Source organism: Melanotaenia boesemani, chromosome 16 (genome assembly GCF_017639745.1).
Source record: "Melanotaenia boesemani isolate fMelBoe1 chromosome 16, fMelBoe1.pri, whole genome shotgun sequence".
Lineage (NCBI taxonomy): Eukaryota > Metazoa > Chordata > Actinopteri > Atheriniformes > Melanotaeniidae > Melanotaenia > Melanotaenia boesemani.
In genome coordinates, this window is record NC_055697.1 from 13,084,812 (window position 1) to 13,203,437 (window position 118,626).

At 37.8% G+C, this 118,626-nt stretch overlaps 8 protein-coding genes and 1 pseudogene across 13 annotated transcripts; 5 read left to right on the forward strand and 4 right to left on the reverse strand.

Annotated features, from left to right (window-relative positions):
* Positions 1–5,787: 5,787 nt before the first annotated feature.
* On the reverse strand, positions 5,788–8,490 carry tbxtb (T-box transcription factor Tb). Its single transcript, XM_042009963.1, has 8 exons — positions 8,285–8,490; positions 7,954–8,218; positions 7,717–7,851; positions 7,505–7,566; positions 7,355–7,416; positions 7,086–7,262; positions 6,655–6,787; positions 5,788–6,112 (listed from the first exon to the last, which is right to left on the reverse strand). The coding sequence occupies exons 1-8, from the start codon at positions 8,488–8,490 to the stop codon at positions 5,842–5,844; spliced, it is 1,311 nt and encodes a 436-aa protein (XP_041865897.1). The 3' UTR covers positions 5,788–5,841.
* A 13,086-nt stretch (positions 8,491–21,576) lies between these two features.
* Positions 21,577–23,764, reverse strand: prr18 (proline rich 18). Its single transcript, XM_042009976.1, has one exon. The coding sequence runs from the start codon at positions 23,581–23,583 to the stop codon at positions 22,816–22,818; it is 768 nt and encodes a 255-aa protein (XP_041865910.1). The 5' UTR covers positions 23,584–23,764; the 3' UTR covers positions 21,577–22,815.
* A 1,654-nt stretch (positions 23,765–25,418) lies between these two features.
* On the reverse strand, positions 25,419–37,812 carry sft2d1 (SFT2 domain containing 1). Its single transcript, XM_042009979.1, has 8 exons — positions 37,562–37,812; positions 36,895–36,981; positions 35,885–35,967; positions 32,179–32,260; positions 31,797–31,832; positions 31,641–31,699; positions 28,838–28,867; positions 25,419–26,090 (listed from the first exon to the last, which is right to left on the reverse strand). The coding sequence occupies exons 1-8, from the start codon at positions 37,625–37,627 to the stop codon at positions 26,051–26,053; spliced, it is 483 nt and encodes a 160-aa protein (XP_041865913.1). The 5' UTR covers positions 37,628–37,812; the 3' UTR covers positions 25,419–26,050.
* A 2,354-nt stretch (positions 37,813–40,166) lies between these two features.
* On the forward strand, positions 40,167–45,185 carry LOC121655375 (annotated as a pseudogene).
* A 772-nt stretch (positions 45,186–45,957) lies between these two features.
* On the forward strand, positions 45,958–61,005 carry mertka (c-mer proto-oncogene tyrosine kinase a). Its single transcript, XM_042009948.1, has 19 exons — positions 45,958–46,339; positions 47,222–47,525; positions 47,607–47,707; positions 47,794–47,964; positions 52,551–52,637; positions 52,714–52,829; positions 52,907–53,096; positions 53,772–53,917; positions 55,288–55,423; positions 56,937–57,087; positions 57,587–57,675; positions 57,763–57,858; positions 57,967–58,047; positions 58,135–58,227; positions 58,332–58,450; positions 58,584–58,693; positions 58,855–59,014; positions 59,484–59,620; positions 60,198–61,005. The coding sequence occupies exons 1-19, from the start codon at positions 46,264–46,266 to the stop codon at positions 60,655–60,657; spliced, it is 2,823 nt and encodes a 940-aa protein (XP_041865882.1). The 5' UTR covers positions 45,958–46,263; the 3' UTR covers positions 60,658–61,005.
* A 1,449-nt stretch (positions 61,006–62,454) lies between these two features.
* Positions 62,455–69,516, forward strand: znf451 (zinc finger protein 451). 2 transcript variants are annotated; one of them, XM_042009949.1, is made up of 12 exons: positions 62,456–62,604; positions 63,103–63,186; positions 64,068–64,151; positions 64,247–64,360; positions 64,946–65,057; positions 65,299–65,449; positions 65,559–65,685; positions 65,811–65,970; positions 66,591–66,738; positions 66,830–68,322; positions 68,596–68,661; positions 69,372–69,516. In XM_042009949.1, exons 2-12 carry the CDS (start codon positions 63,109–63,111, stop codon positions 69,410–69,412), a joined length of 2,574 nt encoding a protein of 857 aa, XP_041865883.1. In that variant the 5' UTR covers positions 62,456–62,604; positions 63,103–63,108; the 3' UTR covers positions 69,413–69,516. The 2 variants fall into 2 exon arrangements, with proteins under 2 accessions (XP_041865884.1, XP_041865883.1); XM_042009950.1 differs by lacking the exon at positions 64,068–64,151 and having other exon boundaries at positions 62,455–62,604.
* Positions 69,517–71,389: 1,873 nt separating this feature from the next.
* bag2 (BCL2 associated athanogene 2) lies at positions 71,390–74,068 on the forward strand. The gene is made up of 3 exons (XM_042009978.1): positions 71,390–71,673; positions 71,957–72,066; positions 73,022–74,068. Exons 1-3 carry the CDS (start codon positions 71,552–71,554, stop codon positions 73,414–73,416), a joined length of 627 nt encoding a protein of 208 aa, XP_041865912.1. The 5' UTR covers positions 71,390–71,551; the 3' UTR covers positions 73,417–74,068.
* A 1,920-nt stretch (positions 74,069–75,988) lies between these two features.
* On the reverse strand, positions 75,989–80,692 carry rab23 (RAB23, member RAS oncogene family). The gene is made up of 7 exons (XM_042009977.1): positions 80,555–80,692; positions 78,805–79,039; positions 78,582–78,667; positions 78,300–78,456; positions 78,109–78,191; positions 77,933–78,025; positions 75,989–77,857 (listed from the first exon to the last, which is right to left on the reverse strand). Exons 2-7 carry the CDS (start codon positions 78,957–78,959, stop codon positions 77,724–77,726), a joined length of 708 nt encoding a protein of 235 aa, XP_041865911.1. The 5' UTR covers positions 78,960–79,039; positions 80,555–80,692; the 3' UTR covers positions 75,989–77,723.
* prim2 (DNA primase subunit 2) lies at positions 80,580–106,880 on the forward strand. Of its 5 annotated transcripts, none has more exons than XM_042009959.1 (14): positions 80,580–80,689; positions 82,910–83,059; positions 83,265–83,377; positions 83,674–83,771; positions 83,883–84,003; positions 85,165–85,260; positions 86,339–86,476; positions 90,807–90,874; positions 93,260–93,332; positions 93,513–93,698; positions 103,431–103,557; positions 103,687–103,769; positions 105,009–105,077; positions 106,556–106,880. In XM_042009959.1, the coding sequence occupies exons 2-14, from the start codon at positions 82,915–82,917 to the stop codon at positions 106,766–106,768; spliced, it is 1,530 nt and encodes a 509-aa protein (XP_041865893.1). In that variant the 5' UTR covers positions 80,580–80,689; positions 82,910–82,914; the 3' UTR covers positions 106,769–106,880. The 5 variants fall into 5 exon arrangements, with proteins under 5 accessions (XP_041865893.1, XP_041865892.1, XP_041865895.1 ...); XM_042009958.1 differs by lacking the exon at positions 80,580–80,689 and adding an exon at positions 82,045–82,151; XM_042009961.1 differs by lacking the exon at positions 80,580–80,689 and adding an exon at positions 82,045–82,151 and having other exon boundaries at positions 83,677–83,771.
* The last annotated feature ends 11,746 nt before the right edge of the window (positions 106,881–118,626 follow it).

Consider the following 118,626-nt stretch of genomic DNA (forward strand, 5'->3'; position numbering starts at 1 on the left):
TTTGAATTTGATTCTTTATGATAAGCTAAAGATACGAGAAATATAATTTGCTTTTAAAGCAAGAACCAAGTGACTTCCATAATCTTATGATGAATATGTTCCCTTTCACTCTTCAAACCTCTAATAGCAATACATGTAGAAAGTACTATTTAAATGCATCTTTTTATTTAACGTGGGCTTAAGGGCTTGAATTTGCATAAAATGAAAAGTTGCAGCTTATTAAACACAATTAAATGCTGATATGTATTAGTAGCATTAACTGAAAATAGTGAGACCATTTCAGCTGAGATGGGCTGACACTGAGACACTTTCAGACATGAGTGAATCAGTGAGTTATGTATTTAATGTTGCAGATTAAATGTCTGTTCCGTCTTGTTAGTCAGTTGCTGCTTTGCGCGAGGGGGAGGATGTCATGATGTTCTTATACACTGACCTTGATCCCCTGGGCTGAATGGGCTCTTGTGCCTCTTGACTGGCCTTGCTGCACTTCAGTCATAATGCTCCTTTTCACACTTCCTTGGCTCTCTCAATCGCTCTGCATCTGTGCTACAGTTTCCCTTAGTGTTCAAATGGCAAAGTCTCCGCTGAGTTTTTGTAAATAAGTGTTCTGCTATTATAGAAAGTTTTTAGGGAAGCAACTCACCTACAGAGAGCTTTGGTGGAAAAAACAACATGGAAGAACACAAAAGAAAGAGCACACAAGTCATGTTGACAGCACAAGCAATCAAACAAAATGATTACTTGTAACATCAATTTTTACAAGGAAGACCAATATACAAACAGGCAGATTTTTTTTTTCTTTTTACAAAGAATTTAAATGAAAAGCGAATATTAATATAATCTGTCGCCAGAGGGTGGTGTTGTAGGCTATGTTGCTTGTGGTTGTGACTCAATAGAAGAAGAGTTTGTCATATTAAAATCTAGAGCGCTCTCCTTGAGGAATTGTGCTCATCTCTGGGATTATCTGGAACTTTGTCAGGTCAGATGCAATTTGTGAAGTTGCTTCCATGCCCTGTTTTTTGGCAAAAGAGGCAAAATCACCATAAGCAGGTGTATATACTGTATTTAGCCATTTGTGAAAGTTTTAGAATATTTATCCTTTTTATTAACCTTTTCTTGTTCACATCTTCAAAATGCAAATCAAAAACTGCAATGAAAACCCAGCTATGGTCTTTTAGCTTGAATTAAACTCTCCTGTAACTTTATAACTTCTCATTTCATTGACTTGTCACTGTGCGTGCAAATTAGCTGTTAAACCCCTCCCAGAATGTAGTCAGGATTGGTTCTTCCAGTCTCCTGTGTGGAACATGCAGGCTGTCTGAGCCCACTTTTCTGTGACTGTGGGTGTTGCTTTGCAGACTGAAAGCAGATATACTTCAAGCCATAGTATCAGTGGCTGATTTTGCTTGTGAAATGTTTCATAACATGTAAAATCAAACAAAGATAATATTTGATGGGCACGTTAATGAGGTTATAGATTTTATTTTTATTAGAAGAGATCTTAGAAAAATTTATTTAGTAAGTAGTAACCAATTGCTTTCTGTGCACAGACACGTGAGCTAAGTGACTTGCCAACCAAATATTCAGCATGCAAGATACTTTTGAGTTTTCGTTGGGGGAGTATGAGGGAGGGGTTTGCAAAGAGCTACAGTTGATAAGACTGAAGAAGACAGTCAAGGAGTGTTTATGCTGTACAGCAGTGATTCCCAAACCTTTTCTGCAGGGCCCCCTTTTCATCAACAATAATGTCACAAAGACAAGCCTGTTGATAAAGTAATCAACAGACAGGAGATGAGAACTCCTCAAATGGCTTCATACTGTCAGATGCTAATATTTTGAGACATACTACACTGTGGTCTTTCTTTGTTTCCCACCGTAGGCCATTACTTGACCATTGCCTGAGATATGCCTCATCCACATTTTCTTGTCTTTTTTTTTGTGTGTGTCTTTTTTCTTCTTTTTTTGGTAATTGAAACCTCCATTGCTGATTCATCATCGTTTGCTCAGCTGTAATGTCTGTCTTTATTGCCAAGGTTTTACAATGCAAGCGCAAAACAGATAATTCACAGCCATCCATTTTCTCATCACGCAAATAGCATGAAAATGGCTGCACTGTGTCTGCAAATGCATCGTAAAATGGTAGCAGATTTGACAGAAGTAAAGCTTTTGGGAATACTTTCTGCAGTTCTGTAAGATATGAATCCTGCTGATCCTGTGTTGAACTGCTGTATGTACACTGGTTCTTTACAGGCATGTTTGCTGCCTTACCATCCAGAAGTTTATCAAGGCATCTTTTCTTAGCTTTTGCAGTGGTGAAGTCTGTTTTGTGTCCTACTTCTGCCTCCACTTTACTGATGTTGCATGGTATCATCCAGTATGCAGGTTGTCCAGTTACAGTTATTGTCTCTCTGCATCTAACAACTGCCTCCAGCTTAATCAGCATAGCTGCAACATGTGTGTATGTCTCCTCTATCCCAGCCATACATGTGCAGTGACCTGATGATGTGGCTCCTGATGGCTCGATGATGGCCCAGGGCTGCAGTGGAGTGTCAGTCGGGCGCTGGGAGTGCAAGACCTGTAAAGAACACATTGGCAGACAGACAACAGTTTACAACAATGTTCAGTCATTTCCTATATTTTGCTTAATTTGTAAGGATATCTGTTATTACAGTTTCTGGTTTAGAGGCTGATGCCAGACTGACATATTAGACTGAGAAATAATATTGTATGAAAATAGATAGGATTATTAGATCATTTAAAACTTTTTCCGAGTTATGCAATAAATATGAGGTTGTTTATTTTGCAACATTGTAATACATATGAATCATTTATGCTCAGAGTTTAAACAAGTAAAGTCTCGGCTACTTAGGTCCCGTGTCTGAAAAAGACCAATTGGTACTTTCACACATTCATTCATATTTTGTTAGCTGTGCAAAAACATACAAGTTTACCCCACTGCTCTACAGTAAAGACGGATACACAGCCTTCCGTCTGTTTTCGGCGTCCTTTACGTGCGTAATTGGGTCAGTTATCAGAGAACTTGCCTACATCTCTAGATGCAGCAAACGGAGAAGTACTACTGGAAACTCTGGAGGCAGTGTCGGGCAGTATAGTGTACATGTGACAATGAAAGAAGCAAAGAAGAAGAAGTAAAAAAAAGAAGAAGAAAAAGAAGTTACAACATACTGCGGTCTACTGAACTGCCTTGGTTTATCTTTCTTTCTGAGTATGTGAATTATGATGATGTCATCCACGGTCACCATGTTTGCTGTTGTCTGAAACTGATGTCGAAACTCAGATAAACTCTGAACTCGGCACTGCCTTCTAGTGGATGTACTGCTTAACAAACATGACAATATAAAGGACGCATGGTATAAGATACTTGTTTATGTACATAAAAGGAGCATAAATAGGAGAAACAGGAGGGGGACACCCAGAAATGGCCAAGTGCAGAGAAATCATCATAGAGAAACATGTTACAGAGCGTGTTTCTGCCAGATGTCCAATAAAAAAGCATTATAGCAGGTGTACCTCATGATGTGGACTTGCATAATTAAAACTTCTTCCAGGTGTTTTTCTTACAAAATGTGATTTGGATACCAGAGAGAAATATACTCATAGCATAGTGGCGGGTTAATTAAAACTACATCAATTCTTTCATTTGGCTAGGCCACAATGCAGGTCAGGACCAGCCCTGGTTATATCCTGAATATCTTGTCTTTAACAGAGCATTCAAACTGTGACCTAAGATGCATGTTGCCCTAATAAGTGAAAGTAATCATATGAGTGTGTCCAGGTGAAATTTAAGGGTAGAAAAAGAGCAGGGGGTTCAGTTTGAGTTTGCCTGGTCAAGGAGAATTGTGGAATTGTTGAAGCCCAAAATAATATGCTGAGTGTAAAACTTTTGGTTACAACTTCGGGGATATTTAACCTCTGAAAGAAAAGTTGTAGTTTTCATGTATTTTTTTAAATGTTTGCACACAGATCAACAAAGTGTATGAACATCTATTAAGTGATGACGTGATATCCTGTCTGCAAAAGAAAAAACGCAATCAACAGATGTTGCTTTTAGCTTAATGTTATGATCAGAAAATCTAGCAACACAAATGACCAGCACAGTGGTTTCAGCTGGGGGCCATTGATCAAAAAATCACCTGAGGCCATGTTTTTTATGTCTGGACTGACAGGACTGCATACATTGTAGTTTTTTAATGAAAAAAACAAACATTTATGCTTATTTATTTATTCAATCAGACAAGTAGAAACTAATAAGCATCCATAATAAACATTTAATTATTAAATCCAATACATTTGTGTGCTGGATATTTATGGTGTTTTTTTTCTATTTTGCATTCTGGAACAAACAATTTCATTGGCTTTTATAACAACAAATATTTAGTAGTGTTTGTAATCAGCAGACATTTTTGATGAGGACGTACAGCAAACTTGCAGTAAAGATGCAAAATGTAAAGAATTTTACAGTCTAATTCTTTTAAAGACACTTTCTCAAAATCAGACCCAAACTCTGAGCCTGAAATCTCTTACTGATCTATACATTGCTTTTGCAAAGGAAATGTCATAAATTTTACTTGTCAGTAATTTAACACTCCATGTAATTAGTTTTTATAAACATTCTTCTGTTTATTCTCACTATGTTATGAGATGCATGCTTACAGCATGGTCAAATTTTATTCTTCATCAATTACACAATATATTTCTGTCACAAAAATTATTTAATTTGAAATTGCATTTGGTATTTCACTGTCAAATTAGTAAAAATGTTTAATCCAACTTTCATAGGCTGAACGTAGACACCTCCCGTCAAGATTTTTATAAATAGTATCACAGCAACCCAAACAGCATTCCACAAAAAGCACATGCTGATCATGTGTGAACAAGAAAACCGCCCAGAGAATTGTACAACCATGCAGCCCTCCTCTTTACCATTCAGATGGTAACTAATCCACCATGTCTGTAAAACACTCCTTCTCTCACTCTACAAGAGGAGCAGCAAGATTAGTTTAGTAATAATGCATATGTTTAGGTAATTTAAACATTAAATGGTTCAATTAAAACTGTCTCTGAACGGTTTATCTCGGTTTATGTTTGTTGCTGAAAATCTGCATTAAAATAAATTAACCATATGAGAAATTCTATTGGAAACCAGATATTTATAACTTAATTAAATCACCTATGAACAGAATTTTGTCATTTTTGCATCATCACGGCTAAAAACTTCTATAGAAGCCATGAAGGACACTAACTAAGCGGATTGACACTAAGCTGCTTAAACAAAGAGCCATGTATGCATTGAGCAGCAGGAAGCAAAGGATACTGATGTGAGACATGTATTCTTTTTAATGACATGTAAAATTTTGGTGCCATCTGCATAGCAGAATAATGACATTTAATTTTAAACATACACTCAAACAGAATATTTGTGGTACAAAAAGCTTCATTTATCTATTTACAGTCTATAAACTTTGTATGCTTTTTCATTTACAATATAAACATTATTTGCTTCCTGCAGTAAATTGTATGGAGTTATGCTTAATATAAGCTGATAAAAAAGATCACAAATATTCCAAAACATGCACATTTAGCTTTTTAATCATTTCAAATGATGCTAATCTGAGCCTCTGCTGTTTGTCATTGTCACCCACTGTTAGAATGCAAACATCGTGAATTCATTTAAACTTGACCTGAACTAACGACAATGTTTAATTTGTGAAATGTGTGTCAGGATTTAATTTAACCATTTCAGTTGGGGGTCAATTCTTTCTTTAAGTCAAATCAGATCAAACATCGGGGTCCTTCTCTCAGTCTGTGCAGATATTTTCATCAAAGTGTCGGAGGCGTTACGGGGGTCCAGGCTGTAGGTAGTCGACCGTGGGGGGACGTGTCATACTGAGCAGCATCATGCACCTCTGTGGCTGAGCTGCCGTCGTACATGGGAGAACCAGAGGGGGGCACTGTGATAGAGTGAGACAGGCCAGCATAGTGACTGCTGGACCCTCGGATGAACTGGGAGCCAAGGCAGCTGTTTATCCCTCCATTCTGAGACACTGGAGTTAGTGGGGAGTTACCCACAGACCACAGGCCGGTGTACTGACTGAACAGAGAGAAAAACAAACAAAACTTATGGTTAATTTCTTTGGGGATGTTCTAAAAGCCCAACTGCAATGCAACATTTTAAGAAGTGTTATTACTATGTCTTTATCTCATTCAAACATATTTATAAAGACATAACACTGAGAAGCACAAAATGAAATTAAAACAAAAAAAAAACCTTAATTTATATTTGAAGAAAAACATTTACTGTTTTACTCAAGTCCACTAAAAAGAAGACATGCATGACACTAAACGTCCACAAACATTTGATTTATAATTTAGATTAATTTGACCTTTTTACGCATGTGTGTACTTTTTTTCCCATCTTTTCTCACCAAGTTTACTGTCAATATTTAGTATGTTTGCTTGTCATTCAATGCTTTTCCTAATGGACTTCTTTTCTGTTAGTTTGTAAGATTTTGTTAGCGTCTAAATTGACCTAAAAATCAATCTGGGAGCAAAAAAACATGGCAAAGTAACCGTTAAAACCACTTTAAGAATTTTTTTTTTATTCTTATTTGGTTATTTTGTCTTTCCACAAACCTTGAATTTGCACCAGAGGAAGAATTGTGGGCCATGGGCATCATGCTAGAGTGTGTAGGCATCTGGAGACTGGACCAGTTATCATGGCTGGTCAGCATTGACAGACAGGTCGACGAGTTTTCAGAGTAACTGGCTGCAACACAAACAAAGACACAGAAGTTTCAGATAAATTACACAAAAATGTAATCATGACACTTATTAAATTCTCTTGGATGTGTCAGCCAGTGTGACACCTAAAGATAAATCTTAGACAGTCCTTGTCTGAAACCCAACAATTTACAGCTCTGTGGCTCCATTCACACAAAAGGCGGAGGAATGCACAGCATTCCCCACTCAGGGACATTTGTTTGACTTTCTTGTTAATAGTCAGGGGGAGGAAGTGGTGTGATTCATGGATGTGTGAGGGCAAAAAGGTGGAGGGAGAGACTCACTGGGCGAGTTGGTCCGATGGGCGTATGGGCTAGTGTAAGGGGTAGAACGGTGGGTCCTCAGGGTGGAATAGCGCTCACAGCCGTGAGATGGTGAGATGGAGATGGTACTCCCAAACTGGTTGTGAGGACTAGCAGGTGGGCAGAGGGCACTGGTGCCTGGAATAAACCAGCTACTTACTGGCTCCACAGGGAAGAGAAGACATAAAAGGGCCAGATGAGCACAAAAAAAGATTACTAGTTTGTCTCAAATAGAAATCAATTAAACTTACACTGAGAGTAACCAGACTGGTGGTTTTCATTGGCATCTTCCCTTATTTCTTTGTGATCACTTCTAAAAAGATAAAGACTAATTTATTTCTACTTAAATTGTTTCACATTAATGTTCTTTAAAATTAAACTTTAGCATTGTATGCTCTTACCTCTCCTTCGCATCTAGGAAGGCCTTGGCAAATGGGTTGTACTTAATTTTCAGTGCAGTAATCTAAAATCAAATCAAACGAAAACACAGAACATTTGGAGTCGCAGTGCTTAATTTAAAACGTGCATAACTACCATGCGTAAATTACGCGCGTATTTTACGCACTTTGATAAACCTGAGAGGAAAAAGAAAAAAAAAACAGCATTTTCTAACCTCTTCGTTTTGGTACGCGGTTACTGCAATGAACTGTGTCTCCGGGAAGGAGTGACTGGTTATCATCCTCCGCGGGCCTCCAACACGCACGATATGGATGCGTGGCTCATACTTGTGCAAAGAATTTAACATGATCTTAAACAAAACAAAAGAAAAAATAAAGAAAAGAAAGAAATATTATTTACAATATTTTCTAATATAACTTAATTTAACACCCCTCTCCCCAGTTCAACTTACCTGACCTCCACCGTTGAGTTTATTTGTGAGTTTAACTTTACTGAACGAGACGGGAGCTTTCATCCAGTGCGCCCCAAAGTTTGGAGAGTCTGGATGGATGTAGACGCAACTGGGAGTCTGCGGCTCGGGTTTGCCTCCGGGCACCCACTCCCCGTTCACATATTTCCATCTGTGGTTGTCCGCTGAGGCGAAGTCCAGCAAAAAAGAATACATGGCGTTCGGGTCCAGTCCGGACACGTTCACTTTCAGAACCGGAAACATGCGCCTTAAGAGAAACACGACATAAATAACTACATCCTTTCACAATTGTCTTGTGTGTGTTCAAGCTCACCTTCCATTCTTTGTAACTATCATCTCATTTGTGAGATCCTTAAATTTTTGCCAGAGCTCACTCTCATCCAAAGACACTTTAAGTTCCCTCTCCGTGGGGTCGCCTTTCTCGCTACCGGCCTGGAGCTCACTCTCCACCGCACTGAGGAGATGATCCACCCGGTACTGGACGGCCTTGCTGGGACACTCACCAGCGCCTGTCGCCATCGTGTCCAACAGCTCCAGGGCTAATTAGGTGTTGCTACGAGGTTTATCCAAGAACTGTATTCTCTTGCCTCCTATTCTGTGCTAACAAACTTTTACCCGAAGGATACAGGACATTACGAGGAGCTCCAGAATATATATAGGCTGAAGAGAAGCTCCATCTCAGGACGGGTGTTAGGAGCAGAGATGGTTGGCTCGCCTCTTCTTTGATCTTTGCGGGCTTGTCATCCATTGGCTGGGAGCGGCCATATCACTGAGGCCCAACAGGATGACATCGATTTGAATAAAGCAGTTTAACCTTCTTTATTACATCAACCTGTAAATATTGACACTTAGATCAAAGCCACACCTGCAGTAGCCAACACAGATTTACCATGGCTGGTATTAAGCCTAACTAGGAGAATTTATCACAGACTTCTTTAACTTTTCTCAGTTTTTTATGAAAAATGTTGCCTAGTTTTATGGTAGTTTAAATGCTAATACTGTGATGTGACCCAGACAAGTTTGCCTACACATCTGATATGATGGATAAATTAATTAACATATTGATCAAACAATAATAATAATAATAATAGTAACAATAAAAAAAAAATAATAATAATAAATGCACCAAGTGCAACAACAGGATTCTTAATGTACAAACATATTTCACATAATAAAACAAACTGCAGATTGCAAGTAATAATCAGAAAGTGTCAGAAAACCCACACTCTAACAATTGATACAACATTTTAAAAATATAATACAGTCATTTTGTGGAAGGAAGTTAATGTAAACTAGATTAAACACACTTTTGCAAAGTAAAAACAGAAATGGATGATGAATCTTTCAAACATAACATATAAAACTAGATCCTAAAACTCCTTACCAAAGAACCCAGTCATGCCTGTGATAAACACAAACACTTTTAACTCTGAATGATTTTATGTGACATCTTCAGCTGATTAGACATCTTACAACGGCTCAGTGCTTTGTCCCAAACTAAATAAGTAAAGTCTGGGCTATTTTCTGGTGGACATCATCGTGCTTAGGTGGAGTTATTTTCAACGTTTCTCTCTGTTTTGGAGAGCAAAGAGGAGGCTGTTTGGTTTTACTTTCATTCCTTTGTTTTGAGTCAATGGCTGGATGTAACTATGGCAAGAGAAAAGGAAAAACACTGTTATTGATAACAATGAAACATACTGTATAAAGTGATTTATAACATTCATGTAGCACCGTAGTGTCATTCTTACAATAGCTACTGTATGCTGGCGGTGTTGTTGCTATGGCGGCTCCCACAAAAAACAAAAAAAACAAAAAACAAACAAAAAGAAAAAAAAACCAAACGTTTAAAGCACATAAAGTATGACAGCTACGTGTTAGCTTCTGTAGAGCTCTGTGGTGTTGTGTTGTGGCCGGTTTGTGTTGCTAACCAAATCTTGGACACCTCGTTCTTCCTGCCAGAGTCTGTCTCTCTGTCCAGCAGTCTGGACCAGAGTTCACAGCAAGCAGAGAAAAACAAACCCCACTCAGTTAAAAGAGCAGTTGAAAGATGTTCTGTCTTCTTGTTGGTACTGAACATAGCTATAAAAAAAAACATCTTAGAGAAAAAAGGTGAATGATTTGTGTCAAAGCATCATTTCCTTTATGTTTCTAATGGGTTGCTCAATTAACAACATATGGACACAGGACATATTTGTAACATCTCAAGTAAATATCTGGTTTCCTCCATTTATTAGTAAATTCAGGTTTTATCTGGTTGGGGAAAGTACTAAATATGATAATTTTCTCACCAACCTGCTGAATTGCTGACTTAACAAATCAGGTATGTTGCTCTGGAGGTTTCTCAGGTTAAGCTTCAGGGGTTCAGGGTGGCAGCTTTAGTCTCTGGGTAGTACATATTACATTTATTTATCATTTTCTAGTTCAGTAATCATTTTATAATTTAAAGAGACACCTCTGTATAGGAGCTGAAGTAACAATGCTGTAAAAGTCATGGGTGTCATAACCAGTGTCATTTCCTACAGTCCCAGCGTCCCTTTTGGCACCTACCTCTTCTCCTCCAACACCCCACCTAGTGCTAACAATCACACCAGGTCACTTCCTGATGCTGATCTGCAACACTGTAACCTAATGTTATTAATCTGTATGATGCTGTGGATCTTCTCCATGTCATCAAAGAACAAATTTAAACCCAAATAAAGCTAAAGCAACACATGCAAGTTTCATTTGCACGAATTGATCAACACTGTTTACATAAAAAATGTGGGAACCTATGTAAGAATATAATTAAAAAAAAACATGAATGTAGTGATTTGCAAAGCCTTTTCAATGATTTTAATACTTTATCAATTGTTCAAAGTCAGAAAATTTTGCTCTGTGGGGGCAAGAGTTATTATCTTGAAGGACAGAAACTGCCCCACACCTGGTAACAAAGGTTGCTACCCTTTCATTGCAACAAACAGCATAGCATTCTTTGCATCTTCTTCACACTTTGACCCTACTATTCAACTGCCACAGTCAGGATCTGGGCTAATTGCTGGATATAACGTTCCTCCAGACATCCAGGTTCCAGTGCACATGTTGCAAACACAAGCGTAACCAGGCTTGCACCTGATTGTTAGCCTCTGGGGTTGCATTGGAGGAGAAATCTAGCAAGCGTTTTATGGTCACAACCCACATACTCAACTTTGCTGCTCATACCACAAATGCATTTTCCTTACAAATGTGGCACCATTTAAAAGGAAATAAACAGTATTTCCAAACATATGAGATTTTTTCCCCAGGTTATGAAATGTTTATTGTATAGTATGCTTAGGCACAATAAGGCACAATAAGTCTGCAATGCTAGTGTTTTCTGCTTTAGGTGCCTTAAAGCTTAACCCTAGATTGACACCCTGAGGATGTCAACAGGGGTGACAGGCCTCTCCAGCAGCAGATTTCAGTATAGAGTTGTGGTGAGTAATGCTCCTTCATGCCTGTTAGCTTTGACCAGTCTGTTTGCCTTCCCCAGCTTTCCTTCGAGCCAGGCTTATCCCTTGTTTGCTTAGGCCCATTTTGACACAGAAGTGAGACAAAAAAAATGAGCCTTCATGCTTACCCACATATGCTCGTCTCAACACCTGAGCAAAACTTTCTCCTTCTCCAGGGTTTTCACTTTACCCTCTTAAAGCTTCTCTCCTGAACTCTGATATCAGTACATATTTCAATAATGTTCTCTATCCTCTAGAATCTCTTAATATTCTTTTTCTGCCCTCTGTAAAATATATAAGTTCGTCATTTAATTCAGCTTTTGGGCTATAATCAATAAGAACCAAGTTTTTCTTGGCACAAGCTACACCTAAAAGTTTAAAGGAAAAGTTTTATGTTTTGAGAAATATAAATTTGTATTTGAAAGTTTGGAAATTACTGGAAGTTTCCTGTACTTAAACAATATAGCTCAGGCTTTCAGAAGGTGTAGCTTTAACACAATCTCATGATATGACAAAAATGAAAAGAAATGTAATCCATAACTGATGAAAAATTGTGGGTTTTTTTTTTTAACTTACAAACTTACAAATTTTACTTACAGCATTTTATTAAACTGTTACAATAAGGAGCGATAAACCAAGTCCAGGCCTGAATGATGGAGGGGGTTGAGTGACATAAACAGAAGCTGTTGTGCTCTGTTTCACATAGGTGTCCACCTGTATCACTCTCATCCCATGTGAAAATGATACAGTGGAGGATTTTGAGTATTCAAACTGTTAAGACACACTCTCCCAAAAAAAGGCATAAAAAATTAATCCATTTCCCTCTACCAATTTCACCAATAACTGGAGCCCATCCCAGCAGTTGGTGTGACAAATAGCATAAAGATAGAAAAGCTAACATCACCCCTTGGTGATGACTATATTCATAGGTCAAAGTTAACTTAGTCATAGTTAGAGCAAAGTAGCTCATTTTAACTACCTAAAGTGTGTAAAAACACTGTAAGAGACGAATGAACCTATAATGCAGAATATAAGAGCTAATGTGAATGCTTTTGCCCAGAAATACTTGCATTTAGCATTTTGTAGCTGCTCTGCTGATGTTAAGCCAAAAAAAAAAAAAAAAAACCCTTTTAAAAAGGAGGTCAATAAATGGACTAAACCAATTTGGCTCACAGTAAACCCTTTTAGGCATCATTTCAGTTTTTTACAGGAAAGATGAGAAAAAATACTGCTAACACCTAAAAATGGTGAGACTTCAAGGAAAAACTGAAATGATGAAGTTTTTGATCTTCATTTGAAGTATAAGGAAAATATATAGGGCCAGTTTCAGAGACAGGGTTTAGATTAAACCAAGACTAGGCCTTAATCTGTAGTTAAAACAGCACATTTAAGTCACTTTCCTAATCTTACTTGAAGGTTGTCATATATAGTCTGAAACTTATAATCTGTTTTGCAATGGCTTTAGTTTAATATAGAATAAGATAAAAGTGGGATTTATTTAATCCAAGACTTTGTAAGTGACTATAACAGGCTTTTTAGTCTGGGACTAGCCCTAAACGCCGTCTCTGAAACTGGCCCTCTTCCAAATTTTAGTTTGAGCACAGGTCTCCGGTTTCCCTGCTCGAACGCACCGGACTGAAATGAATGGCTCACAATGAAGAAGTTGGCAAGAAGCTGTTGGATCCATTTGATTTAAATCAGGTGTGTTGGAGCGGGGAAACAAAAAAAACCTGCAGGATAGTGGCCCTCAAGGAGTGGAGTTTGACACCCCTAAAGTATTTACTGCTTCCTAACTGTGGCCTAAAATTTTGTGCATAAATGCAAAATCATGAAACTAAAAGAAGCCCTTTGAGTACAAGGAAATTTCCCCAAGGGAGCAATAAAGTATATCTTGATCTTGGTTTGTGCTTTTCTACATTAAATCTTAAAGAGAATTGATCACTTTCCTCATCCTCACCCACACATGAAAAATGACAGAAATCAGTCTTATTTGAATATAGTGAGATAATCAGAGTATATTCACAGGAAGACTTGATGTAAGCCAAAGAAAACTGAGCAATTTCTTTACCAAAAAAAGAAACATCTTTAAACTTGGCCTGGTTAAGTTGATTTCTGTGTTGTGTGACCTGCATGCAAAATGTTGTGTTAACGTATTCCTAGCAGTGTGTTACTTCTCAAGAGTAGCCATAGCATGGTTCAGCTCACACCCGATAACACTGCACACTCGGGTGACAACACACTTTGTCTGCTGGGTGTAAACTGGCTCTAGGGAGGACTCCTTAGTGAGGCAGCGTTTACTCACAAGACAGTGCAGCAGGTAACAGATCCACACAAACCCCATCAGCTGCAGAGATGCAGGTAAAGGGACGTGGATGTGGACCTGCATTCATACATGCTCAGTACAAGTTATATGTGGAGATGTGACAATGCAGGAGCTTGAAAATGAAAAACCCCAGTGATTGAACTGCCTTCCTCCAGGAGCCTAAAAAACTTTTGTACATTTTCCACTCATTGAAGCTGGTTAATAGTAATAGTCATGGTATGTTCTGGTCCATCTAATTTTGCAGACCTGTAATGCATACTTGTGAAATTCAACATGTTGAAATGACCATGAGCAGATGGCCACAAAGATAGCAAATTATTGCATCCACTGTCCCATAAATCACAGCAGTTAATAAAAATGTATAAATAGCCACAAACCAGGGCAGGTTGGATGAATTAGCTCATTATTCAAAAACATAACTGAAGATTTGGCATCTCCATATTTGGCTTCATGTCTAATTGCTTTTATTTTGGGTATTTCTCAGGGATGTGGGGAATGTTCTTATGGCACAGCCCGGTTGTGGAGGCAGGAGGAGCTGCTGTCTCGTCATGTTTGTCTATGGGACGATGGGATTTCACACCGATGGGGAACTTGTCAGTTCAACCCTTCACTTTCTTACCAGGCTCCTAATGTCCCCAAACCAATGTGCTGTATGATGGCAGCAGTCTTTTACTAACACCATACTAAACAGACTTCATCCCTCATTAACAACAAGGCTGACAGGGGCCAACACTGCTCTGTTACACATTCACAACATGTAAATACAGCACATCAAAGCTGATCTGAGCCGGAGAAAGCGGTGGGGGAAAGAAAGTAAAATTAACAGTTGTTTTCTGCTAGCATAAAAACTGATACAGCAAAAAGTTCTTGTGCAAATGTTAATGTGAAATTTCTTTCAAGATTTGCTTTTTGGAGACATTAGCACACCTTAAATTAATAAGTCGAAACCTCTGTAATATCATTTGAAATTAAGCAAATGGGACTTCCAAGGTTTCTAGATTATATTGCATGTGCAGTTTTGTTATGTATCGGAATTATACTTGTAAGACTTGTAATGGTGGAACCACAATACTACTCAAATTCTAACAGGCTCTCAGATGATCTCTGCCACTTTTGGTAAATGGACTACTGTTTGCCTGACAGCCCATAAAGCTTTAGAAGAGAAGAAACTCTCCAAACAGTTCAACATCTGCTGACTGTGCTGGCATGAAGTGACACCACTGGTCCAATTGCTATACTTCTTTTGTAGTGGACATAATTACAACATTTTCTCCCAGATTATGTTTGTAAGAGTCAGAGCAGTTGTCAGAGGAGTTGGGCTTCTACAGCAGAGGGGTTAGTTTGTGTTTGGTCATCTCACTTCTACTTGAGTTATCAGCTCTCTCCTGCAGGAGGGTCCATGATGTACAAGCCTCCAGCTGGAAGGCCTGTTTGCTGTTGAATGTAGTGCAAACAAAGATCCAATGAGGTCCATGTTCCTCCAGCACAACACAGACTATAGTTTGGAAACATTAAACTCCAGACACAGCATCAGAAAATGGGAATATGCTAATAATTCTAACAGATAAACAGTCAATAAGCTTCCTGGATAAAATAAACAGATGCAAGTTTATAAGATCAAAAACTAATAAAAAAATGAAAACAATTGTAGGCATATTAATATTAATGTAACTGTCATTAGCAGTGCTGATATGTTTGTTGTGTCATCAGATCTGCTTTCTACAGATATAAAAAAATACATGTTTTTTCATAATAAATCTACAGAGAAGTATTTATAAGACAGGAAACCAGTTTAACTCATTTATTTTTCTCTGCATCCTGCAGACTTCTTTATAGCTGGCGTGGCTACTTGATGCATTTATAATATCCTCTAAGTCTATGTAAGTGTCAGTTGTCTGTGCCCATTTAATTGTCACTGAGATCAAAGACCTCAGAAAAAAAGTTAGTTCATCAAATATCCTAAGATCATATGTATTAGAAAAAAAAGATATGAGAAGAAAGTAATTCACCCTCACATTGGGTGTGATGTATGCTGCAGCAAAACCTACTTGGTAATAACCAGTTTTGGGGCGAGTTTCATGTATGAGTCACCGTGCTGTAGCTTAAAGAAGACCAGAGTCTTTTGTTTCTTAGCAGAGAGGACAGGAGACAAAGTGGCAGACAGACAGTCAGAGAGGGATAGAGACAGAGTTGTGGGAATAAAGATTTAAAGTGAGCCTCCCTTGTTTCAGGGGCTGGGAAACAGAGCTTGCAGAACAAATGAGAAGTAAACATGCAGCCACAGGAAGCCATTAACTGCAGTGGGGGCCAATTAGGCCCCAGCAGGTGTTCTTGCCTTGGCCTGCTTTGGTCCTACCTCACCTCCGTCTGACAGAGCCCCGATCTGAGCTGAGGAAACAACGGGTAGTTTCATTTGCTCTGCAATTTCAAGCAAAGTATTCCTACTGGAGGGCCCCTAAAAGTCCTTTATTGTGCTCTCTTTGTCCCCTCCTCACATCCCTCCCTCAACCCCCCAAGTGCAAGTCATTAGAGAGGACAATTACATCCTCCTCATGAAGCTCAACTTTAACAGGAGGGGAAGATAAGACAGGATCTCTCTCATGTTAGACCCCCTCCATCCAGGCGCTCTCTGAAGCGTATTGCTCTTTTCACACTTTGACAGAAGACAGACAAGATGGTCAAAATCAAAGTCAATCGCAAACATTACAGTGGAAAGGAAATTATACACAGCAGCAGCTGAACTTAATATCTTTTCAAAAAGAAAGGCATTTAAAAGACTTGAATACATCAAATTATGAAATATTACTTTAGAACAAAGATTATTATTAATGTTTATTACATTTTAGTAAAAGCTGTTCAAGATTAATTAAATATTTTAAAATACAAATCTGGTTAAGACAAGATGATTGGTGAAATTTAATAATGGGAACAATTGATCTAGCATAATTTAAAAAAAAATGGTTATTTTATCTGCATTAATCCGTTTAATCTGAAGTTAACATCTGACTACAACAGCTGCTTAGGAGGTTGTTAGGATGTATCACTTTTGACTAAACTGTGATTTTTTAAAAAGATGTAAAAATTTAGATTATTGTACAACAAACATTACATTTTCTTTTCACCTCTCTAGATTTTTCTGTGTAATAAATTTCCCTAAATAGAAACAAAGAAAGATTAATTTGACTCATTATTGTTTTAATGTTTTTTCCACTGTCTACAGATATTACAGAGATTATTCTGTTAATCTATCAGTAAATGCAGTGTAGGACAAAACAGGATCTCACTGCAGCTTTAATCATGCTGATGACATGCATGACATGTGAGGAATAAAAAAAAAAGAAAAAGAAAGTGAAAGTTATTTTGTCAAAGCAAAGAATCTTCGGTTTGTACAGTTGTGTATTTTAGCTCCGATAAATGTGAACTGTGATGGTAGGCAGGTGCCCATTTGTAGTCTAATTACTCTCCCATTCTCACTGTTTTCTTTTTAACATGGAAACTTTTTCTACTCTTAATCCAACACACACACACACACACACACACACACACACGCACACACACACACACACACACACACACATCACAAAATTGTTCCTGCATAACAAAAGAAGCTTGCAAAACTCAACTGTGAACCAAGTTTTTAAAGCAGAGAAAGGTGCAGAAATACTGGCAAACTTAACCAGATTAATGACTGAAATAAAATCAGCCTAATTTAGATTCATCCAACCATAAATGACGCAAGCCAGTGTTTACTGCATGCACATGACCTATGAATTACATCTCTGGTCTCATGATCCCACACAATGCCTTTGGCCATTTCAGTATTAAGCCCTTGTGTCTTTTAACCTCAGATTCAGTTCCAAAGAAAGTGATTCTTACAAATATATGTTTCATTAAATGTATCATAAAAACATTATTTAGAGATTTGTGTTTCTGTTGTCCTTGTAAAACCCAATGCTGCTAAAAAAATGTGACCTACAGATGAATGCTGCTGCTGACCCCTAGTGTTGAGTCAGTCAAACAGAAACCAAACTGTGCACGACCCAGGGGCCTCATACCGCGAAGGTGAACCAAATCCTGCAGCTCGTTTTATTTTACACATTTGTTATATCTTGAATGATTGTTAGCTAACTTACATGAAAAGTTACATATTTACTGGCTTGTCCTGAATTATGGCCTGATTATTTTTTTATTTCCCTGCCATACACACCTGGTTGTAATCAATCATTACTCATTGTGCACATATCATCTTGTTCACAGTCAGTTTGTCTAAATTCCTTCCCAAGTGTTTACCCTTGTGTTTGACTGAATTCCAGCTTGCTGCTGGTTATTACTCTTTGCCTTATCTGTGCCCTTCAGCGAGGCACACACATAAAGATTATTGGACTGTTTTTGTCCCGATTTTTCCCCTTCCCGACCAAGGACAGCAAACACCTGATTATCTTAAATTATATAAGATTATTCTATAAGATTATTCTGTGGTCTGAGGTGTGTTAAGAGTGAATTTCTTCTGACATTCGGCTTCGACACTGGTTGTGGTTGACAGTCAAACTTGTTAATTACAGTATTTACAACCAAAAATCTTCATGTTTATGGGAACATAAACGACTTCTGACTCCTGAGTCGTGACTCTGTTGATTGGACAGAATTGTTATGTGTGGTGTGCTGTGCTGAGATTAACGAAGCACACCACACACAGTCCGACCAAAACTATTCAATGCCTGATTATTTAGAATAGAAATACTTTATTAATCCCTTTGGAGAGTCCTCAGGGAAATTTGGAAATTTATCTTCATGTGTGGGGTCTCAGATAAAAAATATCTTCAGATTTAAGAAATCATAATGTGTGTACCCAGCTTTCCAGATGTTTCCAACGCTCACTTTGTTTTTTGACTTTTTGGACTAATTAACCTGACTTTTCTCCATTTAATTACCTCATCCTTGTGAATTTTACCTGGCTGTGTCCTGCATTTGTATTTATAAAAATGCCCCTCTGAGATTAATAAAGTATTTTTCATTTCATTTAGGTGATCTACTACGATATATGAAACCCCCACACTGCCATTAATTCAGTTCATGTTGTGCACACATTAACTTTGTTTCCATGGTCAATTAAATTAAATTTGTTTAATGAAATTACCTTAACTAGTTTAGATACAGATTTGTGAGCAAGGTAGTATGATTTCAGACTGATATATTGCCCCCTTAAGAATAATTAGAAATGGTGTATTCGACATTAAGAAAACAACTAGATTAAAGTAGAGTGGCGGAAACAAATATAATATAATTGAAGAAAAGGATTTGAAGGACTGTAGCAAAGGTACTGAATCTTTTGATTAAAATTTATTATAATAAAATCTGATGAAAATTATTTCTAGAAGTATAGAAAAACATTTTCATTTGAAACAATTAAAAACGGATGTCAGATTATGAATTTTTACATTTAATCCTGAAGATTAAATTATTTACCTGCTTAATTTACTCATTACTGTCTGTGTTGCTCTGCTGTAACCGTAATCAATATGAGTATGTCTTATTTTTTAACTGGATTAGCATAGCAGAAATAGAGAGCATGCATACTCATGTATGCCTCCAGATGGCACTAAAGGATCAAGAATGTTACAGGCTTGGACTCAAACAAGATGAGGAGATGGGACATCTGCATGTGGAGGTAAGTGTTGTCTCCAGGTATGGACATGCTAAAATGATTGATTACACTGATCAGAGAACACGGTCCTCCCCCTGCATTAATTCTATCTCCTTTGCTTACAGTGGTAAATGTGTCCTATAGTGATTATAAAGTGTCTCAAACATTACAGCACTGGTGAAGTATTACACCACAAGGGCCTAGGGTTGGGATTTCAGCTACTGTGAACTTTCCCTCATAGCTCAGCTTTGACTGCATCCCCTGCCTATCAGAAGTAAAGAAACCCAATTTAGTTGCTGTGGGAGTAAATCAGTCAGCTTGCTTGAAGATTAAAAAAAGAATGCTTTTTTCTTTTCTTTTTTTTTTTTTTTTGGTAATCCCATCTTCTGCCAAGAGCATCCTCCCACACAGCAGCCTCCTTCCTCTGTTCCTACAATATGCAACCCAAAAGAATAAAAAAAGGACATGAAAATAAAAATGTACATACAGGAGGAGTATGCCCACCGCCTCTTCTACACAGCCTTCATCCTCTTCCCTGATCTCCAGCATGCCTTCATGAATAAAGACATTTAACCCAATCTCAATGGGAATGATGTGTAGCTGATATATAGTGAACCTTTAGGAACAGATTTCTCCTACAGCATCTTAAAGCATAAATATACAACAGAGAATGAAGAGAAAATATGAGATGAAAAGGAATGCTAAATGGGATGTCAGGTAAAAATGCAATGCTAATGGGAGTAACAGCATGAACACTGCAGAAAAAGCTGAGCTTAATTTTTTCTTTTAAAACCCTGAAAATGAAGATGAAACCAAGCTTTAATGGGAGGAATGAACTCTGATTAAAGTCTCTCTGAGGTCAGCCTGTACCCGGGAAATGCCTCGGTCACTGAACAACCACATGACACAAGTTTATGGTCTGAATCTGTCCAGGAAGTGTCTGCTTAATCTTTTCTCACAAAAGCTGCTGGAGATGCAGGATTCATCAATTCCGTTGCTACAAACTGATACTGTTGCAGCAGAGAAAAGAGACATGCAGTTCTTTGCTCTCATTGCTGTGTGCTAAGTGTCAGTGAAGGGGGTGGAGGCAGCATCCATCTGTGTTTCCTGCCACTACAAATCAGGCCTGGATAATGTAGCTGCCCTTTTCTACCTTGCCACTGCCCCAGACTGTAATCATGATACAGCAGTGAGGTGGACAGAAGCCAGCAGTCATTTCTTTGTTCTTTCATCTTTATCAAAAAAAAAAAAAAAAAAAAAAATATGAATGGAGGGCAGAAAAGAGAGAACAAATGGAAATAGACTTTAAATGTCAGTTTGGAGAAAGGGTTTCCTTTTTTAGCCAAAGTAGCTGTCATTGCCTTCAAGCTCCAACTTTCAATTCAACATCTCCTACTGAATACATGTATATTAGCTACTTTAGAAATAATTAAATAAAGCAGCTCCTATCCCCAGGACAAACACAGTCATGAACAGCTTGGCTTCAGGCCCAAACCAGGCAACGGTGAATGCCAGAGAGGCACACAAACAAGGCCACAATTGAAATGACACAATAGAAATGGGGATTACACAACTCTTGGTCACCACGCCAGTTGATAATATCATTGCCGGAGCCATGTAGAACCAAACAGTCTTGGTACACACTGTATTGGCCCAGACATGATCTCAGGCTGCCCATGTGACAATAAAATGTCTTGTTACACTAAAAAGGAGCATCTTTCCAAGACAAGATGCTTTACTGTAGAAGCTTGTTGGTTTATTTAAATGACATAGAAGAGAAAATCAATAAATTAGTAGAAAGTTGGTATTTAAAAGAACCATTTCCATAAATAGAGAAAACATTTTCTTTTATTTCCTTCAGTAACAGGCAAGCAAGAATTAGGCTACCTGAGGATACATGTGCAGGCTTTTGTTTTTTATGTATCATACCAGTTGCAGATCTGAGCCCTTCAAAGATGCTGTAGTCTTACATTTTTTTCTACTTTTTTACCAAGTTATGCTGAATAAATGCACGACTGCAATTGTTGCAAGAACCCCAACAACATGCACACAAACATGTTTTATGTGATTACCTAAAGCAAATGAATCTATACTCAGAAGGCTTGCGTGTTATTGTTACTTGACCTGTTAAAATGTGAGACAGAGAAAGGAATCAACACAGAAGCCAAAAAGTCATTTTATGGCTTTAATTCTCATTTATTGTGATGTTTGACTGTATTTTGTTATATTGCTAAAAGCCAAGATGTTCTAGTGCCCCAGCCAGCTATTTTTCCCTGAGCAGTGCACATTAACAGCAAAACATAGTGCAGTGAGTACCACAACAGTTTGGAAATGTCAGGGTGAAGCTTTCAGTAAACTAACCTTTGCAGCATATTAGATAGATATGGCATTTTTTGCTTAAAAATATCTTTCAGATTTGGATACAAAGACTGTTGACCTCTTGTGGAAACATGACATGTTTTGTTTGATATGACGAAATGAATATAGTTTGAGGTATTTCTTGAAGAGATCATACACCTGGGTCTTGCAGTACATTGGTCAACCCTACTTAACAGGAAATCTAAGAAGCTTAGAACACTAATGCCCAAATGGCCCCAGCTATACCGTGGAAACAAAGAACCTTTAAAATGCTCCTTGGGAACCAGTCATAAGTCTGAGTAATCCAAATGATCACAAATCAGCAACTGAATTATGTAAGAGACACATAGCAAATTAACTTTAAATTATCTGAAAGGGTCAGATATTATAAAGAAAAGATTACCGTCATGAGCCCAAAAAAATATTTCACATGAAAATATTTAGGCTAATAAATATTAAATATTGTTAATTCTTTCTTTTTATTAGAAAGAAAGTAAATAATCCAGTTTGGTTTCATTAGAAGGCGAATGAAGCCCTGTTGTTGACCAGTTTATTGTTCTCCAACACAAAGGAACCTTTCGCGTGCCTTTACGCAGACTCCTCTGCCAATCCACTGGCGCGCCACTGAAAACAAAACCCATGTGCAAATGACAATAATATTAAGATGAAACTGGAACTAAAATGATTAATAAAGAATAAACGGCAACACTTAAATAATATTAATGTTGCCAAGCAACCTCCCACCGAACCTTATTCATCCGAATGAATGAAACAGGCTGTTGTTCGTTTGTTTTGGCTGAAAAGTGAATAATTATTCTTACTCAAATGTAACTTACTAATTTACTCAATTTTCCTAAACCTGACATTTTCTAGTCAGCGACGCCTGTTTCAATTCCGAGGTTGACATTCTTTCGGAGTGAATTTCTTCCCCTCGTTTGAAAACTTTACACACTTTAGATTCAACAGGCAAACATCTGTGCGCAAGTTTCACTGGTCCATCAAGTCAAGAGCGTTTTTTTAAAATGAAAGAAATAAAGATTGAGCGTCAGGTGTCAGCAGCCTTTAAGGTGCGGAAGTGCAGAAAGTTTGTCGACTTTTCCCAAAGCAGCTGCGTTTTCCACCCCTTTCAGCCACTCTTTACATTTCCTTACAACAGTCTCGTCTACATCTCCGTCTTCCTCCTCGTATTCCACATCATCGTACTTGTGTTGATCGTTTAGCAGAGATATTTTAACAATTGCAGTGATGTCCTGCTCGGCGCTCTCCATTTTGGCGCCAGGAGCGCAGCTCCTGGACCCCCCATGAGCCTTTTTGGATGGAAAAACTCGTCGGTGCCGAAAGTCGGCGGAGGCGCAACATTTCTGCTGCTTTGCCAGCATCTGTTTTTCTAGATTCCGTTTTTGGATGACAAGAATGGCTTCAGGGGTGAGACTGAGGGTAAACTGAATCTCCTTCTTCCCTTCCTCTTTTCCATGGAGATGTCTGGTGGAGTCCATTGAACTGGAGCGCCTCATTCCTTGGGATGAATCCTGCGGCTTAGGCACCGACAACCAGGAGCATTTCACCTGAGCCTCTTGCCCAGCACCAGGCTTCTGAGCTGGGCTTTTATTCTTCTCTAGCTGAGCTTTTCGCCCCAGATTCCTTATATTGGCCGATGCCCAAGATATGGTCTGCTTTTCCTTATCAGACCCCCTTTTTTCTCCGACACATTTACCGGTTTGCTCAGTCTGAGAAGGCACTCCGTTGGCTTTCTTTTTTCCGAATAGTTCCCTACCGGGTGAGGAGATCCGTTGTTGGAGGCTAATAGGTGGGAAAGGCATCTTTGCGGCTGGAAGCAATCAGGACATAAAAACTTGCCAGTGTTCCGAGTCCAGACGAAGAAGCCCTGCGTGAAGCGACAAGCGGCGATCTGTGGGCATCATCCAACAGAATGGTGGATCAGGGCTGTAGTGCACCTGTTGTCCACACGGACTGGAATGTTACTCATGCGCGCGCACGCACACATCCTGGCTGTTTTATGGTTGAGGGGCGTGGCAACGAGACGCACCGAACAAAGCCGTAAAACACTACTGATGTCATGTCGTCATTTTCAGCAACTTCCCAAAGCAATGCTCCACATCCACCTCATCTCTCCTTACAGTGCTGCCCCATTTAAGGCCCAGAGCTCATGCATACACCTGATTTAATCTTTAATGGACTAAAAGAAATCAGCAAGGGGTTTGGTTGCCTATAATAAGCGGCTAGTGTGGATTTATGTCGTTTTCTCAGACAGGGAATACTGTTCATTCAACAAGAATGCCATAATATTTTTTTATAACATTAAAAAAAAAAAAAAAAAAACAACCTGAGATCCATAGACCCTTCACTGAAGTGAGGCCCTTAAACATGAATTCCATGTAACCCTTTGGTCATTAGGGCTAAACTTGTCACTGAAACTGAAATAAATCAGTAATATTGATTTTATCTTGTCAGTCAAATGTTTCAAAAGTCAATAATCTGTAGTGTAGATGGCCACTAGTGTCCTTTTACCCTTACAGCCAATGAAAAACATTTATGGGAATGTGCAAATTGTCTAATATTGATTTTTCTTTGTTTCTAGTGTATCTGTGCTTTTGGTCAGAAAGCCGCACAACTGATGTCCAGTCCAGAGTATGAGGAAATTAATTCTTTGCTCCAAGATTCCTTTATATTCGCTTGCAGATTTCACACCTTTATAGCGCTCTGTCATTTACCAAAGTAACATTTGGTTGTTGTAATGATTGTGACCATTTTCTTTTCTTCCTTTTAATCCTAACAAAGCCTCATCGATTCCTGGAATCAATACATGGCAATAAATCCCCTATAATACTGGTCAAGTTATTTATTCTTCACTGCAAGAAGATCTGGAGCATTAAGCTGCAGAGTCAGACTTTTAGAATTTCAGTGGATGCTATAGTGTAGATCCCTGTTCACTGACATAACAAGGGATTATATGTAACGAAGAGGAAGCAGACGGGACACTTTGACAGATTGCTTAGGTCAGCCTCCTTGCCCCTTCAACCTCAAACTTCGATGTAATCCCAAAATAGCGGGCAAAGAAAGCCCATGACCTAAACAACCACACTCCTTCCATTTCAAAGAATTATTTTATCCCCAAGATTACTTTGAGGGATTTGCTGGATCTCTATCAACTAAGTTGAACAAGTAGAACTGAAAGGAGATTTTGTCTATGCTAATCCATCATATTACAGAAGTACCTAATAGCTATGTGGGTGTTGCACAGTAAGAAAGCAAATGGCGTTATTTAGTCACATGAAGCGTGAACAAATTGTGTTCCAGCAAATTCTACAGCTGACAAGATAAAAAGGTGAACTTGAAAATGTAACTCAAAATATGGTGAGATATATAAAACTGCTGGTGGAGGAGATTCCACAGAAGGAAACACACAAAGATAATGTGAACATCTGTTCCACAAATAGGGGTAGGCAGAGGCAATGCATCCTCCAGAGGAGGTTGTCATGACAACCACATCCTCAAAGGCTGCATGCCGAAGCAATCTAGTGAAAATGATGCAAAGCTAGGTTATTAGGTCATGTCAAAATCACAATGCTCAGGAAAGCGTAATTAACTGGGTCATTGCTACATATGGCAGGAAAATCACATTTAAAAATAAGTATTTTTCATGTAATTTAATGGGTGGGGGGTGCAAGTGTGTTCGTCCATGTACAACAAGACCAGACACAAAAATTCCATTCTTAATCTCATTAGTAAGAAAAAAAAAATCCTCAAAAGAGATGGGGGCAGCATATGTCTCAGAACACCATCAGTGAAGCACTGACTCTACTGCCAAAAAGAAATCATTTAAGCATACCATATCTGATCATATCATACACCAACAAAACACACAATGTAAATGTACACATTTGGTCTAAATATTAACAGATAGCATTATTTATTAAGGTGTTAAGGCATTTTTTGTTGTAAATGGCAAAATCAGTCAAAATCAGTTCCATGCAGAAAAAATATGCATAAAATTCTCAGAAAATAAAAGGCCTATTTTAAGTCAATCTTAAATATTTTAAGCAAGAATGACACTCAATACTCTCAAATCAAAGCAAAAGACTGATAAGACTGATCATAGTTAAATACATTTAGCTAGACTCAAAAGGCAAGAATTCACAGTATGACATAGCAAGTGGAAATCTGAAGGAATAGTGTAAAAACAATATAAATGCATATTTTACAAAATCACCATTGCTAGACATGCATATCTGGACCAGTCTTCAAAGGTCGCTGGATTCCTGTGTTCTAACTCAGGCAGGTTGTGAAACACTTGATCACCGCATCCCTGTGAAAACAAAACATACAAAAATACATTTACTATTAAAAAAAACATCTAAATATGCAGTATTATAAATCAAGAAATAAGGAAGTGAGATAGAAGGAAAGGGAATCAACTGGAGAGTGACTAATGTGATTCAGGAATACATAAATACAGTAGGGGCAAAATTCTCTTGAGCGTATGAAATTTAAAGTGACAAAAAAAGTGCCTCCATCCTTTGTTACAATGATTTGGGTGGGGCTCATCATGAATAAGTGAGTATGTTTTGGCGGGGAAGCACCACATACAATGGTGGGGGGCTTCCTTTCTCCAGGTACACTGTGTTGAAGGGTGATGCAATACGACTGATCGCCATGACAACCACAGATCGTTGCCTACTCCATTTCCCACACACTTTGTTCTTGCTATCTGTGTGTTGCCATGCAGACTTTGCCTGCAGCCACGGTCCAAATTCAATGGAGGAGGTGTGAAGCCCATCAAGGTTAAAAGGAGAAGCAGTCTGAGTGGGAGGAGGAGGGGGGAGGGGGGTTTCGGGTGGACAGACAGGAGAATTGCTCCTTTAACAGGCTTTGGCGTTCCCCCCGACCCCATAAACAATAACCATCAAAATCTTTTTTTTTTAAATTAAGATTTGAAGCTGTTTTGCAAAAGTAAATAATTGGAGGCTTCCCTCCATTTCTCATTACACATCAGAGCAACAGTAGCCCGACAGCAGTGTGGGAGGTGCACATGCAGCAGGTTTTAGTACCTCATCCTGTGGCTGTTAGAGGTTATAAAAGGCAACAAGGTAAAATACATTAAAGGATCAAGTCAATTGGCCATGTGGTCTCATGGCTAGACAGGCACAAGGTAGTCTGATTGCAGAAAAAGATGGCACACAGTTTATTTATTTTTTCTTTGTTCTGAAGTATTACCCAATCAACCCAAATGAAGCAGCAGCTCCATAAGAGCCTTAAAAACAATAGAGAGCTAATGGATAAAATCTAAATTAAATGAAAATTGGATTAAAATAAGAGGATTATAGAGATACGAAAAATGTGTTGACAAAAGAAAAAATAAGGAAAACTTGGCAAGGGAGCGACGAGTCAATCACAGAAAATCAAGGATTCAATATCTGGTGCAAAAGGTGACTGAAAATGTTCATTTCTCTGAAGGACTTGTGTTTTTAGGAGTGTGACAAGGGGAAAAAAGGTTGTTGTCTCTGCTTTGTTTTGTTCTAAGCAATTTGGCTGGGGGAGGGGGGACATGGGGTGGTTACAGGATGTTTCTCAGCTGTCAGGATGGATTATAGGGTCACCCAAACACAGAGGACACTTAATGGTGGAGCTGAATGGGGGGGAGAGGGGGGGTCTCAGAGCTTCTCCCCAGTCCCCAGTACATCCCTAGTTATAGCTGGACTAACAAAACAATATCACACCTCCGGAATGGCTCTGCGAAAGCATTTAGCTGGATTTATAGGTGCCACACCACACAACATAACTAAAAAATTAACACTTGATCATTAAGTATTTTCTTTCATTTAACATTCCTGTAGTGGTAACTTAAAAAAAAAAAACAAAAAAAAAAACAGATTTGAGCTTTAAGTTGTTGTGCTTTTTACTTTGTATTGTCTATAATTTAGACAAAGTAAAGAAAATGTTGAGAGATATTTACAGAAACCAGCCCATCTACATCTAAACAAAATTTTGTATTGAGATTTAACCCTACAGAGCTTACCATAAGCTCATTACATTCAACAGAAAAGCTGTACGGAAGAAAAAAAATTATGATAAATCTGTCTGAAAGAGCATTATTCCATGATAAATCATTTTAATATTAAGGACAAACAAATAATATTGCAGAGCTAATGCCAAGAAAGGAAGGAAACAACCAGCTGCTGTTTGTTTGACACAGAGCACACACAAAACACAGCCAGGGATTACGGCCATTTGGTGGGGGCAAACAGTGGCAAGAGGTAAATAAAAACATGTTTTCATTGAAGGAACACCAAGAGTACTCCCGTCAGTTTGTTGTGCGTACTGAAGTGTTATTTGTAAATATTACTGAGATTCAGAAAGTACCATTCATTCATTGCTTATTCCAGTTCCACGTCGCTAGGAAGCTGAAGCCTATCCCAGCAATTAGTAGGTGAGAAACAGGGCACACCCTGGACAGGTTGCGTGTCCATCGCAGGGTCAACGTGAAAAACAACCACTCACATTCACTCCGAGGGAGAATTTAGGACAGGGGTGCTGGAGGGCCGCTGTCCTGCAGGATTTGGATGTTTCCTGCTGCAGCACCTGAATCAGATTAATGTGTCAACGTGCTTGGGTAGAACCTGACCACAAGCTGTTGAGTACAGAGATTTCATTTAAATCAGGTGTGTTGGATCAGGGAGAAATCTAAAATCTGTAGGACTGTGGCCCTAGAGGACCGGAGCTGGACACCCCTGATTTAGAGTAACCAAATAACCAAACATGCATGTCTTTGGACAGTGGGACAAAGATGGGTGTACCTGGAGAGAAGCTATGCTTACACGAGGAAAACATGCAAACTGTGCAGCCCTGAGATACAGAAAGGAGCTGAAAATTTAAACAAGGTCTTGTTTGACAGCATCTGTTTTTCTGAAAGCAGCTGAAGTGAAACGTAGACAAGACTGCATACAGGAAGGAACACACTGAGCTGGACATAATATAAACAAATAAGGGACACATGTAAATCACCATGAGATTAATGCAGATACAAAGTATTTGCATAATGATGTTGTGTCTTACCTGGCAAACGGAATGTATGAGATGCTATACCTGAGAGGAAAAAAGATGGAGGAAATTTACTGGTTATGTTTGAACATGTCAGCTCTACCTCAAGAGGATAGTCATAATAAACTAGAACTGGTATTAATTTAACATTAAGAATGAATCTGGAGTCTCCCTTTGGTTACACTAAAAGGGCTACAAAGTTGAATCTTCCTTTTCATGGTCAATGTTTAACATTAGAGGAATGCATCTTCCCTTGAGCTACAGTTTCAGTCTGTTAAATAATGTTATGTGTAATGTAAAGACCTGAAGAAGGACTTCATTTAGTAACAGGAATGGCTATTTGTTGAGTCACCGAGCTAAAATATGAGCTGAAATGAAGCGTAACCATTGGAGTTAATCTAATTTTCAATTAACAGGATCTTTGTACCAATTTTGGACAAAGTATGTGCAAAATAAAACTGTACTGGAACTGAGTGGGATAAAGTTCAGCTTAAAAATGTGTGGAATCTGGTGGTTGAGTTATTAATCCAGTGGTTCTCAAACTGGGCAACATGACAGGTGGGGCGCTTGGGATTGGGAAAATGTACCAGACAAACTAATGTTTTGACAACTTGGATACTTGGAACGTTCTGATCCACACTCCAGACCACTTGGTGGCTGTAATGCACCAATTCGTTTTTGCCAACCGCCATAAAAAATAAAGAAGAACTGCAGAACAGGGACTAGGGTTTACTGAAGGCATCTAAGGCAGAAAAGAGAGATAGAATGTTTATTCCTCCAAAGGGGGACATGATAGAAAAAGTTTGAGAACCACTGTATTAATCTAAGTCAAAGTTACATGATATGGGCTTAAGGAATAAGCAACTGCGTTATTAAACAAATATTTAACAATTACTACAAATACTCTTTAACCACAAGTTATTTCTTGCTATCACACTTCCTTCTGCCAGCTGTGCTTTTTGTTCAGCATGTGTCAGTAGTGGTTTCAGTGAGGACTGGACTTTGCTCATTTCCGTGTAGGTCACTGTTGACATCTTACTACAGAACCACCTTCACACAGACGTCTGAATGCCTGAGTGGGAGTGCACTATGCCCCAAGTCTGTTGAAAATGTGCTGGGCATGTGTGACTAGTGGTTGCCAAGGTGATGCCTTTGAGAAGAACACAGAGCGGAAATGAATGCACTAGATGTTTGAGCAAAAGCTACGTGGTTAATGAGGCCAACACAGTCCTGCACAGTGATGCACTGAACCTGTTCAGGACCCTTTTTTTTTTTTTGTTTGTTTGTTTTTTTTTTTTTTTTTGCTTGTTTCCATACATCCAAATAATAAAATTGTTTTGTTAATGCTGTGTAAATATTTCTAAACTACTGAACACACAAGCGCTGACATGCCGATACACGTGCCTCAGTTGTATTATTCACTGCTAAGGTGAAGCTTAACCTAAGTGCTTGTGTGGATGTCTTAAGTTTAAGAGGCAAGTCCTCTTAATTAAGCACATGGTCTCTTCTGCTAGCTAGTTAGCTCCTTATCTGTAATTTGATTCAGAAAGCAATATTTATATTTTTTGATGAGAAAGTCTGAAACGTGCTGATAGAAGATCACCTGATTTTTTTTGTTTTTACCAGATAGTTTTACAAACTTTCACCAGATACAAGCTGAGTTTAATGAATAAATGGAAGCCCATAGCTGGGACAACTCTTTCCCAAACATGTTTCTTACAAGCTTTAGGTTTAGTTTAAACAAACAAACAACCAAACTTGACTCAGTTTTCCTGGATAGCGGGGTTTATCTGAACTGGTCTGAGGGCTTTCAATCAGCGTTGTTAATGAAAATGCCTCCCCCCAAAGCCAAGTCATCTGCTCACTTTCATGTGAATTTCAAACCTGATTTCATATATCTGATGACTGTTTTAATCCCTCTTAAAAAGGTAGAATGGCTATAAGCACATTTTCTCTGATGTGATAAACTCTGCACACTTATTCCCATTTTACTCTGACTGTAAGACTGCATTTAAAACCATCACAAACACTGGAACTGAAATTATTTTAATAAATCCTAAGCTGAACAAGTTAAGCCTTTGATCCCTTTTCTGTAGAGGAAAAAACTAGACCAAAAAAGCTGATACTGCTATAAATGACTTAGTAAACACAACTTCTATACAATGAGTGAAATGCATAAAATATTTTATAGGTGATCATCTTGTGTCAATAAAAAAATAAGCTATTAATGACTCTGGTGCCCTGTTTTCAGCTGGCAGTGGATTCATCTTGTGTGTAAACAAAGCAGGAATTAATGCCTATGTGTCTCCACGTGCTAAACTAAGCATGTGGATCCAAGCAAATAGCCACAGTCTTATCCCCGTACTAGTTCTTCAATTAGTTGCCAAATAAACTCTGACCTACTGTGCCACTTGGCACCCTGCCTATAAGTCTTCTTCCAACACCACTGGCTCAGACAGCTTTTCAAACAGATGCTTGTCTGTGTGAGGAAACTATATGTAAGCTGATAGAAAACTAGAAACTATACCAGGACACATTTAATGTGAACTGAAGATACTAAACAATGTTAATCAGAATATATTGTTCTTTTAAATAAATAAATAAATAGGGTGGTTATAATTAAAGTGTGATAATTTAACCCATTATAGCTTCAGTTATGCTTACAGCAGCATAATCAACTTAACTCATTGGCTTTAAACACTGGTGAAAGCAGCTGGGGTAAAGTCTACTGCCATAAAGAAATTGTTTCCTCTGGGTGAGTGTAAACGCTGAGTAAACTACAGCCGAGAAAAGGGAGTGATTTGAAGGCCACACTTACCATGTCATTGCCAAAAACTGCATAATACAGAAGATGATTGCCAATCCCTTTTTATGCCACTGTAAAATAAATTATAAGTCAACTTGAAAGTTGGAAAACACTGACATAAAAATATAAGCATTTATATGGGTTTGGATCACTTTGCTGCATACTTACCCAAAACACTGCACAAAGTGTTAAAACAAGACAGAGCTGGTGGTAGGAGGAAAAAAAGTAACAAGTGATTTCCTTCAGTTTTGGATGGAAAAAGTAATATTCAAGCAAAATATGCCACAAGGTCAACCAATAGAAAAGATGTATATCATCAGGCCGAGATACAGCCAGTTGTCAGAGTTAACTTCTTAAAAATGACAAGGTTAGACGGTCATGTGTTTTACTTTTAAACCATTAAACCAAAGTCAGAAAACTTTAACATCGACTGTAACCAAGTATGAATAACAGTGAGTTACAACAATAATATACATTACTATTGTGAAGCATTATTATGATAAACTAGCTCAACTTATGGTCAAATATAACAATGAAACACAGTATTTACCAGCATAACAATGGTGGCAATCACTCTTGTTTTTTCAAACATGCGCTTCAGCTGTTTTACTGGTCCCATCAGGAAGCAGGTGCTTTAGAAAAACAAAACAAAACAAACAAAAAAAAAAGTTAATTAACAGTACACATATCCTTTTCAAGTAAACGTGTGTGACCATTTTTTACATTAGAAAAAGAAACTGGGCCTTTATTGCTTTGATTTGTACTGTTAATAAACACGCACAGGACCCTAGGAAATCCATTTGAAAGTTTTACATAGTCCATTTAATTTTCCCCCAAGTTACTGGCAGCTACGTTTACATGGAGCACTTTTAATTCAATCGAATGTCCAGTCAGAATAAAAGTGTTCCCATGTAAACATGTCATTTGGAATCTCCGATCAGATTGATTTCAGTCAGGTAGATGAAATATTTGTCCATGTAAACGTAGCTAGTGTTTAATTCTTTTCCCTGAAATTTGTTTGGGCACTGTAGGCCTTTACTGGACAGTTGCTTAACAGGAAATGTGGTCAGAGAAAGAGCGGGCGACAAAAGTCAGGTTTGAACATGGGCCCTCTGCGTTGAGGAGCCACTTAGCGTTCAATTTCTTAATTTTTTGAACAACTTAGCTCTTTCTGCTGGCTTCTCAGCCACTGTTGAACTTCTGGGGGAGACTTGAGCCCTGTCAGTGCAGATGACGTCACACAGGCAGAGGACTGCAGTGGTCAAAATGCATTCAGCTCTAATCTAGCTTTTTCTATTTAAAAAAAAATCTTAAATTGGAGGGATAACAGATGTACACATACGTGCAAATTCCACAATATTCCACATTTTTCTTCCTATGTTTCCCGTACTGTAACTTTAAACTTTACTCTGAATTGCAATTACATCATTTACTACTCATTAATATGACTTGAGGTGTTCTTTTTTATGAAAATAATCCCAATTTGTAGAAACACTTTTGCCACCTTTTAGGCTGCATTAACAAATCAGATGTAATATGATTCAACTCCAGTAAAGTCTGTCTTCTTTCAAGCCGGATAGAAAAGAGCGGTAAAAAACGATTAAATAGGAAGTTGCACAACTCTGAGTCGGCTACGTTTCAGTGGATCTTAGGAGAACAAAATTCACTTATCAGGAAGAGTTTATTCTCAGTAATGTTGCAACCTGTAAACTCATAGGCTAACTTCTGCTTCTGCATGTGTTGGCTTTAATTAGTCTGCTCAAGTTTGTCTTTCCGTTGTTCAAAGATTTACAGTCCTGCATGTGATAAAGGGAATCATACACTGTAGGAATCTCTGTATTACAGGAAGGGTCATAAATTGAGACATTTTTGACCAGAGAACACAAGCTAAACCTGCATTTTATGAGCCCAGACATATATATCCCCATTAATACACAAGAAGACCAGAAAGTTTTCAGCAAAATAGCAGAAGAGACTCTCAGACTAAGCAGAAGAAAAGTACATTCACACATAGGATTTCCACTTGACTACATTAGTACACAATTGATAAGATGTTGCTACCCAATGGTGTTAGATAAACCTTGGTACTAATCTCCAGCCTCTAAAAAACTGATCCACCACAAATAAATATACATCTGAGCCAGCAAGAAAGGTACAGCAATTAAACGGGGTATGTGTGTATCTATACATCTCCATTTATCCAAGTGGTATTAAATTAAAAGACATTCACTGCTTAAAAAACAAACAAACAAACAAACAAACAAACAAACAAACAAACAAACAAACCCAGGTTTAGGTTTCTATATCCTACCTGGTCTACTTGCATACCCCCCAAAACAAGAAGTCTGAGCAACATCAGAACTGTGTTGCCATTATGACCATATAAGTTGCAATAATTAGGGGTTAAATACTCCATACACAACACTACGATGACACATTTTGTGCCTTGTACATGATGTCTTTCTTACGTCAGTGCAGTTAACGAGACAAAGGCTTTCCCTAATGATGAGCCACACTGTTCTGCTCAGCTGAGTGGGTGGAGGGAATCTGTGGGGTGTCACATCTGTTACATGAGGCACACTAGTAGCGCGCATTGACATAGACACCATCTACTGCTCTGATGAGAAGTATTGATGCCTTTTCATTTATTTCATTTTTTTTTTTACTCCAACTGCCCAGTGTGACATAGAGACTTGTGAAGTCCACGTACATGCTGCTCATGTTAACTGGGGAGAAGAAAATTTGTCTCCTTCATAGCATATAACTGGCTGCAAATCCGATCATGTCATCTGAAGTTGATTTTCTTCCCCATTGATTAATGGACAAGCTTATTTTCAAAAAAGTTACTTAAAAAGTTTAGCTTTAGTTACAAGGAGAAAGACTAAAAAGGTCCCTTCACCCATTTACAAAGGTAAATAAATCTTTGCGGATAGCTAATGTAATTGAATTATTTATAATACTACTTTACCACATTTTTATCTAATCTTGTCATTACACCACCTGGAACGTGGTCACACCAACTCCTTCTTATGGTTTATTTGAATGTAGCTGAAATGACGAACCCAGTTGTTTCTAGAAACAGCCTGTACAGGTGAAAGGCAAGCTAAGCTCTTTAGAATGTGATACAATCTTGCACTGCATTGTTAAACTGGGCTATGAAGAAAGTGTCCCAGTTTCTGGGCAGATCTAAAACTTCTGGACACATGATACCTGAAAACAGGGACTACACTGTCAGAAATCAAACCTCTGATAATAGTTTGCTGCCCCTTGAAGAAGCAAAGGAAAAAAAAGTAACAATAGTATTAGATCATTAAGATTGCAATTTTGGATTATCTATATTAAATATTTTTATAATGCTGTAGTCCTGATGATATCTACTTAGGATACATTTTTAATCTTTCTTAAGCAGTATGCCAAGAGAAGTACACAAGTTTATTACTTTTTTTTTTTTTTTTTTTTACTTTTTTTTATTTCTTTTCCCCCCCCCTTTACTGGAGGAAAATAATCTTGAACGCTGTACTGGATAGAAAAAAAAGACATAATAGTTAAACTAATAATACAATGAAAAAAAACTACACTTATCTCCACATAAGCTCTTTTGATACAGTCCATTAAAAATGGGACTGTTTTTCTGTTGTTGCTGTTTGTAAGGCTTATATGCATAGGTGGAGCACAGGTGATACACCTCGGAGCTAGCAGCAGAATTAGACAAAGAGTCAAAAAGTGTGAATGCAAGGAAAAGCAAGCACTGCCGAACACATCATACATGAATGCTGTAATAATTCCTCTAATTCTGCAATGCCCACATGTCATTTTAAAATCAACCTCTGAAACAGCCTCTGTTTGGTTCATTATGTTTATATAGCGCTTTTCAAGGCACCCAAAGCACTTTACACTGTATCCATTATTCATTCACTCAGCACTCACACACTGATAGCGGATGCTGCGCATCAGAAACAATTAGGGGTTTGGTGTCTTGCTCAGGGACACCTCAACATGAGCTCTCTGGGACGGGATTGAACCGGCAACCCTTGGGTTACAGGACGACCACTCAACCTATTGAGCCTCAAAGCGAAAGTGAAAACAGTGCATGAGAAGGCCTCCTACTTTATATGCCATTATTTTGGCAAAAAGAAAAAAAGTCCTATGAAAACACACTAACAATGTTACTGTATACCATATTAATGATGACATGTTATCAATTCATTACTGCAACCATATCTTCTGAAGGGAACTGGACTAAATAAATTACTTACCTGGCCAGAGCTGCGATATTCCCTATTGTGTAGAAGACAGCGAAAAGCTTAACGCCATTGGGAAGGAACAGAAGTGCTGAGCCCTGGTAAAGCATAAGAAAAGCTCTGTCAGCTATTCAGAATGTCACCACACTTCAGTTAAGAGGTCATAAATAAGAGAAACCATATCAAGCAGCTAAAAATAATCCTAGAAATGAAAGCTTGGATGGTTTGATAGTTTTTCTTTTCCCCCTTTTTTATGACAACAGGCCAGGGATACAGAGTACTGGCTTATAATTTTATAGCTGGCTCCCTCTAGTGCTAAAACACCAGAAGGTTTTGTTTAAGCATCACTGTCTGAATTATATTGTTATTTAATGCCATTCCACACTATTTATGTCACTTTCAATGAAGAAGATTGATACCTAAGTGAGAATGGAGTTTGTTTTTCATCATATGAACATTTAGATATCCTTCCCCTCAAACATTTAGTGTATTCAGCTTTATTTTAAAATCATTTTAAAATGTTTTTGATAAGATGACATGATCAACAGTTTGTATATTTTTGTTTTTAACAAAGAATGAGTAGTTTAGTCAATGTCTTATCCCAGAACTCAGAATGATAAGGATTATTTACATTTGGATTTTAGTTATTAGATGTGTAAAAATAATTGTACTGTGAATTTCATCATTCAGTCCTACAAACAGAACTCTGTTCTAGAGTCACTGTGAATTATCATGGTGGCTTCAAGTGTGTGTAGCCAGTCCTCATCATACTTCCTCATCTTAAGAAACAAGTGCTAAAACACTGATATCTTGCAACGTTTGCATACTTACTGATTAAGGATAAAAGGCATGAGTCACTTTTCTGCACACACATTAGCTGTAAAGGCTCTGGGCCATGCTGACTATTAAATATAGAGCAAACAAAATAATAAGAAAAAGCCTGATTAGTGTTACAAATGCCCTGCATTCTCCACAGTACCATGGTCATGATAAAAAAAAGAACATAAATGAACAGAAACACTCACGAGTATTGAGCACAGGATGCCTCCAGCAAAACATATGACAAACCATTTCACCCTGGTGCTGTAGCTGAGAGTGCTGGCATCAAGGACCTGATGAAAACAATAGAAGGATGTCACAGGACAAGCCTAATGACCTGCAAAAACACTCACAAGCTTACTACTAGCGGATTCCATCATGTTGGCTACAGCAAGCAGAAAACATCCACTGTGTTTTTAAAACAAACACGGGCAGTACTTGTAAATGTTAAAGGCACAGAACTCAGAAACACTGATTGTAAAGTAGAATCTGTAGAGACCAAAGTTAAACTTTAAGTGTACAACACAACTTGGAGCATGAAAACAATATACTGACGTAAAGTCAGAACCTTACCTCATCTCCTCCTTATCGTGAACGCGTGCAAAAAGTGTAAACAAACAAAATTAATTAACTTGAACACTAACGGAAGGGCGTGACAGCCATCTTTAAACATGGCATGTCACCGTGTACTTAGGTTTTGTTGGCTATGTATTAATCCTTCAAGTTAGGAAAGATCGAATATTAACTGACACTTTTACTAGCCAACCGCCAACTCCACAGAAACATAACATCTTAAATGTTATTATTATTGGAAAATATATAATTAGTAACACTGTGTGTCGCACGGGCAAAGCCATACAGTTACTAGCTTACCTGTGCAGTAAGACCCAACTCTTCGTTTTCCTCTTGGCCGCTTAGCACACGACGAAGTTTATCCATCGTTAAAGGGCTAGGTGGTAAACTGCTCAAAAAGCGGACATCAAAATGTCTATACTACAAAACGTACGTCTACCGCCTCTATCTACAAAACTAACTAAAGTAGCTGCAAGTTGGACTTCCTGGATTTCCTGTCTGGGGCTTACTGTAAGAACTGACTTGGAATCAGTTTCATTGCAGCCGGTGCGGCTGCTTCGCTGGAGAGTGATGTCACTTACAGACTGTAGATCAGTGCTCGGTAACCTTACGTCACTTCCTTTATACTTCTTTTCCTCTCCATAAAAATAATTGCATTTTAAAGTTTCTGCGAAGGAAGGCGAACAGGCGGACATTTTTGCACATTTGTCAGACTGTTTTAATGTACTGTTTGTTGACTTGAAACAGCTTAATAACAGCTGCTGCGAAAAACAGTCACAAATAAGATTGGCATTTCGTGCTGACATAACAGAAAGTAAATACGTGTTTTACTTTTATTTGTTTCCCATATATTTATGTTAGTGGGCTTAGGGTTGAAGACATCCTTATCTACCTGCTTCAGAGCGCCCACTCTCATCTGGAAAAACCAGGCAGCACTTTGAGGATCTTTGATTTCTCAGGTGCTTTTAATACAAATCAGCCTGCTCTATTGTGCGAGAAGCTCCATAAATTCTAAGTGCATACCCCCACAACCAACTGGATTAACCTAACAAACAGTCCACAGTTTGTGAGACTGATAGATTGTGTGTCTGATTGGTGGTTGGCAGCACTGGAACAACACAAGGTACTGTACTGTCACCATTTCTCTTCACACTGTACACCTCAGACTTCTAATACAACTCTGAGTCCTGATAGTAAAGAAGTACAGAAACTGGTCAGTCAGTTTGTGAGATGGCTCAGAAACATCGGCCTCACCTTGAAGGCAAACAAAACAAAAAGATGATTGTTGATTTTAGGAGAAACAGGGGTAAACAAAACACTTTATATCCTGGGAGAAGAGGTGGAGGTGTTCCTTGGACTTCAGCTGGACAACAGACTGGACTGGAAATGCAACACCGAAGACATCTAATGGAAAGGACAGGGCATACTCTACTTCTTAAAAACAGCTAAGATCATTCAGTGTCTGCAACAAGATGTCACATATCTTCTGTAAGTCTGTTGTGGAAAGTGCAATCAGCTTTGTACCCACCTGCTTGGACAGCAGCATCAGAGGCAGAGACTTAAAGAGACTTAAACAAACTGATCAAGAAGGCTGATTCTCTGGAGCTGATTGTTCAGAAAAGAATGCTACACATGCTGCTGCAAATAAGGGACGACATCCTACACCACACATGGAAAAAAAACTATTTTTTATTATTATTGGTTTTCTAACGAAAAAATTTTCTACAATATAAAAAAATCCCTTTTAGGTAGAGTATGTCTACTTTTGAAAATCGAGTTAATGTTTTTCTGTTGCTTTGTCGCCATCTAGTGGAGATATTGCAACATAGCACGAGCCTTATTTAGAAGAGCGGGGGAGCAATTGTACAATGTTTGGTCGTTTTAAAAACTTATCTTGCCAAAGGAATGTTTTGACTCCATGTTTTTTTATGTTTTTGATACCATGTACTATAACTAAGCATTAGCTAACCCAAACCAATTGATAATAGTAAACACTATGAAATCCAGTTGCAGGGAAAAAGTTTTTTTCCCCCTTTTCTTCCAATACTTGAAGTAGAATTTTCGCGTTTTTAAGATCCCACAAGATTCAGGTATTAACGCTTCGTGTGTGCGAGTGCGTGTGTTTGAGATTGTGTGTGAAAGAGACTACAATGAGGTGTAATTTCCTGATATATACTCAGGTGTGTGAAGGCTTTTAAATTTTATTTTTAATATTCAGAATTAGTTTTTATTATGTAAAGCACTTTGTGTTGCTTTGTGCATAAAAAAGTTCTATAAATAAAATTTTATTTGATTTGGTTAAACAAAAAAATGTAATCTTAAGGTTTCATTTCATATGCATAAGGGTCATGTTATTATTTAAGAATAGAATAGTCTCTTCCATATAACATGTATTAAAACGTTTAGTCTGTCAAGGCTGTATAAAATTACTTTGCTTTTATCAACATTGTAACTGGCGCCAAAAGAGATACAATTATGGCAAATTGACTTTGGGTCACAATGTTCTCATTGAAACGTGGCCATACTTTTTCAATCTTCTTTAAAAACATGCCAGTTATAGACAAAAGTTTTAGCCATCCCAACAAACATAAAAGGGGTTTCTAAAAAACAATCACAGCAAAGTTAAATTGATGATTTTTGTTTTCCTCTTGAGCCATTACTTCATCTTTCTCTGCATATATTGCTTGTATTTTTAGACACAACATGGACATTATTGTGTTAACTGCACGCCATGTATTCTACAAATAGTCCTGCAAATACTTTTTGCATTATTCTGAATGGGCTCGATAAGCAGCTGACTTTGATCAGGTGGCTGAGATTTCCTCCGTCTTGTCAAAGAATCTATGCTGCAGTGATTGGACAACGCGCATTCCGTGTGCTGGGACGTTTTCCAAAGTGCAGCACAATGCGGACATCGCTCCCGGTATTCCTGATCCTGTCGATTTTATCCTTACATGGATACACGAGGATCTGCCGATGCTCCTCTGACACGATCAAATGCAGTGCTACAACAGAGTAGGAAGAGCACAGGAGTACAAGACTGTAAGTTTATCACAGCTTTGGTTTTTGGTTGCTGTCATGCATGACATGATATAATAAAGAATAAGTCAAACCTAATTCCGCAAATATGTTAAAATAACATGTGTTTTTAAACATATTTTATACTTATTATGTTGAAAATGTTGAACTTACTAAATATACTTGAGAGAAAAGGCATAAAACGTAAAAAAAACCTTTCAGAGGCAAGAGTGCGCTCTTGGATGGCGCCTCACTCCCTGCGTAAAAACGCGCGTAATGGTCTTTGCATTGGCTTTAACAACGGATGTAAATGCTTTAAATCACTAACATCCATTTTCTCCTAAGTATGTTTAGTAAGTTTAACATTTTTAACATGATATGTTAAAAAATATGTTTAAAAACACATGTTATTTTAACATATTTGCGGAATTAGGTTTGATTTATTCTTTATTTTCTTTTTCTGTGTTGGTCGCAAAAGCTCAGGTAAACTGGGAGATTCAGCAAACAGCTGTGCTTTGTTTAGTGCGGTTTAGAAATCTAGTCACGTCATTTGGACCTCATTTACCAAAAGTATCACAGCATGTGTTTCACTTAATTACCTGTGAAGAACATGTCAAGTTGGCCACACAATGTCAAGCATGCAGAGCATCCTCTCAGCCCACATGGTACCCTGCATCAGAGTTAACTTGTACAGTTCAGCAAAGTCCTTGAAGGTAGAGAATCTTGACCTCTACTCTGGTGAATCACACAACCTTGTATCTCTGCTGATAAGTGTCTGTGGACACCAAGGCTTGCAGCTTTATGATTGCATCAAATTCCCCACTACATATGGTATCCAGACGTTTTGTGTGTGGATAATGGTGACATTAATTGTTAATTTATGTTTGTTTCCTGTACTGAACTCTTGTCATCAAGGCAAGTTAAAGTCTTTGGTTTGCTAAGGGATTTAGTATACACTACTGTTCAAAAGTTTGGGGCCACTTTCCTATTGAATCCCATGGCAAAGTGACCCCAAACTTTTGAACAGTAGTGTATATATACCACATAAACAAATGTTCCTCTCACCCTGTCCCTTTCCAGGTTTCTTTATCACCTGTCATTAAAAACAATTTCAAGCCATTCTTTTGAGGGTTTGAGAAGAGTCAAGAGAATGTATGTATCGCTTTCTCCCCCCAAAGTTATGCAGCACATTAGGACTTTTTATATATAGCTTTTTGTTGCAGTATTTCCCAAATGAATTTGATTGGACTTCAGCTGGGGGACACTGAACTGCAGTTCATTTTCATTCATTTGCACTAAATGCAGTTTAAGGTAAAAGTTGCTCTGTTTCAATTGAATACAGTGAGATTACTCAGAGTGTAACCCTGGAAACCATTGGGGCATTAGCATTTAACAACCTTCTCAACCTCTCTGAAATGTAAGTCTTGCTTGTGCATGTATCCATGATTTCATAGTCCCAATTTAAGAAAAAAAATCTATATAAACAGCACATCCATTCATGTTATGTATTGTCTTACAGTTCTATCCATAACACAAGAAGTCTGATGCACATTTGCAGAAGGGCGTTTAACAACCTCCCACAACTTCACTACTTGTGAGAAAATGTTAAATTTCTAAATTAAATATTAGTTTTTTAAAACTCCAAATATCTTATAGTGAACCCTAAATGTGTTTTTAATTTTAATATTTTATTATAATTATGTAATGAAGTTGTAATTCTACTTACCTGGATCGGATGTTTGACACATATATTGACCAGCCCTTTAATTAATTTCAAAATATATTCTCTTTTTTCTTTCTTTGATTTACATAAATAGTTTGATTCTATTACAACACCATTTTCCTTGTCTTTTCCTTGATGCAGGAGCATCTCCAATACTGGTATAACCATTTTCCCTGACACCACATCAATCAGTTCTCTAAAACCAGAGTTTATCTTGTAAGTGTGCTTAAGTCTTTGAGAAAAATAAAATGAAAAGCAAATGATTTGAATATTTGCAAAGCCTGCTTCACAGTGAATTTCTGTGAATTACTTTCTGAAATCCATTTTTCCTTGTTTTAACTGTTCTTCTGTTGCAGGGATATATGTGACAGTCTTTATCTACTTGAAGTGCCTCAAAATACTTTTACTGGTATGACAAGTGGATATGTTACAATGTAAGTGTGGCTGTTCATCTTAGCTTTTATCTGCTTTGTACTGTCTGTTTGTGAAGACTGTGTTTTTTTCAAATGGCAAAACAGCAATTTCCAACCTTCACATATACCTTTCTGACATGCATTTGCAGGAACTTATACAACAACGGCATCAGAGAAATACATAATCATGCCTTCAATGGGACACAGATAGATAAGCTGTAATCTTCATTTTTTTTCTTTTTGTTGAATTTGTGTTCTAAAACCAAAACTTTTATCCATTAATCCTGAATTCTAATTTGTTTAGGGTGTTGAAGAATAATCGAAACCTTGGAGAAATCCACACAGATGCATTCAGAGGAGCCACAGGCCCTGGAGTCTTGTACGGTTGTTGTACTTTTCAGCTTCCAAACAGTTAGCAGCTTAGCTTAGTAATTTCTAAACTTTATAAGGTAGTGTACAATCAGCACAACAAAGTCTTTATATTATGCTGCTGTTGGCGTTATTTCACAGAGATGTCTCTGCAACAGCTTTGACAAAGTTACCGTCACAGGGACTGGAGTCATTTCTGGTTCTCTCAGCTCAGTCAGCATACGCTTTGAAAAGTTTGCCTCTGAAGGGACTGAGGAGCCTTCGAGAGGCTCATCTCACCTACAAGAGCCACTGTTGTACACTGCTGAGCCAGAACACTCACAGGTGACTTGAACTGTGCTTTTTACAGGTTGGTACAGGATAGATTTGTAAATGTATCTTCTTATTTAGTTCAGCTCCAAAGCTATTTTCTTTTATTACTGTAGAAGTTAAGGGCAATGGTAAACTTAAATATGTTATACATGGTATGCAAAAGCTTGCAAACTACATGTAAATTTCAGAGCATAATGAAGTCTCTAACTCCTTAAAGGAGCAGACAAACAACCAGCAGCTCTAAGCACACTACAAACACTTTGAAAATTAAAATAATATTTGCTCTCAAACTAAGAGGCAAATAGGACACAACAATGGGTCGTTTCCTTGGTTTACAATGTAATTAAGAAATAATAGTTAAAAGAAATCAGAAATTAACACAAGAAAGATAACTTTCGAGAAGTGCTTGTTTGGAAGCAGGTTTCATTAAAAAAAATCAGAAAGTTTGCTGTGCAACAGTGATGCACTGTTTAAATCATCAGAAAAAATCCCATCTTGTGTCCTCAACACAAAACCTTACATAAAAAGTTTGCAAATAAACTTTTGACTGAGGCTTACGCATTTTGAAAACAAGTCTTTAAGTTCAAATAAAGATTCTTGGATAATGTTTATTTGAGGAAAAAAGGGTTAACAACTGAATGAAAACAGTTGTTGAGCATGGAGGTGCAGCATCAAAAATCTATGAATTAGCTTCAAAGGAGCAGTGTGTAAATGATAGACCAATAACCTCACAGAACTGGAGGGGTTTGCTGGATTAATGAGTTAAATATACCTCAAATAAGACCTGCAGGATTCTTAGCTGACAACAAAAACTCTTTGCAAGTCAGATACTTGCCTAAGAAATGTTCTCTCTGTTCTTACTATACCAAGCATAACCAAACTTTTACTAAGAGCCTTTCCCTTATGTTTCATTCTGTTTTTTTCTGAAATTGTTAAAATATTATTGAGATGGTCTACATTATGGAAATGAGGTAAACTCTTAGCTATGCACAGTAACATAGATGTACATAATCCCAATGCACCAGGCAGAGCGGGATGATACAATTTATCCAGTGTGGGTGACAGACTTTTCTTCTTTTCCTCCAGGGATTTTTCAATCAGTCCTTTATGGAATAATAGTTCTATATCTTGTAATGAGGACCATCCTTCAGCAAGGTATGATATTCATTTAGATCAACTTGTAAAATGTTGTTAATTTAAGAGATCATCTTCTTCAGAATTCTTTACTTTCTAATCTTCTTACAAAGCAGGGTTCATCGTGTGATTGGAGACACAGCACCTCTTATGGGCATGCCATTTTTCTCAGAAGCTGACTCATTTGTGGAGGATGAAAGCTTTAAAGATCTAAATTTCCACTACCCAGAACTGGACATTTGTCAAACCAGTGGAGCGACAACTAGTACTCACACAAGCAGTAGGAATTATGGCAGCCGGTTGGTTCATCTCTCTGGGGATGGCGATGTTGCCCCTGGTTGGTGTGAGCAGCTACTCCAAAGTCAGCATGTGCTTACCAATGGACATAGAGACTCCCACAGCTCAGGTCTTTATCATTATTGTCCTGATTCTCACCGTGACTGCCTTTATAGTTGTGTGTGTTTGTTATGTGCTGATCTATCTGGCTGTAAAGAACCCTGAGTTTCCTGGAAGAAGCGCAGACACCAGGATTGCAAAACGCATGGCTGTGCTCATCTTTACTGATTTTCTCTGCATGGCACCCATCTCCTTTTTTGCCATCTCTGCTGCATTCAAGTTCCCTCTCATTACTGTAACCAACTCCAAGATTCTGCTGGTGCTCTTCTTCCCCATCAGTTCCTGTGCCAACCCCTTCCTCTACGCTATTTTCACTAAAGCTTTCAGAAGGGACATTTATCAGGTCATGGGTGCTATAGGCTGTTGTAAAAGCAAGGTCAGTGTTTATCATTTGAAGGCTTATTGCTCAGAAAATGCAATAAAGGGCAGCTTGGATTCTGATAACAAGGGATACCAGATAGGAGTGAGAATGACTGCTATGCCACACCAGAGATGTCATCAGACAGAAGAGAGAGAGCTCCCCTGAAAAAACAATGATTCAATCATACTCTTAACTTTAGACAAAGAGAATGAGGTATATACTGTGTGTGTATGTATTTCTTTCATTTCTATTTTTTAGCATTTTATTCTTTGGTGATTGGAGATTGTAGTTTACTGTCTGGTCACAGTTTCTCTTTAAATCTATTACAAATGTAACTCGCTGGATTAATCTTTTTCGTATGAGATACAACTTTTTCTACAGTCTACTATATTGACTATATTGATGGCTTAGTTTAATCAAGCACCCAATGAGCCACAGGGATTAAATGTAGCCATCATTATCATCAACTAAATGAAATGTGTGCTTTGTAGGAAATCCTTATGGGCATGATAACAGAAATCTGCCTTAGAAAACCTCAAAGTGAACCTTGGCAGTTTTCCTAGGCAGATTTTTTGATAAATGACAGAAGATGATTGAAGTGCTCCAAAGATGGAAGTTTGAAGCTTCACAACATCTTTTAAATAAACCTTTTGGTGTGATTGCCAAACAGCAATGCCAGTGCATTTAGGTAAAATACACTGATGGTATTCTTTTGGCTATTCTAGACCATGAAAAGCTCAGTAGCTAAAAGTGACCACGTGGTGGAGGAGTTGGGCTCACATGCAGTGTGTAGGTTACTTATGTGTACATAGTAATTATTATAAAGTATGCTGATGTTATATTTTTGAAGACAAAAATATATCTATTTTAAAAGTTTTATATTATATTATATTATATTATATTGTGTTGCTTTTGCTTTTGTGTTGATATCGAGAATTTTGTTAATGTGTGTTGTCTTTTATATACAGTCTATGGTGTTGTCCCACTTATCTGCTGTTTGACTGCTACGTTCATGTCCCGCCTTCATGGGATCCCTCCTGTGACGTAACTACATACTAAACTTTCTCCCCCCAAAGTTATGCAGCGTTGGGTCAACAACAACCTCACACAGGCTGTGTAGACACTGCTCAACTAGGTGATGTTGCGTTTTGTCGGAGGCGAATCGTCCGTTTTGACACAGTCTCCACAAAGTTAAATCGTTTCCACGCTGTTGTGTTGCGGGACAAGAGAGCCGCAGCTGTTTGACGTGTCCACTTTCAGGTCGATCGTGGCAAATATGTCAAGCTCCGGCTGGTTTACAGTTTTTCTCTCGACAGCAGCTGTAGCCATTCTTCTGGGGAGTTCGGTCAGCGGTAAGTTGTTTATTTTCTTTATTTTCTTTGGGGGGGTTTAGTGTTTTCCTGAGCTTACTTCAGGCCCCTCAAAGTTGCAGTTGAATCTCGGTCGTCTGCTTGAAGAGCGCCGCAAAACTTCACTGATGGAATTAATGGGACTTTGTTTGGCAGCATTCATAGAGATGACTGCAGTTCAAAGTAGTTCATAGATAAGCTGATAAGAAAAAACGAGATCCTCCTAGAGTGGAATATTACAGGATTCTAAAATAATGAATTTAATTGAAAAATGTAGTAAAAATGTAACTAACAAAAACTAGTAAAGATAATAAAAATATTTTTTTGTCATAGGATTTAAAGGGTAACTGATTTACTGAAAAAAACCCCCTGACATATTTAAAAAGTTTGATTTCACCTCACTAAGTTGTAATAGTAATTTGTAATAGTTTTAATTGAACACAACAACAATCTCGGCATTTTCCATCATAATCTCCACAAACACGTCCAAAGACATAAATGCACATTTTGTCACAAACTGTTATTCATTAGTGATGATAAACCTTAGAGATAATATTTTCTTCAGAGAAATGCAATTAAGCTTTTTATTTTAAACTAAAATGGTGACATTGTCCTATAACAAGTGAAGACTAAATGGGATAATGATTTGTCCACCGTTTTCTCTCATGTTATCATGAAATATCAATTACTTGAAAAAGTATGCTTCAGGCTGGTTGAGTTCATTTTGCCAAATTTATCATAACAATTTTCAGTCCTTTCTTATAATGTTGTGTCACAGCTTTTTGTGGTTTACATTCAAACCATCCACCCCTATTTTCCTATAGTATACTGCTGATAGTACTTCACTCACTGTAACACAACCCTAACATCTCCTTCTGGAAACAGCCCAACATTTTCGTCGACCAACCAGGACCTCAGAGCCTGTTGTGATACCCCGGCACGTTTCCACAGTTTACTTGAGCAGAGATGAGCTCAGAAGGCTGCACTTCAAGCCCACCACCCCCTCCATCCAACTATCAGAGGGCAATGAAGCCAAATTCAACTGTTCCATCGACATTCCGGATGCCAGGCTGGACCCCACCATCGTCTGGAAGAAGAATGGCGAGGATCTGCCCACAAACATTCACGTGGTGATCAATGAGCTCAAAACCACTACAGACGGGGTCACGACTCACGTCTCAACTGTCATGTATGTGGTGCTCTAAGGCAATAAGAAAGGTATGAAAAGTGGAATATATTTAATGATGTGCGCTTATGTTCTGCATTACAGCATTAATCAAGTACAGAAAGCGGATGCTGGAGAGTATCGCTGCACACTGAGTATTGGCAATGAGATAAAAATGTCTCAGCCAGTCATTCTAGAGGTAGAAGGTGAGTTTTTAATCAGAAGATGACATAGAAACTTAATTTGTTTACATTGTTGTTAGATTTCCACTCTTTCTTTGATCTGTTTTCAGGTCTGCCTACATTTACTCAACACCCGGAGGATGTGAACATAACAAGAGACACACCATTCACCCTGTCTTGTGCGGCAGTTGGACCTCCAGAACCTGTTCAAATCCGCTGGTTACGTGGCGGAGTAGCTGATAGCGACTTTCATAACTCTCCCAGCAGCTTCTCTGTGTCAGGTAGGACTCTGACCACACAGTCCAGTCTACCTGATGTCTTTCTGTCTCATCTACCTTGTAACAGTTCCTTCTCTCTGCTTGTTCCCCTTGCGGGGCAAAAACTTCTTTCTGTTCTCACACATTTTCTAATGGATGATCAGAATATGACTGCAGAAGTCTGAGTAACATATTGAATCAGTGAGAAAGAGGCAGAAGATGAAATTGTGGTTTATCACACCTATTCTTTTTTCTTTTGTCAGCCTGACTTGTACAAAGCTGAAGAAGTGATTTTTTTATTAAGTTTTCTAACGGTAAAGCTAGCTGTTATATTTATGCTTTTAGAAGTATAGTGTGGTAGAAATAAGACAAACATTACAGCTTTGAATCCCAATTAACAAGTTTTCTTCAGTGACGGAAAACCAGTTTTTCTTGCTGGTAAAAAGATGCTTGGATCGATGCTTGCAACAAAGTGTGGATTTAGTCTCTCACTACTTATTCGGTGGTTTCTATTCTCTCTTGTCTCTGCTGCCTCAGCATCCATGACTTGCTTACTGCAGTAAGATTTAGCACCATGTTGCATAGCTGAATGGTTAACAGCAGTCATTCATGCATGGTCATTGCTTTTTGTAACTCTGCTCTGCTAGCTGTTTAGTGAATGCAAGTGCACCATCAGTGTTATACTTAAGCCTCATTACAGTAAAGCAACTTGGTTCAAAGCAGATATGTAGGTTGGGCTAAGAGATGGTTAACTTTGCTTAGCAGGAAAATGGAAAGTTTACACTAGGCTGCACCTGAGAACATCTGATGGATTGTTTTTGCAAGATTTTCTTCTATTTGTTTTGTTTCATAGAGGAATAATATTGTTATAAGAGAGGAGACATGCAACAAATGTTTTCAAGAGGGTGGTGATGCTGATGTTAAAAACCTGAACCTTCGGGCACCGGATATCTTTAACTTAAGTTTTTTTCATGGGCTAAGCATGTCACAAGTTAATTGGTAAGCTTAAAAGGTACCACATGCTACTTGTTGTTCCCTTTGAACAGAACAAGGCCAAACATGTTCCTGTTTCCAGTCATAATAACAAGCTAGGCCAACCAGCAACTAGCTATATCCTTGTATTTAGCAGAGGGATATTAAGGGCAAAGATCTACTCTTCTAACTCTGCTAAGAAATATAGTTTCTTTAAAAAGAAACATTTTTTTGTGCTATAAACCATAAAATAATAAGAAAAAGTCTCTCAAAACCGACCCAAACCCAGCAGCATTAGTTTACCAACATAAAGATTATAAGAAACTCAGTCTTCCACTAAGAGCAGTTCTAAAGAACATAATCTGGAGCTGCACTGAAATTTAAAATGATATAGTGTTCTTTTGAAGTGGGTTTCTATAAAGTACTTGAGGGTAGTCAGTGTCTAACTTTTAGTAGAAAACAGTCTTGGAGGTGGAGCATTGTGTGACAGAAAAATGGAAACTAAGGCACAGAGTCGAATCATTGTGGTGTGAAACTGGAGATTGTTTTGACTGGGCTGGCAGATGTGCTGGGGCTTTCTACTGTGGATGGGATTTTAGCTTTGTTTGACATTGCTCTCCAGCTTTGGATATGATGCATATGGATAAGTTGAACTTGTGTATTTGACAATGTGCAATTCATGTATTCTTGACTCTTTAGGTTAGTTGGGTTAGTTGGGTTATTTGGGTTAGTGCAGTTGTGATGCACTGTTATGCATTTTTTTTTCCAGTGAAAATTGTTTACTTCAGCCTTATGTGCCACCTCATTTTAACACATGGCATTCTTGCAAGTCATATTAGTAGGAAATTTCTTGAATTGGAATAATTGCATTAATTTATAAAAAGTAACTTGTTCTTAAAAATGGACTCTCCTGTTGTGCCTCCAACTGCTCTGATCTTAAAAGCAAACATTTTTTATTGGAAGCACAACCTTTGCTCTGTATACTCTAACCCTTCATTTAATGGTTGCTACAGGCTAACTTTTATCTCCACTGCCAGTGAGTAGCAATGTGGCCAGAAGCTGAGGGGGTTAAAGGTTCAGAGCTGTGCTGTGGTCCAGCGTGTGCAAGGGCCCTGGTAGTGAGGGGATGGGGGTCTGCGCAGGGAGTCTGTTCGGGGGTTGGATTGGTATACAAAGGCCTCTTTCACATGACAGCCCACTATCCAACAGGGAGGGGCTGAACACAGACGCTGGTAGGCTGCAGCAGAGCTCTGTGCAACACCAAATATTGGCATAACAGAGCAGTGTAAACCCACTTCTTTGCATACTCACTTCATGCATACTGTTAGTCTGTAGGGCCCCTCGTTCATGAGAGGGTGGACTAGTGATAGTGCCCTTGTTGTGATGATTTCTTTTCTTCCTTACTTAATGAAAGACGTGCATTTTTAAAAAACATTGCTAAATACTGGTACAGTTTATTCCAAAAGGGATAAAAAAAGCAGATTATTTCTTACTTTTTAGATATAGAAACTTTTTACATATGTGTAAGAGAAGACAGCTTGACATCGTTTTTGTTCTTGAGGACATTTCACCTCTTATCCAAGAGGCTCAGCTTTGACTGGTTGGGAGTTTAGGTATTTTAACTATTCGCATTTTAAACTATTCAAAGGCCAGCTCATCAAAAACTGGTTGATCTAGCACATGGCCCCAGAGAAGAGAGCCGGCTATTCAGGTACTTAGTGTAGTTGAACAGTTTTATGAAAGCTGGTTTACATAAAACACCCAAACACAAGCTGAGTTATACTGTACAAGCAGCTCATTGCAGCATATGATGAAACACAGAATAATCAGCTTTTTAGGATGAAGATTTAATGGCCCACCTGTATCTAAAAGATAATATATTTATCTTTGCATCTTTTCATTGAGAACAGAGAAAAGGAATCTGTCTGTTAAAATGGAAAAACACCCCTAGCATTACTTTCCCAGGCATGTGCTCTATGAGCTTTATACTTTTAACTGGTTCCGTAGCGAGAAACAGCAGTTGAACCTGATTGAATAAATGCACCCTTGCAAGTTATTTAGGACTGAAATGTTGAAAGTTTTGTTTTAAGCTGACAGAGTAATTAGTGGCTGAATTTTCTCCCTGAATAGCAAATGGGGGGAAAAACTATATATATATATAATTTATATATAGGCAGCTCAGGGAGCTCAGGATCCTCAAACCTGATAATTAGAGGGTGCTGGATCGACATTGCAGAACTTCCAAATTATGTATGTTGGTTATTCCAATCTGCTCAAAACTCTGTCCCAGTTCCTGTATGACTGGCCAACTCGTTCCATTTTTCAATTGTGTTATTGCTTTTTGTTTTTATTTACTTACTGCCTAAACTGAAAGCAGAAATGGTAGTTTTGAACTTTGATTCATTTCCTTTTTCCCAAAAAAATACACAACTTAAAAAAATAGTTTTTGTAAGGACATGACCTGCCATGCAGCGAAGGTTCTCTTCCAGCATAAACTGCAACTCTGAATAGCCACATTACGGCTACATTATTTCATTGTAGCTCCTCCATACTCCCACTGGGAGTCTTTTAGGTCAAATAGACAGAATGGGGAGTTATAAAAGTTTTGTGTTATCGTTTCAAATTGACCATGGTCACAAGAGCTACATGACAAACTATTCACAGCAATGTTTCAACCCAGCAGAAGCTGACTTTCTATCACTCCGTGAGAAGGAATGTTATTGCAAGGTTAAGCAGAGAAATGAGGTTGGGATCTTCATGAAATTTTCTTAACCACTGTTGTCCGTTTATTTATTTGGTAAAGTATAACCCTAACCCTCCAAAGGAAACACTCAGGCATTTTGGGTTTCCGCTGTGGCTCAACCATCTGTTTGCCATGCAGGTTGCAGTGAGGTATTTGGTAATTACATTTAAACAGCTTGGCTGGTAATGCACTGATGCATTTGTGCAATTCTCTTTATTATGCAGATTTGATTAATGTAAAATAAAGAGAGGAACCTATAAATTTGAGGATTCTGTCTGTTCAAAGAAAAATCTGTTGCAGGCAACGTTCTGTAGTTAGTGTGTTGGTGCAGAGTAAGACACTTTGTACCCCTAACAAGATATTCAGCAAAAAGTCAAAAAAACATCCCAAGTCAGTTCCAGTCATCTCTCACAGGCAGCTGTGTGATAAGCTTTGTGGAAATGTTTCCGAGATGGAGACGCTGGAAAACAGAGCACAAAAGGGACATTATTTCACAGATGTCCCGGTCCTACTCGAGCTGGCCCGACGTGTGGCCGTTGAAAGAGGGAAATGGTGTGTCTGGGAAAAGAGACCTGGCAAAAGGATTGTTACTACAGTGCATGATATTTAGGAGGCTCAAATTGAGCTGTGTGAACTTTTTATGTGTAATTAAAGGGTGAGTCATCACCAAGTGTGTGTGTGTGTTATCTCTCACGTCCTTTTAATGAGGCTGACATGACACTTCTGCTTCAGAATCGCCTTTAACAGAGAGATAAACCAGTTTTTTTGGGTCAAATCCAGAGAATGAAGACAAAGTTTCTTGTTTATTTTTACTGTAGGGTTTCACATAGTATTGTTGTGAAATACTGATTGAGTTTTACATACTAATTTATCCTCTCCAATGTTCCAATTGCAGGTGTTGATGAGGACACTCAGTTTAGCTGTGAAGCTTACAACAGCAAAGGTGTCACCACATCCAGAGAAGCAAATATCCATATTAAAGGTAAAACTACAGCCTTTTAGCCTTTTATGTCTTCAAACTCCAAGGTTGGGAGTAAAAGAGTTTTTATGTTTTGTAGTTCTTCCCAGTCCTGTGTCTAATGTTGCTGTAACGGTGAGGCAGGCCAACAAGCTGATGCTGAGCTGGAGCCCTGGACACGATGGATTCTCTCCACTCACTAACTGCCACATCAGGGTAAGTCACATATCTGAGCAACCAGGACTATCGCTCCACACAATGAGATCAATCACCTGTTCTTTTCTCCATCCAAGGTTAAAGAGGTGAGTCGGAGGAAAGGGGAAGTGATGACCACCAGGTTAATCAATGTCACCGTACCCCCTTTTCAATGTGAAGTCCCTGGACTAAAGGCTATGACGTGGTACAACATGAGTGTATCCTGTAGTAATGAGGTGGGAGCCTCTCCTGTCACAACATGGATCCAGAGCAACACCACAGAAGGAGGTGTGTTACTGTTGAAGGAGTGTTTGCATACAGAATTTTGCTGGAAGTTGCAACAGATTTGTAGCTAAGATGGGTAAATGACTCCAATTTAAACTAAATCTATCACAGTTTAAAAAAAACTTCACTGAATGATTGAATTTAAGTTTCTTCTTGGAAGCCATGTATTTTGTTCCAGCTTCATTATTTAATTATTCTTTTGTTAGTTTTTAAGGTTGCAACACTATGTAATTAGGTCTGCTACTTTCTCTTTCAGAATGTGCTTAATATAAACCTCCTTACAGGAGCAGTATGTAATAGCTGGAATTTTTCTAACTTACACATTTACTACACCTGTTCTGCTTTCAGCAGTTCCCTTTTTGGAAAAAATGTGGTGTCCACTAAATCTGTTGTTTTTTTGATGGGTCATTCGGGAAATAGGAGTGGCCACTCTGAGAATGCACAAAGTTCTTACTGGGTGGAGCTGTTGAGAGTTTCCTTCCTAACTCCACCACTGGGCACATTTAAGTTAAACAGTTGATTTGCTATTCCAGGAAGTGACCACATACCTAACTGTAATCAAAGATTTCAGTAAAGGCAGTCTTGTTTCATTTTCTTTTATATATGGAGTCTTATGACTTCATTATGGACATAAATCATGTCATAACACTTATTTGCCATGTCTTGTTACATTCTCAGTGCCATCAGTTTATCCTCGAAATGTCACCGTACACTTGAATGAGTCATGGCTCGTGATCAAGTGGAAGCCTCCACCAGATGATAAGATTAATGGCATCCTACGAGGTTATGATGTAATTGTAAGACATGGGACAGATCAGAAAAAGGTAAGCGTGTCTGCAGCCGAGGAATTAGAGATTTGACAGTTTATTATTATTGTTATTCTTTCCCTCTAGCTTTTAATGGGAAATGCATACAGTTAATTAAGCAATCACATAATTTATCTTTATATATTTGTTTTGATGACTAGTATGACAAATATAAAAATGACTTTTGCAGATTGGGGATATTTGCTTCTCCTTTTGCCCTTCCTTCAGAGCCAAAGTTCATCTTCCCTATAATTTATGAACAACTTTTTTCTACTTGTCTCAAAAATCCAAAAAACAAGAAAAGTTATTCAGAAGATGAGATTTTTCAATTCCCTGTGTTAAATATTGTTGAATTCCATCACTTTTGAACATCAAATACACAATGAACTCATCCATGAAAATTTTTCTTCATAGTCATCCTGCTTTTACTGCAATAGAGCTCTGTCACACAATAGGGGGATTCCAATCCTTCCTGTATGTGTTGTATTTAAAGGAAGCTGATAGTGTGAAAACTGGTCATCAGTAGTTTTCATTTGGCATATGGCCGTGAGTCATAAGAGTGTATGGGAGAATTCAATGGGTTGTGTACCTTAGAACCAAATATCCTTGCCATCCAGTCAGTCGGGGATGTTTTTAGTTGAAAATATGCACACACGCATCACGTTTAACCCTCAGACTCATTGATGTGGAGAAATCAGAATAGTCCATCCAGATTTAAATGTCAGTATGATACATTTATCTCTTGTGGAAGTCATGGTGCCGTAATTTTGTTTTGACTGAGATTTCTTCCAAAGAGTTTAGTGTTGCATGAAACTTGAACCACACGTTGGCCTTTGTGAGAAGTCACAAACATTACAGACATAAATCATGGGTTCAGCATCCTTGTCAGCACTTTGGTAAGGCAGAGCAGCACAAGACGATACCATGTGGGGTTGTGAAATATGTCTGTCACATGTTCCTTCACACTCAGTACACAGGCTTGTCCAGAACCTGTTCCTCTTAGGAGGTTTCATTATATACAAGATCCCTGCTGTTCAGTTCCCTAGGATTTACCCAGAAAGGTTTCATACTGGAAGTACCTACAAAAACACCTCTACATACTTACATTTTTTTTTCTTTGCTATTAATATTATATTTATTTATTTAAAAAAGTAAATCATTTGAAAGGGAATGGGAAAACTGTTGAGCTTGCTCTTAGTTCTTTATGTTCTTTAGTATACTCTTCCAACATGCTGCCTGTTGTTGGTGTAGTCTCTGTGTACTTCTGGCAGCTTGGACTTTTCTTTCCACAAAGACAATAATTAACCTTTACATATCATTAGAAGAGAAATGATTATGGTACCAGGCACAGTCCACATTCTCATCATTTGGTTGTTTTGTTATTTCAGGTCCACACTGATGCTACCACAGCCTTTGTACCTGTGAAGGAATTCAACATGACCTACAGTGTGGAGGTGGCCGCATGCACACAGGCAGGGAGCGGCATGGTCAGCCCACGAGTCTGGTTCTTTGTGCCAGAAGACAGTGAGCTGCTTTATTGTTTTATCTCCTCATCTCATGATCTGTAAACTGTTAACTTTATAAACTAGCAAAAAGTCACTTGGAACAAGTAAATACTCCAAAGGTAATACATATCAAAGAAGTAGAATGTCATCTAGTATTTACCAGGCCTTAAAATGAGCTGAATACAACCTCGGATGACCAGCAGCACATAACATATTGCAACTTATTATTTATTTAACCAAAACCAAGCCAAAATGTGTGATGTGGTGGGTACCCCACATCAAAAAGGGTTCTGGAGTTTGCACGTTCTCTTTCTGCAATACAATTAGGAAAAGAGTGAACATGTATGTCTCATTTGGAAGGTTGCAGGAGAAAGCTTGTTTATAAAAAGGACATGACAGCATGGCTTAGATTTGCAAAACTAGATGTGAACAAATGACAAGACTTTTGGAGCAGTGTTCTTTGGATAGATAAGACCAAACTGGAGTTGGTTGGCCATAATTTACAGCACAGTATTTTCGGAAACCAAACCGAACATATTAGTACAAACACCTCATACCATCTGTCAAACATGCTCATGGAGGAATGATGATTAAGGCCTGGTTTGCATCATCAATACCTCAGGACCTCGTAATCAATGAGCTGATGATGAACTCCTCATTATTTCAAAGTATTTTAGAGTCAGGTGTGAGACCATCTGTCTGAAAGCTAAAGATTGGCTGAAACTGGGTCATACAACAGGAAAATGATACCAAACACCACAGGAAATCTACAGCTGAATGGCTGCGAAAGAAAAGAATCACACTGCTGCAAAGACTCAAAGTCCAGACCTCAGTCTAATTGAAATGCTGTTACTGTTCATAAACAAATGCCTACAAACCTCAATAAATTGGAACAATGCAGTGAAGGAAACTGAACCAAATTCTCGACAATGATGAGACTGATGACTTCATACAGGAAATAATTACTTCAAGTATTACTGCTAAAGGAGGTTCTACGGAATCATGGGGTATACTTAGATATTCAAACACTATCTCAGCATTTTTATCTGAGTGTTTCTTTTTATAAATCATGGCAGTGAGAAATATGTTGTCGTAATATGTATAACCTAAGAATTAAGAGTTATAACCCATATAATGTTCTTTTGCTATGTTCATAGTTATCCATTTTTAGTGTACATAAAAATATAATATTTATAGATTTCTGTAGATGTCTTTTAACCTTCTGTTTTAAACAGTGTTTCACAGTTTCTTGTTAAGGTTGAGTGCACTTTTATTGCTCAGTTAAACTGTTAAAAATGGAAATGTCAGCTAGTTATTCTTTGCTTGACATTTGTACTTAGGTCAATAACAGATACTGAGTGACACGTGAAACATTTATGGATGCCAGTGAAACCTAATTTTTGAGCTAAAAGAATTTTATTTTGGTAATTTCAGGCAGAAAACTAATCCTGAACATGAGATTTTCTTCTCTATCTGAATTTACTAAAGTTTAAAAACTTTTGTCATGTCTTTTTTTTGCCCTCTTGTCTTAGAATCAGTGGTGTCCCCCTCATCCAGTCCTGAAACAAAGGTCCCGTACTCTGTCTCAGTTGTGCTTGCTGTGGCGTGTGCCATCTGCCTTTTTCTGCTCATCATCTGGGGGGCTCTCTGTTTACGCAACAGGACTTGCAACTCTTTTTTTGGGTATGCTCACAATTACAAACCAATTACTGACAGTTCTCCAGTTATGATTATCTTTGAAGTTGCCTGTATTTGTCATCTAATTGTCTTTATTTAGCTCTGAAAACAACAACTAGTGGTGAGACAACTTTTTACTGGCAGGTGGACATACATCTTTTCTTCTGAACTTCCAGAATAATTTAATAAACTGTTTTTACTTCCTCTTAGTCATCTTTGTCTGCACCAGAGGCTGGTTATAACTGTGCAGCTGCTAATTCTCTGGTGGTCTTTGATTTGGAGGTTGTGACTCACTCTTGTGTTTCAGGATATGGATAATGTGTCACAGACTGCTGCGTAGATAAGAAAAAAAAAACTGATTCAGTCAGGAACAGAACAGCATAGAAGTCTTCTTTGCTATGATCACCTCTTTGCCTGAATCTTGGCTTATGTGTGTATTCTTGTTTTTACCAGATGTCAATAAATTTATTGGGGTTTTCTCCTTTTCCCTTGTCTCCCCCTGCAGGTGGGTTTTTAGAGGTGGAGAAAAGCAGCAACCTGTCATCGAGTACACAAACCAGAGGTCCTACAATAGATCAGCAGTATCTATAACGCGTACGTTCAAGAAGAGAGAGAATTGTGTTAATATTTACATTTATGCTGGCTGATTTTAAACCAAACCGTTGTCCCTTTTGGCTGCAGTTGGGAACCTTGGTGTTAGCGATGAACTCCAGGCTAAGCTTCAGGATGTAATGATCTTAAGGAACTTGCTCTCAATCGGAAAAGTTCTGGGAGAGGGTGAGCAAGTCATTTCATGCATATCAATTATATTTATCTTGATATTTACACACAAGATGCATTGCCTATAGTATAAAGTACTCATGGTGTGGTTGAATTTTGCACCAGGTGAATTTGGCTCTGTGGTTGAGGGGCATCTAAGACAACAAGATGGCACATCTGAAAAAGTTGCTGTAAAGACAATGAAATGTGAGTCCCATGTTTTTGACAGATTTAAATATTCATAAACTTCTGAACCAACAGAGGAGACAAATATTTGATTTTCCCATCAAACAGTGGATAGCTTTTCGCAAAGGGAGATTGAAGAGTTCCTGAATGAGGCAGCCTGCATGAAAGACTTCAACCATCCTAATGTCATCAAACTGCTCGGTGAGATATTCAAATTACCTCTGAAATATTGTAGATTCTTCTGTTTTTTTTTAAACCCTTTTCATTGGCACATTATTTATTTGAGTTGCCTTGTCCTTTTTAAGGTGTGTGCTTGGAAGTAGGCTCTGGACATTTTCCTAAACCCATGGTCATCCTCCCATTCATGAAGTATGGAGATCTACACAGCTTCCTGCTGCGCTCACGCCTGGGAGAGAGTCCAATGGTAAACTTTCAGACAAAATCCAAATGACATAGTATACTGAATATTTATATATATATATATATATATATATATAATTTATATATCTAACAATATAACTGTATATGGTATGTGTTTTTTTTTTGTTTTTTCACAGTTCTTACCCACTCAGACACTCCTAAAGTTCATGATTGACATTGCTTTGGGTATGGAATATCTCAGTGGCCGTAACTTTCTGCATCGTGACCTGGCGGCACGAAACTGCATGTAAGTTGCTTGTTTTCTGGTTCATATGCAGTTGCAATAGACTTAAAATAATTTATTGTCACTTACAGGTCAGTGTAATATGATTTTGCAGAATTCAACTTGCTATTTAGGTTCTTCTAGTTTCGTTTTCCTGTTTCACACTTGTTTTATTGGTCTTACAGGTTGCGTGATGACATGACAGTGTGTGTGGCAGACTTTGGGTTATCTAAGAAGATCTACAGTGGAGATTATTACCGGCAGGGCAGAATAGCCAAAATGCCTGTGAAGTGGATTGCAGTGGAAAGTCTGGCAGACAGAGTCTTTACTGTAAAGAGTGATGTGGTAAGTACAAACTGCATCTTTTTCAATAACAGTCCGTGGAAAAACACTGGAGAGTCTCTAAAAGCAGAACTAACTCCTTGTGATCGTTCTCTGGTGATTTGTGTTGAACCACTAAGATATTTCACAACCTTTTATCTGAAATCTAAATTACCATCCCCTTCCCTTTAAAGGATATTTATTGATTTTGTTGTAACATTTCTTATCTCATCATTCAACAGTGTTAGTTTCAGTTTAGGCTTTTTACTTTGCTTAGTATTTTTTCCCTGCTTTTGTAGTTTAATTGATTTTAAAGTCATATAGAATATAGCAGCATTACCAATCGAAATTAAGTTAATCATGCAGCAACATCCAGAATATTGTTATTATTTCTCATACTTTATCTGGCTCAACATTTCCAAAGCTTTATAGGATAATGAATACCTAGTTGATTATCGAAGAGAGTAACCATCCCATATTCTGTGTCATGCAGTGGGCGTTTGGTGTTACCATGTGGGAAATTGCTACACGAGGTATGACACCGTACCCAGGAGTCCAGAACCATGAGATTTATGACCATCTTGTTGAAGGTCACAGACTGAAGCAGCCACCAGACTGTTTGGATGAACTGTAAGTGTTCCTTGTTTTAAGACACTAATTCAACTGGTTTGGATTGTTTTAGAGTTAAATATACCTTAAAACAAACTGAAAACTAAGTATATGATTGGAAAAGTTAGAAGAGGGGAATTGGCATCTATACTATGAAGTCCTGGATGTTGACTGTGCAGTTTTTCTGCAGTTGTGCTGATATGCAAAACCCAGGGATGGCATTATGTTTGCTTTCTTAGTACGGTTTTATAGGATCTTTATTATGCCAAAGAGGTAGTATGAATCTTTGGGTTTAGATCAGAACTTCTTAGATGAATCGGTGTAAAAAATTAAAGTAACAAATAAATACAATGCCATTTTTCTCATAGCAAACTACATGCTAAACCTAATCAGCAAAATGTTGATATACAGCAACTACTTTTTCACTTTTTCTGAATTTCCTCTCCACTGCCCAACAAGCAAGTTTGTAAAGTGAATCCTCTTAAACTTGATGGTTCATTCATCACTGCCAGCGGCAGTGGAAGTAGATATAAAGTTAATATTTTACTGATATAAATATTTTCATTAATGCTAGAATAATTTTTTCAACTGTATCTAGGTATGAGATCATGTACTGCTGCTGGAGAGCCGATCCATTGGACCGACCTTTGTTTACCCAGCTGCGGGAAATGTTGGAAAAGCTTGCAGAAAAACTTCCAGAGTCATCCAGCAAAGAAGACATCATTTATATTAATACCAGCTTTCCTGAAGAGGACACTGATGGGGCAGCATTTCCTGCAGAGCAGCAAGTGTTTAGCTCATCCCCTTCTTGCAGCTGTCAGGCAGCAGAAAATACAGTAGTTACTGCAGACATTCACAGGTGCCTGGAGGAGGATGAGGACAATGATGAGGACAGTGATCGTTACGTGGTGGTGATCTCCTCCAATCCTTCCATGCGATTCCCTACAGCGGACACTCCTCTTTTGTCAGAGGACACTTTAAATCAAACCAGCGGCAGTATGGTTACAGATGTGTCGACAATGGACCACAGCTCAAGTGACACTTCATTCCTGCTATAACATTTATTTTCAGTCCAGTTGATCCAAACTGTGATTAAAAACCACCAGGGTTGTCAGTACTAAACTTTTTTTGCCTCATTGCACTGGGAGCACCTCTTCATTCCTGGTGACTGTGCTGAAGTATTGCTTTATGTGCAGTTGATGCTTCTCATGGCCAGCTTACATTTCAGTGTCAACATCTTTTTACTTTGTGTGTCAGCATCCAAAATGTTAATACACATGTTTCATAAGCTTCAGATAAACTGAACTGGGAAATCCATTACAGTGTTGAATTCTGTTACAATGTAAATATAGAAATGTACAAAAAATGTATTAAAAATGTCTTTTATTGTAAAAAATAAATAAATATGTGCTTCCTAGAAAGTACTTTGATCCAACATTGTGAGTTAATGAAGCTGGGGCAAAAATATTATCTGAATATTTACTTGTCCTCTAAATAAATGCATTTTTAAAAAAATTACTGGAGTCCGCAAGTGCCCGGTATGCCCAATGGTCAGTCCAGCACTGGCTGTTAGACTGACGTGATTAAAATCACCAAGAAAAGTAGATTAGAAGTCTACTGGACTTGGAGTAACACAGTCTTTTGACCTACACCGCAGTTCAGGTAGTTTAACAGAAAAGTCTAAATTTCAGTCCTTTTTCGTGTAAATGTTCATTTTTATTTTGATGTGTTCAGTGCAAAGAAGTCTGAGGTCCAAGGAGAGGGGGTTGTTGCGAAAATAGTGGTCTGGTCCAGACCATGGTCCGGACCACTGTGATGAGTGGTCCCTGCCACTAGGGGGTACTACATCAGTGGTCCGGACCATGGATGTTGTCGCCCCCTAGTGGTAGGGACCACTCATTACAGTGGCCATGGTCTGGACCAGACCACTATTGCTGCGACAACCCCTACTGAATAAAACTCCACCATAGATGACTGTGGCAGGTAGTCCAACCATAGGCTATAGGCCTACCACCATAATATACCTTTACTCTGAATAAACATGCTCAGTAAAGCAATCAAATGAATGTTGTGTGCGCAGGATTTGGGTGGAGGGGGATAAGACAGAAATAATATGTGGTTATAATCCAACACGGGTTATGTAATTTTTGGATGAAGTGAAACCATCTCCTGAAATAATCATGCGAGTTTTATTCAAAAGGGCAAAACCTCGATATTTAGTTAACATTCCAACCCATTCCCAAATTAAATATACTCCAATATTACAAATAATTCATTTAGACGTGTTTTTTCATAAGCTGCACAGTAGAAAAACAATACAGGCTACTTTGCCCTGTTGTATTTATCATGCATTGCATACTTTATCAAATATAATACGACTGTATGCAACTTCAGCCCTAAATTCTACCTCAGAAAAGGTTAAATCATCACGTTATTGTTAAAAAATATAATCTTACAGTATATTCATAATCATATTTGTAAACGTTGTACACGTTATGTGAAACGCGTACCTGCATATAAATATGTACCAGGGTTCCAGGTGTTTATTTAGGCTAGAATGGGTGCTACTTTATACCAAATTCTATTTGTTAGGCTTCTAAAACGTTTTAATAGAATACAACAAAATATACTGGGATGTTTTGAGAAAAACTGCGTAATATTATGTTCAATTTCCATATATTTCCATTTTATGTTTATTTTTATGTACAATCAAGTACTTTTACAGTTCATGTTATAACTGAGATTCAGCAATTCTAAAGACTGGGACATAAACAGCTTGGCCTTTGTATTCCTATTGCCCGTATAAAGTAAAAGCAGACAGGCGGAGAGTCCTCAGTTTGTTCTGTGTAACAAGCCAAGAACCCCGTCTTTTCGGCATACTCCGCGAGAAAAAGGAGCACACCGGCTACAAATGACGTTGCAATCCAGACTAGCTGCGTTCAAGTTAGTTTGGGATTGCAGCAAGTCAACGCTGTCAACGGAGGAGTCAACAGGAAACAAATTGGGTAAAGAAAGGCTTGGTTTAATTAATTGACTAATTTGGTAAAGCTAGCAAAAATCATATTTCGGCATTTATTGGATTTTCGTTAAGCAGAGTACAGCCAGTGCAAGTTGCATACAACGTCGGCTCGCTAGCCTAACATTAGCTTACAGAGAACCTCTAATGTTTGGCAACAGCTTGGATTGCTGGTAAAGATTGAGCTGCTAAAAAAAGTTGCAGATGGATGTTGTGAGTAACAAAACATTAGCGAACAGATGAACTTGTTGTTGACCATAATGAGGTTTTAAGGTCGTCTTCAGTAACAGAAATATGACTCGTGTCGATGAGCTACAGCTAAAGGCATTTTACGTTCAATTTATGTCGGTCCTCAAACGTTACACATTGGCGGGTAACAACTTCTTCCGGCGAACGGAGCAGTTTTTGAGCTCAATTCTGCCGATTGCGGTCAAAGGGAATATGACAACAGTTTATAAGTTTACATTAAGTTCTCCTTTCTTTTCAGAAAAAGATGTCTTCTCCAAACGAGGCAGACGAAGATGAGATGGAAGAAGAAGTGGAGTTGGAAGAAGAAGTGGAGTTTGTATCAGTAAGTCATGTGTACACTTTATCTTATAAACGTGCAAAAGATAACACGATCAATTGGAATGACTTCATTTCTGTCTTTACATTTACTTAACTAATATGTGCAGCAGCTTAATGTTGCCCTTAAAATGAGACTAGATTACCAGTTAATTTAATTTATTTAGGTGTCAGTGGTCTTTAGGTTGTACAACTGTTGCCAATAACGATCAAGTCCATTTTTCTATTCATGCATATTCATTTTTCAAGTTTGAACTTGCCTGGTAATGCATATTAACAATGGTATAACAACTTTATACAGTATATTAATTTTAGAGAGCTGACTGAGCAAATGAACAATTTTGCAAATAAGTTTGCTAAAGGTGTCATATATTCATTATCAGCATTAAAGTTAGTTACCTTGCCTGAATCAGTATTTTTGTTATATATTCCTGATCGAGGCAGTCTTTTCGTTGACTCAAGATCAAACCTATGGCACTAAAAGCAAATGCCCAAGGTGGCTGCAGTATAAATAGGGATGATACAAAACATCTACTGTGTGAATTAAAGTTGTCCACACAATATTATTGTGCCAAATTTGTTTCAGTCCTAATATGGACTGGTGACTGTCTAGGGTGTATTTGCCTCTAGCTTCATGGCAGCTGGGATAGACTTCAGCCACTACCGTCTAGAAGGAAAAACAAAGAAGACTGAATGAATTTCTTTAAGTTTATCCACATCTTTTCAGCTATCCTTAAACTTGAATCACTCTGTTTCTAAAGGACACTTATTTCACATGCCTTATATTGATGCTGTGATATCTGTTATTTAAGTCAAATTAAATGTTCTGAAGCACAAAACCCAACTCAAAGTGTGGACTATGGGTGTGTTTTCTTGGTCTTACTTCAGGAAGGTCCTCTTAGACCAGTATTGGAATGTATTGATCTGCTGAGTGATAGTGAGGATGAGGGATGTTCATCATCAGTAGTCACGGTTAGTGGTTGCACAGATCTTCTCTGATCATACAAGACAGTGTTGATCCCAGTTAAGAGTCTTCTGAAAATGTTACCTCTGTTTTCCAACTGTAGCTTGAAGACAAAATCACCCAGCACAAAGCACACGTTGTGTCTACGCTTGACAGACTTGCACACCAGGTGGCTCAAGAGAAAAAGGAAAGAGCAGCTAAATGCAGAGCATTCAAGGTAACTTTTTTTTTTTTTTTTTTAACAAAACAAGCTTCCATCATTTGTTGCTTTTATTTAATGTGCCCGCTAACTGTTCTCATTTGGATACTTTATTATACATTAAAGAAAGATTGTCATTGTAAAAGTAAATTTTTAATCATAAAAATGAAAAAGAAGGCAAAAGTGCACATCTAATGTAATCAGTGCTGAGACAAAACTCACTTTATTATCATCACTTCATCTAGTCACTTATATTTAGCATAAATTTCATAGTGGCAAAAAATAATATTAATTTGTTATTGTTGTTATTTTGTGGAATTTTTAAAAATTTGAATCGTATGATCACCCTACAAATTTAGACTTTGCTGGATTTTTCTGTATGTTGTGGTGTTTTAGGGGTTAATTGTGGTAATGCCCCCCTGTGGACATAAAAGATAGAAACTGAAAAACAATATTATATTCACTTGACACAATAATAAACAATTGATCACTTAAAATAGTGTTGTTAAACATTTTCAAAAGATACCAGCGCCTTTAATTTCTTTATATGTACAAACAACCAGGATATATTTTATCCAGGTATTCCTTTTTTTTCTTTTTCAGGAAAAACAAATCTTACAAAAAGCTCATGGACAGCAGGAGTTAGCTGTTACTTCTACAAATGGGATCAATCAGGAAGCAAAGCGCTGTGTAGACATGTGGTTGAAGATGCCAGGTGAATTTTTAATCTGGATCAGAAGTCAATTTTCATCATAACTAATGTTGTCATTTGCAAACGTGTTTGAGCTGAGTGGGTAGGACAGCTTAATATTTCTTTTATGTTACGATAATCATACTATTTTGTGCTGCTACAATTACCATTTTTCATCACAATGTTGATGTTTATCATTTTTTAAATATGTCTTGGCAGATTAAAAGCGATGACAAGTAGACTTGATAAACTTGTGTTTATTTAGGTCTGAAACCTGGGGTGATCAGTGCTGGTTCAGGAAGACGGCACACACTTGCTTCTTTCCCCAGAGGTAGTTCAACAAGACACACGTGTCCAGTAATTAACTGTGGTCGTATTTACGACAACGTTTCCCTCCTTGATGGGCACTTAAAAAGGTAATTTCATGTCATTCTATGTTTTCAGGGTAGCATGTTGTTACTGTTTGTGCTTTTTACCGGCTTGGATGTTTTTTTGGGGTTGTTTACTAAAACACCTTTTGTGCAGGTTTGATCATTCTCCTTGTGATCCAGCAATCAATCTTCGGGGAAGTCAACCTGATCTCTTTGCTTGTGTTGCCTGTAGTCATCATTATCCAACCAAGGAAGCTTGGAGGAGACATGTTGAGTCAAAGGTTGCAAGATTGTTTTTTTTTTTCTCACTATGCCGTGTGGATGATCTTACCTCTGAACTAGTTATAAATGATAATAACTGATGTACAGTGGTGTAAATCTTATTTTTGTCTGTTTTGGTCACTAGGTATCCTCACCCAGTCCTGATGGGCACAGCATGAATCAGACCTATCAGCGGATTGTGTGTTTTGCCTGCCCAGCCTGCTACCTCCTCTTCAACCTCCGAGATGAGTGTCTTCAGCACATGTCAGCCAAAAATCACTTCACAGAGTCGCTCGCCATGAATGGTAAGGTTTACTGAACATTGTTTTCACACTGTAAATCAGTGGTGGGAAACCCTGGTCCTAAAGGACCACAGTCTTGCAAGTTTTAGATGTTTCCCTGCTCCAACACGCCTGATTCAAATTAACAAGTCACTGCAGAACCCAATAAGCTGTTGAAACCATTTGATTTGAATCAGGAGTGTTGGAGCAGGGAAACATCTAAAACAGATAATCATTAAAACAATATATATTCAAATTGTTGACACAGTACTTATAAAGCAGTGATAACTTATTTACAGATTTATATATATATACTGTGTTAAAAGATTTATAGCAGGGCTGCCCAAGTCCGGTCCTCGAGATCTACCATCCTGCAACTTTTAGATGCAACCCTTCTCCAACACACCTGAATCAAATGACTGGCTTGTTACCAGGCCTCTGCAGAGCTGAATGACATGCAGATGACATCTGATTCAAGTGTGTTGGAGAAGGGTGCATCTAAAAGTTGCAGAATGGTAGATCTCGAGGACCGAACTTGGGCACCCCTGATTTATAGTGTGATAAGGCAAGTCGCATCTGACAGGCGGATACAGTACTATGTGATCAAAACATTATAACTTTTACTGTGTTTTTCTTTGTTAAAGACAACAGAGGAGCAGCCCTACCAGTTCCTGTCCCACAGCTTGTTAAGAATCGTCTTATCACTCTGTGCAAGGAAGTAGCGTTCACTATCCAATGCTCTTTATGTCACAAAGTACTGATCTCACATCAAGCAGCTCAAGCTCACTTTAAGTAGGTTTCATTGTAATTTACATATGTACACATACAGAGATGTTTTGTAGAGCTGTTTTTAGTAATCCTTTCCTACATTTTACTTTTTCAGTGTGCTCTGCAGACACGGCTGTGCTGTGGCCAAAGCTGACAAAACAATAGTGGACGTAATGAAACGACTGCAAGTGCGAGGGCAGTGTCCTCTCTGCTCTCAAATCTTCTTCAGCCAGGCTGAAATAGAAAGACACAAAGAATCGATGCAGCACGATGTTGAGGTCAATCAAACAATTGCAAAAGCACTTGTTCAATACAGCAGTTTCAGTGAAATTCAGTACACCCAGAGGGCAATGGAAGCGCAGGAAAAAAGACAGTCCACTGGCCTGGAGATATCTTTTCAAAGAAGAAACAAGAGGAGTGATTGTGATGGATCTCCAGCTAAAAGGCAGAGACTAAGTCAAACTATGAATGCCAGCAGTAGCAGGACTTTAGCATGGTTCTGTGAGTGTGGTCTGCAGTTCTCGGAAGAGAGTACAGCCAGTAAGCACCTCCTGGCTGCGAACCAGATTTTCCATCAGTGTGGTGTATGTGGCAAACACATGGGAGAGTCCTCAATCGCACGCCTGCATATGAGTCGTTTCCATGGGGGAGCGCATCTCTCCAACTTCCTGTTCTACTGCCGTAAGTGCAAACTGGAAATGCCCCGGTATGAAGATATCCTGTCTCACGTGTCTGACTCTCACAGTGGACACACCTACTTCGCTGAGCAAGAGGTCCCTGAGGGTCTTGCCACAGTTCTTGATGCCAAGCCTTCCACGAGCAATGAAGTAACCTTGCTCTCTGTGTCCAAAGTCCAGCAGAACATGATGGAGACATGTTCTTCAACAGTGGAGTACACGTGGATGTGCAGGATGTGTGAAGACGTCTTCAACTCTGAAGCGGCTGTCCAAAAACACTGCAGTGACATGAGCAGTCACAGCTTCCAGAGATTCATCTGTGGACACTGTCCTCAAAAATTCTTTAAAGAATCCACTGTGCGGAGACACTGCACGAATGAGCATGGCGGGCAGATAAAGAGTTTCCATTTCTGCGGCTTGTGCGACAGCATGCAGTTTGAATCTGAGGAGGAGTTCATGGAGCACTACAAAAGCCTTCACAGTAAGGACTACTACTGTATGGATGATACAGAAGTTGTTCAGCCTACTGCTGCTGAAGGAATCCATCAGCTTACATGCCCATGCATGGGCTCAGAAAAGAGCAAAGAAGAAATGAAAGCTACTTATACACGATGTATGAAAAACCTAGCTGCTGAAGGAAAATGCCAGTATATGTGTGCTCCGTGCAGCATTTCTGTGGCATCCTATGCACAGATGAAGACTCACATCCACACAAAACACGGAGCCTTGAATCTGGACAAGACCTTTGATGTAGAATGTAAAGCATGTCAGGAAAGTTTTAAGGGTGTGCCAAGTTTCCATAAACACTATCATTCCCAGCACTGTACCCTGGAACCCTGCATGAGCTCCAGGACCTGCAGGAAGGACTCAAAAGCAGAACCCACTGCTGTAAAGATAATAAATGCTGTGGAGATCAAGCCGGATAATGATGGTAATAAAATGAAACACATTTATTATTTATATTATGCAGCATCTGATTCTGGTTTTATACTTAAAGAAATTAAAGATAAATTACTGGCAAAGTTTCTGAGTATTACTCAGACCAAGAATGAGAAAGAAGCACGTGAATATAAGCTAAACTCACACACAAATAGATAAATAATTGCAGCGTTTTTTCTTTCTGCTCCATGAAACTTGAAGAGAAATATCTGAGGTTCACGTTGTAGAAAATCTTAAGCTCAGTCGTTTTTAATTTTGCTTACAGATGAAGCGGATGATGAAATAAAGCGTGTGCTGTCTCTGAGTGCAGAAGAAGCGAGAGAGTCGGCAGGTATGTTCATAAGGCAGCATGTCATTTTATTTCTGTAACTCTACCTCCACAGCTTCCAACTGAATTAGTTATATTCTATATTCTATCCACTTTTCCTGAATCTGTTACATAACACTTTGTGTATTCTTACTGATTTATTATTATTTTGACTTGGCTAATCGATTGTTCCAAGGTCAGATGAGATGTGTGTGAGCTGTTCTGTGGCTGGCCAGACTCTTCGTGTAGGCAGAAGTGCAAAACAGAGAAACACAAAACTGAAACAATAGTTATATTACTTATATAAAACAAATAAAGCAACAATTTGAATATTAAGAAATGAAGATTAAACTTAGAAATGAACTATTTTGATCAGAGAAAAAAGGAAGAGCCTAATAGAAATGCAAATTGTTCCATGCACCGTAAATCCTTCAATTATTTTTGTGGAATACTTTGCTTGATTTTTCTTCTTGCTTTCTATTTCCTAGATGAAAGACTTTTTACTTTGATGTGTGATGTAATGCCTCAACATGTCTGGATATTTAAGTGTGTGGCTTCATTTTCTAGGACCAGTGTAAAAGAATGTGGAAGCTGTAAAATATATAAATTTATAAGCCTAACGTTATTAACACGAGGACGCTGGGTTAAAAAAATCATGATGAAATGTATTATGATGGTTTTTTACTCTGTCATTTTAAAGGTGTATCATCTTGTGCTTCTGTTTATTTCTGCAGAGTTGGAAGAAGCCCTCAAAAGAAGTCTTCTGGAATTCTAAGTACTTATTATTTTTGTGACATGCTGTTCATTGGATGAAATCTTGTGTGATGTTTTGTACTGGGTTACTGTACTCAGATTTAATGAATAAATGTTGTCATTTAACTTTAGATTTTTTCTTTTCTTTTTTTGCACTAGTCACATAATCCCTCTGTAGCAGTCATATTGTATGTTAGTTTGAGGCTGTTTTGAAGACTCAAACACTTCAGTGTGTTGACACGTGTGCTATAGATGGCATCGGTGACACTGTGAGGTGCCTCAGCTGACCTTGTGACCACAGTGCTGTGTCTCCAATTCAGGTTTCTGGTTTCACTGCAGACTTTAAAGGATCATTCTTCTCTAAATCTGTGCTGCTCAGAAGCCAAATGTGTTAAACGAGGCTTTAATGCGACTACAAAAAACTACAAAACTACAATAAATCAACAAAATTATGAACACAGAATTAACAATGCACCTGAGTATAAATCCAAAAAAAAAAAAAATCTTGTCTTTTTGGGATCTGTTTGGTGCTTTGTTGCACAAAATATATTTTAACATTATTTCACTTTCAGTAGAAATCCTGTAGAGTTACAGCAGCAATTCTTTCTACAGCTGTATGCTCTTAGTTTTCTCCTGCTATCTTTAGCTCTTTTTAAATTGGTAAGGTCCAGTAACACCTGCTAACATCCGGGTCTTGAGTGCCATGAAAAACACATTCTTATTTCCCCCGAGAGTACTGTTCCTCAGGGCTTAGAGAGTGGACATAGCGTACTCTTTCTGACTGAACAAACAGCATCTACTGCAGAATCAATTCAACACCTTCCCATTACACTTGAATCCAGATATTGGCATGTTTTTGTAAATGGAGCTAAAAAGATGAGATTTGTAGCTCACTCTGTCCTGCTGTACATAGCAGATGTCTGCAGTATCTCAGGAAGTTGTTATTATTACAAACTGTGGACTTGCACAGCTTTTAGAACATGTGGTAGTATCATTTATTCATGTTATAGTTAAAGGCTTTTACCCTGGAAGATAGTTGTAGCTAATTGACTAATTCTTTGTATATTGTAAGCCCGGGTGCACTTTGAGTAAAATCCCTACCACAGGCAATAGGAAGAATTTACTTAGCCCATTTTAGTAGGTGTGCTTGCATTTTAAAAACAAAATTCAACACATTACTTCTGGTGTAAAAATGTCCTAACTTGAAAATAAGTGAATGTGCACTTTATGCAAGTTAGATCATGAGTTTTTGTGTCACTTCCCCTTGAATATAAAGGATTTTTAAGGTTTATTTTATTTTTTATTTTCATCCAGATTATCTCCATAATTTGGGCCCTATGGTATTTGCAAAGTTTGATATAAGGTAATCACAAAAAGGAGGAAAAACAGTTTTGGGATATTGGACCAGGAGGTAAATTATGACTGCTTGTATAGATGTAGAAGGCATGAATAGGCAACTTGTCTTCATGGCTGGAGACTTGCAGCTTGCATCTAATTACAATGTTGGATTAGTGTGCCTCCATGGCTGTGTTCTCCAACATGAAGTCATTTATTTAGGGAAAAAAACTTTGCAATTTATCCTTAATTTTGTCCTATCTATAATACTGTTGTGATTGTTAGATTTATTTCTTTAAAGTTTAAAGACTAAACAGTGCACTCAGTCAATACAAAGTTAGTACCAGGACTTGAAAATCCTGAAGCCTCTTGGTTTACAGTCGGATTTGGAGAAGTTCATAACATGTTATTATACAGTTTTAAATAAAAACCAGCAATCTTAAATAATTAGTAGTCTGCTGATGACAAATAACTTCTCAAGCATATCTTCTTTTAAAAAGAAGCATTGCCTTCATTTTAACAATTAAGAGTGTAGTGTACATGATGGCATTAACCAAGTATTTTGGGGGTCCCAGTAACAATGTCTTGGACCACCAAATGGTCCATGAACCACACATTGGGAACCACTGCTCTGGCTTTCTCGGGAAACTTCTATGAGAAGTGAGTGAAGGAAGCTGCAGCCCATGTTAGGAAATGTTGTCCGTGGGGCGCTGCTGTAGCCGGAGGAATTACAGTCAGCTCGACAGCTCAGCGTGCTGGTCGCACATTGGATTAACTCGCGGGAACGGATTGTAATATATATAAAAAAGAAGAAGCACTCTCCATCATGGCTCAAGCGAAAATACAAGCGAAGATGAACGAATCTGTTTGCAGCAAGTTCAGCAGGACTTTGTCCATGGCAGATCGCGCGGGGCAACTCTTGGAAAGTTTGGATCAGCTGGAAATAAGGTACAGTTGAGTAACATGTGCATGTAACAAGTCCAACCTGGCCGCTCATGTCTTTTTTATTTAACCTCGATTTATAAATGTCTAATAAACATAACTCTAAACGGAATGAAAGAAATGATAGCAAATAGCAGGGCATCATTTTTACAGTAATTCTACGGGCTTCGGTCCGAGGTTTATCTCGGGAACAGCCTTTTTTTTCTATTTTCTTTCTTTCTTTCTTTTTGTGAAGTGTTTTGTTTTCAGAGCCGAGTAATATTTAAATTTCTTGGTGTGTCTTTATCAGGGTGGACGCTTTACGCGAAGCAGCATCTGCCATGGAGCAGGAAAGGGAGTGCATCCTGGAAATGATTCAGTCCATACAGAACAGTCAAGAAATGCGTAACATCTGCGCGGGTGAGGCTGCTCACAACTTATATAAGAGCAAAAGTCATCCGCTGCCTAATGCCTGTGAAAATAATTATTAACAGTAATCTAGTGGTAGTCGCATGTTTTGAAATCTTTATTTTCCATTAACTCTGATGTCACTGTGACATTGTGTTCCTATGAGGTTATGCTGTGGGCGCTGCCTTGTGCATATGGTGGTAATGCTCAGGAAATTGAGGGGATTTGAAAACACCAAGACAGCTGATATAAGTGCTCCACCCAGAATGACCTGTGAATCTTACAATTACTATTGATTACACACATAATGCTTAGATAAGAATGTACACCCTTACTATGATAATATGTATTCCAGTTTTTGTTTTCTAAGCACTTCTTCCATACATCAGCACAGTAGTAATATTTATGTTTAAATCAATGTATATACATTATTTAGCCCTAACATGCACAGTAATACAGTGTTGTGTACTACCAGGTCATAAATACAAACATTTTGCATATGTGTTTATGGGTTTTATCATCTGTCTTGAAAACAACATGATGAACGTAAGTCTTCCTAGTACAGATTTGTAGAGCTGGTGTCCTCTAATGTTGGAAACTGCATTAAAATGGGCTTGGATCTAGATGTATGATGCATTGATCACCGAAATTCATCCTAAATATATCCCTGAATTGTTGAAGAATGAGTACCAAAATTTACATGAAGACTCCTGACCTTTACAAGAGATAAACTGAGTAACTTTTGTTCATTAAGCAGATGCTTTTACCGGACTTGCAAGCGAAAGACACATGAGGTAATGTGGTGTTCAGTGTTTTGCTCGAGGGCTCTGACATATAAACTGATTTAAGGAATTAAGGATCAAACCAGTAATCCTTTTAATTGAAAGAATTCATTCTTGGCTTCTCTTGGATAGGGAATGAATTGTTTATATTTAAAGATGCAGGATTAATTTCTTGTGTCTTCTAGGAGAGAGAGAGGAGTTGACTTTAACTGCTAACCGCCTGATGGGCCGGACTCTGTGTGTGGAGATCTCTGTCGGTACCATCAGAAACCTTCAGCAGGAGGACGCGCTGCGTAAGGCCACATCCATGATAGATGAAATAGTGAAGAAGTTACTGGACGACGTGGAAGGTGGTCGGCAGCAGCTGCTGGCCTTGCATGCGGCCTGTGTGACGGAAGCGCCGCCCGTCCCCACTGACCAGAAGTTTCAGGCTATAGTGATAAGCTGTGCTTTGGAGGACCAGAAGAGGATCAAGCGGAGGCTGGAGACTCTGTTGAGGAACGTTGAAAATGCTGAAAAGAACATCAAGATTATGGATAACCAAAAACTCGACGACAAGCAAGCCAATGGGAGTCATTAAGACATTTCACCCAAAACACAAAGTGTGTCTTTAATACCACTAATCTCACATAGAACCAATGTAATTCTACACACATTTATTAATGTTTTTGACGGCGTCCTGATGTAGCAGCAAGGAAGATGCCCATGGAAAATGTACAATGATACTAAACCTTGAAAGAAAAGAAAAAAAAACCCTTCAGATTGCTGTTATTCACATTGACCAGCTTAATTTTGATTGGATAATGTGTATTGCAGTATATTATGCATGTTTACTAATGTACTTAAGTAAGGCAGAAAAAGATTTAAAGCTCAATTTCCAGTTTGAGTGTAGTTTGTAAGGAAGTGTAAAACCAACAATCAGTTTAGGGCATTTAATAATTAAGTAGGTAACAAACTTATAATAATGCAGCAACTACAACCAAAGTTATAATTGCAGTTGAATACCATGATCAGGTTGCTCACACTGGTCTGTACGAGTAGAATAATACAGAATCTACTGATGGATTGTGTGTTTGAATTATTTTGCCTCACCTATTAGGTTAAATGTTTGAAAGGATTGGATGTGCATACACTACCTCTTTCTGAGAACACTTGTCATTTAAAGTTTTGTATCTGAGTTCATGTTTTCACAATGCAGTTTTTATGTGCTAATAAAAACATTGTCTAAAATATGTTAAATATAGAAATCTTGGAATATGTCAAGGATAAATTACTGCTGTACTAGAAAACTCCCAAACTCTTCTGAATTATTATCAGTGGCTAAGCTGTTGGTTGGTTTTCAGAGGGTTTGTTGAGTGCATGTTTATACTCAGGGTAGTTTACACAACCCTCCTTCCAAAAAGGTTATGACATCATGTAAGATGTCATTTAAACCCAGTATTACAATTGGAATAGAAAACTACTGCATGAGATCACAAACTTAAGAAATATTATTGTGTGCACAGTTTATCACTGCATCTCCAAATGGAATTTAAAACTACAAATTAAAACAAAGAAAAAAGTGAAAATCCAGGTATCACTTTTTCTAAATTGTGATGTTGTCTCTTCTGAACTTAATAAAAATGGAGTAAAAATTCTATTCAGCAAACGGTTCTAAAGCATCTGTTCTGGGTTTGCTAATGAACACAGTTATTGACATGTTTTTTTTTTTTTCTTCAGGTAAGACATTTGTTATTTCAGTAAGACAACACAAAATCACACTCACACAGCAGCATGGTTCAGGCTGTTGTGCTAGCCTACCTTAATTTAGACCTGTCACCCACTCAAAACATGTAGCACCTTATGGAGTGTTAAATGATCTAAGGAGACACTCAACTGTTGAACAGCTGGAATCAGAAAACATTTTGATTTTAAAAGTTAAGTTATTGGTCTCAGTTGCTAAACTGAAGAATGATGTTATAAGATGATGCACCAGAGTGGTAAACAGACCTGCATGCCATCTCTCTCTTTCTCTGACCCCTTTCCTATCAAGCTACTGCAAAATAAAAACTAGTGTCTGAAAACTTTTTAAAAAATTATTTAAAACATGTTGGCATGAGATACAAAATGAGCATATATTTAAATTCAAAATTTAAAAATAACTTCAATTGCATACAAACAGGGTCAGATTATTGGATTTCTTATTTTACACATGGTGCCAAAGTTCTTGGTAACTTGTTTGCAGACTAAATCCGGTCTGGAATGCCTGCTAAAAAACCATGTGCCAAACCTTGTTACTGAAACAACATACTAGTCTGCATAAATGTCCAATTAAGTGATGGACACAGTTCAAGACCAAAACTCAGGGACGTTTGAGCTAACTTCCATCTACTGAGGAAAAATTTCAGTAGAATGGCAGCTCTAAAAAAAAACCTCATTGATAATTGTGAAACTAACGTTTCTGAGAGCAAGACTGCACATCAACACCCATCTTAGTTGCTGACAGACAAGACTGCTAATAGACAGAAAAGCCCACCTTCCAGTAACATTTAACTCTGATCAGACTTAACTCAGGTAAATGATTCTAACATTAAATTTTAGTATAAAAATTACACATTGGATGCCCAAGAAAAACATTGTTTTATTGATCAGATTGCCATCAAACAGTGCCTCGCAAACAAAAGGTCTGATGCACCTCAGGTTGTGTTACATACATTATGTATTTGTAAAAACAAAATCCAATGAAGTGTCGTTATTGTCAGAATGAAAGCATATATGTCAATATGAATGTTAAAACTGGTTTATGAAGCCATGTGTGAGAAAACAGACTAAAAGAAAGACAAGGATTATTACACCTGAGTAAAAACACATAACTATGGTCAGTTTCAGTTGAGGATTCTTTAATATTAAATGTCATCTTATTGATAAAGTGCGCTAAATTCATTCAGTCAGAATGCAAAATGATAAAGTAAACAAACAGGAGAATGCTTCAAAAAATAATTATTTACAGATTTACTGTGCAGGCAGTTTTAAAGAATCAGCAAGGGTTGGAATAAAATGCTTTCCAGGTGTCAGTGTAAACATAGACAAGGCATTGCAACCATGGCTAAACATTCACTGATGTGGAAAAAATGCTTGCATGCATTAAAGTTATACCAGTTTTTTTTTATATATATATATATCATTTTCCCAAAACATACATTTCAAATAGGACTTAAATATGGACAAAAGCTGAACTTGGACACAGTCAGTGCCAACGATCTAAGTGTGGAACAAATTTTAAGCACCTATTCAGATGTTCACAACAAAGTGGAAAAAAAAACTAGCCTCCTGTTTTTACTTTGAATATGAACAGAAACATGCATGAATACGTAATCTCACATTTCTTTTGTAATTTTCTTTGATGTAAAGTACTTAGAGGACATTTTTAATATTTTCATACAGTTTTCAGACTTTTCCACATCACCACATATTCTGTTGTGCTCGCTCAACCAATTCTTTCAGGTAAAAAAAAAAAAAATATTGAGGCAAACAAGGTATTTAAAATACAATACACACCGAGTGTTTGTTTAGACATTTTTTTCTTGCATATTCAGGCACAACCACCCACTTCCACAGCTTAAAATCTAGTTCTGATGGTCAGCATTTCAAACACCTTAGGAGAGCAATGACTTTTATTCTGTTTTAGATTTTATTCCAGAGACCCAGATGTTACTGAGCAGTGAGATTCTGTTTAGTTTTTGTTTTTTTGCTTTGTAGCCCCACTCTTTCTTTACAATCAAAAAGAAAAAGGATTCTTACAAAGTAGACATTAATAATATCCTACATAGTAAGTAAAAAAAAAAAGAAAGGATGAAGTTTGTATATTGTTTAGTGTCTTAATACAGAGTAAAATTATTTCACTAAGAAACTTGAATAAGTTTTGACAGCTGTAAACAAAAACAGAGTTAAACAGAGAAAATGTGAAATGTAAACAACTGCAATAAAAATATTGAATTATGTCTGACTGTAACTTATTGAGCGTTACTAAGATTTAAAGAGCAGGGTGTCATTTGTTTAATATCTGGACTTTTTTAAACAAATCCCTCACGAAATAGAGCATAAGCAAAAGTATAAAGAACATTTTTCAGCAAGTGGTTATTGATATTTGGTTACACAGAGGAGCACATTCCAGAAATTTCATGTTACATCCAAATCATTGCACTATTAATATTCAGTCATACTCAGCAAGATGAAATTTGGCACGTAACATCACCCAACACTTTTGTGCTTAGTACAAAAATACCTATGCAGAGATTTATCTCTGGATCTTTTAGGGATAAACAGTGTAATTTGAACCATATTCTGTTCAACATTAGAAAAATATGGTACAAAATAGTCTGTATATCTGTTACAATCCATGCAAACACATCACACAGCTAACGCATCTAACACAGCACTGAGTGGAAAAATAATGTATGGGAGCAAATGTTTTCAGAGTGCAATATTTGCTTTAAACACGTTCTGATGAGAGTTTCTATTCAAGTAAGATAAGAAAACCTCAGCAATGAAAAGAAACCAGCACTCAGACAAATGATTAATGATAACATACTGTAGCTGCAGCTGTTACCATTTCTTAAGGCAACCACATGTAGGACTCAAGTGTGTAAAGGTTGTCAGATTTTGTGCACAGATCATCGATGAAGAACTGAGGCCAAGTCACTGAAAATACAATCATGAAAGATAGGGAACAACTAAGGATACAGATTAACATCAGGTTATTAAAGTAGTGTTATGTAGTATTTCCCAGTCTGTGTGGACTTTGGTCTCTAACTGTGGCTACCTTGATAGAGTACAACAATGACCAATCTAGCCTTAAACATAAAGGTCAGTCACTAAAAAGAAATGATATCTTATTTATTTTTTTATTTAGAGTAAGCTGCAGCCTCCAAATGGATTTTTACTCTTCTTGGTTCTTTGTTTGTTGGGTCGCAAAGTGATGACTTCTCTGCCATTGCTGGAGCTCTGACTGCAGACATTACTACTAGTGGTATTGAAGACACCTTTAGACAAACAGAAATGATCACCAGTGTAACTTTCAAGGAACACACTTTAAATATGGTCTCTGTATTGCTTACCTATTTTATTGCTTGTTGTATGGACCACCTCTGTCTCTTCTGCCGTTTGCTGTTTGAGTCTTTGAAGATATTTCTCAGCTAGGTACTTGAAAACTGAAAAGAAATGAATATTGTGACAGTAAAATTCAATGTCATTTCTTGCATTAGACCAGTGGTCCACATTTTCTATCACCCACCCTCGTTGACATTAAGGTCCTCTTTCACAGAAGCGCGATAAAACCTCAGCTTGAGTCTTTTAGCCAAAGCTTCTGCCTCCTCGCTGCAAAACAACAAAGAAAAGCAATTCTTGATTTTCTCTCAAGTTATGTTTTTACCATTTTTCTTCCACATTCAGTTGCTTTTTTACTCCAGGGAATCTGTTACGTACTTTTTTATTAAAGTCTCCTCCAGGAGGTCAATTTTGTTTTGAACCAGAACTGTAGGAATATCTCCAACCTCTGCTTCCACTTTCTCCCGCCAACTGTCAATAGCCTGAAATGACTCCCTGTCTGTGGTGGAGAAAACCAGGACACATGCCTGGGCACCTGGAATATAAAGACACACTTGAAGACACAATCTTAAAATAAAATGTGACTGGGAAAAAGTTGTTTTTTTTAAATCCCCAGGGATTTGGGGACATCAAAGACCAAAAGCAGCAATGGTATCTTACCTCGGTAGTAAGCCTTGGTAATGGCATCAAACTCCTCCTGCCCAGCTGTGTCCCAAAGCATTAGTCGGACCTCTTCGTCATTTACACTACAGCAGTGAAGTGAGTAAGTAAGAAGGGAGGATTATGGCACTGTAAAGTCACGCAACATTATTATAGCCTCCCCAGCACACCATCCTCATATATGGCTTAACACTCCAGAGCTCAACAAAAACAAGTTACTTACAAAATCTGCCTTTCCAGGAAGTCCACCCCGATTGTCTTTTTGTAGTCCTTGGTGAAAATGCCCTTGCAGTAACGTTGGATCATGCTGGACTTGCCAACAGCTCCATTGCCAACAACGACCACTTTGATGGCCACCTCCATGTCCTCTTCCAACATGGTGGCAACTTCAGGCTGTTTTTTTTTCTTTTCAGTTGCACTTTGTAGTTTCAGCGATGTGACTCGATCAAATATACAAACTGAAAATTAAAAAATAAAACGTTAATCTTTGATGGATGTTTAAATTTCATGAAAAAAGAACATATAAAACACACAGTTTGCTCTCATGTTAATGAAAGTTTAACAAATATGATAAAATAAAAAAATATATGTAATGAATGACACTGACACAAAGTAGATTAATGGCCATACTCTGCTTATTATTTAGCTTCCCATTCGCTGCCCACAGCACCTCCAGATGAACATTTTTTCAATGCACAGGCAGAACTCCCAAAAACAGTACTAGTGACAATGGTTAGAAGTATTAGGATGTAAGAACTACCTCTTTAAAGACATATTACAGCTCAGACAAGTCACCATTTGAAATTAATATCACAGAGTACACCTTTTGCTAAGGATAATGTCCTGTTTTAGAAAATTAAAGAAAGTGGCTTATTCCCCTGCCTCCCTCAATGGCTAAAATTATCTTTAAAACTATTATGCATGCACACCAGGCAGCTGTAAATTTTACAGAGAAACAGACTGAAGCAGCCATGCAGCATGTTTATTCTTCCATGAATAGTTAAAAGCGCAGACTCAACATAGCAACTGGTCCTCCATGGGTATATGTGTGCAGTGACTGAGTGCAATGCTAAACAACATATTGTGACGAAGCTGTTCTCAGTAAATGCTGACAACCTGCTGCGTGACTGTGTTGTCCGACAGACCGGCTGTATTTGAGTCACAATATGTGTGGCAGGAGAAGGTATCATTATTCATCAACTATAATTGAGCATCATAATATGCATAACATCCGGGCAAAAGATGGCTTAATATTAAACAACATGCTCTTATTTGTGTATTTGTTTATAATACAACAAAATGTATATTAGATTTTGATTTCAACTCAACAATTTTTTTAATGGATGAGGTTCAGTGAAAACTAAACACCTTCTCTTTACTAAATGTAAACGTAGGTTCACAAGCTAGGATACACATTTGCAGCCTCATATTTGAGTATAATCATTTCTAAAAATATATAGATGGTTTTAAAGTTACTGTAAGTTAATCAAAGTGTGGGGGATATAATGCTTGCTTACACTAATGTGTGATTTATGAATAACAGCATGAGAATATTTAACATTTTAAGACAGACTGAACAATTTTCTGACACATAGTAAGAATTAAATTAACATAATTTACTATATATCAATGTAAACATGTCTCATATCTCACATTGTATAATGGAACTGTGGGGAAAGAACAACTTTTAATCAGAGGTTTCCCATAAGCAGTTTTACAATACTGATGGTTACAAATGACAGCTCCCATTACAAGTACTAGTTATATCGCATAATATCAAAGTGGATCTTCTGGTCATGACAAAAAGGGACTTCCTTGCCTTAGTTAATATTCGACCTGTTGAATAGCCGACAGGAGGGTCTGTAAGTACCGAGCAGCTGCCGGTGTTGTCCATCAAAGCTAACAGACACAAACGCATTCTGGTGCGGGTGCATGGAAGACAAGCAAACTCACAGAAGTGGGTCTTTTCTTACCTTTGAAACCACGAAACAACACATTTGCCAATATCAGATAAGCTATCCCACAGCGAAAATCTACATCCTCTCCTTGGCTCTTTCCATGGCCAGTGGAAACGCAAGTGACTCTGGTGCTAAGGTTGCCTAGCTAAGGTTAGCCACTTTCCCCAAAGAAAACCCTCTTTCCTGTATGCCCTGTAATTGGTTTCTACATAAGGAATGCATGCAACCGTTTATTTCGGTTTTGAAATGCCAAGTGAAAAAGAATAATTTAATGTCAAAAACTACAGTACATCCCTTGGCATTTATGGGATGGAAATGTATTGCTAAGTATTCGCCAGCTAATCTGCTGCTAGGTATGTTGGGAATGATTAGCCAACTAGGCAACCGCTAGCTCGCTAATGTTTGTTGCTAAGCAGCAAAGCCAAAGAGTGCACAAGGCAAGAGAGTAAACGGAAACGCACCTCTTACCTGGGAGGCTTGATCATTTGTATTTATTTATTTTTTATCATTTGTAGTTCTCACGACCTTCAAGCTTAAATGTTCGTCATGTCATAACGACCCTTCCCTTATATATACAGTTAATACTTCAAATGTGGCAAATGGTTAATGCTTTATGTCTAATCTCAGTGACTGATTATCCACATAATCACGAGTTATTTGAATAGAAACACATCTTTACAGATGGGCTATACAAGGTATTACAGAGCAACTGCCTTACTTTTAACGATCATCTGTTTGTCATAGATGTCTTGTTAACGTGTATGTCGGAATATTTATTCATTAAGATGATGAACTATGGTGGTCCGCGTTAGACAGGTATAGACAGGTAATATAATGCAATAAAATGTCTTACACATTTTCAATTAAGCCAAAAATGTCTTGTGTTATGTAACACATATAGATTGTATTATTAAGTGGACATAAAAAATAAATAGATGAATGAATGAATTTATATTTAATGGACCTTTTGGATTTGACATGTAACAAATTCACATTACTATAAGCTCATCATGCTTTTTCATTCCAGTTTTTAATTTAAATATATAGTTTAATTGAGATGTACTGATTTTAAATTGTGGAAAATTACAGCATGTATTTGTTTTTATATGTATTTCCTTTAACTACGATTGTACATTTAAACTTGCAAAGTTAAAACTTATTTAAACGTAACAATAGGTTATGAGAAGAAATTGCATAAAGGTGAATAAATCAACTGTATGGAAAAAAAAAGACCTAGTACTTCCGATTGCCACTCTTTAGATTTTTTTTCAGAGTGCATTTGTTATGTAATAAAGATACTTTCGCGTATTCTTAGTGCATCGGTTCAGTAACGAAAACAGTGCATTAAAGCGTCACAGTGTATATCAGTTTAAAACAAGCCATTTTATTGGTTAATGCAAAATTAAACGTATGCTTTGTGAGTTTTCTTGGAAGTATTCATGGGGCGGGTGGATGTGAACAACTAAACAAGCGCTCCCAGTTGTACGTCGGTTTTACGTCGGCCTTTTACTTCCTGATTTAGGCGGGTCGTCATCCTTTACCCGCGTTTGTTGAACAGCCCACTTTGTTTGGCGGGATTGAATTTAGAAGACGCTGTTCTATCGTTTCATCGGTAATGTGAACTTTAATAAGCATTTTAAGTATTATTCCAGCAGTTAGTATGATAAAATACTTAAATTGAGCTTGGTCGTCTTTCACTCCGTATATAGTTGCATGCTAGCTAGCTGCGTTGAAGTTTCTGACGTGAGGTTGGTGGTGTTCTAAGGATGTTCTGTTGCCACGGATAAATGTTACCGACTCTATCTATCTATCTATCTATCTATCTATCTATCTATCTATCTATCTATCTGAGTGTATCTCCCAGTATAAACATAGTTTAACAATATAATTGCTTTCTGCGCCTTTCTGTTTTCTGTAGCAAAGTGGGTATGATGACCTCTGTTTTTCAGCTATTTGCTTAAATAAGTGAGTGAAATTATTCTACATGCCACCCTTGCTAACTTATACAAATGGTCTCTCCTGCATAGTATGGACCAGGGGCAGTGTGCAACAGTTCTGATTATTTTGTTTGTTTTTGTTTATTTGTTTGTGTTTGTTGTCAGTAAACTTTTCAGATTGAATTGTATCAATCAAACTGTTGCATATAAACAATCGGAGTTTTGTATACTGGATTGTATTTCCCTGGTGCCTGTGCATAATGATGCAAAGTGTATAGGAATAAAGTTGATAAATATTAATAAAGAAGTTGTTAGGGTTTTGTAGCTTTGTGTGTTTTCAGAATCAACTAAGCATGTTGTTGCACGGAAAGCTTGAAGAGTTGGCCCGCTTTATAGCAGTATATTAAATATCATTCATTTCTCTCATTACCAGGAGCCATGCTGTTTTCTGGCAGAAGAAGGAAGCTTGGTGCAAATCCCCAGACAGAGGTGTACACCCAGTCCCTGCAGTTCTATGGACAGCCTCCTCTTGAAAACATATCTCTCTCTGAATTTGAGACTTTTGCTGTGGAAAGATTGAAATGTAGGTTAATTCATAACAAGATAATATATAAGCATCATCCAGTTGACAGCAATGAAAAGACTATGATTAAAAGGCACTCAGTTGAAATGTAAATAGTAAATATAGCTGTAAGTATCGTCTCTTGTCTTTTGAGACACATAACATGTTAAGAATTTCATTTTAAGGGCTAGCATTTTAGATTGTCTCCTTTTTTCTGTCACTGCAGTGTTGAAGACTGTTGAGAATGTGGGAGTGAGCTATGTGAAACAGTCAGAGCAGTACTCAAAGAAGCTGGAAAATGAGTTGAAAAACCTGAACTTTCCTTACAGATCAGACACTGTAAGTATGCTTACTCTACTCTAATGAAAATGTCGTTAAAGATCAGCATTGCAACATTTATTACATTGCAGAATTAAACATGAAATTGGATTCATGCATGGTATCTTCAGTTTTTTTATTTGCTTCATTTAGAAGCAGCTTCGTTAAAACACTGCAGCTAACTGGGTTCAACATAGACCGAGGTGGTCACAAATGAAAGCTCTCCATTAATTTGACAAAAAACCACAACTTCAGTTATTTGGTGTTGTTTTAAAATTGCAGTAGTTAATTGAAATACTGCACCTTCTTTACAAATGCAGGATGACAGAAAATCTCAGAGTGGACCAAGTGAAACTGAGAAACGAAGAAAGGACTACATCTCGCACTTCATTCTCCGACTAGCCTACTGCCAGACGTAAGCTTGTGGATTGCATTATATAATATTCAAACATGTTTTTAAAGTGCAGCACCTTTAGATTCTGCTTATTAAACTATTAAACTGTTTATCTCCGCTAACATCCTAAAGGGAAGATCTAAGGCGCTGGTTTATACAACAGGAAGTTGATCTTTTCCGTTACCGCTTTAATCAGCTGGATTCAAAACAAAAACTGGAATTCCTTCACAGGAATAATCTTCAATATGAAGCGGTAAGTTTTTTAAATACCATTTTCTACTGTATCTCGTATCTCTCATCACAGCAAAACAGTCACTCAGAACATTTAGTTTTCACTACAGAACTCGGTTTTCTCCAAGTGGCTTGCTCACGTTTGTTATTCTACCTTAATACTCTGTGATGAATTTAAAACCTTCTGGACTAATGTGAATTATATTATGTGCACTTTCTACAGTCTGTTTGTTATTTTTTGCAAAAATCTAACAATGCTGCAAATATTAGAATTTCTTTTTTTTTTAATGAACTTTGTAGTAAAATTAGAATGATTTGCAAACATTTGCCCAAGAAACTCACACATAAGCATCTTGTAGGAAAAGAAAGCATAACAAGTAGAGGACAAGTAAAGAGTGAAACCAACACCTCTGATACATATTTTGGTTTATGATAATGTTCAGGATTATCTTAATTAAACCGCTGAATAGTGTGAGGTGTGTGTTGCCAACTCTGTTCAGGCATAGTGATGTTCACTAGTATTTCCACCAGGGGGCGCTGTTTAATCATAACATGACCCATGAAAGTCAAGGCCTCCTTAGAATATTGATTCAAAATATTGCTGTTATGTTTTTGGTTTTTACTTTAATAAATGATACGTTTCAGATATGATAAATGGGCATAAATCTGATTTTATTAATCCCAGTAATATTTGAATCCTAATCATGTATATAAGAGGTCCAGAACCCTGGTCCTCAAGGCCCACTATCCTGCAGGCCTTAGACGTCTCCCTGCTGCAACACACCTGATTCAAATTAATGATCCATTAGCAGACTTGTGCAGAGAGCCGTTTAATTTAAATCAGGTGTGTTGCAGCAGGGAGACATCTTAAGACAGTGGACCTTGAGGACCAGGGTTGGGGGGCCTCTGTATATATAGAGGAAAAAAAACGTGCACTGCAGTTTATTGTAATGTGTCTATAGATTCTACTAAGAAAAGCCAGGATAGATTTTAGAAATAAGGATTCATACTAAGATGAGTGGATCAGTAATGTTTAAACAAATGGTGTTTAAAATATATTCAACAGCATGTTAATTGTCATAATGTGAGAAAAGTGTATTTAATTTTTTTCCCCATTTTTCCAATATATTTAAACTTGACAGTCCAGTCTTTGAAACATCTTAATACATTAATCACTTTTCAGATCAGCAGCAAGGAGAAGAAGGATCTGCAGGACAAACTCGTCAACTCCAGTTACGCCGTCAGTGGAATCACTGTGGAGACTTGCGACTTCTACAAAGTGAGTTACTCAATTCGGTCCCTTGAGACTGACGATGTCAAATCTTATTCCTCTAAAAAAAATTAGTTTATGTGCAATATTAACCTACTGTTAATTAGTTTGTATACATAGTAAACTGAAGTTGCATAAGCAAGGCATGCAGATGTTGTATGTTAAGTTAGATGTTTTGTATAACACTAAATAACCTTTTCCTTTATGGTCATTATGAACTAAATTGTGGCAGGCGATTGCTTGAAGACTTTCTTCATAGTTTGGCTGTTTTCACACATCAGGCGTTTACAGTTGCTTTGGGCCAAACAGCCGAGATAAAATTAATGTGAGAAAAAAACTCACCCTTTTTTTTTTTTTTTTTACAAGAAAATGTATTTTTATTTCTAGTTACTTGATTACTTTCCTGCCCTATACTACCAGTAAAACAGGGCAGTGACATGTGAACTCCTTGAAAAATAACAGCGTATAATACATTAAACTGAAACTGATCTGGCTGCTTAGCTGTTTTATTTCTCCCCTTCCTTCAGAGCCGTACCTTCCTAGATACAGAATTATATGAATGAGCAAATATTCCTCCCTGAGGCAGTTTGAATCAAATTATTGGAGAATTTATTCTCCTTAAAATGCTGGATTACCACTCAGCATTTGTCTCTCCTCACTGCTAAAGACTGACACTGACATTCAAACCTGTCAGAAAAGTTGATACGCTGTGTTTGATCCCCAAGGATAAAAATAGAATAATGAATTGTAAATCACTCCGATCTGTATTTAATTAAACCATCAGACTCCACAAGAAATGTTGTCGCTGAGAAATTCTGTATTTTAAAAATGTCACACACATTTCAGAAAACTTTTTTTAACATTTGTTGGGATGTTGGAGCTAAGGAGACCTATTGCAGTAGTTCTGAAAGTGTTTTTAGACCTGTTCCTTCTCGTAATCTAATTTACATTGATGATGAAATGGCCAAAATTCCTTTTGCTAATTCATTTTTATTTATATATAGAGAAAATAAAATGTGGGTTCAAATAGCAAAAGAACAGCCTTTCAATTAAATATTTTTTTCTTCGTATTGACATATTTTTTCAGGTTCCATTTCAAGATGCCCTTGATCTAGTGCGAACAAGGAAAGTGTACCTTAAAGCAGGCTACGCATACATCCCTCACCAGGACATTGTCACCATTGTTCTCAATGACTTCCGCACAAGGCTTTCTAAAGCTCTTGCAGTAAGTATTAAAAGCTTTTTGCTGTTTTAGAATAAATGAATGAGGAAAATAATATTAAAGGGGGATAAATCAGAAGTGGGGATGAGCATTTTAGGTGATTTTTGATGTCAAATAAATTGTAAAACATGTGAGATGTTATTTGTATGTTGTTTATTCCATACATGTTGTTTTTTTTTACTTTGTTATATTTTAATATGTGTGGACTCTAGTGTCCTTTTTTGTACAGTTGAGAAAGTGGGTCAGGGAGACACCAGGATTGAACCTGGGCTGGCTGAGTTTATGGTGAAGCTGCTATACCAGGTGTGGCCACAGGATCATTCAGAAACAACAAAACCAGTTATTGTCCTCGTCTTTCCTTCAGGTCTTTTTGCTCCTGAAGCAGCATTTCTTTGACAGTTTAGAAACCGTGCCATTCTGGACTGTTGCTTCCATTATCATTAAAAACTCCTGTTTCCGCCTATAAACCAGGGGAGGGGCGAGGTGATTACAACATGGCTGAAGCGGCAGTGAGCTTCAGGGTTAGCTCGCTTCACTTTTCCCAGCAGTGGTCAAGCAGACACGGGACTCTGCTGTAACTAGAGCTGTGTAGTGTTTAGTGCTAAAGCTTGTAGAAAAAACATTTACAGAAACAGGCAGGTTATCACAGCTAACTTTTTCTATTCTAATGTCGACCCGCTCTGACTCAGACCTGTGTGTGTCAAACCAGCTCCCCCTCTAACTCGACTTTAAAGAGGCCATGCTGTTCTTTGACACGTCGACACATGACTCAAATCCAAACGTTAAACAGCCAACTTTGTGTACCGACTAATCGATTAGTTGTGCACATCCCTAATCAGAAAGGATCTTTAGGAAAAACATGACAATCTCATGTGTACTTTATTATTTATTCAGTCTTCAGTGGTCCTGCATGTTTTAGATGTTTCCCTGCTCTAACACATTCAAATAAAAGACCCTCCTCAACAGGGTGTCATCAGATTTCTTTTGCAAGCCTCTTTATGAGCCATTAACTCCAGCCAGGTGAAGTAGAGAAACAACTAAAATGTGCAGGGCACTAAGGACCAGGAGTGAGAAACTCTTTAATGGACATGTAGACTCAGCAACAGATTTATATTCAAAGGCTCCACAGATTGTAATCCCTTCAACACCCCTTCAACTTGTATCATCTTCTTGTTTCATTATGTACATAAATTTCATTCAAATACCCTTTGTGTTTATGGGAGGCTTGGTTCCATAATGTAGATAGTTAAATTTAAAGCTGTTGCCTTCAGGGCCCTGAGGGAAACTGGAGAAATGCTGAATTCAGTTGAGGGGACTAAGTGTTCACACATGACACAAAATTTCTGGAGGAAAAATTGGTGAAAACTAGTCGGAGAGACCTTTTTGTCCCTATAGGCATGATGTTTGTTTTTTTTTCCTCTGTAGCAGGGGTCTGTGATGACACAGTACTAAAATGCTTGTGTAATGCACTGAATGTCCTGAGGAGACATGAAACATGGTGTTTGTGGGACCAGGGGCTGTTTTTATTATATGTGAGAAAATGACTATAGTTTTTGTCGTGATGAGGACTCATGACTGCTGAACTGGCAAGAGCATTGTTGACAGCCAAATGGTAGTGTATAATGATTATAATTAACTTGTTTTCTTCATTTAGATGACCTGTAGTTGACTAGAATATACCTTCAAAATAGAGAATACTGAAATATTAACCAGAATAAAAAAGCTTGCAATTAAATTTTAAATAGACTTTGGAGGAAATTAAATCCAATTTTCTTCACTGGTGTAGAACCATTTTAAAATGGGACCCATTTCTATTCAAAGATGCTGGACATTGCCCTCTGTGCCTGTGTGCAGTTTTAGCATATCCATGCTACTAAAGATACACGTTAATCATTAGCTACATTACGATCTAACACTTTGACATGTGCAGTGTGTACTAGTTTGGTCTTTCTTTTTTCTTTACCTTTTCACTGTCAAAATGCTCAGTCCTCAACTTTTTCAGTTTCTAACAAGCATTTTATCCACCACAGTCCCGTTCTGTTTTGCTGCTGTCAATTTTCAAGTCTTCCCTAAAACTCACTACATCGCATAACCCCCACGTGGTTCAAGCATGCGCAGAGACAACATACACCACAGAAACGATCAGAGTCAGTGTGTGTGTGTGTGTGTGTGTGTGGTTATTTTTTCCTGCTCATCCGACCATGAAAAAGTTTAAACCGCCCCTCTCGAATGGATTGAAATTTCTTTCTGACCCAGGCCAGTCAGATCAGCTGACATGTTTAAATGATGCATTTTTATTCTGTTTGGACATTTGATGGATTTTAAAGTGCTCCATGACTCAAAAACAGGGCCTATGCCTTTCTCTCAGCCACTATATTTTAATATTTTTTTTTTCTTTGGTTTAGGATTTCTGTTGTTAGATTTCATTACATTCTCTTCTCTGGATTTTTAAAGTGTTAACATCAATCAGTGATCAAGGCTTAGTAACATCTATAAACATGGAAATTATACTGTTCTTATCCTTGTCAGCCAGTACTGAATGCACCAGATTACATTACTATTGCACTGGTCAGGCATGCACATAAAGAAAAATTCTCTAAGAGTGTGGATCAGTCTTGCAAGATGTTGGTGTCTAACCTGCTTTTTATTTGTTGTGTATAAATTTTCCTGAAAGTACATAATATTCCATTTGATGTGATAGAGGCCTGGGATAGTCAAGGCAGCTACAGCTGTTCCAGCATAGTGTAAAGGCCAAATGGGGGGAAAAAAAGAGTCAACAGAAACACCAGATGCAGATGTTTTAGTCTGTCTTGGAACTGTTGGGTCATTACATGGTTGCATGGTGGATGTCTCAGCAATTTAAACAAGTCCATTTTTGTTCAGTGGTGATGTAATGCTGCCATTCGTATTTAACTTGGCAGTCACTTTCAATCTATTTTCCGGTAATGCCTGTGATCATGGTAAACAGCGTCTCACTTCACATAGTGATCTTAAGTGCTTTTTGGACATTTGAACACCTCATCTAAAACTCACTTCAGGCAAATTGAATTGTATGATTACCAGAATCATGGAAGTGTGATTTCTGAGTGTAGCTTTTAATCGGAGATTTCATGCGGAGTAACACTAAGCCTTCACCTTCTGTTCTGCTCGTGTTTTTTATTTCAAAGGAAATAAGTTTGCCATTTAGATGACAAATGCCCCGAGGACTCTCCTCTTTTTAGAAAAAAAAAATAAAAAATTACAGCAGATGTTGAATCCATCCTAGACTCCAGTCATGGTTAGACACACTTTGTGTGGTGATATAATTGTATCTGCTCTAATGTTAGCATAGCAGGCCCAGAGCACTTGATTTGCTTGAGTCTAAACAGGCATCCTTCATCATGGGACTGGCAGCTTGTCCAAATTAGAGGAGAAAACAAAAATAAAGAGCAACTTGGTCCTGTTCTGTTTTCACATTTCCAGGTAATTATCCAAACCACTAACTGTTGGAATGGAAAAATGTTCCAAAACTAATTTTTTTGTAATTGTGCCATTGTGTTACTATGGTTATTTTTCCTTCATTAAAGACAATGATGAGGAAGGGAGGGAGGGAGGGAGGGGTAGCAAAATGTGAATCATTAAAAAGTATGATATTGAAGGAAGTACTTTTATGATTCCAGCTATTGGTTTGTCTTTTATGTTAACCCACAGAATATACTATATTTTAGTGGTTGAGTTTCTAAAGTCATGTTTACAAAGCAGCAAGGCTTTTGTGTAAGGATATACAGTCATCTTTAGAATCAGACTCGGCTGATTTCAGGCTGTGACAGGAAATGAAATCAAAGCCAGGAGTAGACGTGGGTTGTAAGGTAATACAAGACGGTTGTTTTATATACTGTAGATGTTTTAGGACGGTGCCTTAAAGCAAGTTTTACATGTAAATGGTTAAACTGTTGCATTTTCAAAGGTTTTCATATACTAGCCAACTGTATGCTTAGTGCAGTTATTCTGTATGTTTTTAAATGTTGAGATTGTGAATACTTTCACAGCTATTGAAGGATTTATTAGGTGGCGAAGCAGCTTGAGCAAGAATTTTCTTGAGTTTGAAGTCAACCCACAATCAAGTTAATTCATTGAGAAATGCATTTTACCTGTTTGGTGAAATGCTTCTAATCAATATAGGTTTTCGTATTTTTTAGTAATAAGATTGTTTGCACTAGTTTTAAGTATGCTTTCCTTGAAGCAATTTGGTTGCACTTGACCTGCAACGTTAAATTGTTCTAATCTTTTTTTTTTTTTTTTTTTCCCAAGTCTGTGTGTGCCATTACTCATGTGATGCCCATCTTTTCTGCAGTTGACAGCTCGCTCGCTACCAGCAGTGCATTCTGATGAACGTCTCCAGCCGCTTCTTAACCACCTCAGGTAAGCAGCAGAATAAAGAACTTTGCCGCCATTGTGCTATCACCTTGTTGGAAAAGAAAAGCTTTGGCATTTCAGACTTGTGCCTTCTCTGAATCAACCCAATCAAGATCTTCTTCTTCAAAGCCATATTCTGTTTTAATTAGCAGTCGTCGGGCTTAAACAAAGGTCCATTTATATATCAGACATAATTGCTTTAGCCATTATTTGACCAGTTTTAACAAATACAGTGTACATTATTTGAAAATGAATATGACTTGCTGTGAGAGGGTATAGAGTAATGATCTCAGAGTGTGGGGTGTCTCTTTCTATATCCTTTATCTTTGAGTAAATATCTGAATAAACCACATTCTTCAGTTAAATAGTGCTACACCAAAGGGATTAAGGGTCTCTTTATTTATTTAAAATGGAAGGATTTATGAGGCTGGTAAAGGCCACCACTTAATTTCCTCATTGATTTGGGATCTTTTGTTGTGCAGTATAATTCTGCTGCTCTAGTCTGGCCGCCAATGGTTGTCTAAGGTTATACATTTGTTATATATTTATTTTTAAAAAGTCTAGCAAGGAGCAAAAAAAAGTCGTTTGTGTTCATGCCAAAGTGTTGACCAAGGATGTTTTTTGTAGGTCATTATAATCCAAGCTGAATTAGACATGGGATTTTAGGGAAGCTTTAAAAGTGCACATATTTATCATTTAAAAAAAACAAACATGCTCTGTTTGCTAAATAAAATATTGGGTTGGTTTCAATAAACTAGTTTAAAATGATTAGAACCAAAAATTGTAAGTGACAGTAAAATAAAACTTTTTCTGCTTTTCAAATTACACACACCTTCCTAACTAATGTAGTGAGTATGTTTTCCATCTAGGGTATATATTACTCTGCACTACCATCTCGTTGGCTGTGATAAAAAGATAAAAAGAACTATTGGTGTGTATTTGGAGGTTAGATGGCAGAGTAATAAAATGTTTTCAGTTGAGACTAGAGCTTCTGTCCTGTTTGACAGTTATTAGGCTTGAGCAACCATTTTTAGTTAGTATTTTTTTATTTTTCTCTTATGAGTGCAAAAGTAATTTACAGTGGTTTGTAAAAGCATTCACCATTTTGGCTTTTTTTTCTTTCCATTACAACCTGTAGTATAAATGGATTTGTAGGGGAGATTTTGTGTAAATCAATTAGGAAAAAAAAGTCTAAATTGGCAAACTAAAGTGGGGGAAAAAAATGAGAAACAGTTTCTTTTTTCTTCCCCACAAAAGTCTCATGGCTTCCTTTCTCTTGAACCCTAGTGGACTAGCCTCGTGTTGAAACATGAACTAAGGGGTACCCTGTGCACTGAAATGCGAAACAGGATCCCAACATACCAAAAGTGAAAACAGGTTGACTTTAAATGTAAACATTTGCTTTTACTCCCATAGTAAATTGAATACTAATCAAAAGTTTGGACTAGTTATGCATCTCATATGAATGCACAAGTGCAAAATTGTCTTCAGGCTCTTAGTTTTATTTTTTATTTCCAAGAATTAGAAGATCTGAGTGTCTCTGGATACATATGGATAGTCCTACAAGCAGCTATGGTATTATACGTACTGTATTGCTCAGTGCCATGTGGAAACGTTTGAATGTAAGCGAGGTCATTGGGATTATCCGCAAACAGAATGTGAGCACTTTTGTAAATTTGCAGATTTAATTTTAAATGAACAATTGGCCTCTGATATAAAAAATCAATAAAATAGTTAGTTTGAGCTTATTATTCTGCATTGTTGCCACATCTTGATTTGCAATATGAGAAACTGATTTAATAAAGAGTGCATTTATTCTTGTAATGTGTTACCATAAATGCACTTGGTTTAGCGTTTATTAAAAATTTTTAGCATTTAGTTATTTTAACCAATAAAGGAGGAAAAAAAAAAAAGTATTTGGTTCAATGGTCTGCATAATAATTTTATTTCAGCTTGAGTAGAAGAGCCGTGACTCGGAGCTTGCGAGAGTTTTTATTTTGCTTGAGATAAATATGAAAACATGAATCTATGGGTGATGAAGGTGGTGATGTCAGATTATAGCTGGGGATTTATGAGCAGTTTGACATCAGTAGGTAGGTCACTAGTCTTTATAGGTGGGGGGAATGTAATTTGATAAACGCAACTATTCGCAACTCAATGAGTTGCCAAAGCATTCGTTTTGCTAATTTAATGACTGCAGCTTATGGGTTTTAAGTTTGACATGAAATTAGACATTGGGGGGGGTTGTACTTTATTATATTGTTCAAGTAAATTATTAGCCGAGTTCTGTTTTTGTTTTAAATATTGCTTCTATTTAATTGAAATCCCATTTCAGCTAGAACTGCATTTACTACTAAAAAGCAGTCTTAATGCGTGCTTATCTTCTTTTAGCCATGCATATGTGGGACAAGATTACAGCATCCAGAAGAATGTTGGGAAAATCTCGTTGGAACAAATTGATTCAGTAAGTTGCACTGCTCATCTCTTGTTAGAAATGTCAGCTTCAAGCTTTATTTTAGATTGAGATTTAAATAAGTTGAGTCATCCAGTGCACAGATAATATATTTTGTTTAATTATGACCGTGTTGCCTGACATGACGTGTATATTACATTATCCTAGTTATTTACAGTTGACTACTTCTAGCTTTCAGGAAAGTCATTCCCACTGTGTATGAGGCAGCTCCACCAGTCTCTTAGAGAGAACCATCATCTTCGCCATGGTGGTCGGATGCAGTACGGCCTATTTCTCAAGGGTATCGGCCTCTCTCTGGAGCAGGCGCTGCAGTTCTGGAGGTCGGAGTTCGTAAAAGGCAAAGTGGATGCAGACAAGGTAACGACACTGCTCACCCAAAATCACTTCAATAAAAAATTACTTATGACTTACTATAAATTTTACTCGTGTCTGAATAACATTCATGGTGTTTTTTTTTTTTCTTTTTTGGCTCCATTAAAGCTGTATTGACTTAAAGAAAGTTTAATTGGTGGCATTATGTGCACACAGTTCTTTTTATGAGGCTAATGAAGACTTAAGTGGTAAAAGCTTATTTTATGTCTTACAATTGGACACAGAGACACAGTAAAGACTTTTGTCTTTACTGTGCAGGAAACTACTTCTATTCATGTGAAATGGAGGTGATGGTGGAATTTAATGGAACAGTAAAGAGATCATTTCATGCTGTGCCATTCATTACAAATGAATCATGCTGAGTACTTTTGAAGTATTTCTTTAAAAAAAAAAAACGTAGCTAGAAACTAGCTTGGACCTATTAAGAAGAAAATCAGTCCTGATGTGACTTATTTACATGTTTCACCTCAACAAGTACAGTGTTAGTTTGTTTCCTCACTTTAGCTTTGCTGTCAGCCATAGTTCAAAAGTATAAGCTCCTAAATGTCAGCAGATTTCTTGTGTGATATTAGCTATTTTTGTAAATGGAAAATGACTTGCATTGACTTGTGCTACACACTGAAGACCATTAAGACAATCCTGTGTTTGATTAGAGATGGCGTTCAGACTTTACTTTTTATTTGTGTGTTGTTGCTTAATAGTCCATTTTCAGTGCAGCAGCTTAGGAATAGCTAGATATTGGGTTAGGGTTAGATCATCTTTTAGATGTCCCACTTTAAGTTTAGTATGTGCTTTTAATCCTAGTGAGTTAACTTTATTTTGTGCCATTAAAACAATAAAAGCAGAATATTATGCATATGTTCTTTAATCATGCACAAGTCAGTCACATTTTTCTGTTTTGGTAATCTCACATTTAAAATTCACAAGTTTTACAAAAGCAATAGTTGTTACTAAAAATGTGTATCATCAACAGAATAGTGAAGGCGGCTAAAGACAGATTCACATTAGTTGTTACTCCTCTGTTTTTACCATGAAGGATGGAAGAGGAAACAACTGCAACCAAATAATTAAATGTTAATTTGATTGTTTTGCATCATTATTTTCCCAGTAAAAATGCCCACAATCTGCAGAAATGTGTCACCAGATTCATACTTTGACATTAAAACCTGCTTGAGTCAGCTAGGGAGACGGCATGCACCGCTAGCTGCTGTGGTGGAGCAGCGCAGATGAAAAATGAGAAGAGGGATCACCAAAATGACCCCTTAAATAAAAACATTGAATCATGGCAATAGATCATTGATCTCTTATTGTTCCACTGCAGATTTTTTTTTCCTAAGGCACAAGTATAAACTCCCACAACAGATTTCTAGTGAATGAAGCTAAGTTGGGCAGCCTGGTATGATTGCTGTGAGCTGATGTGTGACCAGCACAGCACTGTCAGGGAAAAGCAACACACCTCAACAGATTTAATTAGCCTCATCTACCTTGTACTTTAGACATCAGTGGAAATACACACACACACACAAACGCCTCCAGCAGTTTGTCTGGATGCTTATGGTCGAAAATCATTTGAGACGAATAAAACATCCTATAAATGAAGGACTAACTATTTTTACCATCCTCCCAAAACTGTCCTAAAACACAAAGACATTCATAATGGTCTTTAAAATAATCATGGGAAATATTTGACAATCACTCCACTTTTCTAATTAAATTCAATGAGAAAGATAATTTATCAATTCCTGTGCTGCTGAAAATACAACCCATGCCTAGATATCTCAGACAAAATATTTTAGAGGGTCATGCCGCAGCTGCAACTGTAGACGTTCAGGTTAACCCAGCTGTGAAACAGGCAGTGTGACTGAGGAAATTAACCTGACTGCTCTGCTCTCCGCTGCCACAGCTGCAGTATGAGATCAGTAGGTCAAGTAACTTAAAAACGTGGACCTGAATAAACTGTCCTCTGCGTTAAATCTCAAGGCGTGTTCACTCATTAAAACAAGGTTATAAAAAGGAACTGTTGTAGAGAGATGAACATAATTTGGGGGGGGGGATTCTCTCTTTATGAGAAATACACACTACTTTTGTTTCTGTTGAATTGCCCTTTTGACCCTATGGTTGGCAACAAATTCTCACTGATCCTTTTAAGCCTCAGATGGTCATGATTAGGCAAAGTACTACTGTACATCCATCAATTTTTTTCATCAATTCACTACTGCTTCTCCAGGGTTGGATCTTGGGGGGTATAGCCTAAGCAGAGATCTAGACTTCCTTCTCCGCAGCCACTTTTTCAAGCTCCCCCAGGGCACTCTTGAGGCATTCCCAGGCCAGCCGAGAGACGCCCCTCCAGCGTGTCTTAGTTCTTCCCCGGGGCCTGCTCCCGGTGGGATCTGCCTGGAAGAACTACACAGGAGGTTGCAATCTGTTTCTTTCTGTCACTACCCACAGCTCGTGACCATAGGTGATGCTAGGAACGTGGATGGGCACCATGTCTTCACCATGTCAGACTGATAGTCTGCATCACTGTGGGCGCTACAGCGAAACACCTGCTGGTCTCCCACTTCATTGTTCCCTCACTCGTGAGCAAGATGCCAAAATACTTGAACTCCTCCACTTTGGGTTGGATCTCATTCCCAACTCGGAGAGGACATTTAACTCTTTTCTAGCTGAGGACCATGGTTTTGGATTTGGAGGTGCCAAGTCTCGTCCAAGCCACTTCACACTCTGCTGTAAATCGTCCTAGTGATAGTTTGAGATAGTTTGCCTGATCAAGCCAACAGAACCACATCATCTAGAAAAAGCAGACTCAATTCTGAAAACATTAAATCAGATCCCATCAACAACTCTGCTGCACCTAGAAATTCTGTCAATAAGTTATGAACATAATGTGGGACAAAGGGCAGTCTGTCACAAAGTCCAGCCCCCAACCACAAACCAATCCAAGTTACTGCCAGCATTGCGAACCAGTCTCTGACACCAGGGACCAAACAACTCATACAAGGGGGTCCGATACTCCAGACTCACGGAGCTACCCCCGCAGGACTCCCTGAGGGATACGGTCAGACACCTTCTCGCTGGTTAGGCAAACTCTTCTGCTCTCTTCAAGACCATGCAAAGGTTGTAGAGCTGATTAACACTTCCAGGGGTTTACTTCACAGCAGGGGTGCCCATGTCCAGTCCTCAAACACTGTCTTGCAACTTTTAGATCCATCCCTTCTCACACACCTGAATCAAATGGCTAAAATCCCTCATCCAATTGTCTTTTAGCTCTGAAGGGGCCTGGTATCCAGCCCCATTAAGGTGTATTGGACAAGGGATGCATCTAAAAGTTGCAGGATAGTGGCTCTCGTGGACTGGACCTGGGCATCCCTGCTTTACAGTAAGCTGTTTTATCCCATGGTCATAATAATTTGTTTTAATGTTATACTTTAGATACAGAGACATACCCATTTACTGGGCATGAAAGTTTTAAATGCTTCACTATTCCAACACCTGATTCAGATTAATGACTCGCTGTGCAGAATTTAATGGGTTGTACAATCCATTTAATTTGAATCTGGTGCGTTGGAGCAGGGAAACATCCAAGACTTGCAGGACTGTGGCCTTTAAGGACCAGGATTCCCCACGAAGGTCTAAGGTACATGTAGGTGCAAAGTTTTTCCAAGTTGAATGAACACCTAATACATTAGTAAGCTTTGGTTTCTCAACTCACTTGTAAGGTTGTCCACATTTCCTGTGGGGACAAGTCACTAATATAGGCAGATGTGGCCTAATTTGATATTGTACTCTGTAAAGTGAGCGACAAGAACACACTGCTTTTACTGTATTAGTCATGGGGGAAATAAAACAAAAATAATTTATGTAGCCTTTTTTTGAAGCAGTTTTACTTTGTTGGAAGAGTAATTATTTTTGAGTCATGGCTTCTTTCTTATTCTACTGTTAGTGTTTTTGTTTTTTGTGTGTGTGTGTTTTTCCCTTGAGTGCTGACATTTAAAAATTATTAGCCACTCAAAGATTTTAAATGATCTTTTGTACTCTTCTTACAGCACAAACTGTCACAGGTTTTTTTTTTTTTTAAAGTAAAGAAGTCACAAGGGTTTTAAACAAATATTTCAGCATTGCCCACTGTAGTTTTTTTTGTTTGTTTTTGTTTGCTTGTTTTTTGCCTTCAGTAGAGCTCATGAAAACCATGGTTTACAGGACAGAAGTCAAATCCCTATACATCGCCCCATTTCTGAGTTGTCTTGGTTTCCATGTACAAGCTTCTAGAGAGACCGTAATGAGTTCTACAGAAAAGCTTGCTCTTGTTCCACAGCAGAGGCAGCAGAATGGTGCTGACCAGCTCGCAGCTTTCACAGTGATGTATGTGTTGTGTCAGGGACTGCACTTTGTGGCATGCTGCACAAAGCCTGCTCATTAGTATGCGGCAGGCACAGAGGAAGAAGATGGGAGGCAGCGATGCTGAAAGGGAGGCCCGAAGGAAGAGGCAGTGTAATATTAGACTAGAGAGAGGAAAAAAAATAGATGGAATCAACTTGATCTTTTCATTCGTCTTACCATAGAAGTTAGCTTGTTCATTTGGAGAAGCGTCTATTTGTCCTACTTTGTTGTAGCGTGTTGTTACCTTGGGGTAGGACTGCTGCTGAACTACTTGTTTTACAGATTTCAACTTGAAGTTAATTAAATTCCACTAACTGACACCATTTTTAACATAACTAGAGCTTTGAAGTCCTTCAGTTACAGTTTAGTTCTACTGTTAGACAAATTACAAGCAATGTTTTTTTTTTTTTTTTTTTTTTTTGTTGCTGAAATTTTTTGAAAGTTTATTTCAATAAAGCCCATAACTTGTCCAGTAGTGCTCTAAATATAGCAGCTATGAATGTGTTGGTGCGTTGCTGAATCCCTGTACAATAAATGGGATTCTTAAGCTTGTTATGACAGATATTTCAAAGTTAACTTGCTGGTGGCATCCTTATAAATCTAGTGTTCATTGAGCTGTTGTAGGACTTTTGCACAGCAGATGTTTTGTGGCATTGCAAGAAATTGCAGGTGTTGCTAATGAACATCATGGCTCTTCACAAGTCATCTATGACAGTCTGAGGCAGCACTAACCACACCAAAACCACATAAGTGAAGAGCTAAATGAATTCATTCATCTACATTTGTGCTTTTCCAGTTGTTACATGTGAAAGCATATATTTTACATTGCATAGGGATTCTGATGTGTTACAGTTTAATTCCTCTCGTTTTTCTTTCCAGAGCTGCTTATTAAAAAAATACTTTTAAAATAAAAAAAGATATGAATGTCTGTACCATAAAGTTTTGCTTCGTATTGTTTTCATTGTATGAAAAGGCATGTTGTGCAGTTTATAAAGGGGAGTTCTCAAATGATATTACACATTAGATGTATTAGAGCTACAGGCTGATTACTCATCATGTGGACAGACCCCACGAAGATATGCCAAGTTCACACACATGCATATCCTGGAATGTGTCCTATTTCCCTGTCTCTATTGCCTATGGTTTAATGAATATGCCATTATCAGTGTGTGTGTGTGTGTGTGGCGGAGTGTGTTGCAGAGATATAGCCTTTGGGCCAAGACGTGCAGTAAAAGAGATAAATTTGGGGACTTTTATGCATCTTTTGTGCATATGTGTGCAAGTGTCTGTAATCTGATTTTGGGAACTCATTCAGTTTGATGGCCACCTGCAAATCCAGCATTATCTAATATGCAGTTTTAAAAGTATAGCTGATCAGTAAATCTATTAAAAGGAGTTACATTCACTAGACAAGGTCTGTTATTCATTGCAATGCTTTAAGCTTAGCATTGCCTGGGTGAGTTGAAAGTTTAATGTCATGTCATTTTTGTCTTTGGATCACTTTAGGATCTCTTTTATGTCCACATTATTTCACATAATACATATTAAACACACTTTAGTGCCAGTGGAGTTCAATGTTTTGTTTTAATAGAGTAAGGAGGTCTTAGATTAGGGAATGGCCTCTTGAATCCCTAGAAGCTCTACATAATTAATATTTGATTTATTGTACTTAGAGAAGATTTGATGGGTTTTTAAATTGCCACCGCAGCTTGTCCCATTAGCAAGTTCAAGGGTTTTATTGCAACATTAATGTGATATGGTGGGTGCAGTCACGGTGAGTGTGTTCTGCCACTGTTGGAGCATTCTGGGTGTATATTTATTTTTTAAAGGTAGGGTAACTAAAGTGCTTTTTAATGCTTCACAGAATTACTATATCATAAAAGTTGTTCTTTGCGTAGATTGTGCAAAATGACCCCCATCAAAAAGTAGGAGGCGACTTTTGGTTTGACTCTGAATAGTTGATTAATTCAGGAAATTAAAGTTTATCCATTTAAAGCACTTGTATCGTCGACTTTGTTGTTTAACTTCTTAGCCGATCTTAAGTGGGACTGGCGAAGATTTGTCATTTAAACCTAACTGTAAAATGTCAGATGAATCTAAATAAAAAGATTAAAAAGCTACTTTTAAATCTTAAAGTTGGGTTTTTATCCATAACCTCAATACATGCTGGTCTTCTCACCCTCTGTTTGAAGAAGCAGACAGAAATGCCAGCACAGACATTGAGGAATAAACTGGGCAGCATCAAATGTATTTTACCCACCCTACTGGTGCGCTATATTTAAAATATTTTCCAATTTTCACAGTCCTTTTAAACACAACTGAAACTGCTAAAGCTTATGTGATCTTCTCAAAGCTCCCCCACTCCTTTTGACAAAATGGCTTTTTTTTCTTTCTTTCTTTTGGGATAAACCTCACAGAACAGTTATTGCTTGTCCAGTGATGCTGCAGTCAGTTTGTGTTGTTGTGGACTTTTGTGTTTTTATGTGTTGGTTTAAACCCAAGCAAACACATTACTCCACCAATCAATGCAAGGATTGAGTGGTATTGATTGCTGGTATAATTTAGAATTCATTTTTACGCCAGTGATGGGAGGCAGTCTTGGCCCAGATGCAGGAAATCACACTTTAAATGCTGGATCACAGTGGTATCCTATCTCCAAACAGCCTAGCTTTACTTTAAATCAATTTCAAAAGGAAGTAGGGGAAGTTTTCATTTAGTTTGTTTTGCTGAATAAATTCCAGGTTAATTTACATTGTATTAATCTCTTTACTATTTTGCATTATCTTGTCGCAGCCTTGCCATGTACACCATGATTGTTTCTTCTTCCTTTGAGTCTTAACGAATATTAAGATGGGTTGATGTGAGAGAGGCTTTTAGTTGTAAAGTTAGTCAAGAAGATGCAAACATGCATTTCTTTTAGGGTTGTTAAAAAATAACTTCAATTATTAATCCATTTTTAAAAAAATGTATTTAATTAGGTATTTTTCAGCACTATTGTCTTGATCTGTGGTTTATTTTTCAAATGAAAGAGCATTCAGATCTGTGACAAAGTCCTGAATTAATGAGGATAAGATGTGAAATCAGTAGGCAATAGATAGAAGGAAACCTTGTGTATTTGATCTAATGCTGTCACTGTCAACCAGCATTTTTGAGGATAACTAGTTTGCTTCATAATGATTAAGAAAGATGCACTGAACTGCAGTGCAGTATTTGAAATGCAGCAATCGATATGATTCAGAAGTAACACAATGTTTGCAGATCACTGGAAGTAACACAAATGTGCCAACCAAAAAAGTTATTGTGCAACTTAAAATATCAATATTCATTCCAGTTTAACATGACAGATAATTGTTTTGGTAATGAACAAAGAGTTTAGCCAATAAAAATGCCAGACTCTTTTTCAATTAAAGAAAAAGTAAAAATCTACACTTGATTGGCCTCCCATCAATTGAAAACATAATGCAACCTCAAAGTTCACAAGCATCTGCCACTCCGTTATGTAATATTTGATTACTTTCCCTACAGAAGAACATTGCAGTGACTGATGTATGTCTTTTTACTTATTCGTTTATTGGATTCTCTTTAGTAACTTTAAAGACTTTTGTGTTAATCTAATATTACTGGCTGTATATATTTGAAAATACAAAAAACTCTGAATGCTTCATGTAAATGTAAAGCACAACAGTGCAGTATTTAAGAGGAAATTAAAAACAACTTACCTTCACTCCCCTCTCAATTTTAATTGCACTTAGACACCAAAACACAAACACAACACACAAACAACACCTGGGGGGTGTGTCATGCGGTGCATGTCGGGTGGGGCCACTTAGGTGGCCTGGCTCCTGGCACATTGCGATCACTGCCCCAAGCCTTGGGGCTCAAGTCCTCTGATCCACCTGGGGACAGAGGTGGATGTGTGACGTGACTGTGTGATGGTGAGGGCTTGTGGGTACGGCACAGGGGAGGGTGTAAGTGTGGGGCTATATGGGGTGGAGATTGGAGTGGGGTAGGTGGAGGGTGGGGGGAGGGAGGGGGTTGACGGCGCCCTGGCTCCCGGGGTGTGCGGCTGGAGCTTTGAGGTGTGTTGCTGGCCTACGCCGGGTGGTTGTCTGGGGACGGCTGGTTCTCCTGGTCATGGTGCTGGCCCTCTGCCTTTGGGGGTTGGGGAGGCCGCCTCTGAGCTCGGGCTGCCCTGGGTGGCCGGTCCCTGGTGAGGCCGGCGGCTGCCGATCTTGGCCCACTGGGACGTGTGCTCCAAGACCGAGGGGGGGCTCTTGCTGGGGCTGGAGTCATCTTCGGGGTGGGGTAACTTGGGTTAGTGCTCCGGGGCTGCCGCTGAGGCCCGGGTCTCTGGGCTGCCCTGGTCTGCCTTTGACCTCCATAGAGGTGTGGTCGCATTTGCACAATCCCACCCACCACTGTTCATCACTGATCACTCCTTATTCCTCCTGACAGTCACTGAGTTGTCCAGTGGGTTTATATACTAAGATTATTCACCCCCCCCCCCCCCCCCCCCGGGTTAGTTTCTGGTCGCTGTTTTGCTAATTTCATGATATGTCTTTTTGATTTGGTTATTATTTAAAAACTCTTAATGACTAGCAGCTCTGTTTTTTTGTAAAAGTTGTAGGAAATTTTCTGGTGTGTTCATGTACAGGTGTTAACAGTTTGCTGTCTGGTGATGGTGTGGATTGAAGGGTCGTTTCCTTCTGACTGTGATGTTTTTGTCTCCTTTCTTCTTTCCCTTTTGCTTCTTTTTGCTATTTTCCATCGTTTTCTGTCCAGTCTGGTCAGGTCCAGCAAGATTACATAGATTCCGTGATCCAAAGTAAATTAAATAAATGAATCACATTATCAAGAGGAGCCTTACCCATAGGCCTTCCCTTGGCAGAGCAAATTTGTTCAGCACGATACAGAAACCAGATTATCATTTTGCTTGCTATGATGCTGGACAGGACATGTTTAAAAAAAAAAAAAAAAACAAACAAAAAAAACACAATTTACCTTGAAACTATTACATTGTGTAGAAATGACCTCCATTTATTTCTTGATTTAGAACACACTCTTATATCGTGTCAAAATACTCTACAGGACAGGAGGGCTAAAGCACATAGAAGGATGGCCTTATTAAGGTATCTGTAATTCAGCCATATCAAGTGTGGTGACACCTCTACAGCAGGTTCTCTCTAATAGCTCTATATGTCATTGAGGAAAACACCCTGTCAAAACTGACATGATGTATGACGATGTCTCTTTTCACCCTAACCTTGTCCCTATAATACTCTCGTCTTCACTAATGCCTTCTCTTTGTCTCCCTCTTCCTCCTCTTTCATTCTGTAGTTTGACAAAGCATATGCCTACAGTGTCCGCCACATGTTTGGCAAAGAAGGCAGGCGAGCAGACTACACCCCCTACAGTTGCATGAAGTTGATTTTATCAAATCCACCCAGCCAAGGAGACTATCATGGTGAGTTGACTGTTGTTGGTGGAAACACAATTATCTGTTAAGTTTATTTTAGTTTCGTCCCATGTGTCTGCTATATGCAACCCAAATGTCTTATTTCCATAGATATATTAATTTCTTTTATGTTGATAGGATGCCCGTTCCGTCATAGTGACCCAGAGCTGCTGAAGCAGAAGCTTCAGTTCTACAAAGTGTCTCCCGGTGGAATCAGCCAGGTTGGTAACCCTGTCAATGCTTAGTGGTTAAAATCCTTAAAGCCACCATTATCTGCTTCTGACCATAGACAAATTTTGTTTAATATCGGTATTCCTCAAAGTCATGAAAATTTGTTAATATATTTATTAAATCTGTGCCAAATGGGGAAAAAAAGGTCTTTATGAACCAGCAGGCAGAGTTGTGTCAGGGACTGAGAGCAGTTAGTTGTAACTGTGTTCATGCTCAGCCTTTTAACAGCAGATTAAATTAAATTAAATTTGACTAATTACATGCCACTTCCTTTACTAGTTTACTAGTTTAAAGCAAACCCGTCTTCGCATGGTGGTAACAAAAGGAAGGTCACACACTGCCTGCCGTTAACACAGGAGAAGGCACTGTAACAAGACTTGAAAAGAGCTATATAAATGCAGTCCATTTACCACTCATCTTTTTTTCTTTCTTAGTTTATGCTCCTGTTGGGCACATTATTATTCTGCCATTTGAGATAGTATTGGCCTTTTTGTTATTGGAAATTTGTATGTAAGGGTTTTTTTTTTTTTTTTTTTTTTATTCTACCAAAGAAACGAATACTAAAATACAAACTAGAATATCTGCCTGAGATAGTATATAGCTCATGACATCCAACACCGGAGGACATAGGAGGGAATTGCAAAGAAACCAAAATGCAGACTTGCAGAGTTTCTGGTTTAGTAAATAATGAAGACCTAAGATTTGTTTTTCAACGGATCATTTACTCTGAATATCCAGAAACACTAAAGCTGCTATTAAAGTTTGTTGTAGATTCATTTAAGTGCAGCTGCAGACACCACAGATGTGTAATTGCTCTGAACATGCTACTTCGTTGTCTTTGTGGAAGATGAGTTCACTTCTACAGAAGATGAATAAACTAAAGCCTGAGCAGTTCACCTCCACACATGTTAAAGAAAAAGTAAATAATCCTGAAACTTAGATAAACTATGGGGTTATTTTACAAAGAGTTAATGCTTGGCATTAATATTTAAATTAGCCTAAAGATGGATGTCATCTGTTTTCATTACATTTGCAGCAGTTTCCTTACATATTTACAGCTGTCGTTATGATTTATGAAGAGTGCTTTTGAAGAGTAGACCAAAATCCAATTAAAATTATTCCAAATACAGAGCTGCGACAACCCAAGTTGCTGCCAGAGTCGTCTCTAAATACACTGTCAAACTATAGCAGTTGAACCTCCTTTTACTATTTCCTTCGTTTTGTTACAGATCCTGGAGCTTGTGAAAGGAATGCACTTCCAGCTGGCATGCCAGAAATACTTTGAGCTCACACACAATGTAAGTGCACATTTCTTTCAATGTTGGGAGGAGCTGCAGCTACCTGTGTCGTAGACAGGAGTGCAGGAGTTGACAATTCATGCACAAAGGCCCAGGAGATACCCAAACCTGTCATCACATTCATCATTAGCAGGTTGTCATAGCTACTTAATTTTTTATAGGTTTATTATGGCAGACCAGACATTGTTTTCCCCTGTGGATACTTATATAATTTAATCTTTTGTAACTGGGATGCTCAAATCATCATCCCATTAGACAAAAAAGAAAAGCGATACTTATAATTCATCATATCATCTTTTGGTGGCTGCAGATGAAGGCCATGCAGCAGAGTGGAGTACATAAACACAGATGCAGGCAAATATTTACCATTAATAATTTTTACATTTTCTGGTCTGCGAGCAGATTTAACTCAATCCCATTTACTTAGCACAATTTAGAGTGTCAGTATGAGCTGAAACAATTGCTTTCATAGGCTATATTTCCTGTAGCCAGATGGATTTATTACCTTTGCATATTCAAGTGCCCTAGTTGGTTGTGTCAACAAAACTCTGAATTTGAATTTACTGGATTGGTAAAAGCAATGTTATTGGTTAGTCAATAAAAGTGCCCTTTCTTTGTGTATGTCTTGCACAGCTTAAGTCATTCTGACACGAGCATGATATAACTTGCTGGTTTAACATCTGTGCTAAATTCTCCCATGGAGAGAATAGTAACTCAGAGCAGCTTGGGTGGCTGCCTATTAAGCTTAATGAATAGTTTGTGGTTCATTTATTTCCTTACAGTTATTATATCCACATTAATTTACTCCGTGCAAGCAATCGATTTCAGAAAAAAAGTTGTACAGCTGTTTTATTGAATTATTTTTCTTCATAGTAGAACATGCACATGTTGAATTCACCAGGTTTTTATGATGCTGACTGCTGAGAGACATTGATTTTGCACAGTATGCTACATAAAAAGTCTACGTCCTCAGAAAATATTACCAAGTGGTTGAAATTCATTAACAGGTATCCAAACCTCCCTGTAGAGCCACCGCACTATTACACTTGGAGACAATAGAAGGCAGAAGTAAAATCATCAGACAACTTGCCCTCCAAATGAAGCATATCACAATCTTATTTCTTTAAAAATATTTAATGCCATGCTCCTGCAGGTACACATAACAATAGAAAGTGTCTTCTCACTAACCTTGTTCTTCTTCACAAGTCATTTGCAAGGCAGAATCCATAATCCATAGGCATTTAGCCATAATCTGATAATCAATTCATAGGTTTTTATTCAATAATGTGACTGTGAAAGCCCATAATTTGAAGAAATTAGTAAACCATTTATCATCGCTGAGGGAAATGTTAAATGATCATCTTATAAAAGGTGACATTACATCCAATCAGTTAATCAACCTGCCAACTCCATGACAGCTGACAGTTATTATCCTCTCTTGACCTTTCTCTCCTGTGCTTTCTCATTTTTCCGAGCAGGTTGAGGATGCGTCCTTCTCACTCAGTCACCCCAACCAGTACTTCATAGAGAGCCAGAAAGTTTTGGGCGGAGTCAAGGACACAAAGCGAGAGACGGATACTTCAGAGCATTCAGTTGCCAGAGGATCCACCGCAGCTCGAGAGGCAGCAAACAGCTCCCAACATTCGGCTGAAATGACAGAAGACCTGGATTCTTACTTTAAAGATGCCTGATTTCTGTTGTAATACATTTAAAAATGAAATGTTTGTTCTCACTGTGAAGGTTGGTACATATTCTGTGTTGGATCTTTTTAAGTTTCTGTAAAATATTAAAGTTACAAATCAACATTTTGACTGGTTTTAAATCCAGCCTAGCAGGCTTGAGTTAAACTTTTCATGCCTCAGCATCACACCAACGTTTAGTTTTCTACCTTTCAAGCATTCCTGGTTTTGGAGACCCCCCCCCCTCTCTCTCTCTCGCACTGCATTCCCTCTGGTCTGAACTCAGATGGCTTACACAGAGCCTCAGTGCACAGTGTTTGGCAGCAATAAGTTTTGGGGGTGATGATTAGAACATTTCCCTGCTGTCTCAGAAACAATGTCATTGCATTTGCAGGCAGCAGTAGAGATGAATGGTGACAGGACGATGGATTAGAAAAAAAAATAAATATAAAAATCAACGGCTGTATTCTGTCTTGGAAAATTGCCTCATGGTGCCCAATGCAATTTATTCAAAGCGTACGTGGTCAAGAATTATTTCCTTGCTCCACCCTCCACCCATTTGTATAAAATTAATAGTGGCTGCTTAAAAATTAAGAATCCTTTTATACTGATGTGTCACTGCAACACAGGCTGTTCTTCTAAGGAGGTATAGGGATCTTATCTCCACTTTCCCTATACATTTTATAAGATTGCTGACTTGATATCTAAGTAGATAATTAAGTGTTGGCTTTAAATTGTGAGAGTATTTAAATCATTCTCTGGGTAAATATTGAAAGATTTTGCAAAAGCCTCAGATTTAATGGCTGGATTTCAACTCTATCAATGATGTCACAAAATATATACACTTTTTCAAAATACTGCATTAGTGTTTCAACACTGGAGAATCAGAGCTGTACATATCTGGAATTAAATTGGCTCTTAAAATCCAGGCATGGATCTTGACATGGAGAGGATTTATTCAGTATAATAAGGCAACTGTCTAACTGTGCAGCCGGTCTGCTGTCAGCAAGAGACTGTTGATATTTAATATTCGGTAGAGCATGACTACATTTGACACAGCTGGCCTTTTTGTGAGATCGTGGGTATCTGAATATGGATTTACATTCGTTAGTCATGAACCTGCTTGCTTACTTTGTATGATTTGTTCTCTTCCTGTGCTCATTACATGGACCAGAGGTGTTGAGGATGGCATGTTATCTGAAAGGGTGAAAAATTTAATCCAAGGACTAATGGTGAGGTTTGATCCTGAGCCTCATGCAGGAGCTAATGTACAGAGGGAATCTGTATGCACCAATGTGCTATGTAGCTATTGTGAGGCTTTTGTTGCCCCCTTGGGGAATGTGTTGCAGTCTGGCGCTTGTAATGCTGCAAAGTTCATTAGCATTGCATACACTGAAGGGTAATATCAATTTGAATGTGAAGATGGTGAAAAATAAAAAATGCCAAGCTTAAATTTTCTTCCAGTATTTTTTTCCATGATATGTGAGTGCACCTAAATGAATCAAATACTTTAGTAATGAGAATATTGACTCAATAGTCCATTTCTTTTAAGTTTGATTCCCTTTTTCATCATAATATAATTTCATCCAAGGGAACTAAATGTGAAGCCCTGTGAAATGTTTAATATCTCTCACCAACAACAGCCCTGGTTAATTTGGGGATTTGTGTGCATTTGGGTGGCTTATTTTAGAGAATTGATAACATCCAATAATTCTTACTTGTACATTTCCCCCCTTGGGTTTTTATAAAGATGAGCTAAGTTTTTTTGATAACTGGCTTATTCCTTGTTGCAGATTTTAGTTCTGATGGTGGTGTAGCTCCTCAGTGGGAGGATTAACAGTATTTTGGCTCATTAGTTGTCAGATTTGTCACTTCAGAAACGCATCTCTATCACTGTTACTCTGCCACAGAATTTATATATTTGTTTAGAGGTAGGCATTTTAAAAAGAAAATAAAGGTACAAAGCAAAATTTGGTGAATATTACTGTAGTAACCACATCTTGAGATAAGCTATAGTGTGGAGTATACTGATATGAAGAGTGAAGAGAAGAAAAAGGAGATTAAACAGATATATTGCATATGAAGCAACAGCATCAGCTGTTCAATCAAAACAGGACAGACGATCAGCTGCCACACCTGTAAGGAAGCAAAAAGCGACCTACAGTATCTACAACCAAATAAAATAAAAATTCTTGCATCATTGGGAGCACTTATAAAAAAGACAGACATGCTGGAAAAAAAATCACAACAACAAAAACATCAACACAAAGAAAAATAAACATAAAAATAACTAGTCACTAGTGATTAAACCTAAAGGACAACATGGCGACTGGATCAGCAGTTCAGTGAATGTGGCTGCAAAATATCAGGAATGAATTAGTGATTAGTGTAATAATGCAAATGTGACTAAGACCCTGCAAAGATCACAGGCAGACCAGGGGGACCAGCAGCCCCCACAGAGCATGAATCCCAGCCATCACACTGAAGGACATGTATCTGCCCAGAAGAACAGCAGAGGAAGGCCTCGGCCAGAGCACCCCGTGGCCATGGAGCAGAGGCACTGGGGGACCAGGGATGTTGGCCTTGCCGGGCTCCAGCCCTCCAGAGACCGGCAGGGCAAGGGGCCCCACAAGCCTGAGAGTCCTTCCTTTGTTCTCCAGATTTAATCTCTGTGATGTCCTAAATATATTTACAGATTGAATGCTTACTTTACTGGTAAAGAAAGAAAAGAAAGACTATTTTTCATGCTAATTAAAATGAAATGTCTTTTAAAACCAGTTCAGTTTCCTACAGCACTTGCATGGTACTTTTGACATTTACTGAAGAAATTGTCTATTACTTTGTAAATGGGAAGATCGGAGTGGTAAGATGGTACAGCAGCATGTTGCAAGACATGATTATGAAAATGGAATTTTAATTCTAAGCAATGGTTCCAAAATGAAGAGCTTTATATATATATTTCATTACTATTCCAATTAAAGCAATATGATGGCATTTTAAAACATCTGACTATAGTTCACAGCACTCAGGTTACACTTTTATTAATGATTGTAAGTGCTTCTAAATGCACGACTTCCTGGGGAAAATGTAAGCAAATTAAAAAAATCATACAGTTATAAGATTGTTACAGCACAAAACCTGAACGTGGAGTGTTTATATGGAGGAGAATTGTTCACCCTGTAGATGTTATCGCATAAAAATGTCTGTGTAGAATCATTTTTTCACATATTAGTCTAAATCTGGAGATCCTTAACTGTCCATCACTGTCTCCTGGAGACATTGTTTGGCATTGATCTTAACACCAGATGGAAGCATCAGTTACACTCCCATCAACATTTTGTCCATTTCTTGTGAAACCTGACTGTTCTTGATGTGATGTTTATCTTGTGATACCAATATACAAACTAATTACAAACTAAAACAAATACACTGTTTGTGTTGTCAACGTTTGTATTAATCATCAAGATATTACCCAAACACAAAATTAGCCAGGGGAAGTGACAACCCTGTTGATTATAAAACAGGAGACAACCTCCCTACAGCTGCATGTAAACTTATCATCATTCCTCGGGCGTTGTCTCATTAACCTGACAGATGTGTGAGCCGCTGCTCATGTGATTAACTTTGCTTACAAACTCCTCTCTCTGTCTAAGCTTCACCTGCAGCCATGATGTCACTTTGTGTTAGACTTCATATTAAACACAAACCATGAAAGCTGTAGCTGCTAAAAGCATCACAGCTCCGGCTGGTTTTAGCCACAGCAACACAGGTGCATGTTAGTTTTGGAGCTTTTAAGACTGGATAATAAGATCATGTCTTACATCCACATTTGACTTAAAGATGACTTGCTGTAAAAAAAACTTTGTTTACAGCAAGGTAACCACTGTGTGAGCTTCAGATATCAGACATCAAATCTCATTGTGTATTCAGACTATACCAATCAAATAATAAGAAAAAGCAATCAACAAAAAAAGGAAAAATGAAACATTGATCCAGATTAAATAAAAATGTTTAGAGGTTTGAAACACAAGTCATTTTGGAAGTAGATTTGCTGCAGCATAGAGACTTGATGCGCCATCATTCTTACATCATTAGCAGTAAAATGAAGGAAGTTGATTGTCAATATATCTGATGCAGATCCCACAGTAATCTTCCAAGGTTAGTGTATCTTCTTTACACCTTAGCATAAATGGCCTAAAGTTGAATTGGTAAAACACCTCTTTGCTTTAGAGCCTGCATTAAAGGCAACTTAATAAATCTGGTTCACCCTGAACTTCTCTTTAGTTCTCTTTAGTAAAAAAAGTATGTTTGGGATTGTTGTGCTCTGACTTTCAATGTATAAAATGCTTTTCAATACATGTTATTTTATATCTGTGCACAATTTCTTTCCCATGAGCACATGGTTGCCAGTTTAATCCCCATCAAAATGATGACTTCCAATGGAGGATGTATACTAATCCTTTGATTATCAAAAACATTTAATAAAAAAACTGTGGAAAAAAAAAGGAATAAATGAATTCATTTGATTATTTTTGGCATTTCTTGTAAAAGTCATTTTCGAATAAAGTTTGTATCTTGCCTGTATCTGACAGCAATCTCAGAAAACTGACTGTAGACCATGTACACATCTGCACACATAAACAAAATGTTTTCCAATTTTTTGATTTATAAGCAACATATACAACAATCTGGTCTTTCCTTTGTAATACTCAAATCCATGCAGAACTTACAAGAAAGCATAAATAATCAAACTATGCCATGAACATTTTTTCCTTTTCCAACAGGTTAGTGTTAAGGAAGGTTTCTGTTGCTGCTTTAAACTGTGGTGATTGGGAATAATTCTCTGCTTATATGAGGAGCTAATTAATGTTAAATTTCATAATTATTTTTACTGAAACTACTGCAACACAGATTAAAGGACATTTTTCAATTAAAATATGCATTTGAGTGTTTGAACTAACTTTTACTGCCTTGGCAGACTTTTTGAAATGAGAAAACAGCTGCAGGCAGAATACAGGTTATTGAGGCAGCATAATGAGTAAACCTGATTAAAACCTACTATGTTTTGCATTTTATATTTACTAAATGAGCATTGTATTTAAGCAAAGAAGCATACCGTGTAAACCTATAGAGAGTGGAACAATCTCACTGTCTGCACTGACATATGTGTACTTAGATTTTCAGAGAGAATTATGTCAGGTTAAAGAGACGGTATGGTGTTGGCTGCGATCTTAGGTACATGTTGTTGTTGTAGGCCCCAATCAATCTGAGACTAAAGCATAAAATTAATCAAAGTGATACTCCTTTTTTTTTTAACTGGGGTTGTGAGAAATACTCAAGAGCTGTTGGTTTCTTAGCTGCAGTTGTGGAAGTCTCAGTTTGGAGAAACAAAAAGAACAAGCAGGTTAAAAGTTATGAGCCACAAAATAGGGTGACCAGGAGAGCAAATTTTTCTCTGTGAAATGACTCATACTTATAAAAAATCTAACTGTTTAAGAGAACAGTACAAACATCTTGTTTACATGATACAGAATATGGCCAGGAGCTGCACAAAGTGTTGCAGTTTGCATTCTTGCCTTGTGGAGTTTGCATGTTTTTCCAATGCATGTATGGTCCAGGTACACTGGCTTCCCCCGACAGTCAAAACCTTTTACTTTCATTTGAGATTCCTACCACACCTTCACGATAAATAAATACATAGAGAGATAAATAAACTATGTAGATTGGGGGTTTGCCAGAAATTAATGAGCCTTACTCTTGTGTTTTTTGCATTTGTTCAAGCATTGTTTGCAATATGCTGCTTTAGTACATCAATGGTTGGAACTCTGATTATGATTTGTCCTAAATCAATTGTAGACTGACATAATGCTCAGAATCATTGACTTGAATTTGAATTCACCCCATGCAAGTTTGCTGTTGCTCCAGAGAAAAAAAGTCTCCTTACTTCCTTATACAACAGTTAAGTGGATTCTGTCACACATATTAAAAACAAATCTGTAGCAGACTGTGACACATCAAAGGAAAAGTGGGAAGCAAAACCCTGTTGTTAATGGAGGGAATTGAAGAATTGGAGTCTGTAGGGATGGAGGGGGGCATAATGGCCCTGACAATCAACCAGCCGAGTGCCCGTCCTTTTCCCCTGCGGGGGGTGTTGGTGGAGACAGAGCGCTGCAGCTTGTTGACTCTTCATGAGCTGACACAGAGTTAGCGGTCTGAGCAGGCAGGAGATAAGAATCCCAAAGATGGTGAGCATGAAGAGACAGAGTTCAGAGCAATCCCCTGGATTTTCTGTTTGACGTTGATAAATTGAACCGGAGCTCACATGAGTCTGCTAGATTGCCCCCTTGAGATTGATGGATACAAAGAATTTTTTTTCTCTCCTCCTTATTTTCACACTTGATATGTCTTGGTAACTTCAAGCCAGATAAAAGGCTGTTAAAATGCATTGATTCTTGCATCATCAATTCAAATTTGAACATTTAGATAAACACACTTGATAGCTTATCTTGCTTTTTGTTCACAGCTTACAAGTTGCTGTTGAAGCAACACCAAGATCTGCTGCAATGACTATGAAACACGCTTGCAGACTGAAAGAATGTCCTTAAACGAAGCATCAGTGTTTTGTTAAGTGCATCTGTTTCTTTTCTTCTTTTGTACTTTCAGAGGCTGAGGATTCATCATTGTGAGAGCCAACCAACCTTAAGGCCATTCGAGTTGACACAAATTATTCTCTCCATTGAATAACACCTGCCGTTGAACATTTATTAAAAAATAAATCATTTTAAGAGTGATGTGTTGGAGAGAGAATGCAGAGATGTGGAGGAGAACAAGCAGCTCACCTTTCTTTCACAGCTGCAGTAGTTAATCTCTTTCTTGTGGTTCATAGCTTTAGCACCCCACGGGGAGCTGGGATTTTTCACCACTCACATGCATTTTTCATTTTTACTGGGTCTCCAACAGTTCTCACTACAGAAATCTGACGTTTTCCCCAAGTCCTATAATTGTCTGGAGTTGGAGATCTCAGCTGATGAAGGCCTCTTGTATGTATGGATCTGAAAGTAAATTTGAAGTTGATGAGAAGCGACATTTTCATGCTTTCTTAATTACTTTTTGGTGACTCCACCATATAATGTCAAGATGTTACCAAATGGCAAACAGAGTGACAAATGCCCGATTTTTATAATTATGTTTCACATGGGACTGTCCTCCAGCAACAGAATTGATCTTTCTTTTAAAACAAATAACCAAATTAGACAGGAAACCTGTGAGTGTGACCTTTTAAAATAATCAATTAAGTGATTGAATTCACATTTAAGGTTTATTTTCCTTAGACACTGTTACTGTTTATTATTCAAACATAATGGTCAACAAGTATATCTTAATCAGAAAAGAGAAAAAAATGTTAATAAGGAAAATATCTGCTGTGTGAGATATTCTCTATTATTTGTTCTGAGAATGAGGACACTGTTGGACTAACACCTGTCATGTGACCTCAGTCATGAGACTCCTTTGTGTCTACAATTGCCAGTGCTACTTCCTGTGTACCAAATAACTGATCTTGTGTTTTTTTGCCCATGTTTTAAGCCCAGTGTTTTAAAAAATAAAAACCTTTTAGAAGAACCTTCAACCTGGATAAATTAATCTCTATAGATAGAGGGACTACTACTTTCACTAGGGGCAGAGTTCAATAGGTAGGAATTGTACCAGCTTCTGCAGTGAACACTTTGGGATTTTTAGCAAAGAAATGAAAGACAGAGTCCATATCACTTAAATGTTTTGTTGATTTATATCAAAGTTAAAATATGCAGCACCCAGATGACAACTTTCTTTCACTGCTCATACCACAACACAAAAGACAGCTTAAAATTTTAGATGGCACGCAGCTATTCACACAGTTAGCCAGCTGATGCCAAATAGTTATTTTATTCCTTTCTTTGTATTTAACATTAAGAGACATTAAATAACACACATGTCCCATTGTTAATGTTGCAAAAAATGTTTGAAATATATTTCCAGTCAATAATATTATGTTTGCGAGCTTCCTATACAGTACTTTACCATAACTTTGTTAGCATTAGCTTATTAGTTAGCTTGACAGCTATAATTGCTTACTCTTTTTACAAGTGACTCAGAATCACATTTGTCATCACTCCACAGTGAAAAAAAACATACACAAAAATCAACAACAAAAACAAACTAGCACATCAAAGCAGCTTGTACACACACACTCACATGTGGATAAATACATAATGTAGTCTATGCTGAGTTTTAGCAGGATGCAGTCAAAGTGCAGCTGGATCTGAAAAGTTTGGCAAATGGGAAAATGCTTTAAAACAGGGGTCTTCAATGTTTTTCAAGCCAAATACATCCAAATGGATGCAGAGATGGAGCAGGGACAATCAATGAGCTTAATGGAAAGTGTACCTTTCGTAAAACTGTTAAGTTTGTTTTGCTCAGTGAAAATGTTAGGATATGCAGGTTTGGTGACCCATGCACACACTGTCAGTGTGAAACATCTGTGTACTTCCAGAAAGATCTGTGTAATTCCAACACACTTGACAATGCTCCAGTGTCTTCCTTTTCTGCAGCAAGACAGAGATTAGAGATGTGTTTAAAAAGCATTATTCTTGACAATATTGACACCCTTTACTTACCACGTGAGATGAAGAATATCTCTCTTGTAATTTTTAGTTTTTTTTGGTTGAGTTATAAAACTTTTCATTTTCACTCATGTCCATACAGCTGGCATTATAATATACTGGCCTCAGTAGCTGGCTAGCAGAAATATCTTGACTTGATTGTACAAGATTCCTGGATGAAGTACATGATGTTTTTTCATTCATTTGTCTTGTTTATTTATTTTAAAAAGTATCCTCTTTTCAAAAAATTTGGTAGTGTGTGTTAGTGTCTGGGATCTTAGTCAGCTGGTGACTGAATTGGTTCTCAGCCCATCATGTGGAACCTGACAGAGCCAGCATGTAAATGTGGCCTATGATCATCACAACAGTAATAGGGGTGGATCCTCCTCTTTGTGTGCAGGAGGCTTGATGGGATTGGTCTAGATTTCTCTCCTGACATGAGTTAACTGGCGCCCAGCATGAGACAGCAATATGTTACTAAAGGCCTCAGTTTTTCCATTCACTCCAATATGTTGAATTCATGTTAATATGTATTTAAATCTGTGGGGGAAAATATAAAAACTACATAGAAAAAATTGTCTAATCAGCCAAAAATTTCAGGATCCCCCTGCTGCTCCTTTACAGACCCCATGGGGGTCATAGACCCCCTGTTTAAGACCTCAGCTTTAAAATCAAAGCAGAGGAAAAATTTTCCTTTTTAGTTTATTTTAAAATCATAAGAAAAGAGCAATGTTCACTACTCTGTGATGGTGGAAATGGCTCTCAGACCAGTTAAAGTGAATTACAGTTTAATTACACATAATGAGTAATGCTGAGTTCATGTGCAGTCCTCTAACATCATGTTGTGTTTCTGCTTATTACATTGTGAAATCAGTAATGACAGTATACTCTGGCCCAATGAGCATGTGCATGAGCAGCTGTTAAGGCCACTTTAGAACTAATGTTGTCCACAAAGAACTGTATTTTAAGCTTGTCAATCAAGCCATTCAGCAATGGCATTAGCTGATAACTTGGCACTCCTTCCTTATCCTCTAAAAGTCTCTTCTTGGGCCAAGATGTGAAGGCCAAATACAAAATTCAATGTTTGAAAACAGCCTTCCACCAACTAATATGCAAAGTCACAGTTAGACCCACTTCTCTTATATGTTCACTGTAAGCAGTACATGTTATAGGCAACATTTACAAGACTTGACTGTTAAAGTTTAGTTTTCCTTGAGTATTTTAAGTGAAATTAAGCTAGCTCTTAATGACGCAGCACAAAGTCTATTTTCACATTGCCTGTTTAAAGCAGATTGAAGTATCTTGTAGTGCATCATCATCATCATCCTGTTTGTAAGTTAGGTGGTAGAATGGGCTATTAAAGTGCCTCTGAGCTGGTGGTGGAGGTAGCCAATACAGAAAGACAATTTGTTAACCACTCACGTTCACTTTCATTCCTAAGGAGAATTTACAAACAACAGTTATAACAGGCATGTTTTTGGACTGTGGGAGGAACCCAGAGAGAGAACAGCAGATGTAGTCAGGTGAATTGACATAGTCAAACACACCAATACCCAAACTAAGCTTACTAACCAACAATGTTTTTGTTACTCATGTCACAGTGAGTAAGTTATGAATTACATTAAACAATAGGGGCAGAGGCATTGACCTCAGACTCAGTGACAGTATCCTGCTGTCTGTCTTCTCTCCTGCTTGCACTGCCACATTAGTTATGGTTCCATATAATATCCTGATCTTGAAAACCCATTTGGTGTTGACTGCCTGTCATTGTGAAAAGCACTAACTGTCATTTGAGATGCAACTCATTTCTCATTTCTGTCCAACTTCCTTTGTTTGGCTGTAAAGGATTCCTGATAGAAAAGAACAGATTCTTGTCACATGCTAGTCAGCAAAGCACAAAAAGACTCAAAACATGACCTTGACTGACAATCAACTGCTGAATCAATAGTTTTTTGTGGTGGACTTGGTGAATCCCCTGCCCGCTTAAGTTCAATAGGCTGAGTTTTATTTTCAATCTGAAAGGAAAAACAATCTCCACAAAACAAAAGAGCTTCATTTAGGGGACATTTGTGACTGAATGTTGAGAGCTATATAACAATCTTGCATGAAGGATGTATTTATCCTACTTGGCTATTTGCGCTTGGAGTAAGAAAACAATAAAAAAAAAAAAAAAGACTGAAAACAGACTTTAGACAGTGGTAGTGTCAAATGAACTAATTGTATCTTTTTGGTCTCTAGACTGGAACATCACACCTGAGTGAATAACTCCAGTATGACTTACGTTGCATTCGATAAGAGACTAAGTTGTTAGATAATTCAGAATATAACAAGCTGCAGAAAATTAGATGAAAAACCACAGTGTCAGAGGCTCCATATAAGCAGTTTCTGGGAGTTAAACTGAATCTCCTTTTCAGATTAAAGGAAGTCAAAACGTCAGATTTTTCATCAGTTTTAAAGCAGAGCCTTTGTGTTCTTTCACATTTAAAAATTGATGAAGCTTCTTCACTTAAATCTGTAGGTGTTCAAAAATCCTGCATTTTTTTTCCCACAAACTGCAAGAACTGTTTATTTAAAGAGATGAGTCACACACCTTACCACTGACAGAGCTTTTTTTTTTTTTGGTTTTTTGTAGACTGTATCTCTTTAAAAAAAAAGGAAAAAAAATCAATACAAAAATTGATCAACAGAGAACTGTAATAAACCCTGGATGGTTTTGTTTTGATTTATTTTGAAAGAAATATTTATACTCCAAGCACAGCAATACATACTGTATTGGAGCGTTCTCATCAGTTACTGTAGAGGAGCGTAGTAGGAAATAACAGTAAATATGACCTTAAAAATGATTTAGTGCTCAGCTAGTTATTTTTACCCATGTCTTTGGATTAAAGTAGCAGTTTTCAAAGAAATATCCTTTTTATTCATAATGACTATTTATTTTTTTATTTTTTTATCTAAATACAGAGCAGTATTTAGAAGATTATATCTGCATTATACATGAAAACAATCTCACTTTGAGATACTTTTGAATGGTTCAGACAACTGGTTCAATTTTCCCTTAATGTGAGTCAAGTATGTTGCCACTATGAACCCAAACTAAAAATGATTAAATAGATGTGTTTTTTTTGTCTATTCTTGTGGAATATTGTGCTTAATGAGGAGAATTTTAAATCAGGTTGTTTGATACTGTTACAAATGGAAATCTACTTCCTGAGATGATTTGCATCCAACCAG

Coding starts and splice junctions, on each gene's coding strand:
- sft2d1 (XM_042009979.1), bottom strand. CDS start 37,627: ATGGATAAACTTCGTCGTGTGCTAAGCGGCCAAGAGGAAAACGAAGAG. Junction 28,868..31,640: donor CAGTTTTTGGCAATGACATG/GTAAGTGTGGCC, acceptor TTTTCCTCTCAG/GTATAGCATCTCATACATTC. Junction 26,091..28,837: donor TCATACATTCCGTTTGCCAG/GTAAGACACAAC, acceptor TTGTTTTCACAG/GGATGCGGTGATCAAGTGTT.
- bag2 (XM_042009978.1), top strand. CDS start 71,552: ATGGCTCAAGCGAAAATACAAGCGAAGATGAACGAATCTGTTTGCAGC. Junction 71,674..71,956: donor TTGGATCAGCTGGAAATAAG/GTACAGTTGAGT, acceptor TGTCTTTATCAG/GGTGGACGCTTTACGCGAAG. Junction 72,067..73,021: donor AATGCGTAACATCTGCGCGG/GTGAGGCTGCTC, acceptor TGTGTCTTCTAG/GAGAGAGAGAGGAGTTGACT.
- mertka (XM_042009948.1), top strand. CDS start 46,264: ATGTCAAGCTCCGGCTGGTTTACAGTTTTTCTCTCGACAGCAGCTGTA. Junction 55,424..56,936: donor GTTCTTTGTGCCAGAAGACA/GTGAGCTGCTTT, acceptor CTCTTGTCTTAG/AATCAGTGGTGTCCCCCTCA. Junction 59,621..60,197: donor CCAGACTGTTTGGATGAACT/GTAAGTGTTCCT, acceptor AACTGTATCTAG/GTATGAGATCATGTACTGCT.
- rab23 (XM_042009977.1), bottom strand. CDS start 78,959: ATGTTGGAAGAGGACATGGAGGTGGCCATCAAAGTGGTCGTTGTTGGC. Junction 78,668..78,804: donor TTCCTGGAAAGGCAGATTTT/GTAAGTAACTTG, acceptor TCACTGCTGTAG/TGTAAATGACGAAGAGGTCC. Junction 78,026..78,108: donor GGACCTTAATGTCAACGAGG/GTGGGTGATAGA, acceptor ATTTCTTTTCAG/TTTTCAAGTACCTAGCTGAG.
- znf451 (XM_042009949.1), top strand. CDS start 63,109: ATGTCTTCTCCAAACGAGGCAGACGAAGATGAGATGGAAGAAGAAGTG. Junction 65,686..65,810: donor GGAGACATGTTGAGTCAAAG/GTTGCAAGATTG, acceptor TTTGGTCACTAG/GTATCCTCACCCAGTCCTGA. Junction 68,323..68,595: donor GATCAAGCCGGATAATGATG/GTAATAAAATGA, acceptor TTTTGCTTACAG/ATGAAGCGGATGATGAAATA.
- tbxtb (XM_042009963.1), bottom strand. CDS start 8,490: ATGGCGACAGGCGCTGGTGAGTGTCCCAGCAAGGCCGTCCAGTACCGG. Junction 7,567..7,716: donor CCGCGTACCAAAACGAAGAG/GTTAGAAAATGC, acceptor ATTTGATTTTAG/ATTACTGCACTGAAAATTAA. Junction 7,417..7,504: donor TTCCTAGATGCGAAGGAGAG/GTAAGAGCATAC, acceptor TTATCTTTTTAG/AAGTGATCACAAAGAAATAA.
- prim2 (XM_042009959.1), top strand. CDS start 82,915: ATGCTGTTTTCTGGCAGAAGAAGGAAGCTTGGTGCAAATCCCCAGACA. Junction 93,333..93,512: donor CGTTGGAACAAATTGATTCA/GTAAGTTGCACT, acceptor GACTACTTCTAG/CTTTCAGGAAAGTCATTCCC. Junction 103,558..103,686: donor CAGCCAAGGAGACTATCATG/GTGAGTTGACTG, acceptor TTATGTTGATAG/GATGCCCGTTCCGTCATAGT.
- prr18 (XM_042009976.1), bottom strand. CDS start 23,583: ATGCCTTTCCCACCTATTAGCCTCCAACAACGGATCTCCTCACCCGGT.